The sequence below is a fragment of the Nerophis lumbriciformis genome, linkage group LG04 (genome assembly GCF_033978685.3).
Source record: "Nerophis lumbriciformis linkage group LG04, RoL_Nlum_v2.1, whole genome shotgun sequence".
Classification (NCBI taxonomy): Eukaryota; Metazoa; Chordata; class Actinopteri; order Syngnathiformes; family Syngnathidae; genus Nerophis; species Nerophis lumbriciformis.
This window is the reverse complement of record NC_084551.2, coordinates 40,165,696-40,309,874: the sequence shown is the minus strand read 5'-3', so window position 1 is coordinate 40,309,874 and position 144,179 is coordinate 40,165,696. Positions and strand designations below refer to the sequence as shown.

General features: G+C 40.7%; 1 protein-coding gene and 1 long non-coding RNA gene across 3 annotated transcripts; one reads left to right on the top strand and one right to left on the bottom strand.

Moving 5' to 3' along the window:
• Nucleotides 1–22,795: 22,795 nt before the first annotated feature.
• Nucleotides 22,796–80,720, bottom strand: nr4a3 (nuclear receptor subfamily 4, group A, member 3). Of its 2 annotated transcripts, XM_061954912.1 has the most exons (9): nucleotides 80,436–80,720; nucleotides 77,788–77,940; nucleotides 77,331–77,412; nucleotides 69,112–69,953; nucleotides 55,448–55,577; nucleotides 49,807–49,970; nucleotides 49,527–49,726; nucleotides 33,520–33,698; nucleotides 22,796–24,269 (listed from the first exon to the last, which is right to left on the bottom strand). In XM_061954912.1, exons 3-9 carry the CDS (start codon nucleotides 77,392–77,394, stop codon nucleotides 24,010–24,012), a joined length of 1,839 nt encoding a protein of 612 aa, XP_061810896.1. In that variant the 5' UTR covers nucleotides 77,395–77,412; nucleotides 77,788–77,940; nucleotides 80,436–80,720; the 3' UTR covers nucleotides 22,796–24,009. The 2 variants fall into 2 exon arrangements, with proteins under 2 accessions (XP_061810896.1, XP_061810905.1); XM_061954921.1 differs by lacking the exon at nucleotides 77,331–77,412.
• Nucleotides 57,513–62,121, top strand: LOC133601796 (uncharacterized). Its single transcript, XR_009814822.2, has 7 exons — nucleotides 57,513–57,934; nucleotides 58,030–58,241; nucleotides 58,708–58,883; nucleotides 59,268–59,342; nucleotides 59,737–59,851; nucleotides 60,601–60,791; nucleotides 61,675–62,121. It is a non-coding gene; the product is annotated as an uncharacterized lncRNA (long non-coding RNA).
• Nucleotides 80,721–144,179: the final 63,459 nt, after the last annotated feature.

Below are 144,179 nucleotides of genomic sequence, written 5' to 3'. Positions count from 1 at the left end.
CATCTCTAGTATGTAGTGTGTGCCTTCCTTGGTTTACAGCTATGTTGTTATTATGCTGTTTGTTACTTATGTATGTTATGTTACAGCTACTTAAAATAGTTTTGTCAATTTGTTCTGGCCTGAAACAAATTGGCCCTTTGAAACATATCTTTGTCTTTGTGTGTTGTATGTAGACCACATTGCTTAGCAGAGTTCAGTGATGCAAATGCATGTCAAGTTGATCAACAGATTGTATTATTCTCCAGTGCAATAACAGTACTGAAATGAAGGCTAAAAGGGCATTAAAGGGGGCCTTTAAAAAAAAAAAAAAAAAATAATAATAATATATATATATATATATATATAGGGGGGGGGGGGGGCACAGGTCCGGTGGCCATGGATGAAGTGCTGGCTGTCCAGAGTCGGGACCCGGGGTGGACCGCTCGCCTGTGCATCGGCTGGGAACATCTATGCGCTGCTGACCCGTCTCCGCTCGGGATGGTGTCCTGCTGGCCCCACTATGGACTGGACTCTTACTATTATGTTGGATCCACTATGGACTGGACTCTCACAATATTATGTCAGACCCACTCGACATCCATTGCTTTCGGTCTCCCCTAGAGGGGGGGGGGTTACCCACATATGCGGTCCTCTCCAAGGTTTCTCATAGTCATTCACATCGACGTCCCACTGGGGTGAGTTTTTCCTTGCCCTTATGTGGGCTTTGTACCGAGGATGTCGTTGTGGCTTGTGCAGCCCTTTGAGACACTTGTGATTTAGGGCTATATAAATAAACATTGATTGATTGATTGATTGATATATATATATATATATATATATATATATATATATATATGTATGTATAAGTAACTAAATAGTTACTTTTCACAGTAACATATTACTGTTTGGTGTAAGTAACTGAGTTAGTAACTGAGTTACTTTTGAAATAAAGTAACTAGTAACTGTAACTAGTTACTGGTATTCAGTAACTAACCCAACACTGCTTATAGTACACACAATTTTATAGTTTGCACAAACTGTTTAACACGTTTTACTTGGATTTTATTAGGTCAGGACCATACTACTGATGCAGGCCCGGCCACATTTTGGAGCCAAAAGTGGACATTCCAAATTGTGCTGAAAGTTTATCTGAGGGACCCTTCCAGACTAAATGCAGCTAAATGCAGTCCACTTTTTTATTTTATCATCGACTTATGGGCGATGTCGCCCAAACGTTCTGAGCAGCCAGTACAGAGACAAAGGGTCTGATTTACTAAAGGTTTGCGTGTAATTAAACGTGTGTAAAGTGGATTGAGTCTCTTAAGTGAGCAGAATAAGACGTGCAATCCAATTTGCGTCTCTATCTTTATTAATATGCAAAATACACGCTGATCATTAAAACGGCCACAATACTGGGAGGAGCAGATACAAAACATATTATTTAGCCTGCGCAATAGGATTTATCAACACTCAACACGTTTATTTAATAATGATTAATAATGATTAAAAATTAATGCATCGTTTTGCATTTTATTTAGCACGTGTGAGAAGGACATGCATACTGACGATGGACAGACACAAATCTTCCTATTTGTGTGTGTCAACATTTTGGATGGTCAAAAATACAAAACCCAAAACCAGTGAAGTTGGCATGTGCAAATCGTAAATAAAAACAGAATACAATGATTTGCAAATCATTTTCAACTTATATTCAATTGAATAGACTGCAAAGACAAGATACTTAACGTTCGAACTGGAGAACTTTTGTTATTTTTTGCAAATATTAGCTCATTTGGAATTTGATGCTTGCAACATGTTTCAAAAAAGCTGGCACAAGTGGCGAAAAAGACTGAAAAAGTTGAGGAATGCTCATCAAACACTTATTTGGAACATTTCACAGGTGAACAAGCTTATTGGGAACAGGTGGGTGCCATGATTGGGTATAAAAGCAGCTTCCATGAAATGCTCAGTCATTCACAAACAACGATGGGGTGAGGGACACCACTTTGTGAACAAATGCGTGAGCAAATTGTCGAACAGTTTAAGAACAACATTTCTCAACGAGCTATTGCAAGGAATTTAGAGATTTCACCATCTACGGTCCGTAATATCATCAAAAGGTTCAGAGACTCTGCAGAAATTACTGCACGTAAGCGATGATATTACGAACCTTCGATCCCTCAGGCGGTACTGCATCAAAAAGTGACATCAGTGTGTAAAGGATATCACCACATGGGCTCAGGAACACTTCAGAAAACCACTGTCAGTAACTACAGTTTGTCGCTACATCTGTAAGTGCACGTTAAAACTCTACTATGCAAAGCGAAAGCCATTTATCAACAACACCCAGAAACGCCGCCGGCTTTGCTGGGACCGAGCTCATCTAAGATGGACTGATGCAAAGTGGAAAAGTGTTCTGTGGTCTGACAAGCCCACATTTCAAATAGTTTTTGGAAACTGTGAACGTCGTGTCCTCCGGAACAAAGAGGAAAAGGACCATCCGGATTGTTATAGGCGCAAAGTTCAAAAGCAAGCATCTGTGATGGTATGGGGGTGTATTAGTGCCCAAGGCATGGGTAACTTGCACATCTGTTAAAGCACCATTCATGCTGAAAGGTACATACAGGTTTTGGTGCAACATACGTATGTTGCCTTCCAAGCAACGTTATCATGGACGCCCCTGCTTATTTTAGCAAGACAATACCAAGCCATGTGTTACAACAGCGTGGCTTCATAGTAAAAGAGTGCGGGTTTTAGACAGGCCTGCTTGTAGTCCAGACCTGTCTACCATTGAAAATGTGTGGCGCAACATGAAGCGTAAAATACCACAACCGAGACCCCAATCTGTTGAACAACTTAAGGTTACTTAACTTATATCTTATAACTTAACTTACATCAAGCAAGAATGGGAAATAATGCAAACTTTTTTGCAATGTATTGCTGCCATTAAATTGTAAGTTAATGATTATTTACAAAAAAAACCCAAACAAGTTTCTTAGATAAAAACGATAAATATCTTGTCTTTGCAGTCTATTCAATTAAATATAAGTTGACAAGGATTTGCAAATCATTGTATTCTGTTTTTATTTGCAATTTACACAACGTGCCAACTTGACTGGTTTTGGGTTTTGTAAAAAATATTGGACAAATTGTCTAGTAAAATAAATGAAATAAAAAGTGGTTTAATTGTAGATGCAATGCAGGACATTGTCTAACATGCCCATAAAAAGTAGAACATGTCTGCTGCATGTTTGAAAACACAGCAAAACGCCACTGCATGATAACATGAACGTGCAGTAAATCAAAGTGTCCGTATAGTACAGGCAAAATCCTCCTTCTCAATTGCACAAGCAGTGTTTGTAAATCGCACGCAACACGCCCACTAATAGTACACACAATTTTAAAGATTGCACACACTGTTTACTGCGTGGTGTTTGGATCTTAGCAAATCAGGCCCAAAGTGTACTGCATTGTAACAAGCTTAAGTTCTGATTCAATAGTTATCATATTTCACATCACATTTCGTCTTTGCCATCCCAGGTATCCTTTTGTAGTGTCATCATTTATTTATTTGTATTTATTATTTTATTTCATTCATTCAAGGTAAAAACAACAATCAACATTACATTAAAATAAATGATAAAAAAAACATAAATGAAAGACAGCGGAAAGAAGCACAATTCCGGTTCCAACAGTTGTTGTTTCACTCAGGAGACCATTTAGGCAATTTGCTGTATTCATATTTCATAACAAACAACAAAATAATTAAAGATGGAAACAAAACGTTTACTCCAAATCATATCATTTCATCATGTTTTTATTTTATTTTATTAAATACAGTAGGAGATTTAAATTGTTTTATTTCACTGTCAAGATTATTCCATACACTTACACCTTTGAATGAGATGCATCTTTCCATTGTCCCTGTTCTATATCTCGGTTTAATAAACAGCTCAGTCCCTTTTAGATTATAATCACATGCTCTTTAAACAAATCTGTTTTGAATGTTGTTTGGTATTATTTTTGTATGTGCTTTGTACATGATTTTTAGGATATTATTCTCTATCAGTTCTTTAAATTTCAATAAGTTTACCTGTTTGAATATTGGGCCCTGCGATGAGATGGCGGCTTGTCCAGGGTGTACCCTGCCTACTGCCCGAATGCAGCTGAGATAGGCTCCAGCGACCCCGCGCGACCCCGAAAGGGATAAGCGGTAGAAAATGGATGGATGGATGGTTGAATATTGTATTTGTGGGTTCTCTGTATGCATTTCCAGTCATGATCATAACGGAAGATTGGATTTAAATATGTTTCACAGGCACTACCCCACACGTCAATACAATATGTTAGATGTGGAACAAACAATTAATTATATAACATATACAATACTTTTGGATTTTGAAACTTTGTGTAAAATAGAAACAGTTTTAGATAGTTTGGCCTTTGTATCATTTATATGTGATTTTCCATGACAAATGTTCATCAATCAAAACACCCACAAACTTAATATCTTGTGTTCTTCTTCAACTCCTTTGATATGTAATGAGACATCCACACTACTAGGAAAATATCAAAAATGGAGTTTTACCAGTATTCAAGGATAATCTATTTACATCAAACCATCTTTTAAATTTGTGAAATTTGTTTTTTACCACCTCTAACACATCTGTAATATTTTAAAAGGTTTGCAAACCATGGTAATATCATTGACGTACATGAAAACAGTATTGGTCCACCGACCAATCTTTGTGGAACTCCACAACTAATATTATGTAAGGCAGTTATCCTATTGTTAACTTCTACCAACTGTTTTCTGTCCTTCAGGTAACTTTTGACCCACTCCTGAGCCACTCTCTTATTCTATATTTATACAATTTGTCCAATAACAACTTATGATCGAGCGTATCAAAAATACTTACCAAATATTGCTTTTTTTATCAATTGCTTTTGAAATTTCTTCTACCAAACCATATATTGCTGTTTCAGTTGAGTGATTTGGACGGAACCCATATTGACTATTGCTTAAAATATTATATTTATTATTAAATGTATTTAACCTAAAAGCAAAATACCTAATTGATATGGATTTCTCATAATCCATATCAATTTATTGTTACATACTTTATACATCTCTTCTGAGTCTTTTGTCCTTGCTTTTAAAAACATTCTATTCAAAAAATAGTTGTTCTTGCAAACATTTTTTATAGCATATGTCATTCCCTCCCTTTTTGATTATGTTAGAATTATTGTCATATAGACCAATCAATATATCATTAAATGAGTCATAGGAATTATATACTATAATATATAGTATATATAATTATATATATATTATATACGTTGTTATCTGTGCTGTAAAGTTCAAATTTGAATGACAATAAAAAGGAAGTCTAAGTCTAAGTCCAAAGTCTAATAAACATCATCTTTGTACACTTCATCCGATTTTTGTTTCTTTAGGTCTTCTCTCAAGGCATCTATTGACCTATTTCTTATAAATATATCTGGTGAGTCTTATACTACGGTGATACATTGGTTTTCATACACAAATTAAGATGATCACTCACATCAGTCATTAGAGAACCACCTACTAACACTTTTTCATTATATCTTGCTTTTGTAAATACATAGTCAATAATTGTTGCACTGTGTGTAGTAATTCTGGTTGGTGTTGTAATCACTGGAGACAATCCTGTACTGTACATCCTGTTCATAAACTAGTTCTTTATGTTCTCAATTGTCCTTCAAGATCAATACTGAAATCACCACATAAAAACATTGATTTGTTTGGAATTTTGTCAAAAACTCTACCAATATATCCGTGATTTGTTCTACGCATGATCCAGGTTTTCTGTGCACAAGTGACGATAGTATTTTTGCCTGTGCCATTGGTTAGTTGTACTGTGACCATTTCCATAATATCATTTACAACAGTTGTCATGTTACCAACGAGTTTACATTTTAAATGTGGGCTACCCCTCCTCCCTTGTTGTTAGTTCGGTTTGCATTGTATAGTTCATTGCCATTAATTTATAAATCATTGATATGTGTTTCCCTCAACCACGTTTCCATGACAGCAATTAATTTGAATCTTTTGCTAAGAGAACTTAAGTACTTTTTTTGTTCTTGCAAGATTGCAGTTTAGGCTACAGTTGTTAAAAATCAATAATAGACGGTGCGCTGTCCGAACTTATTGAAGCAATAAAGTGATCCTCAGTGTAATATTCACATTCCTTAATGATAGGTATGAATGTATTATAATCAATAATATTTTCTAAGTCATATATTTTATCATTTGTTGGGCTGCAACTAACAACTAATTTGATAATCGATTAATCTGTCGATTATTACTACGATTAATCGATTAATAATCGGACAAAAGAGACAAACTACATTTCTATTCTTTCCAGGATTTTATTGGGGGGGGGGAAACAGCATACTGGCACCATACTGGCACCATATCTATTTTGATTATTGTTTCTCAGCTGTTTGTAAATGTTGCAGTTTATAAATAAAGGTTTATAAAAAAATTAAAAATAAAATAAATAAATAAATAAAAAAAGTAGCCTCTGCGCATGCGCATAGCATAGATCCAATGAATCGATGACTAAATTAATCGCCAACTATTTTTATAATCGATTTTAATCGATTTAATCGATTAGTTGTTGCAGCCCTAATCATTTGTGTTTAAACTTAATGAATACTTTGCACTGGAGTTAGAAGTTCATGTTGATTAAATATTTCCCAGTTTTCTAAGGTACCTTGACTTCCTTGCAACGTCGACATTTGTTTTTTTGAGGTGCTTATCAATGTAGAAATTTGAACCTTGCCTGAATCAATCAGATTTATGTTTTATATTTACAAATCTCAAGATTATGGCTGGCTTTGGATTTTTCGCCGGCAATGGGTGGCAAGCTTCAATGCTGTCAGTGTTTATTTTCATAAAAAGTCAAACTGGAGTACATGCACAATTTTGCTGGTTTTGTGTACCTTTAGAGGTCATTTTGGTCGAATTCTGAATTGTACAACCTGGGGGACACTTGGTTAGATACTCCATTGTATATTACCGAAGCAACATTCATTTCTGTCCAATCTCAGTTGCAATCAATCACCTGGTTGTCTCACTGTCCTGGCTGTGTGTGATGTTGTGTTGGACTGGGAGAGTGACGGCCATGACACTACACACGACATGTACTGGGAAATGTCACCAAGGCGATCAATGCTGTTCAGAGGTGGGTAGAGTAGCCAGAAATTGTACTCAAGTAAGAGTACTGTTACTTTAGAGATTTATTACTCAAGTAAAAGTAAGGAGTAGTCACCCAAATATTTACTTGAGTAAAAGTAAAAAGTATGTTGTAAAAAAACTACTCAAGTACTGAGTAACTGATGAGTAACATACACACACATATCATATATATATATATATATATATATATATATATATATATATATATATATATATATATATATACATATACACACACACATATATACATATATATATATATATATATATATATATATATATATATATATATACACACATATATATATATATATATATATATATTTATATATATACATACATTGATATATACAATATATAATTTATATATATATTTTTTGCCGTTTTTGTTTACATGTTAATAGTGTTTTAATGAATATACATGCATGTTTAACACATATAGATTCCTTTCTTTCATGAAGACAAGAATATAAGTTGGTGTATTACCTGATTCTAATGACTTGCATTGATTGTAATCAGACAGTAGTGATGACAAACGTCCACGTTTTCAAATGGAGGAGAAAAAAAGTTCCTCCTTTCTGTCCAATACCACATGAAAGTGGTTGGTTTTTGGCATCTTATATGTCCAGCTTCCATATTCGTTTTTATACACTTTACAAGAAATACATTGGCGGCAAACTCCGTAGCTTTCTAGCTTGTTTGCGCAGGCTTTCGGAGACTCTTATTTTGAAAGCGCAGGCGCGATGGAGCGACACTTTTATTGTTAAGACAAGAACTGTGCAGTCAGTCTTTAGGCTTTTGACGGGGTGTACGGTTGAAATAAAAAATTGTCTTTTTTCCTTCACACTTTTGATTGATTGATTGGAACTTGTATTAGTAGATTGCACAGTACAGTACATATTCCGTACAATTGACCACTAAATGGTAACACCCCAATAAGTTTTTCAACTTGTTTAAGTCAGGTCATGTGACCCCTGGCTCTGTTTGATTGGTCCAACGTCACCAGGGACTGCATCTGATTGGTGGAACGGAGTGAACGTCACCAGTGACTGTGTTTGTTGAAACGCAGACACTATGAAGGTCTGTCTGACAGACCAAAACAAACAAAGCGTGCATTAACAGATCGATAAAAATTAGTAGCGAGTAGCGAGCTGAATGTAGATAAAAGTAGCGGAGTAAAAGTAGCGTTTCTTCTCTATAAATATACTCAAGTAAAAGTAAAAGTATGTTGCATTAAAACTACTCTTAGAAGTACAATTTATCCCAAAAGTTACTCAAGTACATGTAACGGAGTAAATGTAGCGCGTTACTACCCACCTCTGATGCTGTTTAACGAGGCTGCAGGCTGATCCGGACCTCATGCTAACGTTTTCGTCTTTTTCCTGGCCCTCAATTCTCCTCTATTCTCGATCTGTCCATCCAGTGTAGCCGATGTGTATAAACTGCACTGACAAACAAATTACAGCGCTAATACTACCTACTGATACTGAATCTCCCACAAAATGTGAGCTACATACTAACATTGCACTCACATTTTAACAGCAACATCATGCCACAACAACGTAATATTAAGCAGTTGCTAGCAATGTTCACTGTAATTTTTCATGTGTGTGAGCAAACGCAAAAACTCCCTGAGCATTCAGTGGAGCCCATGTGAGCAACATCAGACGTGCACACTGTGGCTACACCAGCAGCACACCTGTACCAAACCTGACTAAATAACAAGTTAAATCTCCATCCATCCATCCATTTTCTACCGCTTGTCCCTTTCGGGGTCACAGGGGGTGCTGGAGCCTATCTCAACTGCATTCGGGCGACAAGTCCCCACCTAATCGCAGGGCCAACACAGATAGACAGACAACATTCTCTTATTATTATAATCAAATGAGAGCAGTCATTTCCATGAGGTTATTTTCTAATATCACTTACAATGACAATAACAAAAAATATTGTTTTTCATGAACTGTATACTTGTATTGTTTGTCTGGGCGGAGGTCCTGCTTTGGAAATAATTTGTACCCCTTTCAGACATTACATTTAGTTCCCATTAAAACATTCACATGTTGCACAATGAGATAAAAGCAGGGGATCATGTGTACATTCCTGCAACTTCCTGTTTGTAAAAAATATAATTGTATTAGTATTTATTTAATATACTAACAGCATTTCATGATTAATATTTATAAATTAAGATTCCTAATAAATGACACTAGAATAAGCACACATTTGATTGGTAAATCATAGTGTAACGACCTGGAATTACACTTTATGTGTGGTGTTGGAGTTGTCCGACTTTTTGTGTGGCTGTAAATGCATCACTGGCTAAGTGCCATATGTGCATGTGTTGGCGCAAGTGAGAAAGAGCGAGCGGCTGCTGTTGATATAACAAAGTCGCTTTTGGTCTGGTTTGTACTGCAGAAAATGACCACTTTTGCTAGATGTCATTTTTTTTACTAATGTTTTGTTGATGTGTTTATGGCCGACAATAAAGAGTTTTGCTCAGTAAAGTGATCGATGGAATTCATGTCCTCAAAGCGTCTCGACAGACGTTACAATATTTGAACAATGATGACGAAAACTGTTTTCTCTGTCGTGTCCGTGTCGTGTCGAAAATTGTTATGCGCTTATTTTTTTATTTGGTTTTGTGCGTGGCATAGATTTGCCGTGCGCAGAGGACGCTTGAGCAGTGCGCAATTGCACAGGCGCGCACCTTAGAGGGAACATTGGTTGCTAGTTGGACAGTAGGACGCCAACGTTCGCTGCACAAGCATAGCAATGTAAGCTACACGCTAACACTGCACTCACATTTTCTTGCAAGAAGCATAAACAAGAGAAACCTACAGCGTAGGACTCATCGATTGACATTTGAAGTTCCTTCGAGTAGGATTCGGATTCGGCTGCGTATCTGCCAGTTGGATAGTAGGACACAAATGTTAGCTACACAAGATTAAATGGGCTACATGCTAACATCCATCATTACTCATATTAAGAGCAACATCATGCTTCAACAACGTCATATTAAGCATTAGACAGTTAGTTACTTTAGCATTAAATGAGTTACATGGTAACATTACTCACATTTTAAAATCAACACACAACAATATAATTTGAAGCAAACGTTAAAATGAGCTACCAGCTATTATTACTCACAAGAGTATATCATGCTACAACAACGTAATATTTAAGCATTAAACAGTAGGACGCAAAGGTTAGCCATATTAGCATGTGAGCTACATTCTAACATTACTTACATTTTAAAAAACACATTATGCTACAACAATGTAACATTAAGCATTAGACAGTATGATGCAAACTTTAGCCAAACTAACATAGCTATGTGAGCTACATGCTAACATTACACTTACATTTTAACAAAACATCATGTTACAACTCATACTTGACAACCTTGAGACCTCCGATTTCGGGAGGTGGGGTGGGGGGGTGGGGGTGGGGGCGTGGTTGGGGGCGGGGGCGTGGTTGTGGGCGAGGTTAAGATATTTATATATATATATAAAAAAAAAATATATATATATATATTATTTATATATATATGTATATAATATATATATATATATATATATATATATATATATATATATATATATATATGTATATATATATATATATATATATATATATCCTGAAAATATGCAAACAAAACTGTTTAGATAATTGATACTTCAAACTGGCATAAATAAATCTTAAGGAATATAACATAACTTGGCTTCTGAAAGCTTCAAAATGTATTGAATAAAATGCTAAAGTTGTTGATAAACAAGCAATTATTTTAATAATGAAATATGGTCATTTTAAATGAATTATTATGATTATTTAAAATTAATTATTTCAAATATGTTTATTTTAATGTATAATTCTATGGCTGGATGTAATAAGGAGTCAGAAAAAATACAAATAAAAATACAATTCATTTTGATGTTTTTAGCAAAATATAGTAAAAATGCATCTATTTATTTAAAAAAAAATTAATAAATATATTTATTTATAGGTAAGATAAACAAAATAATACAATTTATCTCTAGTCCTCCCGTCTCTTCCCCAAGGATGGCTCCATGAACTGGGCAAACGCCTGGAGATGCCCTACGTCAACAACACGGTCGGCGGCCCGTCAGTGCGCAGCTCGTACATCGCCGCCCTCTACTTAACCCTCAGCAGCCTGACCAGCGTCAGCTTTGGCAACGTGTGCGCCAACACGGACGCCCAGAAGATCTTCTCCATCTGCACCATGCTCATCGGCGGTATGCCGGACGCCTCGTATGGAATAACGTGATTGGGCAGGCACGCTGTTTATATCGTGGGAAAGCGGACGTGAAAAAAGGCTGTCCTCACTCAGGTCCGCATGGAGCTGGAGGGGGCGTGGCCTCCAGCTCCTGCTGAAAATTGGGAGATTTTCAGGAGAATATTTGTCCCAGGAGGTTTTCGGGAGAGGCGCTGAATTTCGTGAGTCTCCCGGAAAATTCGGGAGGGTTGGCAAGTATGTGTTACAACAGTCCTTCTCAAATAGTGTGTGTGTGGTGTGTGTGTGTGTGTGTGTGTGTGTGTGTGTGTGTGTGTGTGTGTGTGGGAGGGGTGCGATGCCACGGGGGGCGCATGTCACCTCGGGGCATAGGCGCCTATCCGTCGCCTATGGACAATGCCGAGTACCCACGTGGGATTGATGGCAACTTTCAATCTTTAAAATAATTTTTGAAAAATCAATCTTGTTGTAGTTAATTTTGTGGCGAGTTTGGTGCGTTTTACAAAATATTAAAGCCACAAATCATATGGGAAATTAACTTCGCTGAACGTCTATTTTTTTTTAATACACACACACCGAGCACCCACTGGCAGAAATGTAGGTGGGCGCCCATGCCTCGGGGAAAATGCTTTTTAATGCCGTAGCAGAATATGATGACGCGCTTTACTGTAACCACGGTGGGAGACGAGGAAAGACCGGTGAGTTGTTTCTTTTAAAGGTGCCATATGTAGGGATGATGTTCGTTAAGAAATTATCGAGTTCGAGCACATTATCGGACGGCGTGGCGAAGTTGGTAGAGTGGCCGTGCCAGCAATCGGAGGGTTGTTGGTTACTGGGGTTCAATCCCCACCTTCTACCATCCTAGTCACGTCCGTTGTGTCCTTGGGCAAGACACTTCACCCCTTGCTCCTGATAGCTGCTGGTTAGCGCCTTGCATGGCAGCTCCCGCCATCAGTGTGTGAATGTGTGTGTGAATGGGTAAGTGTGGAAATACTGTCAAAGCGCTTTGAGTACCTTGAAGGTAGAAAAGCGCTATACAAGTATAACCCATTTATCATTTATCATTTATCGAACCAATTCCTAATCGAATCTCTTATCAAATCCAGATAGGTTGTTGTGTGTGCACTGAGTTCCAAAAGCCGTAGATGTTATGTGACTGGGCCGGCACGCTGTTTATATGGAGGAAAGGCGGTAGGACTGAGGACAGTATGCGGACGTTAAAGGGTGAAGGTTTCAGGTGAGGAAGGACGCTAAAGGCACGCCCCCAGTGAGCATATAGTGCTGCTATGTGCGTTGTAAATAAATGTAAATGTGTTTGCCGACAAACACATCACCCAACATGGACAAGATGCCGCTCACTTTCGACATCCCGGTGAAGCACACTGTGGAGAAGAAGGGGACCAGCACGGTAGCGAATGGATACGCACAACGGGGCAAGAGAAGTAGGCTTTTACTGTTGTGCTAGCTTGCTATGCTAATGGACAACAAGACTGACTTTGAAAATGATGAGAGGGAATCTGGCGTGTTTGATGGATAACTTGCCCAGTTGTTCATTTCGGACACAGAAGATGTATTATTAGGTCCATCTTTGCTAAATATTATAAACTTATCACTTTCCTCTGGCACTGTTTCCCTAGCATTCAAGAAAGCGGTTATTCATCCTCTGCTCAAAAGACCTAACCTTGATCCTGACCTCATGGTAAACTACCGACCGGTGTCCCACCTTCCCTTTATTTCGAAAATCCTCGAAAAAATTGTCGCACAGCAGCTAAATGAACACTTAGTGTCTAACAATCTCTGTGAACCTTTTCAATCCGGTTTCAGGGCAAATCACTCTACGGAGACAGCCCTCGCAAAAATGACTAATGATCTACTGCTAACGATGGATTCTGATGCGTCATCTATGTTGCTGCTTCTTGATCTTAGCGCTGCTTTCGATATCGTCGATCATAATATTTTTTTAGAGCGTATCAAAACACGTATTGGTATGTCAGACTTAGCCTTGTCGTGGTTTAACTCTTATCTTACTGACAGGATGCAGTGCGTCTCCCATAATAATGTGACCTCGGACTATGTTAAGGTAATGTACAGAGTTCCTCAGGGTTCGGTTCTAGGCCCTGCACTCTTTAGTATTTACATGGTGCCGCTAGGCGACATCATACGCAAATACGGTGTTAGCTTTCACTGTTATGCTGATGACACCCAACTCTACATGCCCCTAAAGCTGACCAACACGCCGGATTGTAGTCAGCTGGAGGCGTGTCTTAATGAAATTAAACAATGGATGTCCGCTAACTTCTTGCAACTCAACGCCAAGAAAACGGAAATGCTGATTATTGGTCCTGCTAAACACCGACATTTATTTAATAATACCACCTTAACATTTGACAACCAAACAATTACACAAGGCGAATCAGTAAAGAATCTGGGTATTATCTTCGACCCAACTCTCTCGTTTGAGTCACACATTAAGAGTGTTACTAAAACGGCCTTCTTTCATCTCCGTAATATCGCTAAAATTCGTTCCATTTTGTCCACTAGCGACGCTGAGATCATTATTCATGCGTTCGTTACATCTCGTCTCGACTACTGTAACGTATTATTTTCGGGTCTCCCTATGTCTAGCATTAAAAGATTACAATTGGTACAAAATGCGGCTGCTAGACTTTTGACAAGAACAAGAAAGTTTGATCATATTACGCCTATACTGGCTCACCTGCACTGGCTTCCTGTGCACATAAGATGTGACTTTAAGGTTTTACTACTTACGTATAAAATACTACACGGTCTAGCTCCAGCCTATCTTGTCGATTGTATTGTACCATATGTCCCGGCAAGAAATCTGCGTTCAATGAACTCCGGCTTATTAGTGATTCCCAGAGCCCAAAAAAAGTCTGCGGGCTATAGAGCGTTTTCTATTCGGGCTCCAGTACTATGGAATGCCCTCTCGGTAACAATTAGAGATGCTACCTCAGTAGAAGCATTTAAGTCCCATCTTAAACCCTGTTTAACCGTGCCTGCGCCCAAAAATACGCTGCACCTTTTTTATAGGTTAAATACACCCGTAACTGACACGGCGCCTTTTAATACGGTCACGATAGTGGCTTCGATAATGGGAACCGGTTCTCAAAAAGGGCTTAGAATCCATGAAATCGGTTCTTTTCTTATCGAATAATCGGTAGAACCGGTTTCATCCCTAGCCATATGTAATAATTTCATGTCAAGTCATCATTAAATGGCCCTGATATGTCAAAAGGCATTAATAAATCATGTCCTTTTAGAATACCTTTATAACTGATAACATTAGTTTCATAATTAGATTTACAGCCCCGAAATCTCGTTATTGTTTTCATTTCCATGCCCCGCCCTCCACCGTTTGACCAATTAAAAAGTCTGTGAGGGTGTCACATCTAGGCTGCCGGTTACGCACCGCCATCTTCATCGAGCTGCTTCTGTAAAGTTACTAAACATGTCAGACCTTAGTAAATCTAAAAGGCCTTGTTACGATTCTCAACTTATTCATGACAAAGCCAGGAACAAAATAAGGATTTGTATCGGGGATGCCTTTGAAAGATGGAGACGATTGAAGGCGGAGAAGATTTTTTCATCTGATGCCAAATTTGCTAATTTTCTCCTTGATAGGTAAGTCGGGCATTTACGTTTTCTTATTACTTGCAAAGATGGAAATGGACATTTCGTATGTAACTTATATTGTCCAATACAGTCTATGATCTTGTCTAACAAAGCTAGTGTGTTCATGCAACAAATGCTTAGCATGCTAGCCCAGACAATGACACATCGAAATATAGAGTAACGGGGGAAATATATGCCCGTTAGCCTGTATGTCGATGTGTCATCCAACTGACAAGGCAAGATATATTTTCGACAAATAAAACCTATGTGGATATGGGTAGTGTCAGTGCCTATTTCGTTCTCAATATGCTGATAGGCTGAGGAAATGCGTTCCAACATTAGCATGGCTAATTGCGGTTTCTGGTACTGTATGTGCATCAGGCACATATGGAGTGGTATTTACTTGGCACAATATAATGCATTACATGTAATGATTTTATACTTTGTGCACTGACATGGTAGTAGGCTATATGATTTATGCGTAACGTGGTTTTTGCGTAATGTGGGTTCATAGAATTGCACTCTGCATTGAAAGATGTGCGTACATGGAAGAGAATGCAGTGCGTCAGGTTGGACGTAACATGGAGTTATGCTGAACGAAATGTGGCGGTAATTTTACTGTTGGCCTTGGCTTGCCATCAATGTAGGCCTATGCGATATATAATATATCATTATAGATAATTATTTGAATGGTGGTCCGTGCAGTCAGATTAAACATTATAGCAGAGTAATGCCAACAATCTGTCCCGACTCCCGACGAAAATATTGCTGCGTAACTTTACAAATACATTTGGCTCATCGACATCAGTAAAATGTAGCATGATGACTTACTAAACCATCTTGCAAGAAGCATAAACAAGAGAAACCTACAGCGTAGGACTCGTCGATTGCCATTTGAAGTTCCTGGGAGTAGGATTCGGATTTGGCTGCGTATCTGGCAACCTCAGTCATGGAGAGTGGGAGGCGACTACAGAATTTTGACCGTGATTGCAGTACCATTTCTGGCCACATTACTGGCACCTTTAATGTTAATAAGCTTACAATTAGAGATGTCCGATAATATCGGACTGTCGATATCATCGGCCGATAAATGCTTTAAAATGTAATATCGGAAATTATCGGTACAGGTTTCAAAAAGTAAACTTTATGACTTTTTAAAACGCCGCTGTACGGAGTGGTACACGGATGTAGGGAGAAGTACAGACCGCCAATAAACCTTAAAGGCACTGCCTTTGCGTGCCAGCCCAGTCACATAATATCTACGGCTTTTCACACACACAAGTGAATGCAAGGCATTCTTGTTCAACAGCCATAAAGGTCACACTGAGGGTGACCGTATAAACAACTTTAACACTGTTACAAATATGCGCCACACTGTGAACCCACACCAAACAAGAATGACAAACGGGAGAACATCCGCACCGTAACACAACATAAACAAAACAGAACAAATACCCAGAACCCCTTGCAGCACTAACTCTTCCGCGACGCTACAATATACCCCCCCCCCCCCGCCTCCCCTCCACAAATTTCAACCCCGCCACCCCCCAGGGAGAGCATGTCCCAAATTCCAAGCTGCTGTTTTGAGGCATGTTAAAAAAATAATGCACTTTGTGACTTCAATAATAAATATGGCAGTGCCATGTTGGCATTTTTTTCCATAACTTGAGTTGATTTATTTTGGAAAACCGTGTTACATTGTTTAATGCATCCAGCGAGGCATCACAACAAAATTAGGCATAATAATGTGTTGATTCCACGACTGTATATATCGGTATCGGTTGATATCGGAATCGATAATTAAGAGTTGGACAATATCGGAATTATCGGATATCGGCAAAAAGCCATTATCGGACATCTCTACTTACAATGTTATGCAGAGGTATTGTTGCGTAATATTTTCTTCTTCCTAGGGGGGGCGTAACAGAAAATATTTGAGAAGCACTGTGGTACAACAACGTACGTTAAGGAATTTGACGGTAGGACGCAAACGTTAGCGACACTAGCATAGCTATATATTTATGATAACGTAACACTTGCATTTTAACAACATTGATCATGCTAGATTAGCCTATTTGCTGAAGAAAAACAAAACGACCCAATTTAGCGCCGACGTCCATCTGACTGATGACTGGCAGATTTTTAATTTGAGGTGTAAAGAAATGCCTGCTTTGTGTTTTTGTTTTTTACAAAGCTGTCCTCTGTGTGTGGTGGGTGTCTATCAGGGCCCTTCCTAGCCCTTGCCTGCTCCATCACCGATAAGAACATAAAGTCATTTTTCCCCGCAAAAATATTCTGGGCTGATGATCAATCATACAGGGATTGAATCCCGGCCGGTGATGTGTCAGGAAAGTTTATGTTTTAATTATGTTACATCTGTTATTTTGCACTAAATTTTTTTTATTACCAAACCTTTTATTAAAAAAAATACAATGTTTTTGTTTGGGGCCCAAATTAATTTTTTTTATTATTTATTTATTTATTTTTCTTCAAATTTAGCCCACTCACACAGAATGAGCTCATCTAGCCGGTTGCGGGTCAGAGGTGGTATTATGTCCATATGGAAGAAGTTTTGGTGATCATAAACAGGCTCTGGTGATACATATTACTGATTGAAAAGTCATTTCTAATAGAAAAAACAAGTATTTTCACAGGCACAGTATAAACCGCACCTATACATTTAACCTTGAACCTTGGAGGATCTCTGTTTGAAAGGTGCTTATGGTGAAACATGCTTAATTTTTTTATCCTACATTTTAGGCGTATGTTTAAAATGTTGTTTTCTGGTTCTAGATGATGTGGAAATGTCGTATCATGAGGTTTTTTTTTTAAATAAAAAACTTCACGGTATTTTCATGAGACCATGTGTATTTCTCACTTTACAACGTTAAAACGTCCATCTGTGGAACACTGCTCGGTAGTGTTGGTTGAGTTTTTTTGGCAAGTAAACTAAATCTGGATTCTCCATTTATCCACTTTTATTACTATAGTATTGTCACACAGGGAGTAAACTTAATTTAAACAAGTACAAGTTATGTATGTTAAGCAAAAGACACAGAGAATGGGTAAATTCAAGCTTTGCTTCTTTCTACACCTATTCCGATATGTTAAGTTCTGCAAATGTTACTACATGATGTTCCTTAATGTACAAAACCCAAAACCAGTGAAGTTGGCACGTTGTGTAATCCGTAAATAAAAACAGAATACAATGATTTGCAAATCCTTTTCAACTCATATTCAATTGAATAGACTGCAAAGACAAGATACTTAACGTATGAACTGAGAAACTTAATTTTTTTTTTGCAAATAATCATTAACTTAGAATTTAATGGCAGCAACAAAATGCAAAAAAGTTGTTACAGGGACATTTTTACCACTGTGTTACATGGCCTTTCCTTTTAACAACACTCAATAAACGTTTGGGAACTGAGGAGACCAATTTTTGAAACTTTTCAGGTGGAATTCTTTCCCATTCTTGCTTGATGTACAGCTTAAGTTGTTCAACAGTCCGGGGTCTCCGTTGTGGTATTTTAGGCTTCATATTGTGCCACACATTTTCAATGGGAGACAAGTCTGGACTACAGGCAGGCCAGTCTAGTACCCGCACTCTTATACAAACCCCGTTTCCATATGAGTTGGGAAATTGTGTTAGATGTAAATATAAACGGAATACAATGATTTGCGAATCATTTTCAACCCATATTCAGTGGAATATGCTACAAAGACAACATATTTGATGTTCAAACTGATAAACATTTTTTTTTTTTGCAAATAATCATTAACTTTAGAATTTGATGCCAGCAACACGTGACAAAGAAGTTGGGAAAAGTGGCAATAAATTCTGATAAAGTTGAGGAAGGCTCATCAAACACTTATTTGGAACATCCCACAGGTGAACAGGCAAATTGGGAACAGGTGGGTGCCATGATTGGGTATAAAAGTAGATTCCATGAAATGCTCAGTCATTCACAAACAAGGATGGGGCGAGGGTCACCACTCTGTCAACAAATGCATGAGCAAATTGTTGAACAGTTTAAGAAAAACCTTTCTCAAGTTAAAGTTAAATTTACCAATGATTGTCACACACACACTAGTTGTGGCGAAATTAATATCTGCATTTGACCCATCACCCTTGATCCCCCCCCGGGAGGTGAGGGGAGCAGTGGGCAGCAGCGGTGGCCGCGCCGGGGAATCATTTTTGGTGATTTAACCCCCAATTCAACCCTTGATGTAGAGTGCCAAGCAGGGAGGGTCCCATTTTTATAGTCTTTGGTATGACGGTCCGTAATATCATCAAAGGGTTCAGAGAATCTGGAGAAATCACTGCACGTAAGCAGCTAAGCCTGTGACATTCGATCCCTCAGGCTGTACTGCATCAACAAGCGGCATCACTGTGTGAAGGATATCTCCACGTAGGCTCAGGAACACTTCAGAACACTTCAGTAACTACAGTTGGTCGCTACATCTGTAAGTGAAAGTTAAACTCTCCTGTGCAAGGCGAAAACCATTTATCAACAACACCCAGAAACGCCGTCGGCTTCGCTGGGCATGAGCTCATCTAAGATGAACTGATACAAAGTGGAAAAGTGTTCTGTGGTCTGACAAGTCCACATTTCAAATTGTTTTTGGAAACTGTGGACGTCGTGTCCTCTGGACCAAAGAGGAAAAGAACCATCCGGATTGTTATAAGCGCAAAGTTGAAAAGCCAGCATCTGTGAAGGTATGGGGGTGTATTAGTGCCCAATACATGGGTAACTTACACATCTGTGAAGGCGACGATAATGCTGAAAGGTACATACAGATTTTGGAACAACATATGTTGCCATCCAAGCAACGTTACCATGGACGCCCCTGCTTATTTCAGCAAGACAATGCCAAGCCACGTGCTACATCAACGTGGCTTCATAGTAAAAGAGTGCGGGTACTAGACTGGCCTGTCTGTAGTCCAGACCTGTCTCCCATTGAAAATGTGTGGCGCATTATGAAGCCTAAAATACCACAACGTAGACCCTCGGACTGTTGAACACCCTAAGCTGTACATCAAGCAAGAATGGGAAATAATTCCACCTTCAATTGAATGTTGTGCATTCAATTGAATATGGGTTGAAAAGGATTTGCAAATCATTGTATTCTGTTTATATTTACATCTAACACAATTTCCCAACTCATATGGAAACGGGGTTTGTACTATGAAGCCACGCTGTTGTAACACGTGGCTTGGCATTGTCTTGCTGAAATAAGCAGGGGCGTCCATGATAATGATGCGTGGATGACAACATATATTGCTCCAAAACCTGTATGTACCTTTCAGCATTAATGGTGCCTTCACAGATGTGTAAGTTACCCATGTCTTGGGCACTAATACACCCCCATACCATCACAGATGCTGGCTTTTCAACTTTGCGCCTATAACAATCCGGATGGTTCTTTTCCTCTTTGGACGTCCACAGTTTCCAAAAACAATTTGAAATGTGGACTCGTGAGACCACAGAACACTTTTTCACTTTGCATCAGTCCATCTTAAATAGAATAGAATAGAAAGTACTTTATTGATCCCTGGGGGAAATTCAGCACCACAGTTCGCTCACAATAGACAATAATAATTCTAAATAATATAATATAATATATATAAAATATATATAATATATAATATTTAAATAATATAAATATATCCTACATATACTCTACATTTAAGTGCAGTCAAGGAACATATGCATTATGTTACCTGGCTGTCGGTATGAAGGACCTCCTGTGTTGTTCCGTGTTGCATTTTGGGAGTCTGAGCCTTCCACTGAACGTGCTCATTCTCTCTCCCAGGTCCGAGTGTAGTGGGTGGGAGGTGTTGTCCATAATGGCTAGGAGCTTTGCTAGACTTCTCCTCTCTGATACCACCGCCAGAGAGTCTAGCTCTACTCCCACCACGTTACTGGCCTTCTCTACCAACTTGTCCAGTCTGTTTGCGTCCCTCGCTCTCAGCCCGCTGCCCCAGCAGGCCACGGCGTACAAGAAGGCGCCCGCCACTACCGACTCGTAGAACATCTTCAACATCTTTGTGCAGACGTTGAAGGATCCTAGCATCCTGAGGAAGTAAAGGCGACTCTGTCCCTTCTTGTACAGTGAACTTGGGCCCAGGTGTTTCTAGGTGTTGTTGATAAATGGCTTTCGCTTTGTATAGGAGTTTTAACTTGCATTTACAGATGTAGCGACAGACTGTAGTTACTGACAGTGGTTTTCTGAAGTGTTCCTCAAGGCAACTTCAACCCTAAACTAACACCCTCCCTGGATTGTAAATAATGAAATAATCAAATGTAAATAATCAAATGTAGATACTTTTTCTTATGCTTTCTGATCTCTCTCTCTCTCTATGTCTACTACTTAGTACTTGCTGTACATATCATACTAAGTCAGACCTACACTGTTTCAATGTCCATTTCTCTGATGATGCAATTGTTGATGCTGATTGTTGATGACAGATATCCCACACCCCGGATTGTAAATAATGTAAATAATGTAAATAATTCAATGTATATACTCTGATGATTATCTTGTGTGATGACTGTATTATGATGTTAGTATACAGTATATTTGATGGTATATATCTGCATCATGAATCAATTTAAGTGGACCCCGACTTAAACAAGTTGAAAAACTTATTCGGGTGTTACCATTTAGTGGTCAATTGTACGGAATATGTACTTCACTGTGCAATCTACTAATAAAAGTTTCAATCAATCAATCAATCCTGAGCCCATGTGGTGATATCCTTTACACACCGATGAAGGTTTTTGATGCAGTACCGCCTGAGGGATTGAAGGTCCATAATATCATCGCTTAAGTGCAGTGATTTCTCCAGATTTTCTGAACTGGTGAAATCCCTAAATTCTTTGCAATAGCTTGTTGAGAAATGTTGTTCTTAAACTATTTCCTCATGCATTTGTTGACAAAGTGGTGACCCTCGCCCCATCCTTGTTTGTGAATGAATGAGCATTTCATGGAAGCTGCTTTTTATAACCAATCATGGCAACCACCTGTTCCCAATAAGCCTGTTCACCTGTGGGATGTTCCAAATAAGTGTTTGATGAGCATTCCTCAACTTTATCAGTCTTGTTTGCCACTTGTGCCAGCTTTTTTGAAACATGTTGCAGGCATCAAATTCCAAATGAGCTAATATTTGCAAAAAATAACAACGTTTTCCAGTTCGAACATTAAGTATCTTGTCTTTGCAGTCTATTCAATTGAATATAGGTTGAAAATGATTTACAAATCATTGCATTCTGTTTTTATTTACGATTTACACAACGTGCCAACTTCACTGGTTTTGGGTTTTGTAATTTGTTGACATGTCTGAAACAAATAAATCATAACCATATCCATACATCCATATATCCAATATTTCTGAACTGTTAGCTGACAATTACTTGCATGTAGCCGCTTCAAGAGTGCGTGTCTTTATGCTGCCCTGAGGCTTGACCAATTGACCAATCAAAACAGAGTAGGCGTGGTCAGGGAGAAGGCCGCTAAATGTGGAATGTATTATGGAGTATTTTATTTCTCCAATGTGATTTTAAAAAAGAGAAGGGTGTCATGAAACACCTTCAATGAATTGCGTTGAGGTCAAGTAAGATAATAAAAACAAGACAGGAGCCAGAATAATCAGAACTAGTTTATGATTTCAAAGTGCTGAACAGAAAATCCAGTGAACCAAAAGAGAATGAAAAAGTCGAACAGGAAACTCAAACCAAAAAAGGACATTAAAAAAAGAAAAAAACAGCAACTTTTTCTCCGTTTTTTTTTTTGTTTCTCTTCTTTTTGAAAACAATGCACAAGTCGTACCACAATATTTAAAAAAAGCTAAAAACACTTCAAAATATTAGTTTTTATATATTTATATATTTATATATCTATAGAATTTGCTTTTTTTCTTTTTCTTTTTTTTTCTTTTTTCTTTTTAAATATCACCGCTGTCGTGAGTGTGTGAGGGTTTTTTTTTTTTTGTAGGGGGTTTGAGACACATGAGGCGAGCTGGTCTTTGACCGCTTTAAAACACACCATGCAGAAGATGCTGGCTTCTCTAACACACACACACACACACACACACACACACACACACACACACACACACACACACACACACACACACACACACACACACACAACAGAACTAGAAAAAGACTGCGGAATGTTTGGCCCGTGGATCTATGTTGTCGAGCACCCTGCCCTGTGGGTGTGTGTCGGTGCTTCTAGCCTTTTGCAGGGTGTAAGTGCTTCACAAGCCTCTTTCTGTCTCCTACGATCTCAATATCCTCTTGAGAACCAGCGTCCTCTGCAGAGGACATTTATTTTTGCTCTATTTCTTTAGTCAAACTTACAATAAAAAATCTGTTTTGCAAAAAAATATAAATAAATGTCCACTGCAGTGGACGCTGGTTCTCAGGAGCATAGGCCAGGCGCCATAAAAATTAGCAAAATAAAAAAAAAAGCTGTTCAAGTTTGAGTGAGCAGTCATCAATCGTTAGTGCACCAGTTTTCTCTTCTAAAGCATTCTTTCTTCTCTCTTCCACAGCTAGACTGACAATGTCAGGCAAATCATTTAGAGTTTGAAATGAAACCACTCCTTAAGCTTCCTAAGATAAGAAAGCAGTCAAAAATTGCACTTGGAATCAAACAACTCGCTTCCTGCGTTATTGAAATGTGTCGACGCTGACATGTGTATGCAATGCTCCTGTCATGACTCTAAAAAATGTCCGCCCGCAAGAGAAGCAGGCCAGTGTACATCTAAACAGGACTGCCACACAGCAAAAAGTCAGAGGTGGCAAAGCATTTTTTCTGTGTCTCTTTACATGCTCGTCCTGTTGGCATCACATAGCAAAGTGAGTCTGTCCTCGCCACCCGTCCGCCATTAGTAAGGAACGGTGTCCAGAAACCTGTCAATCAAAGGCGGGGGTGGCACCAGGTCCTCCAGCTTCAGGTAGAAGATCCTCTGAAGGCCCTGAGTCCTCTGGGAACGCAGCTCCGCCCTTAAGCCCAGAATACGACTCAGGGCGGGCGCCGCCTTTGACGACGATGAGGGTCCACAGCCCAGGTGGTCTCTGAGACAGCAGCTCACTTTGTTCTGAAGCTCCTCCACACGCTTGGAATCTTTCAGGCCAGGGACTTGCTCTGTGGAGGACAGAGAATTATTCAGCAAATGGCAAACAATTGATAAGAAACACACGCATTCATTAGAATAAACAACAAATGTGAGGGAATTCACATGATATCGTGGTTGTAAAAAAAGAACATCCTGCAGCAAAAACAAGATTTCAAGCACGTCACATACCTTTACAAAAATGGTAATAATGACAAGGCTGTAATTTCACAACTTCTTCTTAACTCTCATGTATCCACATTAAAACTAGCTAAGCTTTCAATAGAAGGTGTATATATATATATATTTTTTTTGCTCCTATTATCTTATTTGTGTTGTATTTCTTCATCACTACTCAAAATATATATTTATTTTATTATAGTCTGTGTAAATTACCCCACTGTTTCTGCATTTAAATTTGTTTTTAAAAACACTTAAAATAAAAACTGCATTTTTGTTCTGGAATTTAATCCATCATCCACAATCCTTATGTGAGACAAGAACACAGATGTCTTTCCTTTTTCTGTGAATTCTGAATTGTAAAAAAAAAACTGACAGCAAGAGGCAGGTAATGGGGATTCTCCTATTTCACTAATAAAACCCTCAAAAACCACCAACAATGCTTTATTTACATGCTGTGACCTGCATAATAACCAAGTAAGTTATAGCGACATTGTTATTGTAGAAAACAACACATAGGAACTACTTTTCTGGATGTTATAAACAGGGTTCCAATCACAAATTTCAGGGGGAGGAGGACTTTTTGCTCTAAAACTATGACTTTATTTGCTAATAACTAATTTAATAAATATTTTTACTCTACCAAAACAAATTTCGTAAAAAAAATAAATATATAAATCTCAACAATATGACTTTATATTTCATTAAAATTATCTTGAAAAAAAAAAAAGACTTCTTCAAAGAATAACTTTTTTTTCTTGAAAAAATATGGACTTAAAAAGATCAACAAATAAAAAGTATATATATATATATTTTTTTTTTGAAATATCTCAAGAATTAAAAAAAAATGCTTGAAATAAAATATATAGTAAAAAAAACTGCTAGCACGATGCGGCTAACAAAGCAGGTAAATGGAAGTTATACTTTTTTGCCTAAGAAGCCCTCTAAAAACATCCCAAAAAACCCGTCAACAATAGCACGGTTATCATTACGTGACTTGCACATTAACCAAGTAATAACAACATTGTTTATGTTGGAGCTAACACAGAGGAACTACTTTTCTGGCGTAGTGACACAGCGCCTTGCTTACATGCCTCAGGCTGCCATCAAGAGCAGGGAGGTAATGATAGCTACTGGAGTTGCTGCTGCTGAATCGCTTTTGAGCTAAAAAAAAGTTAGATATTCTACACGCAAGCAGCTTAAAAACCCAAGCCGATTGAATCAGTGGCTCCTGGCTCTAAACTCGGACACAATGACATCCCTAAGAAGATCTGTCAAGTTGCTTGTTTGCTGCCAGCATTTTTTATCTAAGGGGTGGTGATCATACTGAATTTACTAGCCAAACAGGGAGCACACGTCCTGTGCTGAATGATACAACCATCCCATCCGTCATTGTAAGTCACGGTTTTAGTTGTTTTTTTGTTGATGAAACGTTAAACATTTAACATTACTGCTACGTGACGGTTTAGTGTTTCACTATAGCTGGATCTGTTTCTCAATCAGCTTCTAAAACTCATAGATCATCCTCCTTATATTCAGGCTCAAAAATGTAAGGTTCTGGATGATCATTTGTCTGAAAGTAGTCCTTGTTGGCTCTCGTGCATACTTGCCAACATTGAGACCTCCAAATTCGGGAGATTGGGGGGGGGGGAGGAGGAGTATATTTAAAGCTAGAATTCACTGAAATTTAAGTATTTCTTATATATATATAAGAAATATATATATAAGCGGCGTCCTAGTAGGTCCCTGAGGGATTTTTCAAAAATGTGTGAAAATGGAAAAAGATGAGGGAAAAATAATATTTTTTGTTTTAATATAGTTTCTGTAGGAGGACAATCATGACACAAACATTCTTAATTGTCAGAAATCCCACTCTTTATATTATACATGCTTCACTGATGAGAGTATATGGCAAGCACCGTTTTGTCTTACTAATTTTGGCGGTACTTGAACTCACCGTAGTTTGTTTACACACACAACTTTCTCCAACGCTGCCACAGAAAGACGTGTTTTATGCCACTCCTTCTTCGTCTCATTTTGTCCACCAAACATTTTATACTGTGCGTGAATGCACAAAGGTGAGCTTTGTTGATGTTATTGACTTTGTAGAGTGCTAATCAGGCATATTTGGTCACTGCATGAATGCAAGCTAATCGATGCTAACATGCTATTTAGACTAGCTGTACGAACATATTGCATCATTATGCCTTGTTTCTTTGTCTCATGACAAATTATCTGTATGTAATATTGGCTGCATTTCTGATAGTTGTTTGTGCGCCATGTTGTTCCAGACCCCAGCAAACATTACCTAGCTTGCAAAGATTGTCATAAATTCATTAGACGAAGACAGCCTGCCGTTTCCTTTAACTTGGACACACACACATCTATACCTTTGGCCATTCTAAGACAGACATTTCCAGAGGTGGGTAGAGTAGCCAGAAATTGTACTCAAGTAAGAGTACTGTTACTTTAGAGATTTATTACTCAAGTAAAAGTAAGGAGTAGTCACCCAAATATTTACTTGAGTAAAAGTAAAAAGTATGTTGTAAAAAAACTACTCAAGTACTGAGTAACTGATGAGTAACATACACACACATATCATATATATATATATATATATACACACACACACATATATACATATATATATATATATATATATACACACACACACATATATATATATATATATATATATATATATATATATATATATATATATATATATATATATATATATATATACATACATTGATATATACAGTATATAATTTTTTTTTGTTTTTTTTTGCCGTTTTTGTTTACATGTTAATAGTGTTTTAATGAATATACATGCATGTTTAACACATATAGAATCCTTTCTTTCATGAAGACAAGAATATAAGTTGGTGTATTACCTGATTCTGATGACTTGCATTGATTGGAATCAGACAGTAGTGATGACAAACGTCCACGTTTTCAAATGGAGGAGAAAAAAAGTTCCTCCTTTCTGTCTAACACCACATGTCCAGCTTCCATATTCGTTTTTGTACACTTTACAAGAAATACATTGGCGGCAAACTCCGTAGCTTGCTAGCTTGTTTGCGCAGGCTTTCAGAGACTCTTATTTTGAAAGCGCAGGCGCGATGGAGCGGCACTTTTATTGTGAAGACAGGAACTGTGCAGTCAGTCTTTAGGCTTTTGACGGGGTGCACGGTTGAAATAAAAAATGGTCTTTTTTCCTTCTCACTTTTGATTGATTGATTGGAACTTGTATTAGTAGATTGCACAGTACAGTATATATTCCGTACAATTGACCACTAATTGGTAACACCCCAATAAGTTTTTCAACTTGTTTAAGTCAGGTCATGTGACCCCTGGCTCTGTTTGATTGGTCCAACGTCACTAGTGACTGCATCTGATTGGTGGAACGGAGTGAACGTCACCAGTGACTGTATTTGTTGAAACGCAGGCACTATGAAGGTCTGTCTGACAGACCAAAACAAACAAAGCGTGCATTAACAGATCGATCAAAATTAGTAGCGAGTAGCGAGCTGAATGTAGATAAAAGTAGCGGAGTAAAAGTAGCGTTTCTTCTCTATAAATATACTCAAGTAAAAGTAAAAGTATGTTGCATTAAAACTACTCTTAGAAGTACAATTTATCCCAAAAGTTACTCAAGTAGATGTAACGGAGTAAATGTAGCGCGTTACTACCCACCTCTGGACATTTCCAGGAGTTATCTCACCCTCTGAGAAGTTGTACTAATGTTTTCCAATGTTGTAAAAATGTGTAGAATAAATATTAAAATGTCAACATTTCTGTGAACAAAGATTTGCGTCAGCCTGCGACACTTTGTCATTTTTATAGGAGGCTAATATAGACACTTACATCATGTGTTGCCTTCATTATAACACTTATATAAGACTTGTATTTTTTTGCAGCTGCAGACATATTTTATTTTGTATTTTTGGGCCAATATGGCTTTTTCAGCAGTTTGGCTTGCCGACCCCTGATCTAAATGAACATTATAGAGTTTGTATAAAAAAATGACGAAAAACGGCTACTTCCAATTGAAACTGCCCAATTGGTCCAAATCCACATCCATGTAGAGCAGGGGTGTCGAACGTACGGCCCGAGGGCCAGATCAGGCTCGCGAACAGGATTTATCCGGCCCGGGGGATGAGTTTGCTAAGTATAAAAATTTACCTGAAATCTTTGAATGAATAGACAGATGTTGTAAATGTGTCCACTGGATGTGCCAATAGCAATTATTTGTTTCTTTGAAGATGATGCTATATATGTACAAAATAAACCACATGATGTTAGTACATCAGTTGAGGAAAATGATCACACTACATAAATAACATCCTGTAATTTGATTTTGACCGTGTCCCTCGGGAAGTCCTGTGGGGAGTGCTCAGAGAGTATGGGGTATCGGACTGTCTGATTGTGGCGGTCCGCTCCCTGTATGATCAGTGTCAGAGCTTGGTCCGCATTGCTGGCAGTAAGTCGGACACGTTTCCAGTGAGGGTTGGACTCCGCCAAGGCTGCCCTTTGTCACCGATTCTGTTCATAACTTTTATGGACAGAATTTCTAGGCGCAGTCAAGGCGTTGAGGGGATCCGGTTTGGTGGTTGCAAGATTAGGTCTCTGCTTTTTGCAGATGATGTGGTCCTGATGGCTTCATCTGGCCAAGATCTTCAGCTCTCACTGGATCGGTTCGCAGCCGAGTGTGAAGCGACTGGGATGAGAATCAGCACCTCCAAGTCCGAGTCCATGGTTCTCGCCCGGAAAAGGGTGGAGTGCCATCTCCGGGTCGGGGAGGAGACCCTTCCCCAAGTGGAGGAGTTCAAGTACCTAGGAGTCTTGTTCACGAGTGGGGGAAGAGTGGATCGTGAGATCGACAGGCGGATCGGTGCGGCATCTTCAGTAATGCGGACGCTGTATCGATCCGTTGTGGTGAAGAAGGAGCTGAGCCGGAAGGCAAAGCTCTCAATTTACCGGTCGATCTACGTTCCCATCCTCACCTATGGTCATGAGCTTTGGGTTATGACCGAAAGGACAAGATCACGAGTACAAGCGGCCGAAATTAGTTTCCTCCGCTGGGTGGCGGGTCTCTCCCTTAGAGATAGGGTGAGAAGCTATGTCAGGGAGAAAATCAAAGTAAAGCCGCTGCTCCTCCACATCGAGAGGAGCCAGATGAGGTGGTTAGGGCATCTGGTCAGGATGCCACCCAAACGCCTCCCTAGGGAGGTGTTTAGGGTACGTCCGACCGGTAGGAGGCCACGGGGAAGACCCAGGACACGTTGGGAAGACTATGTCTCCCGGCTGGCCTGGGAACGCCTCGGGATCCCCCGGGAAGAGCTGGACGAAGTGGCTGGGGAGAGGAAAGTCTGGGCTTCCCTGCTTAGGCTGCTGCCCCCGCGACCCGACCTCGGATAAGCGGAAGAAGATGGATGGATGGATGGAATTTGACTTTGATAAAAAAAAAATATCTGGATAAATTGAAAATGAACAACAATGAGTTGACTGATGAACATTATCACATAATTTATTCGGAAAATATAAAAAGCAATAAATAAATTATTAACCGCAACATGTAAGTGTAAAAAAAAACCCCAACAACATTACGATTTCTACATTTGTGCTTGTTCTATTTTTAAACAAAGAAAACAATCTGAAGTTGTCTTTATTTTTAAGTTATCGTGCGGTGATTTTACCAGGCCGGCCCACTTGGGAGTAGATTTTTCTCCATGTGGCCCCCGATCTAAAATGTATTTGACACCCCTGATGTAGAGCCTGTATGAACGACCCCGAATTTCCAGTACATTTCCAGTCGACAAATCGGTATGAACATTTTTTGCAAATTTCCAGCGAATATTCCGTTCCTTCTGCAGCCACCATTGGCTTGTTGAGCAGAAAGAGCAATTGCAACGTCTTCTTCTATTGAATTGCACCTCATTAGCCTGTATGGCTTAAGTTCTTAACAGGCTTTAACTTGTCTCACTCACTACAGATCAATACACAGCCTAACCTAATAAGCCCGCTGCACACAATGGATACATAGAGACGTTCACTTGCACACACACACACACACACACACTCATGCTCGCTACGATTGCAGACACGAGCAAAGACAAAAGTGCTCGACAATTAGCTGATTATTCGGCCCTGTGAGCCGCCAAATGAGATTAGAGGCACACGCGCGCATGCACACAAACACACTGCTGCCCATAGCAACTCCAGCGGCACCCGAACGGGGCTTAATGTGACACTAAGTCATTCTGCTGAGCACAGGGTGTACACCCACAACACACACACACACACACACACACACACACACTGACATACACACACCCGGGCCCTGCAGGGAGGCCGCGGCCGGGACCACTTTGAGATATCCATTATGTGAAGCCTATTTATTGTTTGTTTATGTGGCTCTTTTGTTTGTCGCTCACTCCAGCCCTCCTTTCAACGTGCCTTTCAGACCTCTTACTTACTAACTCGCCCCGGTAGCGAGGGGGGAATCGATGGCCGCCTTTCTACGCGGGCCACTCTGCAGTGGTCGATGGCCTGGTTGCTCTGGCGGTGCGCTTGTGTGCGCTAGCGAGGTGGCACTGAGACACCAGCGCAGAGCGCAGCGCCGTGGTGGGCTGGTCGATGAGGCGCAGAGTTAAGTGCTCCCCCAGAGAGAGGAGCTTGTGTTGGGGGGCTTTAGAGAGAGGAAACCAAGGCGCCAGTGGAGGTCAAGAAGTTCAGCAACGACGAGGGGAGGCTTTCACGCGTCACACATTTATGTACATATGATATTTCCGTGGATGTCACTTTTTACCCTGAAATTTGGGGCATTTAAGGAAATGTTCCTAATCACTGCATCTCTACTAACGACCGTCATAATAATCCATAAACTAGTCAATTAGAGCAGTGGTTCTCCAACTTTTTTCTACCAAGTACCACCTCAGAAAACACTTGGCTCTGCAAGTGCCACCATAATGACCAACATTAAAATACAGTAGCGCAGTAGGCCAAAGTATTCATTAAACGAGGCAGACTTCATTCATTTTTTCTTGAAAAAAATTAAAAAAAACATCTTTCAAAATTAGATTTTTTTAAAAAGTTTGACTTTGAAAAAAAATAAATCTCAGATGATTTTTTTCCCCTACAAAATATATGACTTATTTCTTAATGCTTATATACAAAATTGTTAATGTGGTATAATGGTTTTTTCCCCTTTTCCAATGCGACTTATTGATTTTAGCGTGATATGAGGACAAAATATTCATTAAATGTTCATTAAAACAAGGCAGAGTTTTTATTCAACAAGTATATTTTTGGCAACTGTAATGTTACACACTGTTTGAACAGTAACACTGTGTTTGACTATTTTAATAAGTGATTACTTGGCATTTGGTATGTGTACCAAAGTTTGAGAATCACTGGCTTAGAGAATATGCAAGACTGTCCTCTATTATAATTATAAGTGTGGGCTCCATTTTTACTCAAATGACCAAATATGGTTCTTTGTCCAATAAAGGACAAAATGACCTAAACTAAGCATTGATTTGTCCAGCAACAGAAGATCATTAAAAGGGTTGCTCATAAAAAATATTGTTTTTCTAACACAAAAAGCTATCTTTATTTTTGGCCACTGTAACGTTACACACTGTTTCAACAGTAACACTGTGTTTGAATATTTTAATAAGTGATTACTTGGTGTTTGGTATGTGTACCACAGTTTGAGAATCCCTGGCTTAGAGAATATGCAAGACTGTCCTCTATTATAATTATAAGTGTGGGCTCCATTTTTATTCAAATGACCAAATATGGTCCTTTGTCCAATAAAGGACAAAATGACCTAAACTAAGTATTGATTTGTCCAGCAACAGAAGATCATTAAAATAACATTTCAGGGAGTGTAGGACTTTTTTGCTCTTAAAAAAAAAAGTTTTACCAAAAAAAGGTATCTTTAATAATTTTTGGGTAAAAAATCTGACTTTATATCTCTTGATAAAGATATATTTCTTACTGGAATTTTTTTTTCTTGACTGGAATAGGTTTGCCCTCAAAAATAGATAACGTTTTAGTAAAAAACAAAAAAACATTTTCTTTAAAAAAATGTCTTAAAAATTATTAAAAAAAAAAAAAAATCTTAAATAAAATGAAAAACTAATTCTGAAAAATGTAAGATTTTTTTTGTTTTAATTCTTGAACTTAAAAAAAAAAGATATTCTAAAAAAAAAGCGACTTCATGCATTTGTTTTCTTGAAAAAGTAAAAAAAAAAAAGATCTTAAAAATCTGAATGCAAAATACCAATTTGTTAATGTGGTACAATGTTTTTTTTTTCCTTTTCCAATGTGACTTATTGATTTTAGCGTTCTATGAGGACAAATTTGAAGTTTTCTAGAGGGTGCCTGTTGGCAACAGTGGTTTTATTTGTGTGCAATACTTTTTGTCCACACTTCTGAATTTTGGGATTTGACTATGACTTTTATAATGAGCTTTCAAATAATATCATGTTTACAATAGGCAAAACTATCTTAGCAAATGTGGCATGAGTACTGTGCAAAAGTTTGTGTTCCCCTCTATCTTTGGATGGGACTAAAACTCACCCTTATCCAGATCCTCACCAAAAAAATTAAGGCTTTCTTTTCTTGGTCTTTGTAGTTTTTGTACTAACTGAATATATGCCCTATTTTTTTTTTTACTGTTACTGTCAACACGACTGCTGTGCACATTTTGCTTGCACAGCAAATTTAACACGGACCATGACTCTGTGTGAAATCCCATCCGATTCCTTTGTAACGTGTTACACTTAACCACATTTTATTGTTTATTATTTCGGCCATTCACTCACTGATAGACGGCAAATTTCCTGTTCTTCTATCTTGGTCATGCCTTTTCTGCTGCCTGTTTCACACGTCCACATTGATTAAAGGGGCAGGTGTGAAGCAGGTGCACCAGGTGCTGGTGGGTATCGGGTTCTTGTTAGCAGCAGCAGAAATGTGCCGGAACACGTGTATATACCCTGAATGTATGTCGGTGAGTGCATGCATGCACCTGATCCCGGTCACATTCAATCAGCCACACACACCTCGATAGTCCAGATAATCTTTGTTTACCTGTGAGCAGGGCGAGCGCGGCCAGGCAGGCGAAGGCGGAGGCATCCAGGTTGAGGCTATGGAGATGGTTAGAAAAGTCCCGAATGGAGTCGAGCCACTCTCCAAACCCACGAAGGCACTGGAACCTGTGCAGCACCAAACCGTTACAGAACACCAGTTTGTCCTCAGACAGCGTCGACCTGGCAAACAAGAGAAGAAATGCTTAGTTCAGGGCTCTCTCTTTTATTCATTTTTTTATGCCTCACTTTTTTTTATCATTCGGTTTTTGACAAAAATGTTCCGTTGTTATAGGGCCAAACATTACGCCTAACAAACTAGTGCCTGCATAAAGAATGTGTACTTCTGTTCGAGGAGTACGACTGCAAAATAAGCCATCATGGTGCAGTTGCCAGAATTGATGCTAGATGAGAAAATTAGATGCCAGATGAGATAATGCAATGCTAGATGTGAAAATGCGATACTACATTAGAAAATTAAATGCCCAATGAGATGATGAGATGCTCGTTGACAAAATTAAATGCTAAATGAGAGTATAAATTGCAAGATGAGAAGGTGAGATCCGAGATGAGAATATGAGATGTTTGATGAGAAAATGCAATGCTAAATGAGAACGTGAGATGCCATATGAGAATATGCGATGCTGAAAGAGAATATAAGATGTTGGATGAGAAGATGAGATACTAGATGAGATGCTCGATGAGAATATGAGATGCTGAATGAAAATATAAGGTGTTGGATGAAAAGATGAGATGCTAGATGAGAATATGAGATGCTCGATGATAACGTTATATGCCAGATAAGAAGATGCGATGACACATGGCGAATGTGATGAATGAGCAAATTAAGTGTTAGATGAGAAGATGAGATAACGAATGAGCAAATGAAGTGTTGGATGAGAAGATGAGATGACATATGGGAACATGAGATGCTGAATGAGATAATTAAATGCTTGATGAGAAAATGAGATACTACATTAGAAAATTAAATGGCCGATGAGATGGTAGGATGATCGTTGACTAAATTAAAGGCTAAGTGAGAGTATAAATTGCAAGATGAGAAGATGACATGCGTGATGAGATTATGAGATGTTTGATGAGAAAATGCAATGCTAAATGAGAACGTGAGATGCCAGATGAGAATATGAGATACAGAATGAGAATATAAGATGTTGGATGAGAAGATGAGATACTAGAGGATAAGATTAGATGCTCAATGAGAATATGAGATGCTGAATGAAAATATAAGATGTTGGATGAAAAGGTGAGAGGCTGGATGAAAACATGAGATGCCCGATGATAACGTGAGATGCCAGATGAGAAGATGCGATGACACATGAGAACATGACATGCGAGATGAGAAGATGAGATGACGAATGAGCAAATGAAGTGTTGGATGAGAAGATGAGATGACATATGGGATTATGAGATGCTGAATGAGATAATTAAATGCTAGATGAGAAAATGAGATACTACATTAGAAAATTAAATGGCCGATGAGATGGTGGGATGATCGATGACAAAATTAAAGGCCAAGTGAGAGTATAAATTGCAAGATGAGAAGATGAGATGCGTGATGAGATTATGAGATGTTTGATGAAAAAATGCAATGCTAAATGAGAACGTGAGGTGCCAGATGAGAGTATGAGATACTGAATGAGAATATAAGATGTTGGATGAGAAGATGAGATACTAGAGGGTAAGATGAGATGCTCAATGAGAATATGAGATGCTGAATGAAAATATAAGATGTTGGATGAAAAGATGAGAGGCTGGATGAAAACATGAGATGCTCGATGATAACGTGAGATGCCAGATGAGAAGATGCGATGACACATGAGAACATGACATGCGAGATGAGAAGATGAGATGATGAATGAGCAAATGAAGTGTTAGATGAGAAGATGAGATGACGAATGAGCAAATTAAATGTTGGATGAGAAGATGAGATGACATATGGGAACATGAGATGCTGAATGAGATAATTAAATGCTAGATGAGAAAATGAGATACTACATTAGAAAATTAAATGGCCGATGAGATGGTAGGATGATCGTTGACAAAATTAAAGGCTAAGTGAGAGTATAAATTGCAAGATGAGAAGATGAGATGCGTGAGGAGATTATGAGATGTTTGATGAGTAAATGCAATGCTAAATGAGAATGTGAGATGCCAGATGAGAATATGAGATACTGAATGAGAATATAAGATGTTGGATGAGAAGATGAGATACTAGAGGATAAGATGAGATGCTCAATGAGAATATGAGATGCTGAATGAAAATATAAGATGTTGGATGAAAAGGTGAGAGGCTGGATGAAAACATGAGATGCTCGATGATAACGTGAGATGCCAGATGAGAAGATGCGATGACACATGAGAACATGACATGCGAGATGAGAAGATGAGATGATGAATGAGCAAATGAAGTGTTAGATGAGAAGATGAGATGACGAATGAGCAAATTAAATGTTGGATGAGAAGATGAGATGACATATGGGAACATGAGATGCTGAATGAGATAATTAAATGCTAGATGAGAAAATGAGATACTACATTAGAAAATTAAATGGCCGATGAGATGGTAGGATGATCGTTGACAAAATTAAAGGCTAAGTGAGAGTATAAATTGCAAGATGAGAAGATGAGATGCGTGAGGAGATTATGAGATGTTTGATGAGTAAATGCAATGCTAAATGAGAATGTGAGATGCCAGATGAGAATATGAGATACTCAATGAGAATATAAGATGTTGGATGAGAAGATGAGATACTAAAGGATAAGATGAGATGCTCAATGAGAACATGAGATGCTGAATGAAGATATAAGATGTTGGATGAAAAGGTGAGATATGAGATGCCCGATGATAACGTGAGATGCCAGATGAGAAGATGTGATGATATATGAGTACATGGCATGTGAGATGAGAAGATGAGATGATGAATGAGCAAATTAAGTGTTAGATGAGAAGATGAGATGACATATTAGAACATGAGATGCTGAATGAGCAAATGAAGTGTTAGATGAGATGACATATTAGAACATGAGATGCTGAATGAGAATATGAGATGCTAGATGAGAAATTGCAATGCTACATGAGAACAAGAGACGCCAGATGCGAAGACGAGATGCTAGTTGAGAAGATGAGCTGCCAGATTAGAAAATGATGTGCTGAATGAGAATATGAGAGGCTGAAAGAGAAAACGAGATGCTAGAAGAGAAATTGAAATGCTAGGTAAGACCATGAGATGCCAGATGAGTAGATGCGATGCTAGATAAGATGTAATACTTGATGGGAGGATGAGATGCTTGATGAGATGATAGTTGAGCATATGAGATGGCAGATGAGAATTTGAGATGCTGATTGAGAATATGAGATGCTAGATGAGAACATGAGATGCTAGATGAGACGATGAGATGATAGATGAGAATATGAGATGCTGATTGAGAATATGAGATGCTGGATGAGAACATGAGATGCTAGATGAGACGATGAGATGATAGATGAGAATATGAGATGCCAGATGATATTATGAGATGCTGAATAAGAATATGAGATGCTGGATGAGAACATGAGATGCTGGATGAGAATATGAGATGCTAGACGAGAATATGATATGCCATATGACAAAACTGAGAATCTAGATGAGCAGATGAGTTGCTAGATGAGAATATGATACAGCATATTGAACGATTTGTAAAGAACTCATCACAAAGTACAAATGTAAATCTTCACTCCCCTCCTAGGTCTACACTCCTCACCATCTTCACCAACAGTAGTTGTCAATAAGAGTACATGTATATGTATTTCACATTGTCCTCCCTCTGCATGTAAAACTACAAATATGTATGTGTTTTTTTAATTGTATTTACATTATTTATTGTGGATGCTTCAGTCTTTGGTCTTCATCTAAACTTTTTGGAACAGATTACTCCTGAAAAGTGAAGAGCCAGCACATACAATTTGGACACACATCAAACACCAAGTCAATGTATTTTCAAACATCTCCTTCTGGCAAATATAAGTGATCAAGAGGCATATCGCCTAAACGGGCATGGCTTTAAAGTACCTTGGCTTGGGCTGCTGCGTGCGATGGGAATATGTCTTAATGAGGAAATGAAAAGGCTGCCACTAACAACTGAGAACCAAGCAGCAGAGATGGAGACAGCGAGGATCATAAAGTCGTCTTTATGAGTGCCTGACTAAACAGCATGCTGCCTTCCTATTAACAGCCTGAAATAACTAGAAGCTGAAATAAAGGGAAGACAGATGGAAGAGTTAAAAAAAAAGTGCTTAGTTGAGATCTCATAATATCTTCTTTCAACATGCTGTAGTGTAAATAAGACATTTTTATTCTACATTTTACTTTGTGATTCAATTTATAGTTCTGGCTTAGGAAGGCTGATCCCTTTAATAGCACCTCCTTACTCATGGACATAATACTACCTGGCTGGATGACGACCATCATTTCCTACTGGACATCTTGAAATTAAATGTAAGTTTTTGTTAAAATATTTTTTTTAAAAACACCTGCAACCGTCTGCAAGTCAATTGCAAACGTGGAAACCGCAAGTTTGATTATTCTGCTTTAGGTCAGCAAGTAGGCTAACCTAGCATGTTGTTGCTGTTCAAATACGAATGTAATGCAATGCTTAATGTTACGTTGTTTTATGTGATATGTGATATATTGACGTATGATGTATAAAAAAAATAAATAAATAAATATATATGTATATATATATATATATATATATATATATATATATATATATATATATATATATATATATATATATATATATGTATATATAAATGTATGTATATATATATATATATATATATATATATATATATATATATATATATATATTTATACATACATATATATACATATATATATATATATATATATATATATATATATATATATATATATATATACATACATATATATATATATATATATATATATATATATATATATATATATATATATATATATATATATATATATATATATATATATATATATATATATATATATATATATATATATATAAAACTATGAATGAACACATGTGGAGTTATAAACTTAACAAAAAAAGATGAAATAACTAAAAACACGTTTTATATTCTAGTTTCTTCAGTTATTTCACCTTTTTTTGTTAAGTGCATAACTCCACACGTGTTCATTCAAAGTTTTGATGCCTTCAGTGACAATCTACAAAGTAAATAGTCATGAAAATAAAGAAAACACATTGAATGAGAAGGTGTGTCCAAACTTTTGGCCTGTACTGTATATATACAACTTAACAGTTTAAAAATGTGAAACATGTTTCGAAATAAAAGCTGTTATGCTTTAAGTTGCAGGCAAAAATTTGAGTAACAAATATCTCCGCCATTAATTGGCGTAGCGAATGCCACAGTGAACCCCGTAAGATCCGACCAAAACATCTGGTCTTACTCGATAGCGTTAGCTAATAGATAGAGATCGACTTAAATTGTCCAACGATGGTAAGGTAGAAAGTGAGAGTAGGGACAGTGCTGAGAAGAAGAAGTGGATGATATTCATTGAATTAAAGAAAGAAATCATAAAAAAAACATTATCGAACGTGTCGATGCCAGTCAAGAATGCTAAATAATATCGAAGCAGGGGATATTTATCAATGAAAATATGTAAAAGCTCCTGATGGTGTGTTTGACCGAGGAGCAGCTGGGCGGAGATACCGCAGAACTCTCCAAGGTAAATTCTGCAAATCATTATTATATTACTTTGTAAAACTATTGCAGTTGTTTGTAGTACATTCTGTTGTTTTGTTTTTCACATAATATTTATATTTAGAAGCATGTTTCTCATGTTAAAATTGCGGATTTGCACCAATTAATTGATTTCGATTCATTTCAGTGGGCGACGTTGATTTGAGACACAAGTGCCACTGAACAAATTAAGTTGAGGTACTACTGTTTTATGTTGAATAGGTGCAGAGTTACAGTGTAAAGTCAGAAAGTGGATAAAGTGTGCTTCATGGACACAGAAGTGGACAAACACCAGCATTAAAAGCTACAGACACATAAAGCGGCCTGTTCCCAGTCGGGCTTAATAAAAGCACTTTTAAACTGTCTAAGTTGCGGCATCAATGCTAGAACACACTTCTAACATAGACTTGTGGAGGAATAATAAGACACGGGCCCTTTAAATTCAGTGCATTCACGTAAAGAAATGGCAATAAAAAATAACCCCGCAGTGTGTCGCATATCAAAGCAGACTCCAAACAATGCGCAGATGTGACGCGCTGGTACCCAAGCAGCCGTCGACAATCACGTTATATAAACAGCTGGATTTCTGCCATGCATTCCACTCCCCCCTGACGACGGGATCGCCACGGCAACCCACCCATAACCACTGAAAGTGTTTGGTGACGGGGGTGCTTACAGCAACGGCGGGCCCAGGAAAATGGAGTAAATTTACTCTTACACACACGCTCTGACGAACATACACACGTAAGGTGGGAATGGGGGGGGGGGGCATTGAGTTCAACACGGGGTCAACGCGAGCAGGGCCGCATCGAGTATAAAACGGGGCTGCGTGGTGTGTGCATGAGTCCGGTGTTTGGGGGGTGACTCACAGTCCCAGCCTGAGCTTTCCTTCCCCTGCTGGAGCTGTGACGCCACCGCCCATCGCCTACCCACCCTGCACCTGGACCGACTAGGAGAGCAAAGTTGTACATCACCAGCATGCCGGGGTGAGTAAGTGTGTCTGACTGTGTTGTTTTTTTGGCCCGAAAGACGACAGCCGGGACAAAAGGACGAGCTTGTCGGCCCGAGCCTCGCTTCTCTCCATAAATTGAAGCGGCCGCATGCCTTGCTGGAGCCGAGCGGTAACCCGGGGCGATGCTGAGGCGCAGACGGCCCTGGGGGAGTCGTAATGGCACCGCAACACACACATACTCCCTGTGCTGGACGCTGCATGGTGACTTTATCTCGGATTGAGCATGAATTTCCTGCTAACATACATCTCAGCTGACTTGTCTTTTCAATTCACAGCACACACACACACACACACACACACACACAGCCCGCTTGTGCGTCACACATCCAGACAAGTGGAACTCCGTGGGTGTAACTGCTGTCATAGCCAGCGACTCCATTCATAATTCTCTTCATATGGGCAATTACTCAGCTGCGCTCCTCCTACAGAGGAGATAGAGCAACACACTTAGAGTACATGCTGTACTGTACATTACAGGCAAGCCTTACAAAAAGCCTGCTGTTCTCTTACACATGAAAAAAATATTAACTCCTTGATCGGGGGGGCAAGGGAACCATATTTGGTAACTGCAGCCGACTTCTGCCAATTACGGAGAAAAAAAGCATATGAAGATGTAACAAACGAAAACAAACTCGGCTTCATGTTTTGTGTCAGGGGTTTTCAAACTGTTGGAGAACAGAATACTCCCTGATGTACCGCATTTTTTGGACTATAAGTCGCAGTTTTTTTCATAGTTTGGCCGGGCTCCAGTGCGATTTATATATGTTTTTTTCCTTCTTTATTATGCATTTTCGGCAGGTGCGACTTATACTCCGGTGCGACTTATACTCCGAAAAATACGGTATATTACCGGTATACTAATGAAACGACAACACAGCATGTCATACTTGCCAACCCTCCCGATTTTCCCGGGAGACTCCCGAATTTCAGTGCCCCTCCCGAAAATCTCCCGGGGTAACCATTCTCCCGAATTTCTCCCGATTTCCACCCCGACAACAATATTGGGGGCGTGCCTTAAAGCAGGGGTAGGGAACCTATGGCTCGCGAGCCAGATGTGGCTCTTTTGATGACTGCATCTGGCTCTCAGATAAATCTTAGCTGACATTGCTTCACATGATATGTATTGAATAATTCCGCGAGAAATCACAGTGTTAAACATATTCTCATGCATTTTAATCCATCCATTCGTTTTCTACCGCACCTGTTCAAGGTTGCGGGTGGCTCAGCCAATCCCAGCTGTCCTTTGGGGTACAGGAGGGTGGCATTAATGGTAAGAATTATTTGATTTATTATTGGTTAGCTTCAGAACAGAGGTGGGTAGAGTAGCCAGAAATTGTACTCAAGTAAGAGTACTGTTACTTTAGAGATTTATTACTCAAGTAAAAGTAATGAGTAGTCACCCAAATATTTACTTGAGTAAAAGTAAAAAGTATGTTGTGAAAAAACTACTCAAGTACTGAGTAACTGATGAGTAACATACACACACATATCATATATATATATATATATATATATATATATATATGTATGTATTTATATATATATGTATGAATATATATATATATATATATATATATATATATATATATATATATATATATATATATATATATATATATATATTTATATACACATAAATTGATATATACAGTATATCATTTATATTTATTTAGTTTGCCGTTTTTGTTTACATGTTAAAGGTGTTTTAATGAATATACATGCATGTTTAACATACGGATTCCTTTCTTTCATGAAGCCAAGAATATAAGTTGGTGTGTTACCTGATTCTGATGACTTGCATTGATTGTAATCAGACAGTAGTGCTGGTAACGTCCACGTTTTCAAATGGAGGAGAAGAAAAGTTCCTCCTTTCTGTCTAATACCACATGGAAGTGGTTGGTTTTTGGCATTTTATTTGTCCAGCTTCCATATTCGTTTTCACACACTTTACAAGAAATACATTGGCGGCAAATTCCGTAGCTTGCTAGCTTGTTTGCGCTGGCTTTCGGAGACTCTTATTTTGTAAGTGCAGGCGCGATGGAGCGGCACTTTTATTGTGAAGACAGGAACTGTGCAGTCAGTCTTTAGGCTTTTGACGGGATCCATCCATCCATCCATTTTCTACCGCTTATTCCCTTTGGGGTCGCGGGGGGCGCTGGAGCCTATCTCAGCTACAATCGGGTACGGTTGAAATAAAAACGTGTCTTTTTTCCTTCACACTTTTGATTGATTGATTGAAACTTGTATTAGTAGATTGCACAGTACAGTACTTATTCCGTACAATTGACCACTAAATGGTAACACCCCAACAAGTTTTTCAACTTGTTTAAGTCAGGTCATGTGACCGCCTGGCTCTGTTTGATTGGTCCAACGTCACCAGTGACTGCATTTGATTGGTGGAACGGAGTCAAACGTCACTAGTGACTGCATTTTATTGGTGGAACGGAGTGAAACGTCACCAGTAAGGCAGGCACTTTGAAGGTCTGTCTGACAGACCAAAACAAACAAAGCGTGCATTAACAGATCGATAAAGATTAGTAGCGAGTAGCGAGCTGAATGTAGATAAAAGTAGCGGAGTAAAAGTAGCGTTTCTTCTCTATAAATATACTCAAGTAAAAGTAAAAGTAAGTTGCATTAAAACTACTCTTAGAAGTACAATGTATCCCAAAAGTTACTCAAGTAGATGTAACGGAGTAAATGTAGCGCGTTACTACCCACCTCTGCTTCAGAATAACATGTTATTAAAAAGAATAAGAGACTTATTATACTCTAAATATGTTGGTCTTACTTAAAAATGCACGCATTTAGTTGAATTCAGTGTTAAAACATATTATATGGCTCTGACGGAAATACATTTTAAAATATTTGGCTTTCGTGGCTCTCTCAGCCAAAAAGGTTGCCGACCCCTGCCTTAAAGCATACTTGCCAACCTTGAAACCTCCAAATTCGGGAGATTGGGGGGTTTGAGGTGGGCGGGGTCGGGGTGGGCGGGGCCGAGGGACGGGATTAAGGGGGGAGGATTATATTTATAGTTAGAATTCACTGAAATTCAAGTATTTCTTATATATATATATATATATATATATATATATATATATATATATATATATATATATATATATATATATATATATATATATATATATATATATATATATATATATATATATAAATAAAATAAACACTTGACTTTCATTGAATTCTAGCTATATATATATATATATATATATATACATATAAATAAAATAAATACTTGAATTTCAGTGTTCATTTATTTACACATATACACACATAACACTCCTCTCTACTCATTGTTGTATTTGAAAGTGCAATGCTTTGCAGCCAGTAGCACAGCCCTTGAAGGAGCGTAGGTATGGGCAGTGTAATATTCTGGGTTGGAGTCAATAACCAGGCGAGGTGACGAAGTTACGTCTCTTTACTTCATACTTCAGAACCGACTCCCACACTTGCCGTCAGGGTGCGCAATAGAACGTAAACCGTTGGCCATCCAAAAAGTAACCACAGAACACTATACGGTGTAGTGTTCTGTGGTTACTTTTTGGTTGGCCAAGCGGACGTGACGACAGGCTGTCCTCACTCAGGTCCGCACGGACCTGGAGGGGGCGTGCCTCAAGTCCGGCTGGAAATTGGGAGAAATTCAGGAGAATGGTTGTCCCGGGAGATTTTCGGGAGAGGCACTGAAATTCGGGAGTCTCCCAGAAAATTCGGGAGGGTTGGCAAGTATGCTTAAAGGCACTGCCTTTAGCGTCCTCTACAACCTGTCGTCACGTCCGCTTTTCCTCCATACAAACAGCGTGCCAGACCAGTCACATGTTGTATGCGGCTTTTACACACACACATTAGTGAATGTAAGACATGCTTGATCAACAGCCATACAGGTCACACTGAGGGTGGCCGTAGAAACAACTTTAACACTGTCATAAATATGCGCCACACTGTGAACCCACACCAAACAAGAATGACAAACACATTTCAGGAGAACATCCGCACCGTAACACAACATAAACACAACGGAACAAATACCCAGAACCCCTTGCAGCACTAACTCTTCCGGGACGCTACAATATACACCCCCGCTACCACTAAACCCCCCCCCGGGGTATGCATTATTACTATTAATGCATACCTGTTCATAAAATTTCACTCTGTGGCAACAAGCAGCCGAATAAGCTATGCGACCTAAGGCCCTGTCTACATTAAGCCGGATAACTCCTTAAACGAATAGGTATTTAGCCTAAGCACCGTGTCAGCCACACTAAACCATCGTTTAAGGTCCCCCTCCTTGGATGATTGCTTACACGGGTAAGTGCGCCGTGTATTTCTTGAATCTCCGGCTCTTTGCTTTGTATGGACTCATCGATCGTTTACAAACTGAGTTCGGAGAGGAAGTGACGTTAGAAAGACTGCGGCCCACACAGAAAGAACGCGCCACAGCCAGCTTCATAATAAAACGGTTTCGTAACTCGGAGGTAACCACTGGAAAGAGGGAGGCGAATCATTCAGACATGCCCGTGTTTCTCCTTCCGTCCGTACAGACGCTTGTGGAAATCACACATGAATACCTTAAGAAAAAGCGATTGCAGCTATTTGGGATACAACACTTCTCAGACGGCAAGAGAACTTTCGAATGTCCAGGTCAGCTGTGATTCTACTAAGCGAAAAACTTTGTCCATTTGTCGAAGGAGAAACAACGAGAATTTGAAACTTTGTATTACTTGGCCGTCGAGAGAAGACTACAGGAAAACGGTGAAAGCTTTTGGACTGGCAAAGCAGACTGTATCAGTTATTGTCCTCCATGTACGTCGCGGACTCAACGTCTAGACCAGGGGTAGGGAACCTATGGCTCTAGGAGCCAGATGTGGCTCTTTTGATGACTGCATCTGGCTCTCAGATAAATCTTAATTAATTAATTAATTGCTTAACACAATAAGTAGTGAATAATTCCGCTGGTAATCACAGTGTTAAAAATAACGTTCAAATTATAAAACATTCTCATGCATTTTAATCCATCCATCCGTTTTCTATCGCACCTGTTCAAGAAGTCGAATTAATGGTAAGAAGTATTTTATTTATTATTGGTTAGCTTTAGAATAACAATGTTATTAAAAAGAACAAGAGACTTATTATACTCTAAAAATGTTGGTCTTACTTAAAAATGCACGCATTTAGTTGTATTCTGTGTTAAAAAATATTATATGGCTCTCACGGAAATACATTTTGAAATATTTGGCTTTCATGGCTCTCTCAGCCAAAAAGGTTCCCGACCCCTGGTCTAGGTCCAGAGTATATAAAGTCACTAAAGACAAATGGACAATGAAGGTGAAGGCAAAATAGTGAGGAGTGTCCTGACCAGATATTTAGATCCCTAGATTGATTGATGTAAAATGTTTTTGTCACATTGTTTACTTCCACTGTCCATTAAAGATTTGATTAATTTATGCTGGCTCAGGTGTGATTCACTACAATAGGGCCCCACAGCACACTGGATTCCAGTTAATTGAAATACCACAACACTGGATATTGTTCAGATAAGTTAAATACAATTTAAGAACTTGCACACAAAGCAACACTGGAGGTGACTATAACGTGCACATTTTCCACGCATGCGTACTAGGTCACGTTGCGCCGGCAGACGGAGGGGGGGAGGGTCTTAAAGGACCATTGTGTGTGTGTGGACAACGATAAGGTTAGGTGGGATTTACCCTGGATAACCTAAAGGAGCCTAAATGGGTGTGAAAGTGTACTAATCAAACCACAACCAAGTATGCGTGTCAGTGGTGTTAATCTGTAAATCTTTTGAACTGATGTACTTTTGTAATTAATTACAATTATTCCATACCTACAGCGTTAATAAAGGTTCATTATGTAGCCACAAGCTGCCGAATACTGTGCCGCTTGAGCGGGCTGTCAAAGCACACTAATGAAACGACAACACTGTATGTGTGTCAGTGGTGTCAACTTGTACATTTGTTGACTTGATGCATTTTTGTGATTAATTTGATTTAAAAGATTCACTATGTAGCAAAAAGCCACTGAATATACTGAACAGGCTGCCAGATGATAAAAAGCAGACTCCGTATGTGTGTCAGTGGTGTTACTGTTACATTTAAAACATTTTTTTTATTAAATATGTGAAGTGAATTATTTTTTTCTCTCGAGAAACTCAAAGTGCTTTACATAGTAAAACCCATTGTCTACATTTAAGCTACATTTCAACCAGTGTGGGTGGCACTGGGAGCAAGGTGCAGTGAATTGAAGTAAATTATATTTATATAGCGCTTTTCTCTTGTGACTCAAAGTGCTTTTACAAAGTGAAACCCAATATCTAAGGTACATTTAAACCAGTGTGGGTGGCACTGGGATAAGGTGGGTAAAGTGTCTTGCCCAAGGACACAACGGCAGTGACTAGGATGGCGGAAGTGGGGATCGAACCTGGAACCCTCAAGTTGCTGGCACGGCCACTCTACCAAACGAGCTGAGTGAAGTGTCTTGCCCAAGGACAGAGTGGCAGAGACTAGTATGGCAGAAGCTGGAATCGAACCTGGAACCTTGACGTTGCTGACTCTACCATCTGAGCCACACCGGCCAATTATCATGATATAATAATATCATTCGTATAAAGTTTCACCAGGTGGCAACTCGCAGCTAAACAGGCAAGCATGTAATAGTAATCAAACAGCATCCCTCCTGAGCAAGGGTGAGGCAGCAGATGTGGGATCTGAGCAGAGGATGCCGTTGTCGGATTGTGCGGCCCTTTGAGACACTTGTGATTAAGGGGTATATAAATAAACTTTGATTGATTGATTGATTGAGATACTGTCTCGGCACATTTTTTTATATTAAAAAATCCGGAGGCACACCACCAGCAGAAAACATAAAAAAATTAAAATCCACCAGGTCGTCGTGCCTTATTTGGAGTTTTTTTTAGTGTTTTCCTGTGTGTAGTGCTTTAGTTCTTGTCTTGCGCTGTTATTTTGGTGGCCCTTCCTGATTTGTTGGTGTTTTTCTGTAGCAGTTTCATGTCTTCCTTTGAGCACTATTCCGCGCACCTGCTTTGTGTTAGCAAGCAAGACTATTTACGTTGTTGCTATCCTTCTTTGTGTGGACATTGTTGATTGTCATGTCAAGCACAGATGTACTTTGTGGACGCCGTAAGTTTTTGCTGTCATCCAGCATTCTGTTTCTGTTTACTTTGTAGCCAGTTCAGTTTTACTTTCGTTTTGCATAGCCATAGCCATTGCCTTTTCCTTTCCCTTTCCTTTTTGTTAATTTTTGGTTTAAGCATTACATACCTTTTTATCTGCATGCTGCCTCCCGCTGTGGTCTGCATATTGGGATCACAACAAACCATCCTCGTCTCACCCGACACATTCCGACTTTTACAAAGCAATTAACTACCTGCTGCCACCTACTGACATGGAGTATTACGTGGTAACCCTGCCGAGTTTTACACAGCACCAACACTAAGCAACAGCACATTATTTGCAGATTATAATTATCCATCCATCCATCCATCTTCTTTTGCTTATCCGAGGTCGGGTCGCGGGGGCAGCAGCCTATGAAGGAAGCCTAGACTTTCCTCTCCCCACCCACTTTGTCCAGCTCTTCCCGGGGGATTCCGAGGCGTTCCCAGGCCAGCCGGGAGACATAGTCTTCCTGGGTCTTCCCCGTGGCCTCCTACCGGTTGGACGTGCCCTAAACACCTCCCTAGGGAAGCGTTCAGGTGGCATCCTAACCAGATGCCCGAACCACCTCATCTGGCTCCTCTCGATGTGGAGGAGCAGTGGCTTTACTTTGAGCTCCCTCCCGATGGCAGAGCTTCTCACCCTATCTCTAAGGGAGAGCCCCGCCACCCGGCGGAGGAAACTCATTTCGGCCGCTTGTACCCGTGATCTTGTCCTTTCGGTCATTACCCAAAGCTCATGACCATAGGTGAGGATGGGAACGTAGATCGACCGGTAAATTGAGAGCTTTGCCTTCCGGCTCAGCTCCTTCTTCACCACAACGGATCGATACAGCGTCCGCATTACTGAAGATGCCGCACCGATCCGCCTGTCGATCTCACGATCCACTCTTCCCCCACTCGTGAACAAGACTCCTAGGTACTTGAACTCCTCCACTTGGGGAAGGGTCTCCTCCCCAACCCGGAGATGGCATTCCACCCTTTTCCGGGCGAGAACCATGGACTCGGACTTGGAGGTGCTGATTCTCATCCCAGTCGCTTCACACTCAGCTGCGAACCGATCCAGTGAGAGCTGAAGATCCTGGCCAGATGAAGCCATCAGGACCACATCATCTGCAAAAAGCAGAGACCTAATCCTGCAACCACCAAACGGGATCCCCTCAACGCCTTGACTGCGCCTAGAAATTCTGTCTATAAAAGTTATGAACAGAATCGGTGACAAAGGGCAGCCTTGGCGGAGTCCAACCCTCACTGGAAACGTGTCCGACTTACTGCCGGCAATGCAGACCAAGCTCTGACACCGATTATACAGGGAGCGGACCGCCACAATAAGACAGTCCGCTACCCCATACTCTCTGAGCACTCTCCACAGGACTTCCCGAGGGACACGGTCGAATGCCTTCTCCAAGTCCACAAAGCACATGTAGACTGGTTGGGCAAACTCCCATGCACCCTCAAGGACCCTGCCAAGAGTATAGAGCTGGTCCACAGTACCACGACCAGGACGAAAACCACACCCAGTACACCTGAATATACCTTACCGGGAAGGCTGAGATTATAATTAATGATTTGCAAAAAATATTTTAGGTGAAGTTGCATAATTTCCCAAAGCACAACAGACACACAAGTGTGCCGCGGCAAAAAACTGGTCTAGGTGCCACTTGTAACCAGTACTATGTTTACTATACTGCCTACTAGGGGTGTGAATCTTTGGGCGCCCAAGGATTGGATCCCTTTCCAATTCCTGAGGTGAGGATTTGATTCAGAATCGATTCTCGATTCAAACCAATTCTCGCAATGTATTATTTGGTATAATAATTATAATGAAACTTTTTCAAAACACCTCTACTGCCTATACTACATCATTGTGAGTGTAGTGGTTCACATAGCTGGATTTCATGCGTTTGCATTTGCACTGCGAATGACAGAGTGCCTTTTGGCCTTAGTCTGCTGGGATGGGCTCCAGCCAGCAGGAACGGATGGATGCTTGCCAGTAATTCAAGTAAATAAATATAACGGTGTGTGCATCTTCCTCACCTATGAGCCAACCGCAACACAAACAGCTCCAAGAAGGCGGAATCTATTAGCAGGTTCTGATCGTCCCGCAGGAGCTCGGAGAACCCCGGCAGTCGGTCGGCCCAGCACCGTGTGGTCTCCATCGAAATAGTGAGGAGCCGGTAGAAAAGGTGGATCTGCTCGGCGTCCGAGGACGAGGACGGGGGGTCGGCAGCACTGAACTGTGGGACGCAGAGAAGAAGAAATAAGGACACATAAGGAGCTTCTGACCGAATACATTTTTCTATCCCAGGAAAGCTACCTGGCTGTAGTCAAGGTCATGGGGCGTGCAGTGGGAATAAGCCCGCAGCAGAGCGGAGACCAAGCTGAGGGGCGGAGAGGGAGGGGCCACCTCTGTCTGCAGGGGGCTCTTTGGTTTGGAGGGCAAACGACCACGACGCCCCTTCAAGCTATCGGTGCGCACCACTGTGGAGACACAACATGCACGCGTGAATAATAGTATGAAGCTCTGCCCTAAAAGACGAGAGGTTTTGTCAGTATCTCCCAGCAGTGAGAGGAAGCATGCTGCACAGCATTCCCACACCAGAGATGATCAGCCAGCAGGTGGCACTGGAGTTGTGACTTGTTAATGTAAGAGACAGGTGTGGGTGTTTGCACCTTGTCCTATGGGAGTAATGCATGCTGTCAAAGGAGGCAGAAACATAAGACTCCATTTTGGTTTCTTCCGGTTTTTAACTCCCTTGTGGGCTTCTAGTCTGCATTGTCTTTTTAAGTCCATGTTTTTTCCTCACCGAGGTTGCCTTAAAGCATCAAAGTCATATTTTTCATGACTAAATTTATCAATAATTCATATAAAGTCTATAAAGTTTCACAGCTGAAAATGTCCTGCTGCCTAAACGGGCTCCTGTAGTATAACAATCAGAAGTCAGCACTGTGGGTGTGTCAGTAGTGTCAGGCTGTTTTTTCTATTATCAATTCATACTTATTAATAAAGTTTTGCAGTGTGAACACAACTGTCCCAATATAAATGGGCTGCCATAGTGCAGTAAACAAAGGCTGATACAGTATGTGTGTCACTAGTGTCAATTTGTTTACTTGATGTACTTCATCATTAATAATTATTAGTGGTTCAGAGTTATTGACAAAGTTTTCCTATGCATAGTGAAACTTTGTCACATGTGACAGTAACCAGCCAAATTCGCTATGCTGCCTAAAAAGGCTGCCATTGTAAAATGATCAAAAGTTGACGCACTTTGTGGGGTTGGGTTGTTACCGTATTTCGCACCGGAGTATAAGTCGCACGGGCCGAAAATGCATAGTAAAGAAGAAAAAAAACATATATAAGTCGCACTGGAGTATAAGTCACATTTTTTGGGGAAATGTATTAGATAAAACCCAACACCAAGAATAGACATTTGAAAGGCAATTTAAAATAAATAAAGAATAGTGAACAACAGGCTCAATAAGTGTACGTTATATGAGGCATAAATAACCAACTGAGAACGTGCCTGGTATGTTAACGTAACATATTATGGTAAGAGTCATTCAAATAACTATAACATATAGAACATGCTATACTTTTACCAAACAATCTGTCACTCCTAATCGCTAAATCCCATTAAATCTTATACGTCTAGTCTCTTACGTGAATGAGCTAAATAATATTATTTGATATTTTACGGTAATGTGTTAATAATTTCACACATAAGTCGCTCCTGAGTATAAGTCGCACCCCCGGCCAAACTATGAAAAAAACTGCGACTTATAGTCAGAAAAATACGGTACTTTGTTTAGTCACTACAATTTTCTTTTTATTATTAATCATTATTAATTCATAGTTGTTTATAAAGTTGACTATGCGGCAATATACTATGCTGCCTAAACAGGCTGCCATCGCATAATGATCAGAAGTTGACGCACCATGTGTGGTCGGGTTGTTACTTTGTTTAGTCACTGCAATTTTCTTTTTATTATTAATCATTAATAATTCATAGTTGTTTATAAAGTTGTACTATGCGGCAATATGCTATGCTGCCTAAACAGGCCGCCATCGCATAATGATCAAAAGTTGACGCACCATGTGTGGTCGGGTTGTTACTTTGTTTAGTCACTGCATGCTTCTATTTACTATTAATCATTATTAATTCATATATTGTTTATAAAGTCGTACTATGTTGCAATATGCTATGCTGCCTAAAAGAGCTGCCATAATATTTTAATCAAAAGTCTACCCACTATGTGTATCAGTGCTGTTGATTTGTTTAATTGATGTGTGTTTAATTATATTTCTTTCTTGTTTTTAAGTTTTATTATGGGGCAACAACCAGCCAAATACACTGTGGTGCCTAAATGGGCTGCCATAGTATAGTGATCAAAAGTTGACAAGATATGTGTATCAGTGGTGTTAATTTGTTTACTTGATGCGTTTTCATTAATATTCCTTACTTTTTGTTTAAGTTTTATTATGAGGCCACAACCAGTCAAATACACCTTGCTGCCTAAACGGGATGCCATAATGTAGTAATCAAAAGTTGACATGGTATGTGTATTAGTGGTGTAAATTTGTTTACTTGATGCGTTAGGTGTTGCTGCCTAAATGGGCTGCCATCGTACAATGTTCAAAAGTTGACACAATATGTGAATCAGTGGTAGTCATTTGTGTACTTGATGCCTGTTTATCATTATTTCATACTTGTTTATACAGTTTCATTATGGGGTAACAACCTGCCAAATACACTTTGCTGCCTAAATGGGCTGCTATAGTCTAGTAATTAAAAGTTGACACAATATGTGAGGTGTGGTTGTGGTGTTAATTTGTTCATTTTAATAATTGTTTTATTACTAATTATTGTGAATTCATAATTATTCATAAAGTTTCACTATGTGAAAACAACCTGCTGAATGCTAAACGGCTCCCATCGTATAGTAAGTAAGTACATTTTATTTATAAAGCGCTTTTCACAGATAGATATCACAAAGCGCTGTACAAAAAAAACATAGGTGACTTAAAACAACAATCAAATGAAAACAACAGGAGCAACATCATAAAACGGATACAAAGGATTTGAAAAAAGTGGCTTAAACTATATATTTAAAAAGAAAAAAGTCAAAAAAGTCCATTAACTAAAAACTTCACTAAAAAGCGAAGTCTTCAAATAGCAATCAAAAATTGACACAGTAGTTTTCAGCTGAAACTCTCGTTATTCACTCGTCATAGGAATTTAAACTTCATTTAGCCTTTTAAACATAACATAAGTTAGCTTAGCAGATTTGAAAATTATGTTTTTTTCTTTCTTTTTCTGAAGCTTGCTTGCCTTGGACTTTAAAAAGTCCCGTGATAAACAAACTTCACCAAGACAGTGTGCTCTCTGTGGCGTGGCTCAGATGGTAAAATGACCATCCAGAAACATGTGGGTTACTGGTTCGAATCCAGCTTCAGCCATTCCACCTTGCTCCCAGTGCCAGCCACACTGGTTTAAATGGAGCTTAAATGCAAATAATGGCTTTTCTCCATGTAAAGATAGATAGATAGATAGATAGATAGATAGATAGATAGATAGTACTTTATTGATTCCTTCAGGAAGAGGCTTCCTCCTATCCAGGAGATCGCAAAAAGCCGCTGCCTGACCAGGGCTCAGAAAATCTGCAAAGACTCCTCCCACCCCCACCAAGGACTGTTTTCACTGCTGGACTCTAGAAAGAGGTTCCGCAGCCTCCGAAGCAGAACCTCCAGGTTCTGTAACAGCTTCTTCCCTCAGGCCGTAAGACTCTTGAACGCATCATAATTAAATTATCCCCTCAACTCCCCCCAAAATGGATTAACTCGCTGGAATAAAAAAGACAATATAACATACATCCATAAACATGGACGCATATGAAAAAGTGCAATATATTTATCTGTACAGTAATCTATTTATTTATTTATTTATATATATTTATTTATTTTATATATATATGTATATATTATTTATATATATTTATTTATTTATATATGCACCTTATTGCTTTTTTATCCTGCACTACCATGAGCTTATGTAACGGAATTTCGTTCTTATCTGTGCTGTAAAGTTCAAATTTGAATGACAATAAAAAGGAAGTCTAGTCTAGTCTAGTCTAGAGAGTTCCCTCAGGAAAATTAAAATTCCAGCAGCAGTGTACAGAATTGACATCAAATTTAAAAAGTAGAAAGTAAATAATGGGGGTATAAATGTAAACAAAATAGAAAAATATTACAATAAGAATAAAAATAAAAAGCAACAATAAGAATAAAAATATAACAAAAATAAGAAAAAAAAGTGCGTTGGGTCACAAAAGCGCTATGTAAAATTAATTATGTTCACTTCACTCTCTTAAAGGGCAACACGCCCCAGCTTAAAGCCACAAAGTACGGTGATATTGTTGTATAATATTCTCCTGAACCCAGAAAAAGTACAACATTGTGCCTTCAAGGCAACTGCGGTTTGTTTCTAGGTAGTCTGACTCCTAGGTTATGTGGTTTCACATTTGACAGATGACTTTTTGTGCTTTTTTTTGCGCCTACAAACAGTTATTCTGACTTCCCAATGGGGTACAATGACTTGATACTGCAGTTTGACCCATTAAATAAGCTTTGCTTCTACCTACTTCTTTTTGGACTTGTTGAATGGTGATGATCTTCAATGTGGCTTTGTTAATGTTTGAAATAACCTTGATAAATACCAGCACTCTCAAAGATATGGTGGTGATGAGGTGTACAAGTGCATTCATGTTGACCGGACCACAAACAAACTACAACAAACCCCAAAACCAGAGAAGTTGGCACCTTCTGTAATTCGTAAATAAAAACAGAACACAATGATTTGCAAATCCTTTTCAACTTACATTCAATTGAATAGACTGCAAAGACAAGATATTTAACATTCAAACTGAGAAACTTAATTTTTTTTTTTGCAAATAATCATTAACTTAGAATTTAATGACAGCAACACATTGCAAAAAAGTTGGCACAGGGGCATTTTTACCACTGTGTTACATGGCCTTTCCTTTTTAACAACCCTCAGTAAACGTTTGGGAGACCAATGTTTGAAGCTTTTCAAGTGGAATTCTTTCCCATTCTTGCTTGATGTACAGCTTAAGTTGTTCAACAGTCCGGGGGTCTCCGTTGTGGTATTTTAGGCTTCATATTCCACCACACATTTTCAATGAGATACAGGTCTGGACTACAGGCAGGCCAGTCTAGTACCCGCACTCTTTTACTATGAAGCCACGCTGTTGTAACACGTGGCTTGGCATTGTCTTTCTGAAATAAACAGGGGCGTCCATGATACCGTTGCTTGGATGGCAACATATGTTGCTCCAAACCTTTCAGCATTTACAATTTCGGCCTTGCAGTGATTTCTCCAGATTCTCTGAACCTTTTGATGATATTACGGACCGTAAATGGTGAAATCCCTAAATTCCTTGCAATAGTTTGTTGAGAAATGTTGTTCTTAAACTATTCGACCATTTGCTCACGCATTTGTTCACAAAGTGGTGACCCCCGCCCCATCCTTGTTTGTGAATGACTGAGCATTTCATGAAAGCTGCTTTTATACCCAATCATGGCACCCACCTGTTCCCAATAAGCCTGTTCACCTGTGGGATTTTCCAAATAAGTGTTTGATGAGCATTCCTCAACTTTCTCAGTCTTTTGTGCCACTTGTGCCAGCTTTTTTGAAACATGTTGCAGGCATCAAATTCTAAATGAGCTAATATTTGCAAAAAATAACAACGTTTTCCAGTTCGAACTTTAAGTATCTTGTCTTTGCAGTCTATTCAATTGAACATAGGTTGAAAAGGATTTGCGTATTTTGTTTTTATTTACAATTTATACAATGTGCCAACTACACTGGTTTTGGGTTTTGTAGATGTGTTTGATACTGCAGGGTATAAAATTGCGTACACTCATAGTACAAAGTACTTACCTTCCTTGACCATGCCCACACTCAGACACTTCTGGAAGCGGCAGTACTGGCAGCGGTTGCGTCTCCTTTTGTCCACGGGACAGTTCTTACTGGCCAGGCACACATACTTGGCGTTCTTCTGCACGGTGCGCTGGAGAGAAATAAATAAAAAAGAAGAGCAGACATTCCAATAATCAGCCTCCAAACACAATCAAGCGCCACATATTTCACTTCTTTAATTCAATTTCAGCTTTCCCTGGCAAAGAATGAAAGCAGAAGCTCGCAGGTCACTTTTTAATTACGCGCTGAAAGGCGACGCTGACATCAGTATAATTAGATGAAATTAATTTCCCCAACAAGCGTCGCCTGCAGGGGGGACGATTTTATTAGCGCGGGGGCCCGACAATGGCGGCCGTGCACGCGGCGCGCTGAGGAGGCTCCCGCGAGACAGGCGGAAAGGAAAGAAGGCGCTGCCTGATCAGATTGTTTGTGAAGCTCGCGGGTCAGCTCGTGGCACCTCGGGGGCCTCGCGGGTCGCGCCGCACTCAATGGGCCCCGCGGGAGCTGTTTTCTCCTCTGCTGGCTCGCGCGATTATTACTGACCTTATTAAAATGAAATCAGAAACGGGCCGTGTGGGGAACAACAACAAAAATGGCACTCATTGTCTTTTCATGGGCATTCAAAGTTATGTTATAAAACATGTCTCTGCATTTTATTATAAACAACACCAGTAGGGGGTGTCAGAAGACGCTGTGCGATAAAAACAGGTAAACAGTTTTTCCCTTTTAAAAACAAACAAAAAAACAACATTTGGGGATACATATATTTGTTAGATAATGGAAAAAAAACAATTCTCAGGCAAACATTTTTTAAATTGCCTTTTTAGCGAATAAAAGGGAAAAACTCAAGTCATGTGGAGATGCATGTTTTTCATTGCATAGCAACATCCCTGCAAAAAATGTTCTATAGAATCTCTATAGAAATATATAGAACGCTATAGAATTTCGTCGGAATTTCTTTAGAACTGAAGATTCTATAGAATATGTATTCAAAATTCTATAGAAATTCTATAGACATCAGCTTCATGTGCTGGAAGGTCTTTTCACTGTTCTATAGAGCTGGGAATTCTATAGAATATCCTATAGAAATTCTATAGACATCAGCTTCATGTGCTGGAAGGTCTTTTCACTGTTCTATAGAGCTGGGAATTCTATAGAATATCCTATAGAAATTCTATAGACATTACATTATCTGATGAAAAGTCCATAGATTGTTCTATAGAACTGGGCATTCTATAGAATGTCTAACAGAAATTCTATAGACATTACTTTATCTGCTGAAAGGTCTATAGATTGTTCTATAGAACTGGGCATTCTATAGAATGTCTAACAGAAATTCTATAGACATTATCCTTTATCTGCTGAAAGTTCTATAGATTGTTCCATGGAATAAAATTCTATAAAATGGCAGCAGCGCTATCACCATAGCATTGATTAATCTCATTAAGTTGATTCACCAGACTTGAGCTTGTTTTTTGAACAATGCAGGATGTCTCCCTCAATTATGAAAATGTTAATTTTGTATCATCTAAAATTGTGAGGTGTCATTTCAAGGCGGACACCCAGAACTTCGGCAGACTTTATTTTTAAAAGTATATTTATTCCAATAAATCAATTTATTTTTATTTTTAGAGTTTTTGAGTTATCTATAAGTAAAAAGTGTGAATATTTTCGTAACTTACTTTTTTATGTGATAAAATTAATTTTATTGGACTTCCAACATAAATTGATTTAGCAAAACTCAGTTCAAAGGTTTAAATCAGACCTAAAACGTCAGGACCCGCCCACGTACCTGCATGCAGCTGTGGATCGAAGAACAAGCCCAGACACGTTTCTTCACGGAGCCCAATAGGAAAACACTTTACCGAACTCATGTAAGTAACAATTTATATTGTTAAAAGTCAGTATTTGCCAGGATTTAAATGTATACATTTTCAAAAGCATGGTTCAATGTTATATTTAGTTTACTACTTTTCCCGCCGTAACATTACAACCCCCCCCCCCCCCCCCCCCCCCAAACACGATAGATAGAACTGCTCTCGTTTTGTTATAAAATAACAAAACTGTTTTAAGGCTGCAATCACAACCAAATTCATGTATAGTTGGTAATAATCGCGTTGTATCAATGTTTCTCATATCCGACACTAATAAGTGCGAATATGTTTCAAATCAACTTTTTTTTTTTAAATTATTTATTTTTCCCCTTCGCGCTTGCCGTAGTTGCAAAGCAGATTTCGCGGGCAGTTTGAGTTGGTGATGGCGGCCACAACGTCCATGTTGACTTCACTCGCTCTTTCTAAGCTGCCCAAGTCACGTCGGAGTTCATTGACGGTAACTTTGTTGGCTTAAACATCACATTTAGGTTTAGGGTCTTCTAGGCGCGATGCGAGACGTCACAAGCGGGCTAACGTTGAGCCAAACAGCAGCTTCGAGGCACGGGCGGAAATGGTGAGCTAGCAAAACTAGCCTCATTATTATTATTATTATTATTATTATTATCATCCCTCCATTGTTTGTAACGTCAGGCTTGTGTGATCACACAGAGAAGGAGTTTGGCCCCCAGTCAGGTCGCCAAACGGAAGCAAGGGGAGGATGATCATCGAGACGAAATATTAACCACGCGGTTCTCGAGAGAAGATGAATGGAGAAAATTGGGACAGTGATGAAGAAGTCCAAGTTCCATGGCCACTCAACAAAGCAGGAGGAAGGAAGCAGTCACAAACCAAATACGTGGCAAGAATTCTGAGATTTGGTGGTAATTAATAAACAGTTGAAAACTTTTCAATTCAATTCAGTAAAAAGTATACGTTTTACCAGAAGTACATATAAATATAGATATATTTAATGTACTTCTGATTTTACACCTTGAACTTTCGACTTTGTTTATGTAAAGTTAAATTTAATTAATATAATTTTTTTTCTTCCATGATTGATAGTAATTTCTCATCAGTGCAGCCCTGGTATACTGAATGTTTCAATCTGCAATGCTGAGGTGATTGTCATGATAGTACAGACTTAACCTTGACAATTTTTTAATATGGCTGTAAGCCTGTAAATAAGGGAAAGTAAGGTGAAATTTGTTTCTCGCTGAGGTGAATTTCTGAATCATCAGAACTGTAGGTATACCAAAGTAATTTAGTGATAACAATCTGCTGCTGAAATGTATGACTAACTGTACAGTTTAATTTAGCTTAATGTGGCACATATTTGTTTTTACACAGAAGACACACGTGAACTGACGCCATATTTGAAAGCCGCTCAGGATGGCAAGGATGTACCCCTTACTGGTGATTTGGAATATGGCAGAGGCTAGAGAAACAAACAGCCAAAGTCTTGGTCATCAGACAGTGAGAGCAAGGATGAAAGTGTTGAGGAGACTCTATCTGACAGACAGCAGGTACTTTTATTTCAGTGGTGTTGTCGCGATATGACCGAAATAGTGTTGAAAGCGACGTTAAACGTTAATTCACTCACTCACTATTTCAGTGGTGTTTCAACTGTGTGAGGTTTTGTAGGATTCAATCCCATACTTTTGAAGTACCTTGTCAGTTTTTCTTTATCATAAAAGTTAATCAAATCATGTTTCATTGTAGGCTTTAAAGTTATTGAATATTTTGATTCAATTCGACCAACTCAGACAGAATAATATTCAAGACAAATTGAGGTGTTGACAGACTTTCTGCATGTACTCGAAAATCTATCATTTCTGCAAACATATTTCTTCACTTCAATGGCATATAAAAGAACTGAACACGTTTTCTTGTTAATCTTGATTTTTCAGAAGAAAAAGAGGAAAGTAAGCCGTACAGCTGTGGGATATGATGCTCGGGCACAATTGAAGGCCCAACTTGCTGCTGTGAGTACATGAATAGAATAGAATAGGATTTTATTGGTTAATCAAAGCACCCTCTCGAGGCAAACAATCACAAGTGCCTAGCATTCATTTGAAATCGAGGACGTAAAAATTGCATCCCTGGCAACTGGTTTAAAACACAAGTTTATACTTTTACTTATATGAAAATAACACTACAAATACCTGATGAACAGTGCCTACTGTGTGAATGGCTTACTGCTACATGTACATGTAGCATATTCAAATTAATGTGCCTACAAGGTTGCTTATACATGTAAAACTTATATGGTGCTGTCAGGGCCGTATCCAGGACAAATTGCTTCCGGAAAACATATGAGCGCCCAAATTAATCATAATACAAATTATTTCATTTGATTTACTATTTTGACATTTTCAGCTGGGAAGAACTTCACCGAAAGATACATGTACAGAAATGGAATCCCTGAAGAAGGAAGTCCTCCAGTTGAGAGAGGAAAACAAATCCCTTCGAGATGCATTGAGGGTTGTTGAAGGTAGGTTTTCTTATTCTAGAAGTATGTTATTGTAATTATCATAGGTTGATGGAAAATATGCTTACATGTCGATGTATGAAATAACTTTCTTATTACTGTATTTTCATCTAACTTTGGCCTACAGGTATTGTCGTCATGTACGGCTGTCCATCCGTCACCGCAATATTTACAGAATCGTTTCATGTACGGAAACCAAACTTGTTACATCTATTTATCTTAGTGTAACAAGAAGCCTATCGAAAATGAGTCGTCTCGGACAATATTTTCCAGAGTTATGCCCCTTTTTTCCAATAAAAATCCATTTATGATTTGGGATAATTTCAGAACTGTTGCATATACAACATCCTAAGTTGTGATGTCCTCCCCTCTAAATAAGGGGAGGACATATGGTACTTGTTTGTTTGTCTGTCTGTCCGTCCGTTTTTGTGTGTTTCTCTTATATTAGCAAGAGTTACGTCCCTTCCTTCTTGATATTTTGTCTCAGCTGGATATCTGATTAATACTTGACCGACAAATATTAAATCTTCGCGTGGTCAGGATGAATTAATATATATGGTTATATATATTTTTCATCTTTGATTGCTTCCTTACCATGTTTCCCTTGACTTGAACAAGATTCCTATCAAAATACCCTTACATTATGATAGCTGGGGTTAGAGCCGAGCGGTTTGGATATCGCCAGCTTCATGTTATTAATGTATTTTTTTTTTTATTGTGTCTGCATCACAATGTACTTTTTTCTATTAAAGGACTTCCTGGCCTGCTAATGAAGATGGACGACTTATCACGTCAGGCAACAATACTATCAGCTCGACGTCCTGCTGTCGCTCTGCCAGAGAGGAGCTGGCCAACAGCAGCTTGACAGGAAAAAAATCCAATGCTTTTAAGGATAAGCATGAGAAACCAAAACTGGATGACAAGAAAGTGTCTGCTATTATTGGTGAGTATAAGTTAAATCAATCTGATTAAAACCATATCCACATCAGGGAAGTGGATCTGACCCTTTTCCTATCTCCAAGTCGTTCCGTGATCGTTTGGCATGAAGTATAGATATCCATAGCTTCCAGTCTGCTTGGTCCATGAATTGACTGCGAGATGTTCGTTTTGACAGATTTATAGGCATGGGTGGTCACATTAGCTTTGATCTCGTCGGAAACCAACATCAAGTGACAAAGCAAAAACCGCAGCGCACGGATATCTACACCTTTTTCTCGTTTGATATCTTATATCGGCATTCTCCGCCTTACTATTTAACAACTAGCGTCGGGAATTTCCGTGAGTTCTGCTGCAAGTTGAGAAGTGAACGACTTTTAGATAGGGAATGTGTCAGATCCCCTTCCCGATGTGGATATGGTTTCAATCAGATTGAAGTTAAATATTTTTATTAGAATTCTATTAATGCACTTTCGTGATTGTTCGAACGCCATTGGGGACACCCATCAAGTACACAACAAGATTCACAAGAAAGTGAAATCCTGAAAATAATTTGAAAAATATTTCACACACTGAATGGATTTTCTATATAGCTAATGAATAGTGTACATGCACTGTCAGAATTTGATACAGATTTGTTGCAGTTCGTAAAGCCTGGCATGATTGCACCACATATGATTTTGTGTGCGTCAAGCAGTGCAAGTGCCTTACAGCATAGAAACGCGTGATATGCAATGTATGCAGTGTGTTGACTATCCATTGCATTGATTAAATGATAGACATCACTCTCTTTATCGAGCTGAAAAATGCCATAGTGTAACTCATTGCATGACAGCTAGTGTCTTGGTGTCTGCAGACACTAATTCTGGTATATTTTATTGATCTTTCAGATTTTGTGAAGAAGCTCCATCCCTCAAGTGAAGCAAATGTGATAAAGAAAATCATTGGAGTGAAACTGAACATTGCGCAGAAAATGGGAAAAAAAGAAGGCCTCAGAAACAAATTCTGCTGGACGTCTAGCCGTCTCTAACAGTCGGGGAAGCGCGGTGATCATGTTGATTTATGCTGCTGACATTTATTTATTACGTCAAGATTTGAGTTACATGTATATAATAAATACAAGTCAACATTCATTCAACTGCAATATTTGTCTTTCTCCATTGCCAGTGTTAGACCACAGATTTTGTAGAATGCCTGCCCAATCATTTCTACATCATTCTGAACCGTATTCCACAGAAAGCCATTCCATAGGAGCCTGTTCTATAGAACTACTCTTTAGAACTTTCTTCTATAGCACTATTCTTTAGAGGAGATCTATAGAACCATTCTTTAGAACCCTGTTCTATAGAACCATTCTTTAGAACCATGTTCTATAGAACCATTCTTTAGAACCCTGTTCTATAGAACCATTCTTTAGAACCCTGTTCTATAGAACCATTCTTTAGAACCATGTTCTATAGAACCATTCTTTAGAATCCTGTTCTATAGAACTTCGGTCCTAAAGTTCATTAGAAATTCTATAGAGATATTCTTTAGAAATTCTATAGAACTTCGGTCCTAAAGTTCATTAGAAATTCTATAGAGATATTCTTTAGAAATTCTATAGAACATTTTTTGCAGGGATTATTTGAAAAGAGTCGCTGAAAAGTGTTGTTTTGTTGCTTTTGGTAAAATTTGGAGATACGTGTTTTGTTCGCCGCTTGCAAGTGTGAATGACATTAATCTTGTAAAAAGGAAAATCTCACAAAATACTGAAATCATGTTTTGTATTAAATAATTAAAAAGTTGCAAATCACGGGCCGATTTTTGTGAGAGTCACTGACAGTCACCTAAGTTTTTATTTTTCGTGTGGTGAGAAGGAAAAGCTAAGAAAACATTTTTCATTGGATAGCAACGTGATTCAAAATGAACAAAATCACAGAGCAGTTGCGTAAGTCACCTAAAAGTTTCGTTTTGTTGCTTTTGGGCAAATGTGGAGATATGGGTTTTGTATTAGTCAACAAAAATGAGTAAATCGCAGGCCAATTTTTGTGGGAGTCACTGGAAAACACTGTCCTTTTATTGGATTAAAACAAAAAGTTAAAAATAAATGTGGAGATTTAATTCAAAATGAACAAATCCCTGAGTAAGTGTGAGAGTCCCGTTTGTTTTGCTGCGTTTTGTCAAATTTTGAAATACATGTTTTGCATAACATTTAAATCAAACTGACAAACATCAGGTTAATTATTGTAGGAAACACTGAATAGTGTTGTTTTGTTGCTTTACTCCCCAAATCTGAAGATGCATGTATATATAGATATAAATATGTATATATGTATATATATATATATGTATATATGTAGACATGTATATATGTAGATATATATATATATATATATATATATATATATATATATATATATATATATATATACTGTATATATATATATATATATATATATATATATATATATATATATATACTGTATATAGGTGTATATACATATATAGGTGTATATATATATATATATATATATATATATATATATATATATATATATATATACTGTATATAGGTGTATATACATATATAGGTGTGTATATATATATATATATATATATATATATATATACTGCAGTTTTCGGAGTATAAGTCGCACCGGAGTATAAGTCGCACCTAGCGAAAAGGCATAACAAAGAAGGAAAAAAACGTATATAAGTCGCACTGGAGTGTAAGTCGCATTTTTGGGGGAAATTTATTTGATACAAGCCAACACCAAGTATAGACATTTGAAAGGCAATTTAAAATAAATAAAGAATAGTGAACAACAGGCTGAATAAGTGTACGTTATATGACGCATAGATAACCAACTGAGAACGTGCCTGGTATGTTAACGTAACATATTATGGTAAGAGTCATTCAAATAACTATAACATATAGAACATGCTATACGTTTACCAAACAATCCGTCACTCCTAATCGCTAAATCCCATGAAATCTTATACGTCTAGTCTCTTACGTGAATGAGCTAAATAATATTATTTGATATTTTACGGTAATGTGTTCATAATTTCACACATAAGTCGCTCCTGAGTATAAGTCGCACCTCCGGCCAAACTATGAAAAAAACTGCGACTTATAGTCTGAAAAATACGGTGTATATATATATATATATATATATATATATATCCCCAGCGCACTAATTGACTGAAAGAGCACGCACTTTGCCGATAATGTCACGCTAACGATTGGGAAAATACATTTTTAGACAATATGATTTGCCTGAGTGCCTAGGAGACGCCGAGAGTAACAAGCGGTAGAAAATGGATTAGAAAGGACAGATTTTAAAAAATAATAATAAAAAAAAAAAAAAAAAAAAAAATGTATATATATATATATATATATATATATATATATATATATATATATATATATATATATATATATATATATTTTTTTTTTTTTTAACTACTTGGGACTTCCCGTGGGCTGGTTTTTGGACGCTGGCGGGCTGCATCCGGCCTGCGTGCCGTAGTTTGGGGACGAAGAAGCCCAGCAGGCACAAGACATTAAAAAAACATTGAGAACTTGTTGAATTAGGTCCTGATGTTAAGCAACTCAAAACTAACTTTGGAACAACATTCTTTTTGACGACGTGTAATCAATGTTGGGTTCTGCCATTGATTTTTACAGTTCAATTTTGGTCATTTTCAAACTACAAATACAACGTTGAAAAAACATGCTTTTTGACAACGTTTATTCAATGTCAGGTTGTGACGTTGATTTGACCATTGAAATTTGGTCATTTCCCAACCGACAACATGGATCCAACGTTAGACATCAACTTAATTTACAAATTCAACTATTTTGCGACGTGGTTTCAAAGTCAGTTTTAAAGGATATGTATGTTGAATCAAGATAGTATCAAAGTATTGTGCCTGCTGGGAGTCACTGGCAGAATCTGGTAGATAGGTGTTTTTCATTAGATAACATCAAATAAATCACTGGTCAGTTGCTGAGCGAGTCACTGAGAAGTATCACTTTGTTGTTTTTCAGCAAAAATTTAGAAAAAAGCAGACTGTGGAGATGAGTGTTTTCCATCGGATGGCGTAAAATGAACAAACCATAGTGAAGTGATGCAAGAGTTACGGAAAGCCAAATATTGGTTTTAATTGAGAATACAAACATGCATGGCATCACGTGGGACCAGCGCCCAATTACATCCAATTGGGTGTTTTGTGAGCATACTTCTAATTTTTTTTTGCTTTGACTGGCATTAAAACGGCTGTGCATTGGCAACTGTACATGCAAAAACAGCTCTAAAACTATTGTTTATTAATACAACAGAGGCACACTATAGCATACAGTAAGCTATGCACCACACATATACCCCCGGGAAAAGCACAGCAATTATTTCATATGCTGTGGCACGAGCGGCGAATTGACGCGTAATGGGGAGCTAATGCCAGATGAGTGGTTTACTTGTCGGCCCTCTCGTCGCAGTCAGCTCGGCAAGGCGTGATTAGAATTTAAGTTAGCAAGTGTTGTCCACTTGTGTGTTTATTTAGGTGACGCATCATGCACAGGTAACCTGGGGGACCTCCAACTTACTGTATGTGCAGTTGAATATACATGCAATTATGTGAATGTAACCTATTCCTGTGCATTAGTACTTATAGCTAGTGTGTGGGTGTGTGTGTGTTCTTGTATTTCCACCCTTCTTGAGACATCAACAAGGAAAAGCACCTTACATATGAGGACCGGTGAACAAGTTAGGACCAAAATCATGGTCCCAATACGGAAAACCAATGCATCTAATAGAGAGCCAAATACCTGGGTCTGTGAACATTGCTCCAAAGTCAGGATTTTTTGTTGATTTAATGTGCATACAAAAGTAAACAGGTGCAAAGGCAGCAATATATGATGAAACAAGACGGCAGCGAAAGAAGGACTTCCCTATTCATCCCCGGAAAAACACGCCAGGTGAGCAGCTGATTTTACGACGTAAGACAACCCGCGTCCCATATGTGACCATAGAATGAACAAATACACTACGGTACGAAGACTATAGTGGCCATTAACAGTTAGCTTCTACAGCTGGGTTGGCCAAAGTACGGCACAGGGGCCATCTGTGGTCCGTGACTCGTTTGTCATCGTCCTTAAGCACATTACAAAAACAAACAAAAATAGAGATCTTATTTGCACCCGTGGTGGTGAAATCTATCAAAATGAGGGTGGACACAAAAAGGAGGGATTTTTTAAATTGACTGTGTGTCGGTTTTAAAAGTGCTCCCCCTCTGGTCAACATATGAAATAACAAGTGTGTGTAAGAAATTGAAATGCACCCCCTTTGGCCCAAATTAATTTAAAAAAAAATAAAAAAAATCGGAGGTCTCAATAAGGTAACAAATACAAGACTGTGTATGCGTGTGTGTGTGTGTGTGTGTGTGTGTGTGTGTGTGTGTGTGTGTGTGTATGTGTGTGTGTGTAAAGGAGACAAAGAGGTGTAGTGTTGACTTGATCTTGTCCTTGTCGTCGAACTGACTGGGATACGAGAAAGCAACCAAATTGATTTGAATGAATGTCAGTGCTTCAGTATTGCACGCTCCTCTATAATATAAGATCGCAAAGCACCAGAAAGTGAAACAAGCTGTGTGGGGGTGTGACTTCCTTTAAGTAAAACAAAGCAAATGTTGCGGATTAGCTCAATGAGCAATGCTGAGGCCACTGTGGGAGCAGATGGAGTCTTGACATGTAACATGTGCTAATAGACACCATTTAAATGAAAAGCCTTTAGGGACTTTTCTTTTCTCTCCCCCGATTATCTTCTGCTTCTTAATCAGGGGCAATCTGAGCTCTCTGTCAAGTGCAAGATGGGAGCTTTATTGCATGCAAATGTAATGTAATATTTGATTGACACTAGAGATGTCGATAAATGCGTTAAAATGTAATATCGGAAATTATCGGTATGGTTTTTTTTATTATCGGTATCGGTTTTTATTTGTTTATTTATTTATTTATTTTTATTAAATCAACATAAAAAACACAAGATACACTTACAATTAGTGCACCAATCCAAAAAACCTCCCTCCCCCATTTACACTCATTCACACAAAAGGGTTGTTTCTTTCTGTTATTAATATTCTGGTTCCTACATTATATATCAATATATATCAATACAGTCTGCAAGGGATACAGTCCGTAAGCACACATGATTGTGCGTGCTGCTGGTCCACTAATAGTACTAACCTTTAACAGTTAATTTGACTCATTTTCATTAATTACTAGTTTCTATGTAACTGTTTTTATATTGTTTTAATTTCTTTTTTATTCAAGAAAATGTTTTTAATTTATTTATCTTATTTTATTAATTTTTTTTAAAAGTACCTTATCTTCACCATACCTGGTTGTCCAAATTAGGCATAATAATGTGTTAATTCCACGACTGCATATATCGGTTGATATCGGTATCGGTAATTAAAGAGTTGGACAATATCGGAATATCGGATATCGGCAAAAAGCCATTATCGGACATCCCTAATTGACACATCAGTGCAGATGCTTGAGATTTGAAGTAAAAACAATCTGCTTATTATTTACTATATTTTTCGACCAAATGATTGGAAAAATCTAAATGATGTTGATATCAAAACAGGAAACGCGTTCAAAGCTGAAATGAATTCCCACTGAAAATGTGTTTCAAATTGCACTAATGAACTTACAATAATTTAACACGCTAGTAACTTGTGGTATAATTAAATATAATCAGGAAAGGACAATAAAAGCAAGATGATAATGGAGTGCCTGATGAAGAGATGTTTTGGCTGATGATGTGATTCCTGGAACAAATGACACGCAGTGCTAAATGATGTTGTTTCTAATAAGTGTTTGTGTATTATCATATATGGCTGCTGCAATAAGAGTGCAAAGCAAGCGGGAGATGAGAGCCTGCGGCCTGGCCAGCAACCAGCTTCCATTAATTACTAAATGAAAACAAATTGTTAAACTAATTGAAAACAAGGATAATTTATTGCTTCCAACCAGAGGGTTTATTCAAATACGTCTGTGCTTGCCGTGAATCTTGCAACTCAATAAATAACAGATAACACAAACAATATATCAAATAAATATAATGGATTGTATACAAATATATCAAATTAAAATATTTAAAAAAAATAAAAAAAATTAATTGAGTAAAGTTATTGAAAAATGCTGATCATTCATTCCTACCAACAAGAGGGAGTATTCAAAAATCCGTGCTTGTTGTGACAAACTAAATAAACTAATAATAATACAGAGAATATATATACATTTATTAAACACAAATATTCCTCCATCCATCCACCTTCTATATTCAATTTAAATTAATTCATTTTAAATGACTTTTTATATTTGTAAAATAACTAAATACAATATGATTTACTCCTACCAAGCAGAGGGTTTATTCAAAAGCATGTATGTGGTTGCTGTGACTCTATATCCAAACAATATAAATTAATACAAATAATAATACAAACAATATATCAAATTAATACAACATATTAAATACAACTATAATAAATGACGTTTTAAATTAGTTTTTAAATTGGTAAAATAAGTGAAAAGAAGGATTATTAATTCCTTCCATCTGCTCAAGTCTCAATTTAGAAAAAATACAAGAATAATATTGAATATCTGAAATAGATACAAAATTACATAATATAATACAGTGTATTAAATTAAAATTAATTTGCATATTTATGGGGGATTTGCGTACTTTAGATATACCCTCAATGATTTACAGCGTTATTGTGTGTGCATCTGCGTCATACTGAGAGTGCCATAAATATTTTGCCGCGTGGCGCTTCCTGCATGTCTTATACATTAAAAAGTAAAAGTGAGAATGACTAAAAACTGTCTTCTGGCAAGGCGTGTGTGTGGGTGTGTGTGTGTGTGCGTGTGGTCACATGGTACGTGGGATATGTGTTATACTGACTCATATAGAGTAGAAGTGTAAGATTGAAAACACGTAGAAAGGCAGCAGAGAATACTTTTCCTTAAATACTGGTACTATATTTCACCTGGAGTGGCTGAGCGTGAAAGCGTGGAGGGATTTTTGTCTCGGTTGTCTTAGCGAGAGCGTGTGTTCTCACATAAATCACACGCACACAAAAACCGTGCACGTACTTTGGCCACTCGGTTGCCGGGAGAGACGACCCCTGTGGGTGTTCAGTGCGTTCATAATGACTCCCGGGATAATTTAGAGTGGGGTGCGAGGTCTAGAGGAGGGGTGGTTGGAATCCAATTTGCTTTAAATGAAGTGCAGGTTTGCCAAAAAGTGCTGAGTGTGCGTTTGCTTGTGTTTTACCTTGAAGAAGCCTTTGCAGCCTTCGCATGTGCGGACGCCGTAGTGCTGGCAGGCGGCGTTGTCCCCGCACACCGCACAGGTGCCCTCTCCTTGGGGGCCGCGAGGCGGAGGCGAGGGCAGGCTGTCCCCGAGCAAGGGCCCACAGGGGCCGAGAGCCAGGGAGCGGAATGTGAGGCTGGTGCCCCCCGCCCCGCGGTGCAGCTGGTACATGGGCTGCTGATCCAGGGGCGGGCCGTGAGCGTGGGAGACTGAGGACGACGAGGAGGAAGAGGAGGACGAAGTGCGCACCAGGCCCCCCGAGAGACCCTCGTAGCCTCCTATGCTGCCCCCGCTGTGGGGCGGCGAGTGTTGGTAGAAGTGTGGGAAGCGGGGGGACTTGAGGCCGCTTGTGTCCAGGTTGGGGCCCATGGAGTGGGGATGCGACGGAGGGGCCAAGGAGTGCTCCTCCCACAGGAAGGAGGTGCCGGGCTGTGGTGGCATGGAGGGAGTGGTTGGGGTGGAAGGGGGAGATTGTTTAAAGTACATGGCGGAGGAGGACAGGGCCTCCAGTTGCGGCGCAGTCGGGTAGCTGTCCTCCTCCTTTTTGATGACGGGCCTGTGCGGGGGCATCTGGTAGAGGCAGGACGACTTGGGCTCGTAGCCGCCCTCCACGAAGACGTTGAAGCTGGGCAGGGAGGTGGTGGCGGCCGCGGCCGAGATCTCGCCCCCGCCCAGGTCCAGCTTGGTGTAGTCGGAGGTCATGAGGTCAGAGCTGTAGCTGTCGCCCTGGTAACCGAAGGACTGTCCGGAGTAGGCGGAGCCTGGGGGGACGGGCCCGTACTGAGCCTGCACGCAGGGCATGTCTGGCGGGGGAAGCAGAGCAGACGTGGAGGGTCAGTGTCACGTGTAAGGCCACATCACCGATGCCATTCTACAACATTAGTACGCCAACGCTCATTAGTGGCGAGGATCCGCTCGTTAATCACTCAATTAAGATGGCGGCACAGTAGCAATGCTAAAGTGACTCTACGAGCTGTGGACGCACATGCACGTGAAATATTAGTGAAGTGAAGTGAATTACATTTATATAGCGCTTTTTCTCAAGTGACTCAAAGCGCTTTACATAGTGAAACCCAATATCTAAGTTACATTTAAACCAGTGTGGTTGGCACTGGGAGCATGTGGGTAATGTGTCTTGCCCAAGGACACAACGGCAGTGACTAGGATGGCGGAAGCGGGGATCGAACCTGCAACCCTCAAGTTGCTGGCACGGCCGCTCTACCAACCGAGCTATACCGCCCCATATTAACAACTCTGAAGAGGCTGCGTTCACACTTGTGGTTCGGTACATTTTTATTAAAAGATACTTTGGTGCAAGTCGTTGTCACGGCACCAAAAGAACATTTGCATAAAGTAAGGACCTAATTGGATGGACTTTGGCACGTGTCCTAATGCCCAATGTCCTATGGCTGGGTCAAATATCATTGTGGCTTTGTTTCTTTCTTTTTTCACATCACGGTTGAACAATTCAACATGTCCGAAAAGGAGTAGGAAGAAGCAGAGCTTATTTAATCCTACCCCCTTTTCTTCGTGTCTCAGTGATGAATTACTTCTGTCTGCAGGTACAGAAAAGAAGAACATGGACAGCTTTTGCGGCGATGAAAGAAAAGGACATATGTATTCATGTTCATGAATACAAATAAAGTAAATAGGTTAAGAAAGTAAATGAGAATGCAAATAAATACGATTTATGAAAATAAATGCAAGTGTCAAATGTAACGTTGAATGTTTACGATTCCAGACTTCTTCTTGTTCTCCTACAGTATGTTGAGGACTTTTCTCGTGAGTTCATCATCTTTAGTTGGTTTGGTTGTCTAACCAGCTTACATTTCACAAAATTTTTTCCAAAATATACTTTAGAAGAGTGCCATCGAGCCGAGTCATACCAAAGACTATAAAAATGGGACCCATTACCTCCCTGCTTGGCACTCAGCATCAAGGGTTGGAATTGGGGGTTAAATCACCAAAATGATTCCCGGGCGCGGCCACCGCTGCTGCCCACTACTCCCCTCACCTCCCAGGGGGTGATCAAGGGTGATGGGTCAAATGCAGAGGACAAATTTCACCACACCTAGTGTTTGTGTGACAATCGTTGGTACTTAACTTAACTTTACTTAAAAACATCCCTTCCACATATTTCTCATTTCTGCATGATTTTTGCTGTCATCTCAACAACATAATTGCTCAATTGTCGCCCTAAGCAGAACAGAATGACAGAAATGTTTCCACACTTTTTTATTTGTGTGAATGGGAAACAATTTTTATCTTATTTACTTGAATTAAATTTGACGCATGCTTTGGACTAAATCATATTGAATTGTTCAGTAATATGTTCTTTTATTGCATCATCGCAAATGTATCATGAATGTGCAACCTGCTGGGGACCGAACCTAGAATGTTTATTTTACATAATTAACCCCATGGGAGAAAGTGACATTTTTTTCGGTGACGGAGCAGAAAGGGGCTACGAATACCTTTGCCCTTTCCTTCATTGATATTTTACATTCTCATGTAAAATAGGTGTGTGATCTGCGTACTGGAAGGGGTGGCCCTGGATTTCAACACCAATGGGTGTCTTTGGCTCGTGTTAAAGTGCACCCAAGTGCACCGGAGTTGACGCCGGTCTCGGCCCAGTTGCTTGGTACGCAACGGTTTGGACCAAACGAACCACACCAGCAGCACCAGAGCTTGTTTTTGACCCGACCAAAGTGTGAACGCATCGTAGCAATGCACAGTTTAGTTAGAACAAATCTTTGCATTGTGGAGGTTGGGTGGGTTTGGGTTTGGCGGGGTTTGGGTGTAGGGATCGCGGGGTTGCTGGGGGTTGGGGGGAGGGGGGGATGCTACTGCCATGGAGCACACAATGCTGATTCTCCACCTAGAGTTAGTCAAGTTCAAGAAAGCCCTGCAACTTTGTGTCCTCGGTGTGCGTGGGTTAGTCAGATGGCAAAGCAGATTTCATCAAATAATAATGGAACCCCATGGTGGTGCTGGATGCTTGCACACACACACACACACACACACACACACACACACACACACACACACACACACACACACACACACACACACACACACACACACACACACACATTCTTGTATTTGTCACCTCCTTGAGACCTTATTGAGACCACCCTTTCTTGATATATAAAAATGTGTGTTTACAACATTTATAATATATACATACTATGCAAATATAAAAAAGCTTGTTGTGAAAAATTAGTTTGAATTTCACAAGAAAACGACCCCAAAGAGGGACAAGCGGTAGTAAATGGATGGATGGAATTTAGAATTTTGGCAGTATTATAATAAAATTCGTCATTTTAGTCAACGCAAATCAAAATTTTACGAGAGAATATCTGAACATTTGTGCAATGTTATCATAAAAGTTGGAATTTGACTCAATAACAGTCGCAATTTTCCAAGAAAAGCTTACAATTTTGGCAATTTTATGAAAAGAGTCATAATTTTACTCGACAAAAGTCACAATTTTATAAGACAACTTTAAAAATGTTGGCAATATTACAATAATAATCGGAATTTCACTTGGCACAATTAGGAACCACCCTAATTTTGATAGATTTCACCACCAGGGGTGCAAATGAGACATTCTCTATTAGATGCAATGGTTTTCCATATTGGGACCATGACTTATGTCCTAACTTGTTCACCGATCCTCATATGGAAGCTACTTTTCCTTATTGATATCTCAAGAAGGGTAGGAATACAAGAACACACACACACACACACACACACACACACACACACACACACACACACACACACACACACACACACACACACACACACACACACACACACACACACACACACACACACACACACACACACACACACACACACACACACACACACACACACACACACACACACACACACAGTAAAGCAAAGTCTCACTGCAGACACCAGTCATCCTCTTGATTTAATCCGGACATAGTCATTCTCTTATCAAACCTCTTTTACGTCATACACTTGTGTGTGTGTGTGTGTGTGTGTGCGTGCGCACGTGTGTGTGTGTGTGTGAATGAGCGTGAACAGTCAACACACTGCCATAGACGCCCGCATGCATGCACACTCTCTGCCGTAATAGCCCCCGTTTGGTGGCGCGTCATGTTTGTGCAGTCAAATAGGGGAAGTATGAGGCGTGCTGTGGGTAAAGCACTCACAGACACTTGCATCCACTTACACAACTTTAACCCCACATTGGAAAGGCCACTTAAATGTCACTTATTAAAAGACACAAAAGGATCAGAGTTGTGACACCCGACATCAGTGTTAATCACAGAGGAAGTGGGCACAGTCTTTAACAGACATTATTCCTAAAAGACATGTTTTTGTTTTTAAAAAGTACGACTCACACACACACACACACACACACACACATGCACACACACACTGTTAATGATGCGGGTAGATAGCTTCAGTAGTTTTATAACCATATTGAAAATGTCTTTATGTTCCCTAAGAGAGGCCAAAGGTCAAGCTGACCTGGAAGCCCTTTTCAAGAGGTAGTGCAGATATACACAAAACATATGTTTGGTTTCTTTGTAGCTATGTTCCTACATTGTTGACACAAATTATTGTTACAGTGTAATAATTATTGTTACCGGTGGTAATGCCACCATGATACAACATTTGTATTATAATCCTTAAACAAAGTAAGAGTGAAACTCAATTTATTAATTAGAGATGTCCGATATTATCGGCCGACAAATGCGTTAAAATGTAATATCGGAAATTATCGGTATCGTTTTTTTTATTATCGGTATCGGTTTGTATTTTTTTTTATTTTTTATTTTTATTAAATCAACATAAAAAACACAAGATACACTTACAATTAGTGCACCAACCCAAAAAAACTGCCTCTCCCATTTACACTCATTCACACAAAAGGGTTGTTTCTTTCTGTTATTAATATTCTGGTTCCTACATTATATATCAATATATATCAATACAGTCTGCAAGGGATACAGTCTGTAAACACACATGATTGTGCGTGCTGCTAGCCCACTAATAGTACTAACCTTTAACAGTTAATTTGACTCATTTTCATTAATTACTAGTTTCTATGTAACTGTTTTTATATTGTTTTACTTTCTTTTTTATTCAAGAAAATGTTTTTAATTTATTTATCTTATTTTATTATTACTTTTAAAAAGTACCTTATCTTCACCATACCTGGTTGTCCAAATTAGGGATAATAACGTGTTAATTCCACGATTGCATATATCGGTTGATATCGGTATCGGTAATTAAAGAGTTGGACAATATCGGAATATCGGATATCGGCAAAAAGCCATTATCGGACATCCCTAGTATTAATCACTGAATGGAGAACTAGGGGTGGGATTAAATAAATGATCTTCTTCCCACTCCCTTTCAGGCAAAACTGGATCATCATGCTTACATACTGTACATTACCTTTTGCATTACATTAATTTACATTATTATCTGTTGTCTACCTTGTACTTTTTTTTTATGCCTGAAATAAATTAATAAATTATAAAAATAATAAAAATAAATGTTTTAGCTTTCACTTATGGCAAGAAGGCCAAACGCCATCTAGCATACCTAAAAACTTGTCTCAATATAAGAAATGAAACATGTTCAATAAGAAGACAGGACGAACCAAGTCAAGTTACAACTTCTAAAAATCAAAAATGCTCCAATTAACGACTATATTTAATGAACTGCAATTAACTCCCCTAGTCAAAAAAGGCTGTGGCTGTAGGCAACCTCCTGATGTACTTTTTAAACATTTTTTTAGATGAATGACAGTAGCTGCATAAGGTGGTCAGCATCCAGCCGCCTGGTCTACCTCTGCAATTTGTGTTACGCTTGTAGTGCTGTTGTTTACATCGGCGCTATTATTGCTGACTGAGCAGTTTGCTCCTCACCGCTGTTTTTTTGTGTTAATTAATTTCGAACACAACAAACCAAAAAAAAAAATCTACACAATTCAAACAAAAAAGCATCGCCAATACAATATTGTCAACTACAAAAACAATAGTGATATTAAAAGCACATTAAAAAAAGAAAAAAAGAAACATGGTGTGTGTCCGAAAAGGAGCGGGAAGAAGCATAAGCTTATAATGTCCTTGGATTCACTTAGAACTTAGTACCTTGCATAACAATATTTAGTGTATACATTGGTTGTGTTGCTGCTGTGTTGTGAAAGGCACATTTTCCTTGACACTTTCTCATGCACTCCAAATCATTATGAACATACAATGCAAGCATTTCTCACTGCATCTAACAGTATTTATTTGCAGTAGAAATGTACTGCAACATCACAACAAATGACGCTATCCTTTATTTCGCAGTAAAATAGTGTAAACTGCAAAAAGTAATGCACTAGCAATTTGCTGGGACTTTACTTTTTTTTTTTTCATTTTATTTTTATTGGCATCCAGCATCAGACATTCCTATCCATTACATCATATTGACATAAATCATATATCTATTGTCTGCCCTAAATGTCAAAATATTTTTGTTTATATTCCACCCATATCACTCACCCCCAAAAAAGAAAGAAACAAAAAAACCACAAAGTAATATCTACAAATACATCAATTAAACAAATAAAAAAATAAAAATAAAAATACATTAATAATATTAGTAATCAGAAATAAAATAAAATATAAGTAGATACACACACACATATGTATATATATATATATATATATATATATATATATATATATATATATATATATATATATATATATATATATATATATATATATATATATATATATATATATATATATACCCACACATGCATATATATACATATATACATACATATATATACACATACATACATATACACGTATAGGGAGTAATCTTTTTTACAGAGCAAAACATAAGTTTCAATTAATGTTTTTGGCGATTTTTTTCAATTTGAATGTTAATAATATGACAATACAATATTTACAATACGTCTTGAGCCAAACAAACATAAATAAATACCTACACTACAAGCGTGCTTTTTCTTTAGCTTTTTTTTTTATATGATACTTTTATGTAAATACAGCCACAAGGGAAAAGGTAACAGAGGAAAAATGCAACGGCAACACATTAAACGGGTTCATGAAGAATATTTACAGCGTGCAATATTACTACACGGTTTAGTATCCCTGGTTGTGCCTTACATGGCAGAAGGTTAGGGTTTGATTCCCGGGCCAGGCAAGGCTAAATGGTAACGTAAAAAATAAGCCATTTCAGTGATAGACAAACCCTGAAAGGGCTTGACTTCTTTTTACAATTGTTTGCTAAAAAACATATTTGTAAACTGATACTGTAAAACACAGGAAGTGACTATCGGTAATTGCAACATGGAAAAAGGTGTAGAATTAAATAAGTTCCGCTTCTTACTATTCTTTTCGGACATGACGAATTGTGTGTGGTCATGTGATGCACTGTGATGCCATTTATAACATTACCAATATTTATAATGGGGACATTTGTCTACTAACTTAAGAATAATGTAAAAAATGATGTTTACCAAAGTAATTTACATGCAAGGAAAACATATTTGTGGCAAAATGTGAGGCTTGTGGTGCAGAGTGTGTTGTTTAGTGCTGCAAAAACAAATAGGAGGAAAGGCTGGCGAAGAATTGTGCCAGAAGGTCGAGCCTCAGGTGGATTGTGCGTACAAGTGCTGCACCTGTCACATCGCTTTATGGTCTTGTCTACAAACAGTTTACTTTTAACTGATTGTTAGTCAGGTGCTTAAGTATATACTAGATATATGTGTGTCCGTGTGTGTATGCAAATACACACATTCCTGCGGGTCAGGGTGGTGTTAAGGATGTAAACATCAACCCGCGTATGATTACTCTGTCAAAAACATACGCCAGCATCTCGGGGAGAACCAGTAAAACTGCTTCATTCTGGTTTGGACTTCAATTTGGTGCCTTCACTCACACACAAACACACACACATGCACACTACACGACTATAGAAGCAAATGTGAAGCAACACCTTGGACACTCCCAACACCACCCTCAGATTTTGGGTTGTTTTGCACTTGCATGCAAGTGAGTGTAGTGTGCGCGTGTAGTGTGTGTGTGTGTGTAAGCAAGAGGATAGACAATCCAAGCGACACACAAGTTGTGCAGCAGCGTGATAGCGTGAAGGTATAGACAGTCTCTAACCTCGAGGTGTGCATTTCAACTGGACAAACTGCAGCTGTTCCAATAACTGAGTGCGCTTGTTCATTGTCACAATGCCATAGATCTAACAAATACATAAAAACATGGAGGTTGCACACATCAATACAACACAATTAAACCATTTTTGAAGGGGGGGGGGGTTGTTTGCAGTTGAATTGCGAGGTTTAACACAGAAAATAAAACACACAAACACACACTCATGCAAAGCAGACAATGAGAGTAAAAATGCATAAATAAATATAGAATAGAATAGAATAGAATAGAATAGAAAGTACTTTATTGATCCCTTGGGGAAATTCAGCTATATATATATATATATATATACATATATATGATAAAGGGTGGTATTTTATTCTGAAGGCATACATATTGTAGTCAAGTAAATCAAGACAGAGCAAAGGGGGGTGCTGGGAGGAAGACATCCACAAGTTTTGCTTACCTGGTGAGAGAGCTTCGCGCTGAATGGTGCTGGGTGTCCGGGCGTGAAGGGTGGCGTGGCTCCGGCCGGGACGGGGCTGATCCTGGAGCGGGCAGGGCTCGGCAGGGTAAGGGTCCAATCGCCGGGACTCGGAACTCTTTTCCGAACCTGTGTCTGCAGGGGGAGATGTTTCTGGTTAAAATAGTCAAAACATGCACGTTATTGCGCTTACATCCTATAGTGGTCTAATTTGACAAATTACATTTTTATTGACACGAGTCAAAATGTTCGCGTGGGTGCAGTTTTAACAAAAACAAATTCCAAAAATCACATTGCAAATCAAACAAAAAAGTTTTCAAACTTCTATTATTAAAGCTTGCATAAAAACCTCACTTTAAGGTGGAAAAGAATACAAACCCAAACAAGTGAGGACTTTATAAAAGCCTGCAGGTAATCGCGTCTGCTCGCCACGCAGGTCTTCTTCTGCTGTGACTTCATCCAGCATTAACCTAGAATTGGATTTTTTTTGGGACACATGTATATTTCTTATATGTGTGTGCTAGTCACGCACGCAGCAGAAGGAGCTCTGGTGCACGGTGCGCCTCCATCCAGCTGCCTCTCACTGCAGCCGGACGCGCAATGCACGCTGGATTTCAAGGTTGCACAGCGCCCCCTTTCTGTCACACACGCACACATCCAGGCGCCCTCTCGCCAAGCATTTCTTGGATAAGAAGACTTTGGGTCACCTTATACGTGAGCATGAATACTTTTATTAGATTTTTAAGCATTAACACTGCAATTAAATGCACTAAATGGGGATTTATGGACACTTTAGGCGTCCAAATAGATTAGCGGTGTCTAAAAAGTGGCTGCAGCTAAAATAGAGTATGGATCCTAGTTCTATACCCGGGGTGCCCAAACTTTTTGCCCTCCAAGGGCCAAAGTGAAAATGTGAAGTGAATTATATTTATATAGCGCTTTTCTCTAGTGACTCAAAGCACTTTTGCATATTGAAACCCAATATCTAAGTTACATTTAAACCAGTGTGGGTGGCACCGGGAGCAGGTGGGTTAAGTGTCTTGCCCAAGGACACCACGGCAGTGACTAGGATGGCGGAAGCGGGGATCGAACCTGGAACTCTCAAGTTGCTGGCACGGCCACTCTACCAACCGAGCTATACCGCCCTGTGTGACTTTAAGCATGCAGCTGCACATGAAGTGAGTAGTTCAACCCCATGCCGCCATAGTTTAATGTAGTGGAGGTCATCACGCTTGGTAGATGGCAACTTGTTGGACATGCAATCGATGATTGTGCGAGTTTAAAAGAGTATGAACATGCGGGCCAAAATAGAACAACGTGGCCCGCGAGCCGCACTTTGGGCACCTCTGTTTTTTGCATACAGTTAAGCGCCTTGAAGGGGGCTTGGGGCCATAATGGGATGAGAAAAAGTTGCAATATTGAACGTTTGAATACGATATTAGACTTATATTAATGTTGGCGTGCTTTTAGAGTTGATCATGTAGAACAGTGGTTCTCAACCTTTTTTTCAGTGATGTGAACATTTTTTTAATTCAAGAACCCCCTAATCAGAGCAAAGCATTTTTGGTTGAAAAAAAGAGATAAAGAAGTCAAATACAGCACTATGTCATCAGTTTATTTATTAAATTGTATAACAGTGTAAAATATTGCTCATTTGATGTGGTCTTTCTTGAACTATTTGGAAAAAAAAGATATACAAATAACTAAAAACTTGTTGAAAAATAAACAAGTGATTCAATTATAAATAAAGATCTCTACACATAGAAGTAATCATCAACTTAAAGTGCCCTCTTTGGGGATTGTAATAGAGATCCATCTGGATTCATGAACTTAATTCTAAACATTTCTTCACAAAAAAAGAAATATTTAACATATTTATGGAACATGTCCACACAAAAAAATCCAGCTGTCAACACTGAATATTGCATTGTTGCATTTCTTTTCACAGTTCTTTTTGACAGACATTTAAAAAAAAATCTCACGTACCCCCAGGGGTACGCGTACCCCCATTTGAGAACCACTGATGTAGAATATGGATGGATTGGTGGAATACAAAATAAAATAAGAAATATAATAACAACGTGATTTTTTTTCCCCTCCATTTGAATCTGCACCTGCTCGTGACGTACCCTCACTACAAAAGTATTATTGTATGTGCTTTTGTTTCATTAAAATTGATTACAGACAAGTATCATCTTTTTGGGGGGGGGGGGGGGGGGGGGGGGGGGCTGCCGGTAACCAAGAGAGCCGCGAAGGAAGTACTAAACACGCACCCTGGAGCGGTCCCCCCTACTCACACCCTCACCTCTCCAGCAACAATAAAGCCGGGGAACTGCACATCTTTTCCAGCAAAAAAAAAGTGCAGAAAAGTGGTGTAAAGTGCATGTGCGTGACTGTCCGAGAAAGTAAAAGTGGAACTAAACTTGCGTGGGGATTTTTTTTAAAAGGACTGATTAAGATGGAAAAGTCAGCGAAAAAGGACCATAAGTGATATTTTAAAGATGCGGCATCTCATTTCCATGACAACCACATTCGAGCGTCAGAATGAGAGCGTATAAAAGTGTGACATTCACTATTATTATTATCAATAATAATAATATTAAGATGTTATTCATTGATAAGTGACTTACTTTGCTGTGGCGGTTCCGTCTTTACTTGCGATGACAAGCTCGCATCAAATATCCTTTTCCCCGTCCGCAATAATCACCGAGAAATGTTGACTATGTAAAAAAATAAATAAAAAAAATAAAGTAATACTGTAGAAAAAAAAAGTTTCCTTTCTGCTTCTTTTTTTTTTTGTTAGTGAAAGTGGTTTTCGAAAGGAGAAATAAGAGGACTGGAGTGGTTCGTGAGAGGCTTGGTTGTCGTCCCCGCGAAGCCGATATCGCCACTTTGCAAAGTGTGCAGTTTGTTTATGCGCGCCGTCTGAAGGGAGAAAGTCAAATAGTGCATTTTATGTGGGCTCAGCCTCCACTAGAGCGCCTGGTATTCGCTACGTCAATGTGACGCCATGGGTTAGGTGACGTCACCGAGAAAAACTCTCTCACTTTCTCGCGCGCGCAGAGGAGCAGAGTGAGGGAGGCAGCCAGGGCCGGGTTGGTTTGATGGTTGTAGTTAGACGGGGAACACTTTGCTGACACGCAGGGAGATCCGATAGGCGGTCGGGCTTGCCTGTCACTTCCTGTATTTCTTAGAAGCCACACATCCATCCCTTTTTGCTACCGCTTATCCCTGTCCGGGTCGCGGAGCCTATCCCAGGTGCGCCTAGGGTACACCCTGGACAAGACGTTATCGCAGGGCCAACAGATAGCGCAGGGGTGTCAAACTCCTTGTAGATCGGGGGCCACGAGGAGAAAAATCTACTCCCAAGTGGGCCTGGACTGGTAAAATCACGGCATGATAACTTAAAAATAAAGACAACTTCAGATTGTTCCGTCCCATAAATTTTCTACCGCTTGTCCCTTTTGGGTTGGCGGTGGGTGCTGGAGCCTATCTCAGCTGCATTCGGCGGAAGGCGGGGTACACCCTGGACAAGTCTCCACCTCATCACAGGGCCAACACAGATACCGTATTTCCTTGAATTAGCGCCGGGGCGGTAATTAATTTAAAACCTCTTTTTACTCCGGCGCTTACCAAAGGCATGCGGTAAATGTAAGCTTGCGCTAATTATTTTAAAACCTCTTCTTACTCCGGCGCTTACCAAAGGCATGCGGTAAATTTAGGCCTGCGCTTATAAATTTGAGTGTGATGTAAGGATACCATCATGAAAAGCACATTTAATAAAAAAAAAACGTTATTATGGTCTTACCTTTACTTATAAATGAAGTCCATGCGCAGTTCCTTCTGAACAAAAGCATCGATAACTTGTTTATAGAAGTCGTCCTTATTTTCTTCAGTTTTAAAAGTCTCTCTGTCTCGATGGAGATCTTCCTTTAATTATTACCTCCTGCTTTAATTGAAAGTCCAGTTTAGAAAACTGTTTTATTTTAGATATGTAATCCTCCTTGTTAAAAGTCCAGGCGACAGGAAAAAATAAACGATCGCTGCTAACTTGTTGTCACTTCTTCTGCAGCCGAGTAGTCGCAAGAAGAATCACTAGCGCCCTCTACCACCAGGAGGCGGGAGTCATTTAATGACTCATATTTGACACACGCAGCTACAGTATATTAATAAAACATAGCTGCTTACTGTTCTTTTTAGCATATTCAATAACTTGGACCTTAAATCCTACTGAATAGCTCTTTATCTTCTTCCCTTTATGCGATTTCAAATGATTGAAATCAGCCTCCTCCATTTTGAAAATGATGACAGGTGAAGTGTCACTCCTGACGTGACGAGTTTGACCCGGCGGAAATTCTAGGCGTATGCTCATTATTTTGCGAAATGAGTTTGACCCGGCGGAAATTCTAGACATGGGCTAATAAAAATAATATTTTGCGAAACGAGTTTGACCCGGCGTTAATCCTGAGCCGGCGGTAATGCTAAGCATGCGCTAATTATTTTGCGAAACGAGTTTGACCCGGCGGTAATTCTAGTTAGGCGCATACTATATACCCGACGGCAATTCAAAGAAATACGGTAGACAGACAACATTCACACACTAGGGCCAATTTAGTGTTGCCAATCAACCTATCCCCAGGTGCATGTCTTTGGAGGTGGGAGGAACCGGAGTACCCGGAGGGAACCCACGCAGTCACGGGGAGAACATGCAAACTGCACACAGAAAGATCCCGAGCCCGGGATTGAACCCAGGACTACTCAGGACCTTCGTATTGTGAGGCACATGCACTAACCCCTGTTCCACCGTGCTGCCACTTCAGATTATTTTCTTTGTTTAAAAAATAGAACAAGCACATTCTGAAATTGTACAAATCATAATGTTGTTGTTGTTTTTTTTACACTTACATGTTGCGGTTAATAGTATTCTATCTTTATTTGTCGTTGTTTGTATTTTCTGAATAAATTATGTGATAATGTTCATCAGTCAACTCTTTGGTGTTAATTTTCAATCTATAAATAGATAGATAAAGAAATAATATAAAAATCAAATGTTATTTATGTAGTTTGATCATGTTACTCGACTGATGTATAACATCATGTGGTTTATTTTGTACATATGTAGCATCATCTACAAAGATACAAAGAATTGCTATGTGGGTGTCATGTCTGTGTGATCATGTTTTGTTTTAGTCATGTTCGGTTTTGTTTTTGGACTCTTTGTGCACTTTTGTTTGTTTTGTCACCATAGCAACCCATTAGTTCTCACCTGTCATGTCACGCACCTGTTTTCACTGATCATGTCACTGCTATTTAAGCCGGTCTGTTTCTGTTGTTCATCCTGGTGACATTATCTATCCATCCATGCTACTGCTACCCATGAGATTCCTGTTTACCATAGTTCATGCTTCATGCCATCCATCCATCCATCCATTTTCTACCGCTTATTCCCTTTGGGGTCGCGGGGGGCGCTGGAGCCTATCTCAGCTACAATCGGGCGGAAGGCGGGGTACACCCTGGACAAGTCGCCACCTCATCGCAGGGCCAACTGCTTCATGCCATGCCACAGTAAGTGTTTTTGTTTCGTGTTCATAGTTAATTGCCTTTGTGCTAGTCTTTTGGTTTCATTAGTCAAGTTTGTTCTCCGCCATTGTGCGCGCCTTTTGTTTGCTTCCTTTTTTTGTAGTTTGTTAGTGTTTTAATAAATCATGTACTTACATTTAGAGATGTCCGATAATATTGGCAGGCCGATATTATCGGACATCTCTAAATGTAAGTACATGATGCGTTAAAATGTAATATCGGAAATTATCGATATCGTTTTTTTTATTATCAGTATCGTTTTATTTATTTATTTATTTATTTTAATTTCTTATTAAATCAACATAAAAAACACAAGATACACTTACAATTAGTACACCAACCCAAAAAACCTCCCTCCCCCATTTACACTCATTCACACAAAAGGTTGTTTTTTTTCTGTTATTAATATTCTGGTTCCTACATTATATATCAATATATATCAATACAGTCTGCAAGGGATACAGTCCGTAAGCACACATGATTGTGCGTGCTGCTGGTCCACTAATAGTACTAACCTTTAAGTTAATTTTTCTCATTTTCATTAATTACTAGTTTCTATGTAACTGTTTTTATATTGTTTTACTTTCTTTTTTATTCAAGGAAATGTTTTTAATTTATTTATCTTATTTTATTGTATTTTTTTTATTTTTTATAGTACCTTATCTTCACCATACCTGGTTTTCCAAATTAGGAATAATAATGTGTTAATTCCACGACTGCATATATCGGTTGATATCGGTATCGGTAATTAAAGAGTTGGACAATATCGGAATATCGGATATCGGCAAAAAGCCATTATCGGACATCCCTACTTACATTCACGCCTTGCCCGCGCCAACTTTCCTTTGCATTCCGGGAAAACAAACTCCACGGTCCACGTATTGACAGAGGGCACATTTAGAACAGCTGTTTCTTTCTTTCAAAAATTTCAGGTTAATTTTTATACTTAGAAAACTCAACCCGGGGACCGGATAAAACCTGTTCGCATTTTTGACAACCCTGAGATAGACAGACAACCATTCACACACACATTACAAAAGCCACTATATACAAAAAAGGAATTCATTCAAAAATGGCAAGTCACATTTCAGATAGTGGAAAAAATGTCAAATTCCAGCCGTATATAGAATGTAAACAAAGGGTTGGTCAAGTACACATTTATGTGAGATTGACAAAGATTATTGTAAAAGCATGTGAGTGAGTGAATGGACACAATTCAGTGACTAAACTACTGGGGAATACCTTGGTTGCATCATTCCCTAAGGCTGGGCAGATCATTCAAATATTGATACCACGGGCATCAGTATCGGTTTGAGTAGATTATATTTTCACAAAAATGTACAGTACAGGCCAAAAGTTTGGAGACACCTTCTCATTCAATGTGTTTTCTTTATTTTCATGACTATTTACATTGTAGATTGTCACTGAAGGCATCAAAACTATGAATGAACACATGTGGAGTTATGTACTTAACAAAAAAAGGTGAAATAACTGAAGACATGTTTTATATTCTAGTTTCTTCAAAATAGCCACCCTTTGCTCTGATTACTACTTTGCACACTCTTGGCATTCTCTCGATGAGCTTCAAGAGGTAGTCACCTGAAATGGTTTTCACTTCACAGGTGTCATAGTTGCGATGCCTTCAGTGACAATCTACAATGTAAATAGTCATGAAAATAAAGAAAACGCATTGAAATGAGAAGGTGTGTCCAAACTTTTGGCCTGTACTGTATGTTTCATATTATGACTATAGCCAAGTGTACATGGGCCACATTTATTTAATGTGATCATAATTCGGATTTGAATGGACCCTGGCAAAATAGTCTGATTATGACGTGCATTTTCATGCATCACACTTAAAATCGGAATACTTTGACATGCGCAGTACCTAACATAAAAGAATAGGTGTGGTTTTCTTGCGCTTGCGACATCTTTTGGATGACTTTGCTCACTGCAGTTGCTGAAAAATCAGCAACTTCCGCTGTAAAAAAACCCCATAGCTTTGGGCATTTCCGCTTGCTGCTGCTGTCACGATAATTTTTCCCTCTGTTCACTACTCTTGTTTTTGATAGTCTCGTTTTCAGAGCAACAAACTCAACAGTATGTAACATGTTGAATGGGGGGAGACAGCAGCAAGATAATTGTTTCATTCCAAGACTATTTAATTTAGTGCCTCCTCCACTACCAAAATATAGCGAACGTCAAAGACCATCGGCATGAACCACCCGTTTTGATCTGAACATGTATGATCGATCAGAATATTCCAAATGGCGTGTTTACATGGAACATTTTTATTCCGGTTGGGCTTTTAATCCGATTAAATTAAATGTGTCCATGTGCACATAGCTATTGTTGATACTAAGATATTGTTTTAGGTTAGTTTTATTCTGATTATAATCATAATCAACAAATCAGGGCAAACTCGTTCAACGATCTTGAAAATGCTCAAGTATAAGGTATCAAATTGGTAATGTGACCGTGTGTTTACTTATCGCTATCATAGCAGTATGCAATATTGCTGTAGTGTTCAACCCCTAAAAGTCAGTCAATCAATCAAAATGTATTTTCATAGCCCTTAAACACACGTGTCTCAAAGGCCTCTGCAGGCTCACAACGATATACCCAGCTCTAAACCCAAGGAAAGGAAGGCAAGGAAAAACTTAAAAGACCCCAGCTGGAGAAAAAGAATGAACCCTGAGAAGGGACCGCAGATGTAAGGACCCCAATGAATGGGTATGATTATTGAATTGTTACAGTAATAGATAATGTGAGAGTCCAATCCACCGAGCATCCAACAGATAGTCATAGGTCAGCTACACCCACAGCTGTGCATTGAAGCGTAATCCATCCCGGGTCACAACTCAGGTCAGCTAGCACTTCATCCAGACTAGTACCTCTCCCGAAATTATTCGTGGACATGCAATATTCTCTCCAGGAAGAAGAGGGGCGGGCGACATAGCAGAAAAGTAGCAGATCAACTGGTCTAAAAGAGGTCTAGCTAAAAGCTAGAATATATAAATGAGTTTTAAGGCGGGACTTGATTGCTTCTACTAAGGTAGCATCTGTAAAGTAATACTAATAAGTTATACAAACCCCGTTTCCATATGAGTTGGGAAATTGTGTTAGATGTAAATATAAACGGAATACAATGATTTGCAAATCCTTTTCAACCCATATTCAATTGAATGCACTACAAAGACAAGATATTTGATGTTCAAACTCATACACTTTATTTTTTTTTTGCAAATAATAATTAACTTAGAATTTCATGGCTGCAACACGTGCCAAAGTAGTTGGGAAAGGGCATGTTCACCACTGTGTTACATGGCCTTTCCTTTTAACAACACTCAGTAAACGTTTGGGAACTGAGGAGACACATTTTTTAAGCTTCTCAGGTGGAATTCTTTCCCATTCTTGCTTGATGTACAGCTTAAGTTGTTCAACAGTCCGAGGTCTCCGTTGTGGTATTTTAGGCTTCATAATGCGCCACACATTTTCAATGGGAGACATGTCTGGACTACAGGCAGGCCAGTCTAGTACCCGCACTCTTTTACTATGAAGCCACGTTGATGTAACACGTGGCTTGGCATTGTCTTGCTGAAATAAGCAGGGGCGTCCATGGTAACGTTGCTTGGATGGCAACATATGATGCTCCAAAACCTGTATATACCTTTCAGCATTAATGGCGCCTTCACAGATGTGTAAGTAACCCATGTCCTGGGCACTAATACACCCCCATACCATCACAGATGCTGGCTTTTCAACTTTGCGCCTATAACAATCCGGATGGTTCTTTTCCTCTTTGGTCCGGAGGACACGACGTCCACAGTTTCCAAAAACAATTTGAAATGTGGACTCGTCAGACCACAGAACGCTTTTCCACTTTGTATCAGTCCATCTTAGATGAGCTCAGGCCCAGCGAAGCCGACGGCGTTTCTGGGTGTTGTTGATAAACGGTTTTCGCCTTGCATAGGACAGTTTTAACTTGCACTTACAGATGTAGCGACCAACTGTAGTTACTGACAGTGGGTTTCTGAAGTGTTCCTGAGCCCATGTGGTGATATCCTTTACACACTGATGTCGCTTGTTGATGCAGTACAGCCTGAGGGATCGAAGGTCACAGGCTTAGCTGCTTACGTGCAGTGATTTTTCCAGATTCTCTGAACCCTTTGATGATATTACGGACCGTAGATGGTGAAATCCCTAAATTCTTTGCAATAGCTGGCTGACAAAGGTGTTTCTTAAACTGTTCAACAATTTGCTCTCGCATTTGTTGACAAAGTGGTGACCCTCGCCCCATCCTTGTTTGTGAATGACTGAGCATTTCATGGAATCTACTTTTATACCCAATCATGGCACCCACCTGTTCCCAATTTGCCTGTTCAAATATGTTGTCTTTGTAGCATATTCAACTGAATATGAGTTGAAAATGATTTGCAAATCATTGTATTCTGTTTATATTTACATCTAACACAATTTCCCAACTCATATGGGAACGGGGTTTGTACTTCATCCTTTCAAGAGGACACTAAATCTTCCTCGTACATTCCCACCAGGGGAATACCAAGGCCAGCTGTGACACGTAATCCCTCCAACAGGTCCTTTGCATACCTGTCAACATTTGCATTTGAAAATAAGGGAGATTTTCCAGATGAAAAGGAAAATGTTGTTCCACTAGCCTCCCTAAACTCATGACATAATTGAATGTATGGACTGCAACCTAACGCTAAATTGGGGGCCCGACCTTAACAACATTTTCCACATTTTTAATTTATTTATGTGAAACGTTTTTTTTTTTTTTTATTCAAAACTTGAATTTACTTTGATGCATATTTTGTACTAAAACAATTCCATAGGAAATAAATTGTTTAATATAGTCTCCCTGACACTTCACTTTGATCCCATTACAACTGTTTACTAGCAGAAGTAATGCGGGTAATGCGATTTCGGGGCTCTATGCACAGTGCGTAATCTGCGTATTGAGAAAACATTCCCGATCAGATGAGACTTGAACTCCTGGAGCAAGGCCTCACTATGAACTCAAAAGGTCCAATCTGAGAGCCATGGTCTCAGATTTGGAGGTGTCACTGTTTTGCTAAAAGTGCTACAATGTAACAAAAAGAAGGATGCTTAGTACGGTCACCACTATGATGCAGCAGTTCTTTTCCGCATACTCCACAAGTCAAGATAATGTTCTTGATGTTGATTTCAGATATTGAACATGTTCTCTCCAATACAAGTCAAATCAGACCTTTTCAGATGACCAGTGAATGGACACCTTGCAGCCCTAACTCTTCCGGGCTTCAATATACACCCCCACTACCACCAAACCCAGTCCCTCCAACCCCGCCCACCTCAACCGACGCACGGAGGGCAGTTAGTTGATGTGTGTGTGTGTGTGTGTGGGGTTGGTGGGGGGGCCCGGAAGAGTTAGGGCTGCATGGGATTCTGGGTATTTGTTCTGTTGTGTTTATGTTGTGTTACGGTGCGGATGTTCTCCCGAAATGTGTTTGTCATTCTTGTTTGGTGTGGATTCACAGTGTGGCGCATATTTGTAACAGTGTTAAACTTGTTTATACGGCCACCCTCAGTGTGACCTGTATGGCTGTTGATCAAGTATGTCTTGCAGTCACTTACGTGTGTACAGAAGCTAAATACAACATGTGACTGGGCTGGCAAGCTGTTTGTACAGGTTGTAGAGGGCGCTAAAGGCAGTGCCATCACGGCACGCCCTTAATATTGTTGTTTGGGTGAAAATCGGCAGACATTCAAGAGAATGGTTGCCCTGAAATTCGGGAGTCTCCTGGAAAAATTGGGAGTGTTGGCAAGTATGACGCTGTCAAGCGCCATTCATATAAAACTTGCGGGCCGCACTAACACTAAATTTTCATATTAAGGTGCGGGCCACAAAATAACTTCTCCCGGGCCGCAATTGGCCCGCGGGCCGCGTGTCTGAGACCCCTGGTAGAGCTTGTAACTAGGGATGTCCGATAAGGGCTTTTTGCCGATATCTGATTTTCCGATATTGTCCAACTCTTTAATTACCGATACCGATATCAACCGATACCGATATCAACCGATTTATGCAGTCGTGGGATTAACACATTATTATGCCTAATTTGGACATCCAGGAATTGTGAAGATAAGGTACTTTTTAAAAATTTTTATAAAATAAGATAAAAAAATTAGGGACGGCGTGGCGAAGTTGGTAGAGTGGCCGTGCCAGCAATCGGAGAGTTGCTAGTTACTGGGGTTCAATCCCCACCTTCTACCATCCTAGACACGTCCATTGTGTCCTTGGGCAAGACACTTCACCCCTTGCTCCTGATGGCTGCTGGTTAGCGCCTTGCATGGCAGCTCCCGCCATCAGTGTGTGAATGGGTGAATGTGGAAATAGTGTCAAAGCGCTTTGAGTATCTTGAAGGTAGAAAAGCGCTATACAAGTATAACCCATTTATAATTTATTTATTTATTTATAAACATTTTCTTAAATAAAAAAAGAAAGTAAAACAATATAAAAACAGTTACATATAAACTAGTAATTAATGAAAATTAATCAAATTAACTGTTAAAGGTTAGTACTATTAGTGGATACACACAATCATGTGTGCTTACGGACTGTATCCCTTGCAGACTGTATTGATATATATTGATATATAATGTAGGGACAAGAATATTAATAACAGAAAGAAACAACCCTTTTGTGTGAATGAATGTGAATGGGGGAGGGAGGTTTTTTTGGGTTGGTGCACTAATTGTAGGTGTATCTACTCAGTGGCCTAGTGGTTAGAGCGTCCGCCCTGAGATCGGTTGATTTTGAGTTCAAACCCGGCCGAGTCATACCAAAGACTATAAAAATGGGACCCATTACCTCCCTGCCTGGCACTCAGCATCAAGGGTTGGAATTGGGGGTTAAATCACCAAAAATGATTCCCGGGCGCGGCCACTGCTGCTGCTCACTGCTCCCCTCACCTCCCAGGGGGTGATCAAGGGTGATGGGTCAAATGCAGAGAATAATTTCACCACACCTAGTGTGTGTGTGACAATCATTGGTACTTTAACTTTAACTTAATCTTGTGTTTTTTATGTTGATTTAATAAAAAACAAAACAAAAACCCCAAAAACACGATACCGATAATAAAATAACCGATACTGATCATTTCCAATATTACATTTTAACGCATTTATTGGCAGGCCGATATTATCGGACATCCCTACTTGTAACCAAACCTATGCAGGGTGATATATCTCATTCGGCGGACACGACAACCACAAAATTAAAAGTCCCCCCTTGCATGGAGCAAAAAAAAGATCCCAAGCAGCCAATCAGGAGGCGCGTATTATTCCGACAACTCCTAATTTTGGCCAATGACAAGCACGGGTGGGAGGGGAAAGCCTTGACGCACTGAGGCTCGTGATTGACGCAAGCTTTGTTGCTAATTTTAGCAGCTGGCAGACGGAGGCTGGAGGTTGAAAGGGAGTCCATTCATTGTACCGGGGCGGGCGCTACTATTTCAGCGGCAGCAATTGTGATCGAGCCAAGCCAAATATAGTCGTAGACAGGTATTTTTAGCCTTGCAGCGTGTCCCCGTTCTTCACTCGACCCGAAGTTGATACGGGATACCGCTTCTTAAAGTGGCTCCACGCGCTCGGCTTCTTTACACAGTCAGCTGACGTGACGCCGCCGCCGCCATTATTCAGAGTACACACAATTAGTGAGATTAAAAGCACAGCGGCTGTCCAGGGGGAGGAACCACGACATAAGTTGGGAACGCGGCTCCGTTCGCCAGGCAGACACACTCGGCAGGTTTGTGAACGACCACCAGCCGCAGCCGCTTCATAGTAATGAGGAGAGAAGAAGTCTCAAGCTTCTATAGGCTGCAGATATATGACCTCTTGCTGTACAGTTCTATGGAACACCAACCATGTATTATTATTATTTTCAACACAAAACACTACAAACTGTTTTCACTTAAATGTTCAGAGAAGATAAATCCATTTAGGTCAGAACGGAACATATTAAGAAAACAGTAACATGAAAGATGAAGTGTAAAATACATTCAAAATATTTCATTGGGAAGTTGTCTATCCATCCATACATCCATTTTCAACCGCTTGTCCCTTTTGGGGTCGCGGGGGGTGCTGGAGCCCATCTCAGCTGCATTCGGGCAGAAGGCGGGGTACACCCTGGACAAGTCGCCACCTCATCACAGGGCCAACACAGATAGACGAGACAACATTCACACTCACATTCACACACTAGGGCCAATTTAGTGTTGCCAATCAACCTATCCCCAGGTGCATGTCTTTGGAGGTGGGAGGAAGCCGGAGTACCCGGAGGGAACCCACACAGTCACAGGGAGAACATGCAAACTCTACACACTGTCCCACCGTGCTCCCCGGGAAGTTGTCTAGTGAGAGACATAGTGGAAGGCAAAAAGTATGGCTGTCAAATGCTTCTTTTTTAATCAGATTAATCGCATTTTGGAATTTGGATTAATCATAATTAATCACAGGTGATTACTCGCTTGCATAATTAAAGTTTGCTTAACGTTTTTAAATGTTTTACTTAAATGTATTTAATTTGTTTGCACAAAACTTGGAAATGGTAATCTAAAGTTTTAGTTTTATCTAGCCTATAAGTGGCCTTGTGGTTAGAGCAGTGGTTCTTAACTTGGGTTCGATCGAACCCTAGGGGTTCGGTGAGTCGGGCTCAGGGGTTCGGCGGAGGTCAAGACACACCCGACTCATCGTGTAAATAAAAATTCTCCCTATCGACGTATTGCGTTTACGGCAACAGCAGAAGTCAGACTGATTTGCAGGTGTGTCATTTGTTGTGAGTTTATGCACTGTGTTGGTTTTGTTCTTTGAACAAGGTGATGTTCATGCACGGTTCATTGTGTGCACCAGTAAAAAAACATGGTAACACTTTAGTATGGGGAACATATTCATCATTAATTAGTTGCTTATTAACATGCAAATTAGTAACATATTGGCTCTTAACTAGTCATTATTAAGTACTTATTAAATGCCTTATTCTGCATGGCCTTATTATAACCCTAACCCTCTAACCCTGGCCCTAACCCTCTAACCCTAACCAAATAACTCTAAATTAAGTCTTTGTTACTTAGAATATGTTTCCCTAGTGTCCAAAAAACTTTAAATTAAGTTTTTGTCACTTAGAATATGTTACCCATACTAAAGTGTTACCAAAAACATATAACTTTGTCTTGAATTTGAAAAAAACCCCATCATTTTATTTTTCACTAACGAAGGGTTCGGTGAATGCGCATATGAAACTGGTGGGGTTCGGTACCTCCAACAAGGTTAAGAACCACTAGGTTAGAGTGTCCACCCTGAGTTCAAACCCTGGCCGAGTCATACCGAAGACTAAAAGTGAGACCCATTACCTCCCTGCTTGACACTCAGCATCAAGGGTTGGAATTGGGGGTTAAATCACCAAAATGATTCCCGAGCGCGGCTGCTGCTCACTGCTCCCCTCACCTCCCAGGGTATGGGTCAAATGCAGAGAGTAATTTCACCACACGTAGTGTGTGTGTGACTATCAGTGGTATTTTAATTTTTAAAGATCTTTCATGCTTTATTTTGTACTGAAATTTACCAGCGAGTACACCAGTCGGAGTCTCCTCACTCATTTTTGTACTGATTTATGCATTGATCTGATCTAACTATATAGGGGTTAAGGTAAAAGAGCTTGTACAAGCAAAATAAATTGCATGATTAATTTAAGTGTGTACTGTATATGATTAATGCGATCATTTTGTTGCAATTAATCACATCAGTTAACGTTAATTTTGACAGCCATAGCAAAAAGTTAACGTTAAAAAACAAAAGCGACTTTATTCTTCCTCAGTGTTACTACACACAACTTCATATTCGTACATAACTTGTTCTGGAGCAAGGCTCATATTTACGAACTAAACTGCCTAGGTCGGGGAAGCACGGTGGAACAGATGTTAGTACAATACGAAGGTCCTGGGTTCGATCCTGGACTCGGGATGTTTCTGCGTGGAGTTTGCATGTTCTCCCCGGGACTGCGTGGGTTCCCTCCGGGTACTCCGGTTTCCTCCCACCTCCAAAGACATGCACCTGGGAACAGGTTGATTGGCAACACTAAACACTGGTGTCTGAATGTGAGTGTGAATGTTGTCTATTTGCGTTGGCCCTGTGATGAGGTGGCGACTTGTCCAGGGTGTACGCCACCTACCGCCCGAATGCAGCTGAGATAGGCTCCAGCATCCCCCGCGACCTCGAAAGGGACAAGCGGTAGAAAATGGATGGATGTACCAGCGAGTACACCAGTCGGAGTCTCCTCACTCATTTTTGTACTGAGTTGAGTTGAGTTTGAGTTTATTTCGAACATGCAAGCATACAACATGATACATCACAATTTCCAGTTTCTCTTTTCAACATGTTCTGATTTATGCATTGATCTGATCTAACTGTATAGGAGTTAAGGTAAAAGAGCTTGTACGGGCAAAATAAATTGCATCATTAATCTAAGTGTGTATATGATTAATGCGATAATTTTTTTGTAATTAATCACAAAAAACGTGTTAATTTTGACAGCCATACCAAAAAGTTAACGTTCAAGAACAAAAGCGACTTTATTCTTCCTCAGTGTTACTACACACAACTTCATATTCGTACATAACTTGTTCTGGACCAAGGCTCATATTTATGAACTAAACTGCCTAGGTCGTAACTACGTTTTTATGTCATAAACGGGATACGACGTAAACCGAAGATCTCCTGTAAACCCCTTTTTTTTAGGGAACTATAAGCTGTACAACTGAAAACTAGCATGTTCGAGCAGGGGCTTTCAAAGTAAAAGCTTGCAAAAATAAAGAAAAACATATTTTTTAACCTTTGGTTATTTCTAAGACAAAAGTTTAGTTCAGTGAGAGAATAAACATTTTAGGTTGAAGAGAAGACTCAAAAAGCATGCTGCTGCTGCTGCTGCAAAACAAATAAAAACAATGTTTTTCTAGAAGAGTAGGGGAGGCCCCAGCGTGGGAGCTCAAGTTAAGTACAATTCCCCTACTTTGGCGTGATTGAAAGAGGTGAGCCGAGGCACGGCACAATTGCATATCCGAGTCATAGAACAACTGTAATGTGGTTGCTTCTTTAGTTGTTTGTAAGTTTACAAATTTACAACCCACGGCACGCACGCTCACTTGAATATGTGCGCTTAATGAAGACATGTCAAGGATTTGATGACAGCATAAGTAACCAAAAATAATCCACACAATCAGCACAATTTAAGTTAAACAACATTTTAGAAGTTATAGCACAAATAAAGCAAAATCAACACAGGCCGGGCAGTGAAACCAATATTGTATGTTTGGGACAAATTTTGTTCTTTAACATCAACTGAAGCACAAGGTATAATTGCACAACATATGAAAACATAACACAAAACACTACCTTTGGAAGGCAGGGAACAAGCATGATAAAAGCTACCAGATCTACCAGAAGCTACATCCATCTTCTCTTGTTTCCAAACAGAAGGCACTCATATGCATGACACAATAAACCAAAAAAGGAGCCCCATCAAGCCAAAGGTATGAAATTATAAAGGAAGTTTGTAGAATAAAACCAGTAACCACACTATACTTTACTCTATGGAACTTGCAAAACAATCAAATCTGAGCCTTAACAGTAGATCCAGCTTTTATTCACCTCTTTTACACAGAATACACAAAACTGAATATTGCTGCAACTGTGTATTTTCACAAACACCACACAGCATCTAGTAGTAATTAGATGTATAATATCAGTTTTGACATACAAAATACTTGTCAATTATTTATTTTTTTGAACAACAATTGTTATTAACTATAGCTACGACAAGAGAAGTTAAACTGAAATCATCCATAGCATCCAGATGACCAAAATTTCACGGACAGGTTTGCTTAATGTATTTTTTGCTTCTGAAAATGATTATTATATATTATCAATTAGTTTTAGAGTAATTGGTAGACCATCGGCAGACTCGATATGCCACCCCCTCTTGGTCTGACATCATCAACAGAACCGAAGCCCATTTCACCTCATAGACAGTGTGGCTAAGGACAAAAGTATTATTTTCATCACTTGCATGTTTTTGTCGCCCTGGTCCTATATTACTTCAAAACTGACATGGTTAACATTATGAACAAAAAATAAATATAAAATATTCTTCATTTTCGTACTTCCTTGCTCTGCCATCTCCTTCATAGACACCATAGCCTGTGTTTCTTCATGCTTTTTCAGCGTTTCCTCAAGCTTTAGGACAACATCAGTAGAAGAGGACGCAAAAGAACTTACTAGCGGCTTACTTTTTTCTCTTTTGTTTCTGCTCCTCCTTTTCTGTTTTTCTGCAGGTTCTGACTCAGTCTTTCTACCCTTGAGGGTACTCCTGATTTTGGGATTGCATTTGGCTTGAGTCTTTTCCATTCAAACTCTGACCAAAACGCTTATTCTTTTCTTCAAAGTCAGAATCCTGAAAATTATCGCCGCTAATTGCTTTCCTCTTGTTTGGTTCTTGCCATTTTGAGTGAAGAGGTCCATACTTTCCTCATATTGCCATCATTTGGAAATGTATGCGGGATGGTCTTCTTTAGTTGTATTGCTACAACCTGCAACAATGCGTCTGGCCAACATTTGATCATTCATATGGTGATTAATAATGAAGATGCTACAAAAACACATACGACACAATATGAAATTACCTCCAGTTTTCTATAGGTGATGTCAGCAGGCTGATGTAGTTATGTAAAAGTGGGCGTTCCAAAATGTGCTGAAATCCTTTAGAAAACAAGCCTAAATTACTTCTGTTTATTTTGGGAGGAATCTACCTGTTGACATAATTTCTAGGTCCAAAGCTATGAAATAAGTTCCAATGTTGTCAGCATTAGCGTGGCCCTTTAACAATGTGGGTTACCCTTCCACACAGGTTCTGTCCATACTTGCCAACCTTGAGACCTCCGATTTCGGGAGGTGGGGGGTGGGGGGTGGGGGGCGTGGTCGGGGGTGGGGCGGGGGGCGTGGTTAAGATATATATATATAAGAAATACTTGACTTTCAGTGAATTCTAGCTATATATATTTATTTTATTATATATATATCCATCCATTTTCTACCGCTTATTCCCTTTGGGGTCGCGGGGGGCGCTGGAGCCTATCTCAGCTACAATCGGGCGGAAGGCGGGGTACACCCTGGACAAGTCGCCACCTCATCACAGGGCCAACACAGATAGACAGACAACATTCACACTCACATCCACACACTAGGGCCAATTTAGTGTTGCCAATCAATATATATATATATATATATATATATATATATATATATATTTCACGGTGGCAGAGGGGTTAGTGCATCTGCCTCACAATACGAAGGTCCTGAGTAGTCTTGGGTTCAATCCCGGGCTCGGGATCTTTCTGTGTGGAGTTTGCATGTTCTCCCCGTGACTGCGTGGGTTCCCTCCGGGTACTCCGGCTTCCTCCCACTTCCAAAGACATGCACCTGGGGATAAGTTGATTGGCAACACTAAATTGGCCCTAGTGTGTGAATGTGAGTGTGAATGTTGTCTGTCTATCTGTGTTGGACCTGCGATGAGGTGGCGACTTGTCCAGGGTGTACCCCGCCTTCCGCCCGATTGTAGCTGAGATAGGCTCCAGCGCCCCCCGCGACCCCAAAGGGAATAAGCGGTAGAAAATGGATGGATGGATGGATATATATATATATATGTACATATAAATAAATAAAAGAAATACTTGAATTTCAGTGATCATTTATTTACACATATACACACACATAACTCTCATCTACTCAGAATCAGCATCAGAATCAGAATCAGCTTTATTGTCATTACGCAAGGTAACGAGATTGAGGCCATTCCATACAGTGCGATGTGTGCATGCTAGAAAAACAATGTGCAAATATATAGAAATATAAAAAATGTAGAAGTGCAATGAATATGGTGTGAAATGAATATATACATGAAAAAACAAAACAAAAACAGGGTGGTTGGTGGAATGGGTTATTGCACCGAAGAGAAGGCAGTTATGAGGGACAATGGGGCAGTCCGTTCAGGATGGTTATGGCCCTGGGGAAGAAGCTGTTCTTTAGCCTGTTTGTTTTGGTTTTAATGCACCTGTAGCGCTTCCCAGAGGGCAGCAGGTGGAACAGGTCAGAGCCAGGGTGGGTGCTGTCCTTGATGATGGCACTGGCTCTGTTGAGGCAGCGGGAGGTGTAGATGTCCGTCAGAGAGGGGAGAGGGCGGCCGATGATCTTCTGAGCCGTCTTGACCACTCTTTGCAGCCTCTCCCTGTCTGCTGCAGTGCAGCTGCCGTACCATACCGTAATACAGTAGGTCATCAGGCTCTCGATGGACGAGCGGTAGAAGGTCAGCAGCAGGTCAGGCTTCAGGTTGTACTTCCCGAGGACTCTAAGGAAGTGTAGCCGCTGCTGAGCCTTCTTGATGATTGATGTGGTGTTGACTGTCCAGGAGAAGTCATTAGAGATGTGGACTCCAAGGTACCTGAAGGTGTGGACCCTCTCTACACGCTCGCCGTTGATGTAGAGGGGGGCAGGGTCGGTGCTGCTCCTCCTGAAGTCGACGATGATCTCTCTGGTCTTGCTGGTGTTGAGAGCGAGGTTGTTCTCCGAAGACCAGGCCGTCAGCTTCAGGACCTCCTCTCTGTAGGCAGCCTCGTCACCCCTGGAGATGAGCCCGACCACTGTGGTATCGTCGGCGAACTTGACGGTAAGGTTGTCACTGTGGGCCGGACTGCAGTCATGGGTGTAAAGGCAGTAGAGGAGGGGGCTCAGCACACAGCCCTGTGGGGAGCCGATGCTCAGCGTGCGGGAGGATGAGAGGTGCGGGCCAAGTCTCACATTCTGGGGTCGGTCCGTTAGGAAGTCCCTTATCCAGGCGTTTGTGAGAGGGGGGAGGCCAAGAGTGTCCAGTTTATTGCAGAGTCTGTCCGGGATTATTGTATTGAAGGCAGAGCTATAGTCCACAGAGAGCATCCGGACGTAGCTCTGCTGCTGCTCCAGGTGGTTCAGAGCAGAGTGGAGAGCAACAGCGATGGCGTCCTCTGTGGACCTGTTCGCCCGGTATGCGAACTGGTGGGGGTCGAAGTCTGGAGGGATATGGTCCTTGATGTGCTGGAGAACAAGTCGCTCGAAGCACTTCATGATTACCGGAGTGAGGGCCACTGGTCGGTAATCATTCAGGCTGGTGATGGGAGACTTCTTCGGCACCGGGATTATTGTAGATGACTTCAGGCAGGATGGGATGACTGCCTGAGCCAGGGAGAGGTTGAAGATCCTGGTGAGGGGGGGAGCGAGCTGGTGGGCGCACGTCCTGAGCACCTTTCCAGGTACTCCGTCTGGTCCGGTAGCCTTCCTGGGGTTCACAGCCAGGAGCACTCGTCTGACACTGTGCTCCTGTACAGTGAGTGGAGTGGCGCCGGAGCCCGGTGGGGGCGGGGGCAGGGCTGGAGCAGATGAGTGTCGCTGGGGGGTTTCGAAACGGGCAAAGAAACAGTTAAGCTCCTCTGCCAGTGTCGCACTCTGATCCGCATATAAGTTCGTGATGTCATGAATGCCCCGCCACACCTCCCGTGAGTTTTTGCTGGACAGATGGGACTCTATGCACCTCCTGTGGTCCGCCTTTGCTTTTTTAATCCCTCTCTTCAGGTCGGCTCTAGCAACACTGTACAGTGCCCTGTCCCCTGACCTGAAGGCTGCGTCGCGGGCCCTGAGGAGTGTGCGGACCTGGCTGGTCATCCAGGGTTTCTTGTTGGGGTAAACCCGGATGGTTTTTTCCACAGTCACATTCCCGATGCAGAACTTTATGTAGTCCAGCACCGTTCCTGTGGCTGTCTCCAGCTCCTGTTGTTGGAAGAGGTCCCAGTCTGTGTGTTGGAAGCAGTCCTGAAGTTTGGGGAGTGCATCGTCAGGCCAGGTCATAACAGTCTTTGTGATAGGCCTGGCCTGGCGTCTGATGGGGGTGTAGGTAGGAGAGAGCAGGAGGGAAAGATGGTCTGACTGTCCAAGCTGGGGGAGGGGTGTAGTACTCATTGTTGAGTTAAGGGTTGAATTGTCCATCCTTGTTCTATTCTCTGTCACTATTTCAGAACACACACATTATACAAATGTACATTATAAAATCAATAAAAAAACGGGAGCTCTAATTTGGGAGTCTGAATTAGGATCAGAAGTTCCTATATAAACATTGCGCACTCACGTCGCCATTTTGTATTGATTACTGCAGCTGTGCACTGGATTCATTCACAAATACAAACTACAACTCACAAACACTTTAGAGTTAGCCTCCACCATCAGAATGTGTACTTACACTTATAAAGATCACATGGATATTATTCAGTGAGTTGATTCACCAAAACTAACCTGTTATACAGGAGGAAAAAGCACACAGGACGTTTCAATTGTTCACAGACTGGTCGCTCTCATCAGAATGACAAGACACTTCCGGTCTGCAGGTGATAGCATTCAATTGGGAAGAAACGCCCTACTGCCCCCTACTGACCAATGTGAATACTGATAAATGTGTAATGACAGCTCCAAAAACGAATTCAAACCACAAAATAAAATAAATAAATCAACACAAAAATGTGACACATTATGGGTGGGTCACATATGCATGTACAGTAGATGGCAGTATTGTCCTGTTTAAAAGTGTCACAACATTGCTGTTTACGGCAGACAAACTGCTTTACGGTAGACGAAAACTTGACTGCTGTTGTTGTGTGTTGTTACCGCGCTGGGAGGACGTTAATGAAACTGCCTAATAATAAACCCACATAAGAAACCAAGAACTCGCCCTCGATCATTAGCTGTTTATATTGTGAGAAAGCGGACGTGTGAACAGGCTGTCAACACGTCACTCAGGTCCGCATGGAGCTGAAGGGGGCGTGGCCTCCAGCTCCGCCTGAATTTCGGGAGATTTTCGGGAGAAAATTTGTCCCGGGAGGTTTTCGGGAGAGGCGCTGAATTTCGGGAGTCTCCCGGAAAATCCGGGAGGGTTGGCAAGTATGGTTCTGTCCCACCCTTGTTACGACTCTTCATACTACCTGTGTAGGCAAACAATTGCCAGGTGGACTTGGTATCTCTTTTGAGTGTTGATGCCGTATGTGCAGATAGCGCTTTTTTTTACATGCACTGGAAAATTCTACTGAAAATCTCTATTTTACCCCTTCTACATATGACATACAGCAACAAGAGACGGATAAGCAGAAACAATCCAAACCCAAGTAAATGATTAATACAAACCAGTATGTAAGGGTGGAATGCAAATACAGCCAGTACAATGACAGCCAGGGAAACCTATAAATAGAATATTTTTTTAATAGTCTATTTATGGTACCATGAGTCTGTTTTTCATCATCAGCATGCTGCGCGTGCCTGAAGAAACGCGAGAAAAGTCCTTCTTGTCCACTGGCCAGACGACCCAGATTCACCCCATAAACCATAAATAATATCTGCCATTAAAGTGTGGATTGGAAGTTGCGGAAATCCACATTCCACAAATTTGACATGACTCGTTTGTGAGTCGCTGTGTATGAGTCTGTGATAAGCTTACTTTTACCACGGTCAATTACAACATCACATGCCACTGGGGCACACTTAACTAATTATAACAGTGGTCAAATTTGTGCATACATTGATACATTTCGACATGGACAGCTATTATACACATAATGTTTTCTAGCAAAATAATGTTCTCAATTTGGATACACTACCTCTTGTGTTTTTTGACCAAAACATGTCCTACAGGCACACATCACATGTTCTTCTTTGGTTGGTTCTGCACTCTTTCTCCTTCCATAAAGTGTAAAGAATGTTCTGGGTCATACAAGGCAAGTCCTTATAAAATGATTGCTTTATTTTGTCAGAGGACTTTAGTATTTGCATCTTAAAGTTACAAGCTTGACCCTGCTTAAGGTCTTGTTTTTAGAAGCATGTTTAGGTCATCTAGTGTCATATAGGAAAGGCAAGGCAGTTTTATTTACCGGTACCCTTGTTTAGCACATTTAAGTGTGACCGGTAATGATTTCGTTAAATTAATTGAATATTTACATAGAGCATATAAACTGTTTATGACCCTTTCAGGACAATTGTTTAACAATTTTATGGTCAGGACCTGTCACGTCTGGTCTGACTTTGTTCTGTATTTCCTACTTTGGTGTGTTCTTTCCCGTTTAGCGCTCTTATTTGTGTTCAACTTCCTGTCTGACTCCTCGGGCCTGAGCGCTGCCTCCTTCACCTGTCTCTGATTGGCAATCTGGGCACACCTGTTCCGGGTTGCCAATCAGGCATGTTTATGATCTAGCCCAGGGGTGTCAAACTCAAATTCAGAGTGGGCTAAAATTTAAAACTGAACAAAGCCGCGGGCCAAGGTTGAACAAATTAACCTTTTAAAAGGGACCCAAACAAGTTTTGCATTGAATATTGAACAAGCAAGGCTTATATAACTTTATAGTGACATGCAAAATCGAGTTTCAAATAATAATAATAATAATAAAAAAATATTAATGGCATATCAAATACAATTTAAATAAAAATTGAATGCCTCTTTTTTATTTGCAGCCTCCTGAGGTAAATATCAACATTCACTTTTTCCACAGGATAATACACTTGAAAATAAAATAACAATGAATAAACCAACCATTCAGGACTTTAAACTGCTCAGTTTGCAACACACTGATCTAATCTGATGTGCCCAAGCCATATACCTGCCATCTTTTCTTGGATGCTAGTTCATTAATGTTGGGGCTCAGGCTTTGAGCTGAGGCAACCTTCGTTATCGAACGAAGGTGTTCATCAGTCATTATATCTCGTATTCCACCCGAACCACAGTCTTGGGGGTGTGCCTTAAAGGCACTGCCTTTAACGTCCTCTACGAGCTGTCGTCACGCCCGCTTTTCATCCATTCTAACAACGCGCCGGCCCAGTCACAAGATATGTGCGGCATCTGTACGCACACACACGTGAATGCAGCGCATACTTGATCAACAGCGATACAGGTTACACTGAGGGTGGCCGTATAAACAACTTTAACACTGTTATAAATATACGCCACACTGTGAATCCACACCAAACAAGAATGACAAACACATTTCGGGAGAACATCCGCACCGTAACACAACATAAACACAACAGAACAAATACCCGTAACCCTTTGCAGCACTAACTCTTCCGGGATGCTACAAAATACCCCCCCCCCCCCCCCCCACACACACACACACACACACACACACACACCTTGTAGCACCGCTGCTGTATATAATCGGCGGGCCAGCTCTAGTGTTAATTTGATATTGCCTCAAGGGCCAAATGAAATTACACGGCCCGCGGGCCAGAGTTTGACACCCATGATCTAGCCCCTCACACAGGGCTGGATCATTGTTTCATTGTAATTGTTTGTTTACATGTTGTCAAGCTTTGTTAAACTTCCTTTGCACTTCCCTGCTGCATTAGTCCTAAGTATTTGTTTTGTCATTACTTTTATTTTTACACGTAGTCATGTCCCGTGTCCGCGTCGTGGGGTCACAACTACTGCAGCAATGCAAATCATAACAGTTAGAGGGTAATAAAACACATATAATCACCTTTACGACCTTTTTACCCAATATAGTAGCCTTGAGTTTGTACTGAGTTTAGCCTTGAGTTTGTAATGATAAATGATAAATGGGTTATACTTGTATAGCGCTTTTCTACCTTCAAGGTACTCAAAGCGCTTTGACAGTATTTCCACATTCACCCATTCACACACACATTCACACACTGATGGTGGGAGCTGCCATGCAAGGCGCTAACCAGCAGCCATCAGGAGCAAGGGCTGAAGTGTCTTGCCCAAGGACACAACGGACGTGACTAGGATGGTAACTGTACTTACAGTAAGTAGATTGTCCAAATGTTACTGCTATTGCAGTTGCCTAGCCACTAAAACTCGACAACAACGTGGAAATACTTTGTCACATATTGGGTAATTCCTCTATTTTTGAACTGGGCTGTGGGTGCTGAAATCACAGGCGTATATTGGTCTGCACAAAGTTGGTCAACTTCACAGTCGTAAGTACGACCATTAGCTGTGATGTTAGCATTTTGTGTTTGCGTTGTCATTCCACTTCGATCACGTCAAATCTCTGTTATTGATGTCGAAGATTAAGTGCGTCAAAAGAGTTAATCTCCACTGTTCATGTCCGATGCCACTTCCAGCTGTTCTTATTCGACATTGTTTGCATTAAAGGCTTGCCAGTGCGGCGAAGTGTTATTGATGAGGCAGGGGTTGGAGATTAAATCCATAAAAAAGTTGCTCTGCCAAAAGTTAACTTGAGATTGTCGCAGTAAAGATGGAGTCGCAACAAGATTAGCCGCCTATTGTTAACAGTGTAATGTTTAACCTGGAAAACGGTTTGGTGAATATTTTTACAATATCGCCACTGTATAATTATTAGAAAATAAGACAAAGAGTACACTGTAATATATGTATTACACAAACTAAATGTAAATACACGAGGAGCTGGTAATAGGCTGATTGGCAACACAAAAAAATTGTCCGTGGTATGTGAATGTGAGGGTGAATGATTGTCCGTCTGTCTGTGTTGGCCCTGTGATGAGGTTGGCTCCAAAGTGCTTCAAATCTGATATTTTCGCATCAGATTTGGGCCACATTAGGAGGTAGTCTGAATCCGTTTGGAATCTTATCTTTTCAAATATGACTGCGGTCTATAAGGCAATGCGACCTGTTTGCGACTTTTAATCTTTGGTCGAGCTACGTCATTCGTGTGCGCAGCACGATCACTTTCCTTTTTGCAATTTTCTTCTTTCCCCCCTGCAGATGTTTTTAATCATCTGCCTCCTTCCTCTACACTAGAGGTTCTTAACCATAGGGTGGGGCTAATATTTGGGCTGCCAGTGCCCCCTAATGGGCCTCCAGAAAATACCTGTTTCTCAGGTGTGGTCCCTGTCTTGGTTGCAGCGCTACTCAGTTATTATACACTTTTTCACCCCTTGTGGCACAAATGACAATCTCAAACAGAAGAAGTTTGGAGATCCATCCATCCATCCATCTATTTTCTACCGCTTGTCCCCTTTGGGGTCGCGGGGGATGCTGGAGCCTATCTCACCTGCATTCAGGCGGAAGGCGGGGTACACCCTGTACAAGTCAGATCTTAAGCGCAAAAAATATGACTAAAGTGGTGAAGCATTTGCACTTTAATCATATTGACGGTTTAGTTAAGACATTTTTTATTTTTATTTTAGCACAAACCAACCAACTTCCTTTGTTTTCCCTTTATCCAACTGCACATGCAAGTGATGTCGAGGCCATATTAAGGCCACATTGGGGCCTGTGCACGTTCGTACTGCAGTCTGATAAAGATCACATTTTACTTGTAAAATAAAACGGTCAGCTGGAAAAAAACAGATTTCTAAAAAATCTGATTTGGTCCACTTTGACCTGCAGTGTAAACGTAGTCTAAATGTCTATCCAATAGCTGACTGGGAGCCAGTGTAAATTCTTCCGAGCTCGGGGAATATGCTCTGATCTTTTTGTTCTTATCAGAACACAAGCTGCAGCAGTTAAATGCTCCTTTGAGGGTGTCCTATCAGAAGACCATAACAATAGTCAAGTCTACTGGAGATAAACGCATGGCTCCCTGTCCATAGAATGTGTTGATGGAGCACCTTTTCCTACTTTGCTTGTGCTAATTGTTTGTCCTTTCACCTGGAGTTCTGTTTCCTCGTCATTGACCTCACAATGGGTGACGTGTAATCCAGATTATCATGCTTCTTTATTCCACCAGACCTGTGAGTAAAAAGAGATTATGACCGTGTGCTTGAAATAGAACTGAACGTGCAGCTGATCAACATTGGAAGTCAGGAGGTCCACTTTCAGGGGTATTAACAATGTCTCTTTGTTTGTTCAATAAAAGACCATTGTAATGATCTGCAAAGAATCTTGCGTGTTTTCCCTCAACAACACAAACCTTGACCAATCGCCAATTTGTACGTTTTAAAAGCTTGCTTTTTTGAAAATACACTGGGTCGGTTTGTTTGAATTAGAGAACATTCTTGCTAAATAGTCTTCAGTTAACTAGAAGAAATCCATTTGCCTTGTTGCTTAACCTTCACGGATTACCGTGTCCTGGATGACTAAGAATTCTACGCAGACATCTTGCTTATACATACATTTCAAACTTGGTAGAGCACATTCCAAAACACATTTTACACACGTCATAAAACAGCACTACGTGACGGAAACTTTTAGGTTTATTCTGAGTTGTTCTGTTGATTCATATTGTGAAAGGTGGGAGTTAGGATTTATAATTGGTGGGAGGCCGTAAATAGCAAATATAATCATTCACATTTTTTGTCTGATGTGTAGTAAAAATGTATGTGTTCTTGCCATGCATGTTATGCCCCATCCTAATCCTCCACGTCTTGGTGGAGGTAATAACGTCCCCCTTCCCTCAAACGATCCTGTTTAAATCAGCTACTTGCATTTTCATAGCATGCATGGACACGGTTTAACAAACCAGTCCAATTCTCTGTCTGATATTTGCCAGACGATCATTGGTCAACAAACAGAAGGGTGATTACCATAAAAACATTTATGGTAATTGAGTTTTAAAAGCCAGTTTGAACACATATGTGTCAGGCTGTGTAGGTGACGAACCAAGATGCAGAGAAGGCGGCAGGCATTGTGCGGGAAAACATTATTTAATGTTCAAATAATAAAGAATAAAGAAAAGACACCAACCAGAAGCTAGGAATGGACAAACTGGAAACAGTGAACAGGGATCCAGCAAACAGGGACTAGGAACAAAAAGACAGTAAGCTACAAACAGCTACAAAATATAGCTTACCGCGTACAGCTACACTGATATCGACACGACAGGTCGGAACGACAATAATCCAGCACTGACTGGAGGGGAAGGCAGGTTTAAATAGCAGATGGCTGATTGACACCAGGTGTGGCCAGGTGCCAATCAGCCACAGCTGATGGGCAGCACTCAGAGAGACAAACAGGAAAGTGAACCAAAATAAGAGTGCTGACAGGAAATAAAACAAACACAGAGGAAAAACTAAAACTTGACCAAACTGTCAGGGACAAGCCTGACAGTATGGTTTTAGTTGAGATTTAAAAGCTTCTACTGTCGCTGCATGTTAGCTCGCAACTAAGAATGTTAGTTAATAAGTTAGTCAGCAACATAGCTCAAAACGTTATGAGCGAATTTTGATAAACTTTTCGTGAAATGGAATAAGGGAAAGGTGATTATTTTTTGGGGGTGATCTGGACCACTGTCTGGATTCAGGATTTTTTTAAATGACCATATACTATTGAGATGTAGGACTTGGCGGAGGTCTGCGCTCTCCAAGTGATTTTTTACTTCCTTATAGGTTCTTATTTGGATGTCAAGAATACGTAATTGCTTCAGCACTTAGACATAGACATGTAAAAAACTGAGTGACAAACAAAATACAGCCATGCCTGAGGCAGAATAACTGATTGTCAAGCTTTAGGATTGCTAGGAATTTAAATCTAGGCTGCTAAGGTCTGAACGAACATGCACAAGCAGCTGTTTGGCACTGAATGAATGAGTTAGGATTTGGGTAGATTGTTTATATTGGGGTATGAGACTGCAGTTTTTCTGTGACATACCCACATACCTCAGTTGAGTTTGGTATGTTTTGTCAAAAACGTTTGTTTCATAGTGGTGTTTAAAATGTCACCCTTTTTGAGTGACACAGTCTCTGAGCATGTTGTACAAACTGGTTTCATACTTTCAGAGGACATATTGAACATTCTGTCCATTGTAGATAAAAAACGCTATTTTCGTTGTCCACTTTTCTCTACATAGAGAGCACCATGTGTATTTATAATTTTTTTGTTGTGTCCGCCTCGTCTCTCTGTCCTCTCTTCTGTATGTTTTACTTGTTTCTTTTCACTCTTATTTTTTCTTCTCTCCCACTCGTTCCTTCTTGTCACTCATTTCACTTCACTCCTCGTTTGCCTGCCCATGTATTTAGAAGTGCAAAGTTTTAGCGCCTGGAATGCACTTTTGATTGGCTGAGTAGTATCAGGGGGACGGCTTAATTCAGATTCAGATTGGTTTTATTTTAACTTATATAGTTTAAAAGTGATGCATCACATTTTTACATTTTTACATGTCCAAAAAGGAGTATGAAGAAGCAGTGTTTATTTAATCCTACCCCTTTTCAACTTCATATCAATTACTTACACACATGTTCACTCCCTGTACTCTATATGTACACATTTCAAACGTTTTCGATTAATACAAAAGTTTTCTTCATAACAAAGTACAAACCCCGTTTCCATATGAGTTGGGAAATTGTGTTAGATGTAAATATAAACGGAATACAATGATTTGCAAATCCTTTTCAACCCATATTCAGTTGAATGCACTACAAAGACAAGATATTTGATGTTTAAACTCATAAACTTTATTTTTTTTTTGCAAATAATAATTAACTTAGAATTTCATGGCTGCAACATGTGCCAAAGTAGTTGGGAAAGGGCATATTCACCACTGTGTTACATCACCTTTTCTTTTAACAACACTCAATAAATGAGTGGGAACTGAGGAAACTAATTGTTGAAGCTTTGAAAGTGGAATTCTTTCCCATTCTTGAGTTATGTAGAGCTTCAGTCATTCAACAGTCCGGGGTCTCCGCTGTCGTATTTTACGCTTCATAATGCGCCACACATTTTCGATGGGAGACAGGTCTGGACTGTCGGCGGGCCAGGAAAATACCCGCACTCTTTTTTTTTACGAAGCCACGCTGTTTTAACACGTGCTGAATGTGGCTTGGCATTGTCTTGCTGAAATAAGCAGGGCCGTCCATGAAAAAGACGGCGCTTAGATGGCAGCATATGTTGTTCCAAAACCTGTATGTACCTTTCAGCATTAATGGTGCCTTCACAGATGTGTAAGTTACCCATGCCTTGGGCACTAATGCACCCCCATACCATCACAGATGCTGGCTTTTGAACTTTGCGTCGATAACAGTCTGGATGGTTCGCTTACCCTTTGGTCCGGATGACACAATGTCGAATATTTCCAAAAACTATTTGAAATGTGGACTCGTCAGACCACAGAACACTTTTCCACTTTGCATGAGTCCATCTTAAATGATCTCGGGCCCAGAGAAGCCGGCGGCGTTTCTGGATGTTGTTGATAAATGGCTTTCGCTTTGCATAGTAAAGCTTTAACTTGCACTTACAGATGTAGCGACAAACTGTATTTAGTGACAGTGGTTTTCTGAAGTGTTCCTGAGCCCATGTGGTGATATCCTTTAGAGATTGATGTCGGTTTTTTATACAGTGCCGTCTGAGGGATCGAAGGTCACGGTCATTCAATGTTGGTTTCTGGCCATGCCGCTTACGTGGAGTGATTTCTCCAGATTCTCTGAACCTTTTGATGATATTATGGACCGTAGATGTTGAAATCCCTAAATTTCTTGCAATTGCACTTTGAGAAAGGTTTTTCTTAAACTGTTTGACTATTTGCTCACGCAGTTGTGGACAAAGGGGTGTACTTCACCCCATCCTTTCTTGTGAAAGACTGAGCATTTTTTGGGAAGCTGTTTTTATACCCAATCATGGCACCCACCTGTTCCCAATTAGCCTGCACACCTGTGGGATGTTCCAAATAAGTGTTTGATGAGCATTCCTCAACTTTATCAGTATTTATTGCCACCTTTTCCAACTTCTTTGTCACCTGTTGCTGGCATCAAATTCTAAAGTTAAACATTTTTTTTTTGCAAATAATCATTATCAGTTTGAACAACAAATATATTGTCTTTGTAGCATATTCAACTGAATATGGGTTGAAAATGATTTGCAAATCATTGTCCATCCATCCATCCATCTTCTTCCGCTTATCCGAGGTCGGGTCGCGGGGGCAGCAGCTTAAGCAGGGAAGCCCAGACTTCCCTCTCCCCAGCCACTTCGTCCAGCTCTTCCTGTGGGACCCCGAGGCGTTCCCAGGCCAGCCGGGAGACATAGTCTTCCCAACGTGTCCTGGGTCTTCCCCGCGGCCTCCTACCGGTGGGACGTGCCCTAAACACCTCCCTAGGGAGGCGTTCGGGTGGCATCCTGACCAGATGCCCGAACCACCTCATCTGGCTCCTCTCGATGTGGAGGAGCAGCGGCTTTACTTTGAGCTCCTCCCGGATGGCAGAGCTTCTCACCCTATCTCTAAGGGAGAGCCCCGCCACCCGGCGGAGGAAACTCATTTCAGCCGCTTGTACCCGTGATCTTGTCCTTTCGGTCATAACCCAAAGCTCATGACCATAGGTGAGGATGGGAACGTAGATCGACCGGTAAATTGAGAGCTTTGCCTTCCGGCTCAGCTCCTTCTTCACCACAACGGATCGATACAGCGTCCGCATTACTGAAGACGCCGCACCGATCCGCCTGTCGATCTCACGATCCACTCTTCCCCCACTCGTGAACAAGACTCCGAGGTACTTGAACTCCTCCACTTGGGGCAAGATCTCCTCCCCAACCCGGAGATGGCACTCCACCCTTTTCCGGGCGAGAACCATGGACTCGGACTTGGAGGTGCTGATTCTCATCCCAGTCGCTTCACACTCAGCTGCGAACCGATCCAGTGAGAGCTGAAGATCCTGGCCAGATGAAGCCATCAGGACCACATCATCTGCAAAAAGCAGAGACCTAATCCTGCAGCCACCAAACCAGATCCCCTCAACGCCTTGACTGCGCCTAGAAATTCTGTCCATAAAAGTTATGAACAGAATCGGTGACAAAGGGCAGCCTTGGCGGAGTCCAACCCTCACTGGAAACGTGTCCGACTTACTACCGGCAATGCGGACCAAGCTCTGGCACTGATCATACAGGGAGCGGACTGCCACAATCAGACAGTCCGTTACCCCGTACTCTCTGAGCACTCCCCACAGGACTTCCCGAGGGACACGGTCGAATGCCTTCTCCAAGTCCACAAAACACATGTAGACTGGTTTGGCAAACTCCCATGCACCCTCAAGGACCCTGCCGAGAGTATAGAGCTGGTCCACAGTTCCACGACCAGGACGAAAACCACACTGTTCCTCCTGAATCCGAGGTTCGACTATCCGGCGTAGCCTCCTCTCCAGTACACCTGAATAGACCTTACCGGGAAGGCTGAGGAGTGTGATCCCACGATAGTTAGAACACACCCTCCGGTTCCCCTTCTTAAAGAGAGGAACCACCACCCCGGTCTGCCAATCCAGAGGTACCGCCCCCGATGTCCACGCGATGCTGCAGAGTCTTGTCAACCAAGACAGCCCCACAGCATCCAGAGCCTTAAGGAACTCCGGGCGGATCTCATCTACCCCCGGGGCCTTGCCACCGAGGAGCTTTTTAACTACCTCAGCAACCTCAGCCCCAGAAATAGGAGAGCCCACCACAGACTCCCCGGGCACTGCTTCCTCATAGGAAGACGTGTTGGTGGGATTGAGGAGGTCTTCGAAGTATTCCCTCCACCGATCCACAACATCCGCAGTCGAGGTCAGCAGAACACCATCCTCACCATACACGGTGTTGATAGTGCACTGCTTCCCCTTCCTGAGGCGGCGGATGGTGGACCAGAATTGCTTCGAAGCCGTCCGGAAGTCGTTTTCCATGGCCTCACCGAACTCCTCCCATGTCCGAGTTTTTGCCTCTGCGACCGCTGAAGCCGCACACCGCTTGGCCTGTCGGTACCTGTCCACTGCCTCAGGAGTCCTATGAGCCAAAAGAATCCGATAGGACTCCTTCTTCAGCTTGACGGCATCCCTCACCGCCGGTGTCCACCAACGGGTTCTAGGATTACCGCCACGACAAGCACCAACTACCTTGCGGCCACAGCTCCAATCAGCCGCCTCGACAATAGAGGCGAGGAACATGGTCCATTCGGACTCAATGTCCAGCACCTCCCTCGTGACATGTTCAAAGTTCTTCCGGAGGTGGGAATTTAAACTCTCTCTGACAGGAGACTCTGCCAGACGTTCCCAGCAAACCCTCACAATGCGTTTGGGCCTGCCAGGTCTGTCCGGCATCCTCCCCCACCATCGCAGCCCCTCTCTTCACCCGAGTGTCCAAAACATGAGGCCGCTAATCCGATGACACAACTACAAAGTCGATCATGGAACTGCGGCCTAGGGTGTCCTGGTGCCAAGTGCACATATGGACACCCTTATGTTTGAACATGGTGTTTGTTATTGACAATCTGTGACGAGCACAAAAGTCCAATAACAAAACACCACTCGGATTCAGATCCGGGCGGCCATTCTTCCCAATCACGCCTCTCCAGGTTTCACTGTCGCTGCCAACATGAGCATTGAAGTCTCCCAGTAGAACGAGGGAATCACCCGGGGGCAAATCATTGTATTCTGTTTATATTTACATCTAACACAATTTCCCAACTCATATGGAAACGGGGATTGTAAGTCACTTTTAATGAGCTAAATGTCACGTGTGGTGCGCATGGTGATGCGGGGGTTTGTTCTCCCAAGATGCAAGGGACGAATCCGGACAGGACTTGCAGGTAATAATTTGATTTAATAATAAAATAACACAAAACTGGTACAAAACAGAAAACAAACCGACAGGAAGAGGTGCCGAACGCACTGGAAGCTAAGGCTAACACTTAGCACAGACTAGGGAATTTAGCTGAGTCTAGAATCAAGAACAAACTTACGTGGCAGTCGCGTGATGCAAAAACAAAGAAAGCAGAATGAGTGATGAACAACGGTGGGCTTAAATAGAGTCTGTGATTACAACAGGTGCGCGTCAGAAACACAAGCGGCAGGTGGAATTAATATGTAACTATGGTAACCAACTCAAAGGTGCACAGACAGGAACAAAATGAGTCCAAGACTAACAGAAAACACACGTGACCCGAAAACCCAAACAGAAATATGATCCGGGCAGCAGATCATAACAGTACCCCCCCCTTAAGGGACAGATTCCAGATGTCCCCTTGAAAAACTAAAACCCACCAACTACACAACAGTTCAAGAGTCAAGGGAGGGCGAAGGGAGGTCTTGGCGGAGGGTTGCCAGGCCACGTGTCCCCGAATCCACCGGGGACGAGTCAGGTGGCGGCGGCGAATGGAACGCCGCTGCCGCAGGCGAGGCGGACGACCACGGAAAGGCCAAATTCGTGGCTGACGAGGTGGACGGGAGTGACGCCAGAACTTCAGCAGTCTTTGAGTCTTACGCCCAATTCGTGGGCGTACAAGAATTAACCCTTGAGAGGGCTGCATGCCGGTGTCTGATGGCTGTTTGCGCAGCTGGCCAGCCCGAGGTCGTGGAGGCAACAACGCTGGCGACGAGGAGGGTGGCGGCGCCGTGGGAAGGCCCGCCGGAGACGAGGAAGGAGCAGACGTCGGCGTGGAAGCGGCAGGCATCGTCATCGAGGTAGGCGAGGCCGCAGCAGGAGTCGACGTCGCCGCCGTTGAAGCAGGAGGAGACGACGTCGCCGCCGTGGAAGCAGGAGGAGACGACGTCGCCGCCGTAGAAGCAGGAGGAGCAGTCGTCGCCGCCGTGGAAGCAGGAGCAGTCGTCGTCGCCGTGGAAGCAGGAGCAGTCGTCGTCGCCGTGGAAGCAGGAGCAGACGTCGTCGCCGTGGAAGCAGGAACAGGAACAGGTGTCAGCCGAGAAGCAGGAACAGGTGCTAGCCGAGGAGCCGGAACAGGTGCTAGCCGAGGAGCCGGAACAGGTGCTAGCCGAGGAGCCGGAACAGGTGCTAGCCGAGGAGCCGGAACAGGTGCTAGCTGAGGAACAGGAACTGGAGATGGTGGCGTCTGCAAGCCCACCGGAGATGATGGTGGCGTCTGCAAGCCCACCGGAGATGATGGTGGCGTCTGCAAGCCCACCGGAGATGATGGTGGCGTCTGCAAGCCCACCGGAGATGATGGTGGCGTCTGCAAGCCCACCGGAGATGATGGTGGCGTCTGCAAGCCCACCCGAGATGATGGTGGCGTCTGCAAGCCCACCCGGGCTGAGGTTAGCCATGAGCATGGCGGAGGCGGTCTAGCTGGGGGTTGCGGCTTGACATGCCGACGGACTGGTGGTGGAGGACGGGCTGAAGGTTGCTGCCTGGTTGGGTGCATCTGAGTCACCCCACCAGCACAGCTCCCGGCCCCAGCCCCCCCCTCAAGGAGCGGATACCAGACGCGCTCCCTGTGGTCTGGCATCTTCTTTAGGGGTGGGTGGAGGGGGGTAGACTCCTCCCCTCTCAATTGTCCAAAAAGTCCATTTCTGGGAGCCTTGGTCACTGGGGGCGAAGCCAAAGTTACTGGAGGCGGGGCTTGAAAAACAGGAGACTGACACTGAAAAAAATCTAAATTTTGAAAAAATTTTCTCATAAGGATTAATTCTAGAAATAAAGTCCTTAGTGGGGGGCTGACAGAGGGAGTAAACAGAATCAAAAAACAATTTTTGGTCTCTGACGTCATCACTAGTGGGCGAGATGACGTCATCACTAGGCAGCGGTGTAATGTCAACAGCGCGGGTCTCCCTCTGGCTCACAGCCCAGTTGGAAAATTGTTTGGCACATACTTCAATGGATTTTCCAAACATCAGAGGGGAAGACTGTGCTGCTCTTGGCGTGCTGTTGTCCGGAAGAGGAGTTTTCGGGAGCGACGCGTCTTGAAGACGAGGCGAAGACTCCTTGCCGTCCGATGCGGGAGTACGAGGTGCTGCTTTCTTTCTGTCACGTGTGGGGCGCATGGTGATGCGGGGGTTTGTTCTCCCAAGATGCAAGGGACGAATCCGGACAGGACTTGCAGGTAATAACTTGATTTAATAATAAAACAACACAAAACTGGTACAAAACAGAAAACAAACCGACTGAGAAAGGTGCCGAGCGCACCGGAAGCTAAGGCTAACACTTAGCACAAACTATGAAACTTAGCTGAGTCTAGGAAACAAGAACGAACTTACGTGGCAGTCGCGTGATGCAAAAACAAAGAAAGCAGCACGAGTGATGAACAACGGTGAGCTTAAATAGAGTCTGTGATTACAACAGGTGCGCGTCAGAAACACAAGCGGCAGGTGGAATTAATATGTAACTATGGTAACCAACTCAAAGGTGCACAGACAGGAACAAAATGAGTCCAAGACTAACAGAAAACACACGTGACCCGAAAACCCAAACAGAAATATGATCCGGGCAGCAGATCATAACACTAAAGATTGCAAGCAATCGGTCAGCATATGTCCTGATTATATCAACCAGTAGGGGTACGTCTAATAACGCTGCACCAATCAAAATAGAATTTTCTCCTTAAAACCTATTATATTGAAAGGGGTCATATTATGATTTTTTTCCTACATTTAAAACACTTCCTTGTGGTCTACATAACATGTAATGCCGGTTCTTTGGTCAAAATGTTGCATGGATTATGTCTTCAAGCTGTTTTATGACTGTCTCTTCAAACTGCGCCGTTTTGTGGGCGGTCACATTTAGGGGCCTCCATTTCGACCGCGTCTTCTCCCCGTCATCCATGTTGTAGTTTTTAGGGCTTCCATATGGAGTCTACTGACAGATGTAAGTTAGAACTATGCGCTACTTTTTATTAGAAATGGCAACAGAGAACGATGCATGTGCATGTACGAGCCAGTTTGCCCCTTAACAAGGGAATACAGAAAATTAAGGAACTCATTGATTACAATGTCTGACTAGAATGGCGGACTCGCACAAAACTCTTCGGTTAAGACTTTACCACACATGAATAATCCGCTGACATCACATTTGACAAAAAAGGTCACAAACTGGGCAAATTCCAAACAGCTCGTTTGGACGAAAGTAAATAGGAAGGCAAAACATGTTTTGATAACTATCTCCGCAATGCCTCCATCAATCAATCAATCAATCAATGTTTATTTATATAGCCCTAAATCACAAGTGTCGCAAAGGGCTGCACAAGCAACAACGACATCCTCGGTTCAGATCCCACATAAGGGCAAGGAAAAACTCACAACCCAGTGGGATGTCAATGAGAATGACAATGAGAAACCTTGGAGAGGACAGCAGATGTGGGTGCCCCCCCCCCCCCCCCCTCCTCTCTAGGGGAGACCGGATGCAATAGACGTCGAGTGGGTCTAGCATAATATTGTGAAAGTCCAGTCCATAGTGGATCTAACATAATAGTGAGAGTCCAGTCCATAGTGGGGCCAGCAGGAGACCATCCCGATCGGAGACGGGTCAGCAGCGCAGAGATGTCCCCAACCGATGCACAGGCGAGCGGTCCACCCTGGGTCCAGACTCTGGACAGCCAGCACTCCATCCATGGCCACCGGACCTGTGCCCCCCCTTCCACAAGGGAGAGGGGGGCAGAGCAGAAAATAAAATAAACGGCAGATCAACTGGTCTAAAAAGGGGGTCTATTTAAAGGCTAGAGTATACAAATGAGTTTTAAGATGGGACTTAAATGCTTCTACTCCATGGTTTGATTTCTCATTTTCAGGACTTCTGCAGATCCCAAAGTCACAAAAGCAGGTAACCAATAGGTCAGAAAAGTTGTTTTTGCATAATAGGTCCCCTTTCGTGACTATACTGTAGGTCCAAGTTCATACAGGAGTATGCGATGGCTATTGTTACATTTTAACTGATTAAAAACATAACAGCAATGTATTTTTATTTTTATGGAATATTGGGACATTTACGTTTAACGGGCTAGTATTTTAAATACTCTCAATAGTAATATATTCAGAAATAAGACAATTCTAATTGTCAAAATTATTGCAGTGATAGAGAACAAAAAGAACATACAACAAACACCTTATTTTCCAGACTATAGAGCACACCGTTATATAAGCGCCACCCACAAAATTTTAGGACAAAAAACAATTCCATATATTACCCGCACCGGTGCAGATTTTTACGTTGCGAAATTAGTTAATTTACTTTGAAGGATTCTGTAAATGTTTAATTACATACCTTGATTGTTTCCAAACAATGCCTGTAACACGGCAGTGAAACGGTTAATCAAACAAAACAGAAGTCATCGTCATGGACCCACTAGCTGCAGAAGCTAGCTCTCCATTCAGCTAAACAGACTCAAAAACTCCACAGTGACGTCTTGGTGAATTTACTGAGGAGTTTTTGAAACTGAAACGGTACAAAAAGAATGCCATTTTAAGTTAATAATACTGTACGGCAGTCGTTGAAGTGTAATTTCCCCTCGTTAGCATTGAAGTATTGTGTGGCAGAACGACTACTACCAGTCCAAAATAGTCGAAATCCCAGTGTAAGCATTCCATTTAGTTGCTAACAAATGGCACAAATGGCATTCCTCTGTTCAGGGATGGTTTTTCAACCTTGACATAGATGGCTCTCCTCACTCCTCTTTTGTACCATCCGTCCTCCCTGTCCAGAATCTGTACATTTTTATTCTCAAAGGAGTGCTGTTTGTCCTTGAGGTGCAAGTAGACATAATTCTTAACAAGCCTGCATCAATCAATTAATGAGTTTATTTATTTATCCCTACCATAATAGCTATGAGCGCTTACAGTTTGGTACTGATCCAAATTAGGGTTGTGTGGACTTGGCTTTGGTCCTACTCTGTACCGAGTGGCATTCTAGGTTTTTGGAACCGTTTTGTGCCCACATACTGTTCAGTCTTGTCAGATTTATGGCCAATACGTTTTTTTCTTCGGGACCAACAGTCAGTTTGTGAACGGTGCTGCCGTCCCAGCGTCTTGGTGGCGTAAAGACGGACACATTACAACGCCATGCAGTGAACTCTGGTTTATCGCAGAAGTGAAAAGTGATTGTGTCACTTTGAATGAGGCCTCTATGCGGACGGGCCAAAGTGGCAGCACCCAGCACTCTGGTGACACCGGAGAGCGAGGAAAGAAACAGAGGAAGGCTTTTATCTCACTGTCACCAAATCTGCTCCGACTACGTCAGAGTACAAGGAAGGGGTGGTCGTGCGGGGGAAGGTGATCGCTGGCATGGTGGCACAGAGCTCAATGGTGGCATTCTTCCTTTTCCGGGGACACACACAACCCGGGGGGGATTCCCCCACTCGGGAGTACCCGAGTGGAGTAACGGAAGCCACCCTTGCCTTATCACCCCAGTGACCAAAGACAGGAGAAAGTGTCCAGAAGTGTTTCTATGAGCCATGACACAGGGACACACACACTATGATACCACTCTGAACCATTAGTACAAACCCCGTTTCCATATGAGTTGGGAAATTGTGTTAGATGTAAATATAAACGGAATACAATGATTTGCAAATCCTTTTCAACCCATATTCAATTGAATGCACTACAAAGACAAGATATTTGATGTTCAAACTCATAAACTTTTTTTTTTTTTGCAAATAATAATTAACTTAGAATTTCATGGCTGCAACACGTGCCAAAGTAGTCGGGAAAGGGCATGTTCACCACTGTGTTACATGGCCTTTCCTTTTAACAACTCTCAGTAAATGTTTGGGAACAGAGGAGGCACATTTTTTAAGCTTCTCAGGTGGAATTCTTTCCCATTCTTGCTTGATGTACGGCTTAAGTTGTTCAACAGTCCGGGGGTCTCCGTTGTGGTATTTTACGCTTCATAATGCGCCACACATTTTCAATGGGAGACAGGTCTGGACTACAGGCAGGCCAGTCTAGTACCCGCACTCTTTTACTATGAAGCCACGTTGATGTAAAGTTAAAGTTAAAGTACCAATGATTGTCAATGATTGGCGAGATTATTCTCTGCATTTGACCCATCACCCTTGATCACCCCCTGGGAGGTGAGGGGAGCAGTGGGCAGCAGCGGTGGCCGCGCCCGGGAATCATTTTTGGTGATTTAACCCCCAATTCCAACCCTTGATGCTGAGTGCCAAGCAGGGAGGTAATGGGTCCCATTTTTATAGTCTTTGGTATGACTCGGCCGGGATTTGAACTCACAACCTACCGATCTCAGGGCGGACACTCTAACCACTAGGCCACTGAGTAGGTGTCTTGCTGAAATAAGCAGGGGCGTCCATGGTAACGTTGCTTGGATGGCAACATATGTTGCTCCAAAACCTGTATGTACCTTTCAGCATTAATGGCGCCCTCACAGATGTGTAAGTTACCCATGTCTTGGGCACTAATACACCCTCATACCATCACAGATGCTGGCTTTTCAACTTTGCGCCAATAACAATCAGGATGGTTCTTTTCCTCTTTGGTCCGGAGGACACGACGTCCACAGTTTCGAAAAACAATTTGAAATGTGGACTCGTCAGACCACAGAACACTTTTCCACTTTTTATCAGTCCATCTTAGATGAGCTCAGGCCCAGCAAAGCCGACGGCGTTTCTGGGTGTTGTTGATAAACGTTATATGCCTTGCATAGGAGAGTCTTAACTTGCACTTACAGATGTAGCGACCAACTGTAGTTACAGACAGTGGGTTTCTGAAGTGTTCCTGAACCCATGTGGTGATATCCTTTACACACTAATGTCGCTTGTTGATGCAGTACAGCCTGGGGGATAGAAGGTCACGGGCCTAGCTGCTTACGTGCAGTGATTTCTCCAGATTCTCTGAACCCTTTGATGATATTACGGACCGTAGATGATGAAATCCCTAAATTCCTTGCAATAGCTGGTTGAGAAAGGTTTTTCTTAAACTGTTCAACAATTTGCTCACGCATTTGTTGATTAAGTGGTGACCCTCGCCCCATCCTTGTTTGTGAATGACTGAGCATTTCATGGAATCTACTTTTATACCCAATCATGGCACCCACCTGTTCCCAATTTGCCTGTTCACCTGTGGGATGTTCCAAATAAGTGTTTGATGAGCATTCCTCAACTTTATCAGTATTTATTGCCACCTTTCTTAACTTCTTTGTCACGTGTTGCTGGCATCAAATTCTAAAGTCAATGATTATTTGCAACAAAAAAAATGTTTATCAGTTTGAACATCAAATATGTTGTCTTTGTAGCATATTCAACTGAATATGGGTTGAAAATGATTCAAACATCATTGTATTCTGTTTATATTTACATCTAACACAATTTCCCAACTCATATGGAAACGGGGTTTGTATAAGTTATCAAGTGTTTTCACGCTTTCCTCGCCAGTGTGTATTTCCACACAACAAAACAACATGCACTCAATGTTCCGTTTTTTACCCCCCTTCTCTTGCTCGATGGCAGATTTATCACCTTTTTTATGATTACGCTGCAGTAAAAAATTTAACCGCGTGATTCACTTATTTGAAGGCTGTGCAACAATGTGAGAGCGACCCGCCCCTCTTTCCTATTTCACTGCACTGTTTTTGCATACATGTGCATGTCAACACGTTTATGGGTGTGTTGAATTTTAGTACCTCCGCCACACACTTTTTCTTCCATGATGTTGATTCATTTGCATGTTACAAAGAGAGATGTCTGTTGAAGCTCGTAAACTTTTGTCTTATCAATTTGATGTTTGGAAAGACTCTACCTTTAGGAGAACCATTTTAGATGTGACGTATGTTGCAGTCGAAAACATTTAAGTTATAGAATTGTATCATTATCGCATGTAAGGCCATATGACACCATATTGGTGTTTGTGAAAGCCAACTTTTACCTGGTGTTATTTTTCTGATAATTACACCATACGGCACAGTAATTAAAACCCGAAGTTGGATTGACTTGAAATTTGTCACACAACTCAGTAAAGCCCTTACTGTAACATTGGGGTATTTAGCCAAATTGCCACGAAATCTGGCACAGTCTTAGAGGGGACTGACCTGCACTTGTCAGTAAAATCAGGCAAAACGTCTTCTCAGGGGAACGGGAATGGAATGGAACTTTATTGTCATTGCACATAAAAAGTACAATGAAATTTGTCCAAGAACAGACAGATCTAGTTAATAGTGTGAGAGTCCAGTCCATAGTGAGGCCAGCAGGGGGTCATCTTGAGTGGAGACCAGTCAGCAGCGCAGAGACGTCCCCAACTGATGCACCCCGGGTCGACTTTGAACAGTTAGCGCGTCATCTGTGGTCACCTGCGTGGAGAGGGCGTCAGAGCAGAAACGAGACGATAGATCAATTGGGGACGGCGTGGCGAAGTTGGTAGAGTAGCCGTGCCAGCAATCGGAGGGTTGCTGGTTACTGGGGTTCAATCCCCACCTTCTACCATCCTAGTCACGTCCGTTGTGTCCTTGGGCAAGACACTTCACCCCTTGCTCCTGATGGCTGCTGGTTAGCGCCTTGCATGGCAGCTCCCGCCATCAGTGTGTGAATGTGTGTGTGAATGGGTGAATGTGGTGATACTGTCAAAGCGCTTTGAGTACCTTGAAGGTAGAAAAGCGCTATACAAGTATAACCCATTTATCATTTATTATTTAACTGGTCTAAAAGGGGGGTCTATTTAAAGGCTAGCGTATACAAATGAGTTTTAAGATGAGACTTAAATGCTTCTACTGAGGTAGCATCTCTAACTGTCCAGAGTACTGGAGCCCGAATAGAAAACGCTTTATAGCCCGCAGACTTTTTTTGGGCTCTGGGATTCACTAATAAGCTGGAGTTCTTAGAACGCAGATTTCTTCCTGGGACATATGGTACAATACAATCAGCAAGATAGGAAGTTTAGTACAGTGGTTTTTAACCTTGTTGGAGGTACCGAACCCCACCAGTTTCATTTGCGCATTCACCGAACCCTTCTTTAGTGAAAAATAAAATGTTTTTTTTTTTCAAATTCAAGACAAAGTTATATGTTTTTGGTAACACTTTAGTATGGGGAACATATTCTAAGTAACAAAGACTAAATTTAGAGTTATTTGGACACTAGGGGAACATATTCTAAGTAATAAAGACTTAATTTAGAGTTATTTGGTGAGGGTCAGGGTTAGAGGGTTAGGGTTATAATAAGGCCATGCCGAATAAGGCATTAATAAGTACTTAATAATGACTAGTTAAGAGCCAATATGTTACTAATTTGTTAACAAACAACTAATTAATGGTGAATATGTTCCCCATACTAAAGTGTTACCATGTTTTTTTTACTTGTGCATAAAATGAACCGTGCATGAACATCACCTTGTTCAAAGAACAAAACCAACACAGTGCATAAACTCACAACAAATTACACACCTGCAAATCAGTCTGACTTCTGCTGTTGCCGTATCCGTAATACGCCGATAGGGAGAAGTTTTTATTTACACGATGAGTCGGGTGTGTCTTGACCTCCGCCGAACCCCTGAGGCCGACTCACCGAACCCTTAGGGTTCGATCGAACCCAGGTTAAGAACCACTGGTTTAGTATTTTATACGTAAGTAGTAAAACCTTGAAGTCACATCTTAAGTGCACAGGAAGCCAGTGCAGGTGAGCCAGTATAGGCGTAATATGATCAAACTTTCTTGTTCTTGTCAAAAGTCTAGCAGCCGCATTTTGTACCAACTGTAATCTTTTAATGCTCGACATAGGGAGGCCCGAAAATAACGCATTACAGTAATCGAGATGAGACGTAACGGACACATGACTAATGATCTCAGCGTTGCTGCTGGACAAAATGGAACAAATTTTAGCGATTTTATGGAGATGAAAGAAGGCCGTTTTAGTAACACTCCTAATGTGTGACTCAATTGAGAGAGTTGGGTCGAAGATAATACCCAGATTATTTACCGAGTCACCTTGTGTAATTGTTTGTTGTCAAATGTTAAGGTGGTATTAATAAATAGGTGTCTGTATCTAGCAGGACCGATAATCAGAATTTACGTTTTCTTAGCGTTGAGTTGCAAAAAATTAGCGGACATCCATTGTTTAATTTCATTTAGACACGCCTCCAGGTGACTACAATCCGGCGTGTTGGTCAGCTTTAGTGGCATGTAGAGTTGGGTGTCATCAGCATAATAGTGAAAGCTAACACCGTGTTTGCGTATGATGTCACGTAGCGGCAGCATGTAGATGCTGAAGCGTGCAGGGCCAAGAACCGAACCCTGTGGAACTCCGCACGTTACCTTAACATACTCCGAGGTCACATTGTTATGGGAAACTAAGCTTTAATGGCGTAGGGCCGAAAAAAACCCTGTGCAACATAAGCACTGTGGATGTGTGTGTGTGTGTGTGTGTGTGTGTAAGCCTGAAAAGTTGCCTGTCTTGGTGCTCTCGCAGAGTGTTTTCGCAATAACACCGCCAGTCAGTCCAACAAACGTCAACCAACAACAAGTGTGTGTCCATGAAAGACGGGGAAGTGATGTGGAGCTTCTTCGCTGCGCTGTTTTCTGGGGGAGCATCGTAGCAACGACCTTGCCAAGCCGTTCTGCCAGGAAGACGAAATCCAGATTTGAATGTTTGTGTTTGAGAGAGCGAAAACAAGTTTAAACATTCTAATTGTTCATTCCTGATCTGAAACCTTGACAAACTTAATTGATTCTTTAACAGGGTTTGTAAATAGAAAAGTTCAAGCAAATTTCCCCATAAGAAACAAACTAAAGACGACTAATTGTTTCTAGCTTTGACAAAAGTCCATATTTTGTTGAATGTTTGTACACTTTGAACACAATATAAAGCGCTACAGTGCTGTATATCAAACAAACTTAACATTGGGGTAATGTATTAACTTTCTGTTTATTAAACAAGCCAAAACAACACCAGCAACTAGCTGAACTGTACTCCTTGTATGCAGCTGCCCTGCCGACACGCTCAGTTCGCTACACTGATTAAAAAATAAATAAAAATAACCCACTTTGCCTTATCAGCGTAAAGGAGGCAGAGGAGGCAATGTGGATTATTTTTCCTGAATGTTTCAGCCCACACATTGCATTGACACCAAAAAATACTGTCAAAAGGCTAAAAATAACTTAAAATCATACAAAGTAGCACTGAACACAGTAGTTAACGACAACACTGCTGAGCTGACAATGAGCTGCACGATCAGCCCGCCCTTAATGTGCTGCCAAGCACAAAATGAGTTGGGAAATTGTGTTAGATGTAAATATAAACGGAATACAATGATTTGAAAATCATTTTCAACCCATATTTAATTGAATGCACTACAAAGACAACCTATTTGATGTTCAAACTCATAAACTTTATATTCTTTTTGCAAATAATCATTAACTTAGAATTTCATGGCTGCAACACGTGCCAAAGTAGTTGGGAAAGGGCATGTTCACCACTGTGTTACATGGCCTTTCCTTTTAACAACACTCAGTAAACGTTTGGGAACTGAGGAGACACATTTTTTAAGCTTCTCAGGTGGAATTCTTTCCCATTCTTGCTTGATGTACAGCTTAAGTTGGTCAACAGTCCGGGGGTCTCCGTTGTGGTATTTTAGGCTTCATAATGCGCCACACATTTTCAATTGGAGACAGGTCTGGACTACTGGCAGGCCAGTCTAGTACCCGCACTCTTTTACTATGAAGCCACGTTGATGTAACACGTGGCTTGGCATTGTCTTGCTGAAATAAGCAGGGGCGTCCATGGTAACGTTGCTTGGATGGCAACATATGTTGCTCCAAAACCTGTATGTACCTTTCAGCATTAATGGCGCCTTCACAGATGTGTAAGTTACCCATGTCTTGGGCACTAATGCACCCCCATACCATCACACATGCTGGCTTTTCAACTTTGCGCCTATAACAATCCGGATGGTTCTTTTCCTCTTTGGTCCGGAGGATACGACGTCCACAGTTTCCAAAAACAATTTGAAATGTGGACTCGTCAGACCACAGAACACTTTTCCACTTTGTATCAGTCCATCTTAGATGAGCTCAGGCCCAGCAAAGCCGACGGCGTTTCTGGGTGTTGTTGATAAACGGTTTTCGCCTTGCATAGGAGAGTTTTAACTTGCACTTACAGATGTAGCGACCAACTGTAGTTACTGACAGTGGGTTTCTGAAGTGTTCCTTAGCCCATGTGGTGATATCCTTTACACACTGATGTCACTTGTTGATGCAGTACAGCCTGAGGGATCGAAGGTCACGGGCTTAGCTGCTTACGTGCAGTGATTTCTCCAGATTCTCTGAACCCTTTGATGATATCACGGACCGTAGATGGTGAAATCCCTAAATTCCTTGCAATAGCTGGTTGAGAAAGGTTTTTCTTAAACTGTTCAGCAATTTGCTCACGCATTTGTTGACAAAGTGGTGACCCTCGCCCCATCCTTGTTTGTGAATGACTGAGCATTTCATGGAATCTACTTTTATACCCAATCATGGCACCCACCTGTTCCCAATTTGCCTGTTCACCTGTGGGATGTTCCAAATAAGTGTTTGATGAGCATTCCTCAACTTTAGCAGTATTTATTGCCACCTTTCCCAACTTCTTTGTCACGTGTTGCTGGCATCAAATTCTAAAGTTAATGATTATTTGCAAAAAAAAAAAGTTCATCAGTTTGAACATCAAATATGTTGTCTTTGTAGCATATTCAACTGAATATGGGTTGAAAATGATTTGCAATCATTGTATTCCGTTTGTATTTACATCTAACACAATTTCCCAACTCATATGGAAACGGGGTTTGTAAATCGAGATTCCACTGTAATTGTCATTGATCATTTGTTCATAAAACTTTGAGGATGGTTATGGTTTTAGTTTATTTCGAACATGTATACAGCTGCCGGCAGACTGTTGCTATTTTAACTCTCCTCCTACCTCAGGCCGTGGAGGAGGAACGGCGACACTTTATAAAAATGACTATAAATGTAAGCAATGCTTTCCTTCGTCATTTTTCGCCAGCTTTGAAATGACTTTATTTGAGGTGTGTCGCGCTGACGTCATTTACCGCCCGCCCAAATACAACAAGGACTTCATCAATGACTTTTCGGACTTTTTAGCAGGAATTATGCCCCGCTATGATCGTGTCTTCATTGTTGGAGATTTTAATATCCATGTATGCTGTTCCGACAAGCCACTGGTGAAGGATTGTTTAAACCTTATTGACTCTTTTAATTTGACACAGTTTATGTCTGGCCCCACTCACGGACGTGATCACACGCTTGATCTTGTCCTCTCATATGGTCTAACTGTGTCTAACTTGGACATTTGTGACAATGTGCTTTCAGACCATATGCCTGTCATATTTGAGGCCAGTTTTAACCGCCTGACAGCTGGAGCGCGCACTCCTGCACGTCTCTGTCAAGTTTTTAACCCATTCCACTGCTGGTCAGTTTATTATTGCTTTTAACCAGGTTTTTTTATACTCTGACTCTATTTTTTTTGACACTGAGAAACTGAGTGCATTGTTTGACTCCACCTGTGAGACTGCCTTGAACCCAGTGGCTCCTTTAAAAATCAAAAAGGCCAAAACTAAATCAGAACCCTGGTTTAATGAGAGAACACGTGCGATCAGACGTGAGTGCCGCAAAGCTGAACGCAGGTGGAAGAAGGACAAGCTTCAGGCGTCACTCCAGATTTTAAAGGACTGTTGGCATGGATATCAGAGCACAGTAAAAGAGGAAACAAGAGAACATTTGGCAAACATTATTGCCTCAAATAGTCTTGACCCTCGTGTTTTATTCAAAACCATCGACTCTGTTCTTAATGCCCCTCAGCCTACATGTTTGGAACCCTCCTCTGAATTGCGCAATGCCTTTTTAGAGTATTTTATTGACAGGATTGCTACAACAAGGGCTTTCATTTCTGTTCCGACCTCTGACCTTTTTGTCCTGTTTAACTACTTTGCTGTTTTTAATCAATTTGAGCAAGTGACTCTGAAGCAGTTACAAGAGTTAACTAATCATATGAAGCCCTCAGGTTCCACCCATGATGCTGTCCCTCCTACATTTTTTAAAGAAGTGTTTTCTTGCATAGGGCGGCCTGTTCTTAACATTTTAAATAGCAGTCTGTTTTCTGGTGTGGTTCCTACCAGTTTTAAAGGCCTACTGAAATGCGATTTTCTTATTTAAACGGGGATAGCAGGTCCATTCTATGTGTCATACTTAAACATTTTGCGATATTGCCATATTTTTGCTGAAAGGATTTAGTAGAGAACATGGTCGTTGATAAAAAAGCCTTGCCTGTACCGGAAGTAGCAGACGAGTAGCGTGACGTCACAGGTTGTGGAGCTCCTCACATCTGCACATTGTTTACAATCATGGCCACCAGCAGCGAGAACGATTCGGACCGAGAAAGCGACGATTTCCCCATTAATTTGAGCGAGGATGAAAGATTCGTGGATGAGGAAAGTGAGAGTGAAGGACTAGAGGGCAGTGGGAGCGATTCAGATAGGGAAGATGCTGTGAGAGGCGGGTGGGACCTGATATTCAGCTGGGAATGACTAAAACAGTAAATAAACACAAGACATATATATACTCTATTAGCCACAACACAACCAGGCTTATATTTAATATGCCACAAATTAATCCCGCATAACAAACACCTCCCCCCTCCCGTCCATATAACCCGCCAATACAACTCAAACACCTGCACAACACACTCAATCCCACAGCTCAAAGTACAGTTCACCTCCCCAAAGTTCATACAGCACATATATTTCCCCAAAGTCCCCAAAGTTACGTACGTGACATGCACATAGCGGCACGCACGTACGGGCAAGCGATCTGCGTACTCACGGTACCGCGTCTGCGCATCCAACTCAAAGTCCTCCTGGTAAGAGTCTCTGTTGTCCCAGTTCTCCACAGGCCAATGGTAAAGCTTGACTGTCATCTTTCGGGAATGTAAACAATGAAACACCGGCTGTGTTATCCGGCACAACAGTCAGGGGGTGCATTCTACGGCGGGGGTGCGTTATCCGGCACAACACCTGCCGCAATACACCGCTTCCCACCTACAGCTTTCTTCTTTGCTGTCTCCATTGTTCATTGAACAAATTGCAAAAGATTCACCAACACAAATGTCCAGAATACTGTGGAATTTTGCGATGAAAACAGACGACTTAATAGCTGGCCACCATGCTGTCCCAAAATGTCCTCTACAATCCGTGACGTCGCGTGCAGGCGTCATCATACCGAGACGTTTTCAGCAGGATATTTTGCGCAAAATTTAAAATTGCACTTTAGTAAGCTAACCCGGCCGTATTGGCATGTGTTGCAATGTTAAGATTTCATCATTGATATATAAACTATCAGACTGCGTGGTCGGTAGTAGTGGGTTTCAGTAGGCCTTTAGACACGCCGCGGTTCAACCGCTTTTAAAGAAACCTGGTCTGGACAATTCAGTTTTAGCCCATTTTAGACCCATTTCTAAGCTGCCTTTCCTCTCAAAGATCTTGGAGAAGATTGTTTTTACCCAGTTAAACACTTCTTTGGAGGACTGTGATATCTTAGAAGTCTTTCAGTTTGGGTTCAAACCCCTCCATAGTACCGAGTCAGCATTATTAAGGGTTTTTAATGAAATCCTTCGAGCAACAGATTTAGGTGATCATGGGATTTTAGTTTTACTGGATCCAACAGCAGCATTTGATACGGTGGACCATAATATTTTAATTAGCCGCCTACAGCATCAAGTGGGCATCTGTGGTACTGCTTTGAGTTGGCTGAAGTCATATTTGACTAACAGGACCTTCTCTGTAAATGTTGCTGGTTCTGAATTCTTTGTTGCTCCCTTGACATGTGGGGTCCCACAGGGCTCAGTTTTAGGACCACTGCTCTTTTCTATTTATTTACTTCCCCTGGGCTCAATCCTAAGAAAGCATGATATTTGTTTTCATTGTTATGCCGATGACACACAAATGTATTTTCCGTTAAAGAAAAATCATGCCTCTTCAATGCAGCCATTACTTGCTTGTCTTGAAGATATCAAGGCCTGGATGGCCCTAAACTTCTTGAATTTCAATGAAAAGAAGACAAAAGGAATAGTGTTTGGACCTAGTGGTACCTGTGAGCTCCCCCCTGTTGACTTTGGCACCTTGGATTTGCACGTTAAGCCCATGGTCACCAACCTGGGCTTTTGTATTGACTGTGATTTTAAATTGGACCGTCAGATTGGCACAGTGGTGAAAGCTAGCTTTTTTTATTTACGTCAGCTGGCCAAGGTTAAAAACCTTCTTTCTAGGCAACAGTTTGAGACAGTAATCCATGCCTTTATCACATCTCGGCTGGATTACTGTAACTCTTTGTATTTTGGAATTAATCCATCCTCCCTATCACGTCTGCAGCTAGTCCAAAATGCAGCTGCACGACTTTTAACAAACACAAGAAAAAGAGAGCACATTACTCCTGTTTTAGCCTCCCTCCACTGGCTGCCTGTGTCTTTTAGAGTCCATTTTAAAATGATCTGACTCGTTTTTAAATCCTTACGTGGTCTTGCCTCACCATACCTCTCTGAGCTGCTCCACCTCTATGCCCCCACCCGGTCCCTCAGGTCAGCTGATCAGCTGATCCTGGAGGTACCCAAATCAATGCGCAAGTTCAGAGGGGACAGAGCCTTCTCTGTTGCGGGTCCCAAACTCCGGAACGATCTCCCTCTCCATGTGAGACAGGCCCCTTCTTTGGCTATTTTTAAGACCCTTCTTAAAACCCATTTTTATTCAGTGGTTTTTAACCCAGCATGAGACTTTAAACTGTTTTTAACTTTTAACTTTTTTAACGGTTTTTAACTTTTTTAACTGCTTTTTATCTAACAAATTGTTCTTAGGGTAATTTGTATTTGCTTTTTTAATGTGTATTTTACTTCTGTTTTAAATGTTATTTTTTAGTCTGTTCTTTGCCTGTATTTCTTTGTGGTGTACAGCCCTTTGTTCTTTAACTGTGGTTATTTTTAAAGGGCTTTATAAATAAAGTTGGTATGGTATGGTATGGTATATATACATTATATTCCTATTTCTTTTTACAACATGTTCGAAAAGAAGTAGGAAGAGGCAAACCTCATTTAAGCCTACCCCTTTTCCAATTCATAGCAATTACTAACACATTTGTTCACTTTCTGTTATTATCTTGCAACATAATTTACGTGTTACAAGACGTTTATAACACATCTAAATTGGGCACCACAAATGTCATTTAGACCAGTGTTTTTCAGCCTTTATTGAGCCAAGGCACATTTTTTGCGTTGAAAAAACCCGGAGGCACACCACCAGCAGAAATCATTAAAAAGTCAATTCAGTTGACAGTAAAAAGTCGTTGTCGCAATTGTTGGATATGACTTTAAACCATAACCAACTATGCATCAATATAGCTCTTGTCTAAAAGTAGGTGTACTGTCACATCACACCGTGACTTATTTTGAGTTGTTTGCTGTTTTCCTGTGTGTAGTGTTTTAGTTCTTGTGTTGCACTCCTATTTTGGTGGCTTTTTCTCTTTTTTTGGTATTTTCCTGTAGCAGTTTCATGTCTCCCTTTAAGCGATATTTCCCGCATCTAGTTTGTTTTAGCAATCAAGAATATTTCAGTTGTTTTTATCCTTCTTTGTGGGGACATTGTAGATTGTCATGTCATGTACGGATGTACATTTTGGACGCCGTCTTTGCTCCACAGTAAGTCTTTGCTGTCAGGACTTTAAACTGCTCAGTTTGCAACACACTGATCTAATCTGATGTGCCCAAGCCAGATACCTGGCATCTTTTCTTGGATGCTAGTTCATTAATGTCGGGGCTCAGGCTTTGAGCTGAGGCAACCTTCATTATCGAACAAAGGTGTTCATCAGTCATTATATCTCGTCCACCGGGACCACAGTCTTGGGGGCGTGCCTTAAATGCACTGTCTTTAACGTACTCTACGAGCTGTCGCCATGCCCACTTTTCATAAATTCTAACATCGTTCAGACCCAGTCACAAGATATGTGCGGCTTCTATACGCACACACGAGTGAATGCAACGCATACTTCATCAACAGCGATACAGGTTACACTGAGGGTGCCAGTATAAAAAATGTTAACGCTGTTAGAAATAAGAAGAGTTAGTGCTGCAAAGGGTTCTGGGTATTTGTTCTGTTGTGTTTATGTTGTGTTACGATGCGGATGTTCTCCCGAAATGTGTTTGTCATTCTTGTTTGGTGTGGATTCACACCAAATTTGGCCCGCGGGCCAGAGTTTGACACTCATGCTCTGATTGAATGAAAAAAGGAAAATAAATAAGAAAACGCACAATATATTGGAGTTAACATGTTTACAAGTAAAAGAAAGATGCATCAGTTATTATTTTCAACAGTGGTGCTTCAACTATATTATTAGAAGTTGACAAGTTATCACAAACTTATTGAACATCTTATGAAGATGTTAAATCGGTATTTTTCACTTGCCTTTATGGCGACAAGTAGTTGTCCTATTTGCAAAAGTATCATACCACCTGACACGTAGAAGTCATTTGGGAAATGTTTTGCTCTGTATTTTAGAGTTAGTTTGGTATTTTGAAGTGGCCATGTGTCCCGGAGGTAAGCACATGGGCATGGCTCGGTTGGAAGAGCGGCCATGCCAGCAACTTGAGGGTTCCAGGTTCAATTCCCGCCATCCTAGTCAATTCTGTTGTGTCCTTAGGCAAGACACTTTGCCCACCTGCTTCCAGTGCCACACCCACTGATTTAAGTGTAGCTTAATTGGTTTCACGATGTAAAGTGCTTTGAGTCTCTAGAGAAAAATGCATTGTATGAAAATAATTCACTTCACTTCACAGAAATAACCCCAGAAGGGGTACCGTGTAGGGCTGCCGTGTATAGAGAGCTGGACCCCGGCTGGCACGGCTCCATGGAGATTAGTGTTTGTCAAGTGCATGGTAAATTTTAATTTCCTCTTTTCCTCTCAATCTCAGTCACATTGCGGCAATTTCTGCGACATTCCGCATTTAGAGTCTGTTTTTAGCGAGTATTGATTCCATTTGCGATTCCGATGACACTTAAATCTATGATTCTGTTTACTTCCGGCGGTAAAAGTTTGACTCTGATTGGCTGTCCCACCGTGTCTTTTTTATGCTTTGCAGCGGCCCCTAAATGTATATGACAGCATGCGCATGTCATAATTACGATGGTCAGCTGGATAAAAATGTACTGATAGCAGTATCATTAGTCCACAATTTTAATGGTCTGCTTGGACTGACACAATTAGAAACTGGTACCTAAAAATACTAGTACTTGGTAGGTACTTGGTAAAGACATCTGTTAATGCCAACTACATGTGCAATTGGACTATGTGCAGTGATAGCAGCACTTTAACCTACTTGGCAAAGGGAGATGTGTATTTTCTTCCTTCAGCACACTTACTATATATATGTAACGACTTAGGACACTTGCACTTTAGCATTATAGCACCTTTCCATTACTTTAACTACTATGGCGACTTTATTCTTGATCTCTCCTGAACTGAGGTCATGCAGCAACATACTGTTTCATATGGGTCTCCTTTTTATTCTGTTTGTATTGTTACATCTGAGTCTGTGATTTGCTTACTAGGACTGTATCTGGAATCCTTGATGAGATCAGTACATATTGGAGAGACATCTTAAGTGCGGTTGGAGCTATTTCTTGGTGGGATGGTACTGACCACTATGAGGGTTGCCAAACATCAGTTGTGTGTCCTGGACTCCTTGGGTGTTTCGGCCTTTATCACAATACACCCTCGTCCAAGGCTGGCCCACCACAGTTTATCAGGCCTGGGTATATGTTGTATGGCAGCTCCATGCTGTCTTTCCTTTTTAATCACAGCCCGTGGCTGCTCCTTTCGGCGATACTGGCATGTCTATTAATTGTCTTCCGTTGGGCCTGGCCTCTAATTCCCACTTCCTTTAGGAACCTTGTGGTGGAGCTGGCTTCAAAGCCTCAGCAGCCCACCTCCACCCTTTGCTTCGGCCACTCGTATGCCTCATCGTTGGTATCTTCCTAGGGCAGGGGTCGGCAACCTTTACCAGTCAAAGAGCCATTTTGACCAGTTTCACAAATTATAGAAAACAATGGGAGCCACAACATTTTTTTGAAATTTAAAATGAAATAACACTGCATACAAAGTTTTTTTTTTGCTTTGTGCTATGTATAAACCAGGGGTCTCAGACACGCTGCCCACACCTTAATATGGAATTTGAATGCTGGTGTGGCACGTGGGTTTTATATGAATGGCGCTATTCAGCGTCATGCGTGCCGTGATGGTACAGCATATAGCACCCACTACAACCAGCGTGCCTGATAAGCCACACGTTGTATGGGGCTTCCGCTTGCTCACGTAAGTGACAGCAAGGCATACTTGGTCAACAACCACACAGGTTACACTGACGGTGGCGGTATAAAAAAAACTTTAACACTCTTACTAATAATGCACCATACTGTGAACCCACACCAAACAAGAATGACAAACACATTTCGGGAGAACATCTGCACCGTAACACAACATAAACACAACAGGACAAATACCCAGAATCCCATGCAGCCCTAACTCTTCCGGGATACATTATACACCCCCGCTACCAAACTCCGCCCACCTCAACCGACGCACAGAGGGAGGGGGTTGATGTGTGAGGGAGCAGGGTTGGAGTGGGGGCGGGGTTTGGTGGTAGCAGGGGTGTATAATGTAGCCCGGAAGAGTCAGGGCTGCATGGGATTCTCGGTATTTGTTCTGTTGTGTTAAGGTGCAGATGTTCTCCCGAAATGTGTTTGTCATTCTTGTTTGGTTTTGGTTCAAAGTGTGGCGCATTATTAGTAACAGTGTTAAAGCTGTTTTATATGGTCACCGTCAGTGTAACCTGTGTGGCTGTTGACCAAGTGTGCCTTGCTGTCACGTACGTGTGCAAGCAGAAGATGCATACTGTATAACAAGTGGTTGGGCTGGCACGCTGTTAATACAGATTGTAGAGGGCGCCAAATGCTGTACCATCATGGCACGCCCTTATTATAACTGTAAGGGTGAAAATCGGTGAATTTTTATCCTGGGAGTTTTCTGCGAGAGGCACTGAAATCCGGAAGTCTCCCGGGCAAATCGGGGGGTTCGGCAAGTAAGCTGCTGAGCCGCATCAGAGTGATCAAAGAGCCGCATGCGGCTCCGGAGCCGCGGGTTGCCGACCCCTGTCCTAGGGGATCGTCAGCTCAACGATGAGGACACGTTAGCAGTCATTAGACCAGATGACCAAGTCTGGCCGCAGATTGGTCACTGGGATTTCGGGTGCAAATGTGAGCCTCTGTCTTAGGTCCACTTGCATTTTCCAATCTCTCGCTGTGTTAAGTGTGCATGAGTCTGCAATTGTTCCCTTGTTGCGTTGTTTATCTCCTTCCCGCATGAAGGAGGATGTCAACTGTGGGACTGTGTCCTGAGCAGTTACTGAAAAACCAGTAACTAGTTACAGTTACTAGTTAATTTATTTCAATAGTAACCTTGTTACTAACTCAGTTACTTACACCAAAAATTAATGTGTTACTGTGAAAAGTAACTATTTAGTTACTTCTTTTTTAGAAAAAAAATGTAAGGCTCCCATTAATGCCCTTTAGCCTTCATTTCAGTACTGTTATTGCACTGGAGAATAATACAATCTGTTGATCAACTTGACATGCATTTGCATCACTGAACTCTGCTAAGCAATGTGGTCTACATACAACACACAAATACAAAATATATGTTTCAAAGGGCCAATTTATTTTGGGCCAGAACAAATTGACAAAACTATTTTAAATAGCTGCAACATAACATACATAAGTAACAAACCGCATAATAACAGCATCTCACAACATAGCTGTAAACCTGGCTTCACCCAAGAAAGGCACACATGAGATGATTATATGTCATGTCACTATATACAGCACACAAACTGCTGTACAGATGCCTAACCAGGCGTTTTTTTCTCTCAAGGAATTGTGAAATAAAATCATGTCTTCATGAGATCAACACTGTACTGAAGCCCAGAACACTCTACGCATCTCACCACTTTTAGTTTAGAGATAAGGAAAGATTGGCCTGGCCCACTAGGATCCCTCTTTATGTTTGTGAACTTTATAGTCTATACATTTAGAGTAATGTGATAATCAAACACTCTAGAAGTCTAGAATGAAAGAGTATATAAGAGAATTGACAGAGTGTGTACCTTCAGTTTTGAATGATGAGCAGAGCCAGAGTTTGGAGTGTCTTCTTTAGCTTGCTTTCCATTTTTATGTGCTCACTGTCCACTATGTCCAGGAACTTAGAAAATGTGTTCGTGTCATTTGCCGTTTGACGCCCGCTATCATGCTAATTAGCTGCCTGAAAGCGGGTGACCCCACTGTAAAAAAATCGCCTGCATGTCTTCTAGCACATACGCTCTATCAATGTTGTCCTGGCTAGCAGTCCCTCCGTTAAAATCCTTAGGTGGTGGTGGAGGGGAGGTGAAGTGGCATCGGATTCTGTGTCTCTCTTTACTAGCTTCGTCGAAGCATGTTGCTTTTGTAGCTGTTTCAGCAGATTTGAATTGCTGTTTTGGGTAGTAGATAGGATCTTTGATCCAAGACACAACTTACATTTAACTAAAATGTTCTTTTTTTTGTGGTTGACAAAAGAAAAGTAGTGAGAATATCTCCATGTTAAGAAACTCTGCTTCGGCTCCGCAATGATGTCTTGTTAGTAAACACAGACATGCCCCCCGCACCCCACACACCCACACACAGCGCACCTCTTCTCTTCCTTGTGACACAGGAAGAATCAGAAGGACGATACCGCAGCTCTCCAATAAAACACACTCAGATCTTCTCAGTTTCTAGCCGATACTAAATAAATGATAAATGGGTTATACTTGTATAGCGCTTTTCTACCTTCAAGGTACTCAAAACGCTTTGACAGTATTTCCACATTCACCCATTCACACACACATTCACACACTGATGGCGGGAGCTGCCATGCAAGGCGCTAACCAGCAGCTATCAGGAGCAAGGGTGAAGTGTCTTGCCCAAGGACACAACGGACGTGACTAGGATGGTAGAAGGTGGGGATTGAACCCCAGTAACCAGCAACCCTCCGATTGCTGGCACGGCCACTCTACTAAAAAATAACGTAAAAATAACGCAGTAACGCATCATGTAATAACGGTAACTGAGTTACTGAATATATAAAATAACGCGTTAGACTACTAGTTATCGCCGAAAATAACGGCGTTACAGTAACGCGTTACAAAGCGTGTTTGTCCAAACACTGGTCCTGAGTACCTATGGGCAAGGTGTTTGTGGTTACCCTTTCCTGCTCCAGTTCTGCGGCCAGACACCTCAACACTTGGTTGTGGCACCATGTGTATCTTCCCTGAGTTAGGCTGACTTTGCAGCCCTCCATTATATGCTTGAGTTTAGCAGGGGCTGCACATTGGAGACAGGTCGGATCCTCTCCATACCAGAGATGTAGGTTAGATTGAGAAGGAAGGACATTGTACGTGGCTCATCTCATCCATCAACCTTGCTGGGCTTGGAAAACTGCCTCCTCTTGATGGCGCAGCTCCTCCACCATGAGATGTCGACGTTCTGATGGGGCACCCTTTTTCCATATAGGTATTGTTGTACCCAGCCAGTATTTTATTGTACTGTTTCTGTCTGATGTCGGTGCTGTCTATCTGTACATTTTATATACTTTTTGTGTGCGGCCCGGTATAAAATGCGTTATGGACATGTCGCAGTCCCTGGATCGTTGGTTGGGGACCACTGAATTTGCTAACTTAGTGAGAAAGTACCACTTGCTACTGTTCTGCAGTAATGCTATTAACACGGAATAAAGGGATAAAATCGTTATCTGCCTAATCACCTTTGGAGATACCATCTGAGCTGTCACAGAGGTGTTACGCTGTCTGTGTAAAGTGTATTCCATTATACATGTACAGTGTCCTGACGTGCGCAGTTGGCACTCTGGCCCCGTTGTGTCTGACATGGTTTGTATATGACAGTAGAGATTTGTGATATGGCCTAAAATCCGTATTTTGTGATATAAATTGTGGCCTCTTGCTTTAATGATCCATATCACAATATTTTATTTGGCAAATAAATTACTTTAGAACCATTTCAAAATGTATTAATTAATTGCACAAAGTCGGCCATTACTACATCACACTAGACACTGTATGCCTAATTGATCCTGTGTCGCCATGTGAAAATGTCTACAGCTGCGGCAATATCCCACTTTGCTGGCTTGTGTATAAAAAACAAAGGTGGGTAAGTGCTGAAACTGATCTTATGGCTCTGACGCAGTTTAAAACTAGAAACCAAAATAATAAATGTGTTCTTAACTGTCAATCCAGACGGAGCATTGCTAAGACTGCATACATGGCTCTTTTATTGCGCCTTACTAAATGGCGTAGGTGTAACGAATGCATTAGGTCTAAGGGATTTAGCTATGCTATTCAAATGATATACACTCTTCAAGTTGACAAAACTTAGGGTGTTTGAACATCTCTGGACAACTTCTACAAAATGCGACTGTACGACTCATGAGATCCGTAAGTCATGCCATTTCACTCTAATCCTGGCTTCCCAGCACTGACTCCCTGTAGTTGTTACAGTCAATATAAAGTATTAGTGTTGACATAAAGAGTCCTTTATTGAAAAGCACCCATTTACATTCTGACTGCAAATATTCTTTATTGTCAATTTTTCCATACATGCAAGACATCTCTCAACATGTACTATTGAGCAAATTTCCGAGCTCGGGGAGAGAATGGCTGTGGCATCCACATGCACGGCTAAACAGTTTGTCATTTCAAAAGGCTGAAAAGGAAAAATGTCACATCATAAAGATGCCATGTTGTCCTCACAAAACAAACAGTGTTGGGTTAGTTACTGAAAACCAGTAACTAGTTACAGTTACTAGTTACTTTATTTCAAAAGTAACTCAGTTACTAACTCAGTTACATACACCAAAAAGTAATGCGTTACTGTGAAAAGTAACTATTTAGTTACTTCTTTTTTTCTTCTTTTTTTTTTAAAGCTCCCATTAATGCCCTTTTTGCCTTCATTTCAGTACTGTTATTGCACTGGAGAATAATACAATCTGTTGATCAACTTGACATGCATTTTTATTTTCCTTTTAACATAATTAATGAAAAACAGTGCAACATAAAAAGGCATTCCTCCTTTCTTTAAACTTGGACCAATGACCATTAATAAAAAACAAGTTTAAGTGCAACATAAGAAGAAACATCATCTTCCTTGAAACATAGGTAGTGAAATAAAGCCTGACATCTGGAGTGATGCTGCTGTCTTCCACACTTGGAGCCATGGATTGTAGAATCCTTGTTTTCAGTGGCAGTATCATTGACACAGATGGTGAAGTTTCAGTGCTCAGTAGAGATGTAACACTTTTGAGGGGTTTAAGCACCTAGAGGACCTCATCTGCCACTCTCACATCATCATCAGACAGGGTGACATTTGTCTTCAGGGTGTTATCATAAGTGGAGTTCCACCTCGTTGGGACATCATGTATGAGCAGGCAGCTTTAGCATTTCTTGCTTTGTCTTAAGCACATGAGCAGCTGTTGTGCTTGGGTGGAAGTAAGAAACCTTCCTGATCCTCCCAAAGAGGCGCTCCATCCTATTGACTGAGATTCCCTTGTGTGATGCCAAATTCACTACATGTGCAAATTAAGCACCTATCTGTGGTCCCAGTCCTGCCTCATTCTCTGTAATTATTTGATTTTTGGCATTATCACGTGTGACTGGGATATCTTTATCTTCCAGTCCTCCACTGCTTGTGTCAGTACCTGCGCAAGGTGACTCTCGTAGAGGGGGCGTGTCTTCTCATCTCCCAGTCTGCTGTGATGAAGTGAGCGCTTATAGTTCCGCTGGACGTCCAGCCGTCTGTCATGAGCGCAACAGCTGATGCTCGGGATAGTTCATCCACAACTTTTTTCTTCTCCTGCTCATAAAGATCTGGCACAATCTTATTGCTGAAGTGGGTGAGCGACGGGATGTCGTAACGTGGTTCAAGCACGTTCAGCATGTGTTTAAAACCCTCGTTTTGCACAACCGAATCTGCACTTATAAACACACCGATTCAATGGCGCTGGGCGTTCAAGCTCCTCCGTTATTGCGCTCGCCATGACCACGCTGTGTGTGGACTGAACGTGCCAACAACTCTTTTTTTTGTTTCATATATCAAACCGCGGATCAAACCTCCTCTGGTGGCCTCTCCCCGGTTCCTCAGGAGCTCCCTCAGTCTCTCCACCTCCACCAGCCATCCTTCATACCACCTACTCAGTGGCCTAGTGGTTAGAGTGTCCGTCCTGAGATCGGTAGGTTGGGAGTTCAAACCCCGGCCGAGTCATACCAAAGACTATAAAAATGGGACCCATTACCTCCCTGCTTGGCACTCAGCATCAAGGGTTGGAATTGGGGGTTAAATCACCAAAATGATTCCCGGGCGCAGTCACCGCTGCTGCCCACTGCTCCCCTCACCTCCCAGGGGGTGATCAAGTGATGGGTCAAATGCAGAGAATAATTTCGCCACACCTAGTGTGTGTGTGACAATCATTGGTACTTTAACTTTTAACTTTAACTTTCATGCTCAGACCATGGAGATCCACAGAGCATTTTTGAATACCTTAAAGAAGACAGTCATTAAGATCTCCTTATCATGCATTGGACTTGGTTGAAAAATAGAGATTTAATCGATGGCCCTAAGATCTCCAATCTCTGTGCACATTGTCAATGGACAGGTAAAGATCGGTATTTGGGCAATCCTAAACAATATATATATATATATATATATATATATACAAACACCGTTTCCATATGAGTTGGGAAATTGTGTTACATGTAAATATAAACGGAATACAATGATTTGCAAATCATTTTCAACCCATATTCAGTTGAATATGCTACAAAGACAACATATTTAGTGTTCAAACTGATAAACTTTTTTTTTTTTGCAAATAATCATTAACTTTAGAATTTGATGCCAGCAACACGTGACAAAGAAGTTGAGAAAGGTGGCAATAAATACTGATGAAGTTGAGGAATGCTCATCAAACACTTATTTGGAACATCCCACAGGTGAACAGGCAAATTTGGAACATCCCACAGGTGAACAGGCAAATTGGGAACAGGTGGGTGCCATGATTGGGTATAAAAGTAGATTACATGAAATGCTCAGTCATTCACAAACAAGGATGGGGTGAGGGTCACCACTTTGTCAACAAATGCGTGAGCAAATTGTTGAACAGTTTAAGAAAAACATTTCTCAACCAGCTATTGCAAGGAATTTAGGGATTTCACCATCTACGGTCTGTAATATTATCAAAGGGTTCAGAGAATCTGGAGAAATCACTGCACGTAAGCAGCTAAGCCCGTGACCTTCGATCCCTCAGGCTGTACTGCACCAACAAGCGACATCAGTGTGTAAAGGATATCACCACATGGGCTCAGGAACACTTCAGAAACCCACTGTCAGTAACTACAGTTGGTCGCTACATCTGTAAGTGCAAGTTAAAACTCTCCTATGCAAGGCAAAAACCGTTTATCAACAACACCTAGAAACGCCGTCGGCTTCGCTGGGCCTGAGCTCATCTAAGATGGACTAATACAAAGTGGAAAAGTGTTCTGTGGTCTGACGAGTCCACATTTCAAATTGTTTTTGGAAACTGTGGACGTCGTGTCCTCCGGACCAAAGAGGAAAAGAACCATCCGGATTGTTATAGGCGCAAAGTTGAAAATCTAGCATGTGTGATGGTATGGGGTTGTATTAGTGCCCAAGACATGGATAACTTACACATCTGTGAAGGCGCCATTAATGCTGAAAGGTACATACAGGTTTTGGAGCAACATATGTTGCCATCCAAGAAACGTTACCATAGAAGCCCCTGCTTATTTCAGCAAGACAATGCCAAGCCACGTGTTACATCAACGTGGCTTCATAGTAAAAGAGTGCGGGTAATAGACTGGCCTGCCTGTAGTCCAGACCTGTCTCCCTTTGAAAATGTGTGGCACATTATGAAGCCTAAAATACCACAACGGAGACCCCCGGACTGTTGAACAACTAAAGCTGTACATCAAGCAAGAATGGGAAAGAATTCTACCTGAGAAGCTTAAAAAATGTGTCTCCTCAGTTCCCAAACGTTTACTGAGTGTTGTTAAAAGGAAAGGCCATGTAACACAGTGGTGAACATGCCCTTTCCCAACTACTTTGGCACGTGTTGCAGCCATGAAATTCTAAGTTAATTATTTTTTTGCAAAAAAAAAAATCAAGTTTATGAGTTTGAACATCAAATATCTTGTCTTTGTAGTGCATTCAATTGAATATGGGTTGAAAAGGATTTGCAAATCATTGTATTCAGTTTATATTTACATCCAACACAATTTCCCAACTCACACGGAAACGGGGTTTGTAGCTATATATATATATATATATATATATATATATATATATATGTTATTTAGAAAATGTTACATAGTTTGGCATGCTATCCAAAGAAGCCACATAAAGCAATCCCATTCTTGAGCAATAGCGTCACATGGTTTGATGACGATGGGAGTTTTTTTTACAGTCTGGTTGGAAATACTGTTTGTAATGTATCATCTTAACAAACAATCCCTAATTCAAAGGGGCGCAGGATAGAGTACAGGAATATATGAACACGGGTTTAGTGATTCAACACAATGTAGGCAGTTGTTTAAAGGGCATTTTCAGGGGAATGTAAGAATGGGGAACACACATTTCAGAGTTTATGAGTGTGACGTTGTTTTGCCACATGTTCCAAAACATCACACATCTTAACTTCCCATTAAACAGCGTGGTCGTTAAGTTATACTGTATCTGTCAGTTGGTACTCCAAATGTGGCGGATCAATATGAGCGCCTTTTAAGTTGCACGCGACAGAAGCGTTCCACCTGTACCTATTCCAATGTGAGTCTGGCCATAGAGGGATATGTGTGGCATCTAACTGAATACCTTGCACACATCTCAGATCACATCGGGATTTTGATAGCAGAGCCCCTCCCTTCATTTCACCTTATGTATTGAGAACAACAACACAATGTATTAGACTTAAACTTAGGGCTGGGTGATTATATGATCGTGATTGCGATTAATTTGAGTTGGATCACTGTAAACACACCCACTAATTTAATAATTAAAAGGCATTTTTATTTCTAAATATTTTTAATCAGACTTTTTGTTTATGTGTCAAAGAATTAACTCCTCTGATATAACATGTCCAAAAAAACTCTGCAGACAGTCACTATGTTATCAAATCGTTTTTGAGTTTGTGGATAAACAAACATTTTGTTCCTGAAATAATAATTAAACTTGCTTTATGTGTAATAAGCATTGTGCATGTCTCACATTGATGTAATTATGTGTATGCAACGATTAGATGAAAATAATACTTTATTCTACTTTTTTATGTTTTTTATCACAGCGGAACAGATAGGGGGAGCTCTTGAGGGCTTGACTTATTGTCCAAATAGGGATGTCTACCTTACTGTCATGTCGCAACGTGGACAGATTTTAAACCCAGCGAACAGAGGCATCCAAAAGTGTGTGCAAGTTCACGCTAAAATGCATGAACCTTATAATTTGATGCTTTGGCATCGTTTAACAGGAATATCCAACATTGTAACATTTACAAGTCAGAAAATACGAAATTCATTATAGGTCCACTTTAATATTTTTTCCGGTTGTACAGAATTAATTTTGGAGTAGATTTTTTTTTCCTGAAGCATTTGAGTCCAAACTAGACACTGAATCCCATTAACCCCCTTAAATTACCAGTACAGATTCATCATTGATGCTTTGACAATTGCAGCTTTCTTTTTATTTTTCACATACCAATTGCATGTTGTATAACTAAGGCAGAAAACCGCAGTAATTTACGCTTTAATTGTCAAAACTTCAATGCTAGACGATCCTGTTGAACAACCATTGCGACAACTGTCAATGCTGCCAGTATTTTTACAGTAAACATTGTTTCGAATGGAACAGAAAACTGAAGCTTCTGAATGTGGTTTTCCTGCTGAGACAAAGAAAAACTCACCAGATGCCAATTTAGAAACTGTAACAAAAACAGACAAAAGCATCCTAACTCATAAAGGTTGCACAGGAAATATTTATTTTGTTGTGCACGAACAGAATGCCTGACATTCAGCCTTCAAAATAAAAGAATGAAATGCTTCCATGTGTGTAATGACACATAATTGGTACATGCATGATTGAATGAAGGTATGTGCTGCTTGTTGAGAAAGGGAGGAAGTCAACATTGCTTGGGGCTGTGTATGTGTGTTTTTGTGCTTGTGCGCACATGCACTGTACCGAACCTGGTTTTATATCCTCGGCTTGCCCACATTTTGTCAATGAAGTGCTTCTATCCGAGCTATTTACTGACAACTACTTATCAGAAAGGCAGTGATAGTGAGGTTGATTGTTCATTACAGTGTACCATATAAGTTTGAACACAATTTAATAGTAAGAGGTACAGTAGGTTACTGCTTTGAATGGGAGTCTACTTTACCTAACCATTGGCTTTATAGTTTATTTCATACCTTTTTTCCACCACTTGTTTAAACTAGGTAAAACAGCAAACTAGGTTTAAACTAGGTAAAAAAAACAGCAAAGTATATAATTTATTGCTTGCTGAAATAAGCTATTGTGCTTATGTTAAGGTCTTGCCGCAGATGTGGGGACCACCGATCCCCGAGTCCCCCAAGGCAGTATATTAGGGCCTTTACTGTTCCTAATATACTTAAACGACATGTCATCAGCATGCGACTGTGAATTGTTCCTGTTTGCGGATGACTCCTGCTGGTATCCAGCAAGGACAAATCACAGGTGGAAAAAATCCTCAGTGCCGAAATCTGTAGAATTTGCACCTGGCTCGCTGACAATAAGCTATCCATACACTTAGGTAAAACTGAATCCATCCTATTTGGGTCCCAAATCAACTTTAGGAAAGTCAGTGACTTCACTATTAAAGTGGGTGACATTGTTATCACCAGGAAAGATGAGGTCACCTACCGAGGTTCCATTATAGAGGCTAATCTTTCCTGTGATAAAATGGCAACCAAGGTAACCAAAAAGGTCAACCAACGAACAAGATTTATCGATAGAATTTCCTCTCTGGTCAACAAAAGCACCATGAAGATTCTAGCGGGAACTCTCATTTAACCATTTTTCGATTACGCATGCACCTCCTGCTACCCCAGCACCTCCAAAACCCTCAAATCTAGACTCCAAACATCCCAGAACAAGATAGTCAGGTTACTTCTAGACCTCCACTCCAGATCACGCCTCACTTCTACCCACTTCTCCAAAGTGGGCTGGCTCAGGGTGGAGTAAAACAACTTCCACTGAGCTTTGTCTATAAATTTCGTTACACCTCCCTGATACCGAAGTACATGTCAAACTACTTCCAGAACGTAAATGATCGCGATAACCACAACACCAGGGGGAGCTCCAAAAAACCACGTCAAACCCAGATTCCGATCTAACAAAGGTCTTAACTCATTCTCCTTCTATGCCACATCAATATGGAATGCACTCCCAACAGGTGTAAAAGAAAGTGCATCTCTATCCTCCTTCAAAACCGCACTAAAAGACCACCTCCAGGCAGCTACAACCCTAACCTAGCCCCCTCTCCCCACCACATCCCACCTCCCTGGATTGTAAATAATCAAATTTTCAATTTCAATGTCCATTTCTCAGATGATATAATTGTTAATGACTGAAGTATGCTGATAGCAACCCAACCTAACCCCCCCGCCCCAACCCCCTCCGCATCCCACTCCCCGGATTGTAAATAATTCAATGTATATACTCTGATGATTAACTTGTGTGATGACTGTATTATGCTGATAGTATATACCGTATTTTCCGCACTATAAGGCGCACCGGATTATTAGCCGCACCTTCTATGAATTACATATTTCACAATTTTGTCCACCAATAAGCCGCCCCGGACTATAAGCCGCGCCTACGCTGCGCTAAAGTGAATGTCAAAAAAACGCTGCGCTAAAGTGAATGTCAAAAAAAC

Excerpts from the sequence above, each read along its gene's own strand:
- nr4a3 (XM_061954912.1), bottom strand. The coding sequence starts at position 77,394 with ATGAACAAGCGCACTCAGTTATTGGAACAGCTGCAGTTTGTCCAGTTG. Across the intron at positions 49,727-49,806 it reads ATGACCTTGACTACAGCCAG|TTCAGTGCTGCCGACCCCCC; the intron begins GTAGCTTTCCTG and ends TGCGTCCCACAG. Across the intron at positions 33,699-49,526 it reads GTGTTGCGGTTGGCTCATAG|GTCGACGCTGTCTGAGGACA; the intron begins GTGAGGAAGATG and ends CTTGTTTGCCAG.